At 40.7% G+C, this 143,809-nt stretch overlaps 9 protein-coding genes across 16 annotated transcripts in view; 2 read left to right on the top strand and 7 right to left on the bottom strand.

Moving 5' to 3' along the window:
- Positions 1-28,673: 28,673 nt before the first annotated feature.
- Positions 28,674-37,287, bottom strand: gata2b (GATA binding protein 2b). The gene is made up of 6 exons (XM_034585790.1): positions 37,103-37,287; positions 36,373-36,805; positions 35,233-35,823; positions 33,532-33,677; positions 30,922-31,047; positions 28,674-30,142 (listed from the first exon to the last, which is right to left on the bottom strand). Exons 2-6 carry the CDS (start codon positions 36,590-36,592, stop codon positions 29,858-29,860), a joined length of 1,368 nt encoding a protein of 455 aa, XP_034441681.1. The 5' UTR covers positions 36,593-36,805; positions 37,103-37,287; the 3' UTR covers positions 28,674-29,857.
- A 12,027-nt stretch (positions 37,288-49,314) lies between these two features.
- On the bottom strand, positions 49,315-53,679 carry si:ch211-157b11.8 (ficolin-1). Its single transcript, XM_034584929.1, has 6 exons — positions 53,468-53,679; positions 53,161-53,254; positions 52,642-52,837; positions 52,241-52,318; positions 51,629-51,881; positions 49,315-50,654 (listed from the first exon to the last, which is right to left on the bottom strand). Exons 1-6 carry the CDS (start codon positions 53,677-53,679, stop codon positions 50,312-50,314), a joined length of 1,176 nt encoding a protein of 391 aa, XP_034440820.1. The 3' UTR covers positions 49,315-50,311.
- Positions 53,680-57,814: 4,135 nt separating this feature from the next.
- LOC117761057 (ras-related protein rab7-like) lies at positions 57,815-66,706 on the top strand. The gene is made up of 6 exons (XM_034584638.1): positions 57,815-58,168; positions 62,278-62,340; positions 62,879-63,005; positions 63,517-63,735; positions 65,101-65,229; positions 65,331-66,706. Exons 2-6 carry the CDS (start codon positions 62,288-62,290, stop codon positions 65,424-65,426), a joined length of 624 nt encoding a protein of 207 aa, XP_034440529.1. The 5' UTR covers positions 57,815-58,168; positions 62,278-62,287; the 3' UTR covers positions 65,427-66,706.
- A 1,452-nt stretch (positions 66,707-68,158) lies between these two features.
- Positions 68,159-72,622, top strand: arpc4 (actin related protein 2/3 complex, subunit 4). Its single transcript, XM_034584639.1, has 6 exons — positions 68,159-68,267; positions 69,082-69,200; positions 69,289-69,400; positions 69,502-69,597; positions 71,720-71,890; positions 72,127-72,622. The coding sequence occupies exons 1-6, from the start codon at positions 68,265-68,267 to the stop codon at positions 72,130-72,132; spliced, it is 507 nt and encodes a 168-aa protein (XP_034440530.1). The 5' UTR covers positions 68,159-68,264; the 3' UTR covers positions 72,133-72,622.
- A 1,275-nt stretch (positions 72,623-73,897) lies between these two features.
- Positions 73,898-91,658, bottom strand: pfkfb4b (6-phosphofructo-2-kinase/fructose-2,6-biphosphatase 4b). Of its 7 annotated transcripts, none has more exons than XM_034584635.1 (14): positions 91,511-91,553; positions 82,126-82,242; positions 81,905-82,001; positions 80,994-81,060; positions 80,813-80,887; positions 80,671-80,727; positions 78,560-78,681; positions 78,272-78,479; positions 78,025-78,171; positions 77,831-77,935; positions 77,609-77,738; positions 76,937-76,999; positions 76,554-76,618; positions 73,898-74,310 (listed from the first exon to the last, which is right to left on the bottom strand). In XM_034584635.1, the coding sequence occupies exons 1-14, from the start codon at positions 91,551-91,553 to the stop codon at positions 74,251-74,253; spliced, it is 1,356 nt and encodes a 451-aa protein (XP_034440526.1). In that variant the 3' UTR covers positions 73,898-74,250. The 7 variants fall into 7 exon arrangements, with proteins under 7 accessions (XP_034440526.1, XP_034440520.1, XP_034440521.1 ...); XM_034584629.1 differs by lacking the exon at positions 91,511-91,553 and adding an exon at positions 84,449-84,728 and having other exon boundaries at positions 73,899-74,310; XM_034584630.1 differs by lacking the exons at positions 73,898-74,310; positions 91,511-91,553 and adding exons at positions 76,046-76,402; positions 84,449-84,728.
- An 8,645-nt stretch (positions 91,659-100,303) lies between these two features.
- Positions 100,304-106,364, bottom strand: LOC117761056 (MAP kinase-activated protein kinase 2-like). Of its 2 annotated transcripts, XM_034584637.1 has the most exons (11): positions 106,155-106,364; positions 105,672-106,075; positions 103,658-103,797; positions 102,632-102,696; positions 102,112-102,191; positions 101,905-102,031; positions 101,648-101,723; positions 101,399-101,523; positions 100,985-101,070; positions 100,811-100,891; positions 100,304-100,683 (listed from the first exon to the last, which is right to left on the bottom strand). In XM_034584637.1, the coding sequence occupies exons 2-11, from the start codon at positions 105,957-105,959 to the stop codon at positions 100,468-100,470; spliced, it is 1,284 nt and encodes a 427-aa protein (XP_034440528.1). In that variant the 5' UTR covers positions 105,960-106,075; positions 106,155-106,364; the 3' UTR covers positions 100,304-100,467. The 2 variants fall into 2 exon arrangements, with proteins under 2 accessions (XP_034440528.1, XP_034440527.1); XM_034584636.1 differs by having other exon boundaries at positions 105,672-106,339.
- Positions 106,365-109,964: 3,600 nt separating this feature from the next.
- uroc1 (urocanate hydratase 1) lies at positions 109,965-118,869 on the bottom strand. Its single transcript, XM_034585392.1, has 19 exons — positions 118,640-118,869; positions 116,905-117,035; positions 116,246-116,339; positions 116,091-116,150; positions 115,883-116,011; positions 115,735-115,796; positions 115,533-115,599; positions 114,774-114,917; positions 114,601-114,689; positions 113,955-114,017; positions 113,667-113,846; positions 113,485-113,582; positions 113,317-113,389; positions 113,005-113,194; positions 112,798-112,896; positions 112,591-112,690; positions 110,764-110,845; positions 110,575-110,674; positions 109,965-110,455 (listed from the first exon to the last, which is right to left on the bottom strand). The coding sequence occupies exons 1-19, from the start codon at positions 118,763-118,765 to the stop codon at positions 110,315-110,317; spliced, it is 2,028 nt and encodes a 675-aa protein (XP_034441283.1). The 5' UTR covers positions 118,766-118,869; the 3' UTR covers positions 109,965-110,314.
- A 2,839-nt stretch (positions 118,870-121,708) lies between these two features.
- LOC117761469 (protein transport protein Sec61 subunit alpha-like) lies at positions 121,709-127,666 on the bottom strand. Its single transcript, XM_034585390.1, has 12 exons — positions 127,524-127,666; positions 126,801-126,868; positions 126,615-126,680; positions 125,887-125,965; positions 125,670-125,801; positions 125,483-125,592; positions 124,941-125,094; positions 124,669-124,829; positions 124,328-124,525; positions 123,974-124,165; positions 123,805-123,881; positions 121,709-122,870 (listed from the first exon to the last, which is right to left on the bottom strand). Exons 1-12 carry the CDS (start codon positions 127,528-127,530, stop codon positions 122,684-122,686), a joined length of 1,431 nt encoding a protein of 476 aa, XP_034441281.1. The 5' UTR covers positions 127,531-127,666; the 3' UTR covers positions 121,709-122,683.
- Positions 127,667-141,054: 13,388 nt separating this feature from the next.
- The window catches only part of ip6k2b (inositol hexakisphosphate kinase 2b), a 5,640-nt gene continuing 2,885 nt past the window's right edge, over positions 141,055-143,809 (bottom strand). The window contains exons 2-5 of the mRNA XM_034585371.1: positions 143,493-143,724; positions 143,209-143,390; positions 142,890-143,065; positions 141,055-142,799 (exon numbers count right to left, since the gene is read on the bottom strand). Of these exons, the coding sequence (XP_034441262.1) occupies positions 142,188-142,799; positions 142,890-143,065; positions 143,209-143,390; positions 143,493-143,724 (1,202 nt within the window). The 3' untranslated portion in view covers positions 141,055-142,187. The remainder of the gene's footprint in view (positions 142,800-142,889; positions 143,066-143,208; positions 143,391-143,492; positions 143,725-143,809) is intronic.

Genomic DNA, 143,809 nt, shown 5'->3' with positions numbered 1-143,809 from the left:
AAGATATGCTGGTGGAGTCACATGAAAATATAGAACTTGTTGACACAAAGTTGAGACAAGAGATGAGGCGGAGATCTGTGTGTGTGTGCGTGTGTGTGTGTGTGTGCCTGTGCCTCGCAGGAAAGTTGACAGTGATCCAGCCTTGGCCCGTACAAGCTGTTGCAGAGTGTCAGGATCACAGAGGACCTGGGCATAGGAGTGTATGTATGTATGTGTGTGTGTATGAGACAGGCGCTCTCCTCTATGTGTGTGTGTGTGCCTGCAGTGCAATTGGCTCACTCCTGGTCAGTGTGTCAGTCAGTCTGTCGTGTGTGAGAGGGCATGCTTGGTGCATCTGAAACCTCCGGGCTGACGGCCGGCGGGCATGGCTCAGCCGCAGCGCTCCACCTGACTGATTGATGCAGGGCCTGTTTGAAGTCCAGTCAGGGAGAATGAGCTCCATTCATGAGCTGCTGCACCCTCCACACGCTCGGCCCCACCTCTCGCTGCTGCCCCTCCACTCTGTTAACAGCTGAAATGCTACACGGCTCAGTGCTCACAGTGGTATGAAACTGAGGTGGGCAGACAGCAATATGATAGACAGCCCCAGGAAATTCAACAGAGTGGAGGTGCAGCCTGTTGGGCCTTTAGTTTCCTGCTCCTCTGAATTGAATACACTGTACTGTCTGTACAAATATGGCCATTTCTAACTCTGGCTAATCAGTGGATCAATCATCCAATTACTATGTTAGAGCTACAATTTTCTTTTTTTTAACAACTGATTATTGTGGCAATTTATCTGTTAACGGTTTGATTTAGAAAACAGAAAGTCATTAAAAGGCGTATGACAATCTCCTTGAGCCAAAGATTAAACCTTCAACGATCCAAGATAAGTACAGAAGGCAAATGCTCTATTTTTCACATGAATCTCATCATTTGGTGAATCTGTTATTTTAAATAATTGCAGATAGATAAACAATTATTCAACTTAATGGAATAATTGTTTCAGCTGTAAAACACACATTACATTAGACCCATAGGATGACTTCAGCAGTTCAGCGGATACGAAGGCTAATTTCCTCCTTCAGCGTGCACAGCTTCGGGTCCAACACTTACCGCATTCTCCCTCACTATTTCATGCTTACACTAACCTATAAGGCCAATAAGTAAATATATCTGTAAAAATAGACTGGAAATGGTAGGGAAAACAAAATTCATCTACCAACAAATCTAAAGCTCTTGTCTAAAACCAAATCAAAAAAATTACGTGTACATTTGGACAGAACCAGGCTAACTATTTCCCCCCACTTCCAGGCTTTAAGCTACGCTAACCTAACTATCACCTATGCTTATAGCTACATATTTACTAGACATGAGAGTGGAATCAATCTCTATTTGCTGTTGGTCAAAATGGAAAAAATCTAAAAAAGATGCTGCCTCCAACCAAAGATTCCACGATTAGTTTCCACATTGAATTAAAAACGGAAACAATGGTCTGTGTGTGTGTGTGCGCGTGTGCACATGCATTCGTCTGGTCATAAGCGTGGTTTTCTTGCATCTTCTTGTATCAATGAGTATGGGTTCCTTGCGGGTTTCTATCACAGCGATCTGCTGTTGACAGGCAGAGCCAAGGTCAGTTCCTGGCCCTCTCACCACGCTTTGTCCATGAGATCCCAGGAATGTGCAGGAATGTGAGCTCGGACAGGTGGAGAGGTCCCCTTCAGAGACAGACGCTAAGACACAGTCCCAAAAGCCCCCTTCCCTCCTCTGCCCCCTCAACCATTCTCCACTTGGCGCTGCCTGGTCCTTCTCCTTCACGTTTCCCCTCACTCCGTCTGAAGAAAGAATGTCAGGAAACAGCTCTCCTGTTTTCCCTTGCAAATGGTGAGCAGACGAGAAAGGGAGGTAGACAAATTGGACGGAAAAAAGGTTGATTTAACATGAGAACAAGAGTCCAGGCATTTCCTTTTATTTTTCTTTCTCTCTGCAATTTTCTTCCTCTGTCTGATTGATTGGGTTTTGTCACCATTGTCGCCATATTCAGAGAGATATTCCCATTCTTCCGCAGATGGACCGCGAGAACGTTTCAGGAAAAGAGGCTTCTTGTTCCCAGCCCTGGTCTATCCAAGAAGTTTAGACTCCAGGTTAATTCGGAAAAATAACCTTCCTCAAGTGGAGCTTGATAAAAAAAAAGAAAAAGAATCTTCTACTGTCAGCTTCCCTCATCCCCCCATCCACTCTCTTCCCCTCTCTCAGATTGTTATCGTCAGTGAGATTATTGCTTCCTGTGGAGACCTGTAGCTGCCTCTGCTCTCAGCTTTATGTTCCCCATCTTCCTGAATATAATGTTGGACCAAATTATAACAGTCCACACTCGGTAAACCGATGAAAAGATCCAGTTTACACTTTAGAATATGTTTAAAACAAATAGTGGATACTTTTTGAGATGTAAACACTCTCTTCCCAGTTAATTTGGTGTATCAAGCTAAAACTGAAGCAGTGTAATACATCAGCTCAGCAGTAGATCCTCCTTAATGATAGTTCTGATGTTCAGTTTAAAAGGTGTTGATTCACCTGTATGCTCATTTTGGCGAATGTAGTTTTTGACCCTATTGAACCTCTATCTTTATTAAACACTGATGCTGCTCCTTTTTGGGGGCAACGTTATGATGTGTATTCAACTTCCGGGCCCTGGTGTGTAAACAACCGTACATGTCTATGTTCTTGTATATTATTGGGAACAATGTGCAAATGCGACTTTCTTTATCCTTATTGTCAAAAATGCAACATTGGCAAGACAGTGAGGTGAGAGAGCTTCTTAGTTTCCGGCACACTCATGATGTTGGCTATAAGACTCACCACGAAAAAACTGTAAGGCAAACTCCACTACTAGCAATAGGAAAGAAGTCGATCTGCATTTTTTCAGCAGGTTTACCCGCGTTTAAAAAAACCTGCGTACTACTTATTTATAAAAGAGGTATTAGAATGGAACTCAAAACCTTTGCCAAGGTCCTAAAAATAAAATCAACCTGCACCAAGTTTTACACACTCATAGATATCAGTCCACTAAATATGCCAGATTTTTTTTTATCATCCACTGGGAAATTGTTGAAAATGTAAATTAAGCCCTATCTCACAATGTTAACACTCGAGAAAAAAAAAATCCTTGATCTGTCCCTTTGGTTAGATCTACGCCAACATTTTATGGGTTCTTTCTTGGCCCATGTTCCATTCTTCCAAAGAGTTTAATGAAAAGCCGTTTATTAGTTTTTTACGTAATACTGATAACAATCAATCAAACAAACGGACTGGAGTGAAAACATAACCTCCTTGTTGGAGGTAACAGTGCAACAGCCCCACAAACACAGGACTCTCCTGGAACGGTCACGTATGGTATATCCATCGGTTTTAATTATCTCCGCTTCATTTCCCCTGATGTTTTTATGTACACAGACTTTTGCTGTACATTCAACTAAGTTCTCCAATAGTCGGTCACATAACACTGTGGGTGGCAGTTATACTCACATTATTCAAATATCCCATATCTACATCCTCCTCTCCTTCCTCCCTGACTACAATGCACCAGACAGCAGCCTCCGAGTTCCCATTACTGCATCACTTCTGGGGTAATCCGAGCCACTCAGGCCCCTCCGACACCCACTTCAACACGCTGTCCTGTAAGACTTCTGTGTCCTCTGATTAGATTTGATTCCCCAAATTGAATCTCCCTCTGAAACAAACACCCTTTTATGCACATGAGCATACACAGAAACGCACACATGCTGGACATTGAAACCATTCTTAGTTCACTGTTTACACCGCGACCCTTATTCTCAGTAAAAGCTGCTAATAGGAGCAAATTACTGCCAACAACTTGAAAACATCAAGTGCCTAACTGCTCAGCTGTAATGGAGTTAACTGCTGACCAATCCAATTACAGGCCTGCGAGGGACTCAGTGGAGCCTGGGGAGGGACGGATGGGATGGAGAGAGGGGCGTGTTGGCCTCAGGGGACTGGGGGAGTGGAGGGTACCTGGCTCCTGGGCCGCTAACTGTCACTGTTTTGGCTGTAATTGTATTTGGAGTGGACCATGGGGTAGAGTTGCCCCTGCAGTTCAGGCTTGAGCAGGAGATGTGATGTGATCAGTCGTTATGAGCAAACATAAAATGGCTCAGGGTTAAGCAGTGTCTCAGAAACTAGTCTACAGTTTAACCTGTAAGAACATCAAATCTACTCGAGCAGCACCAGGCCATATTCTAACTGAAGGACGAGAAGAGGTTTTGATTGAAGGTTTTATTGAGCACTGCTAAGGTTAAGGACACGTAACACCCCTTTGAGTTAAAGCAGTTTGAGCCTTGTGTTTGTTTTTGTTCTGCTTTGTGAGGGACATTAGGCTGGTGGTGACCCAGGAGGTCAGCGAGGAACACGGCTCTCGGCTCGCCAGGTCAACTTTGTTTGACGTCTGGAAATGTTAGAGCGGTAACTCAAACCAGGTCCATTAATCAAAGCTAATGCAAGTTTGATGCCGCTGTATTTCTCCCTCTATCTCCACTTCATTTAACCTCCATTACCTCTTGCCTGGCTTCCTCAATCCACGTCCCTGTCCTCCCTATTCAACCTCCTCCACCACCCCCCTTCTGTCTCCCTGCGGTGCTCTGTTCAACTGGCTCCATTACTCCCCCCCCCCCCCCCCCCCCCTCCTCCAACTCTCCAAACCGCTCCCCCCAGGCATCCCAAACCTCATTTACACAGATATGTTTAGCCAGCACAGGAAGCAACCCATGCCCTTAACAAAATTACAGTCCAGCCAGCGAATGAGCCGCGGGGCTGGTCTGCAGGGACCAATCATAGAGGGCCTAGGCTCTACCACTTCCTTGTTTGAAAGGAATAGTAGTTCCAAAATGCAGATTTTTTTGGAGTCCCCCCCTTTCTGTGAGACGACTTTAGACCCGACCAAACGCTCACCTCTCACCATGTGAACTAATGCACTCCATTACAGCTTTAATATGGGCTTCATGAGAAGTTTTGAGTGATTTTAATGATAAGGACGGTAATGATGGTGATGTAAATGCACTGAGTGCTGCGTTAACAGACCCAGGGTGCACAGCCCTGCTCTGATCACTATCTCTGCGGCGCCTCAGTAATTTGGCTCTGAAGTTTGCTCTATTAATGGGACTCTGCTTTTACTTTTTCCCTCTTGTATCCTTTAATGCTCCCCATCCCTGCATTCCTCTCGGAGGCTCTTGTTCCTCCAGTCTTTAAGAGATCACACTGTTTATATTAAGGTTGATATGATCATAACAAATACATCAGGAATATTTCATATATTTCTAGATATAAAAAAGTTTATCCAAGTACATAGAGTACATCTATTTAACAGTAATACCTGGCTTCAAGCCAAAACAACCTTTACTTAAAACCAGTGGTAGATCTAGGATTTTTCGAAAACAAGGGCCATGAAGGGGCCACAATTTACACAGAGGCCGCAATTATATTACCAACAACAATGTACAATTCCTGATTCAGTTAAGTCAGGCATAGAGTGTGGCTTTCCATCTCGATGATTTACTCAACAACAACAGTGTGAGGTTGAATTTGACAACTTTTTTAAGGTCGCTCAGTATATGCCCAGTTCAGATTCACATTCAAGTCATTCTTTGTTAACTGTTAGCTCTATGGCTTTGAGCAAAGTCCAACGTCAATGAATAAAGTTTGAAAATTGTTCCTCTTTCAAGCACATTGTGAACTTTAAAAAAAGCTTAGAAATTAAAAATCTTACAAAATTGTCATATACTTGTTAGTATTGTTAGTAGGTTACTAGTTTATAATTTTTTTTTTAAAAAGACAAGGCCCAATTAGATTTCAGCTGGGGCAAGAGCCCCCCTGGACCCTGCCCTGGATCTGCTCCTGCTTAAAACATTCCTTCATGCAGTTTATTGCTGCATGTCTGATTCTCTGTGGGAGGCGAGTGTCGCCCCTTTGATTCCTGTTTAATATTCCAGTGTTGTCTGTGGTCTCGGAGGAACTGTGAGGCCACTTAAACAACCTCCCCATCCCTCTCCTCCCCCTTAAAATCTGTTTCTGTATGCATCAGGGACTCTGGAGGGTAGCCATGTGAGATATCTCTCTCTCTCCCTCATTCCAATCACCTCTCCCTCCATGGCCTCTGCTCAGGTAATTAACTTCTCCCTCCCATCTCGATCCCCCTCCACGCCCAGCTCCTCACTCTCTCTGCTCCTTATCTGGGCTCCTTTCAGATTGTTTAAACTATCGGCCCTCTTCCTCCTCACCCTCCTCCCCTCCTCCCAGCCTAATTCCTCTGGCAGAGGGTTGGGGATAGGTAGAAACTAATCCACCCCTCCACCTGCCGCCACCTCTCCTCTCCTCTCCCGTCCTGTCACTCCACACATCCGCTCACCACCTCTCTCTCTTCAGCTGAATCGCTCTCACGCTACCTGTTTTGTCCCCCCTTTTAAAAGAAAAAGAAAAAGAATTGAGGCTTTTCAAAGATTTGTCTTCCTCACGTTGAGTTTGAATGGAGATTTAAGAGCAAGAGATTGGATTAATTAGACATGTTATCCTGATCAGTGAAAGAGAGACTTGATCCCTGTTCACTATATCCTGATTAGGACTAGCACACACACTTACTCTCTCTCTCTCTCTCTCTCTCTCTCACACACACACACACACACACTCACTGAGTAGGTGAGGTGAGGCTAAATCTGTGACTTTTGGAACTGCTGGGGATTAAAGGGAGATTGTAATTGCTTTTTCTCCTCTCCCAGTTCATTTGTATTGACAACTTGTTATAGCAAGGTCATGGCTCTATGAATGGATTCGACAAAGACAGAGCAGAAGGAGCTTTCATCTCTCCTCTACTGAGGCTTCTTATAGGCACTAATGCCAATTTATGATCTGATTCAGAAAGTCTATAACGGGTAATGTGCAGGCAGTGGGCTCGAGAGAACGGAGAATACAAAGAAAGGCGCGATCTTTGGCAGATAATCACTGTCATAATTACCATAGTGTGATAATAGAGAGAGAACTCTGATTGAATGTTAGAAGAATTAGGCGGAGGGACATGTTCGCTACCCTCTTCCTTCTTTCTCCTCTTGCTCTCTTTCTTGCCTCTCAGTATTTATATCCCTCTCTAATAGCCTGTGACTCGTAGTGTGTGGTACCTCTCGCTGAGTTAAAGGTCAAGTGTTAAGTGTTGTGTGTGCGCTGAGGATTTGTTCCAGATCGTGTGTGGTTAACCGAGACGTGCACTGTTAAAAAATGAGCCCAACTCATGAACACAAATGACTCAGGTGAAGTGGAAAGTTTGAGCTTTAAAGCTTCAACAAACGTCAAGGTGGTGATGTTCTCAACTATTAAAGCACCGGAAATCTAAATGAATCTGTGTCATCTGTCTGTTTACCAAATATGATTTTGGTTTCTAAATTTAAGGAAATACACAGTCATAATAAATATAAACTTTTGCTGTTTTATATGTTTTCAATAGAAATGAATGAGTGCATGTTTATCAGCTGATTTCTAATTTACCAATTAAATTAAATTTAACATTTAATTTACACTGTTTGCTGAATTCTAAAGCATTACCATTATTCACATTATTACATTATTATATTATGGTATGTAATTATAAATGTTAAGTGTTTCTGTACATTACCACCTTTTCCTTTATTCAATGACATTTTTATGAGAAGCCTACAATGTTTAAATGTGATGTTCTATGAGTTTTGTTTTACACAGATATAATGAAAGTTGTGCAGAATTGAATTCAATACTTTTTCAGTTCACGGCTGTGTATAAACAGTGGTGCGATTTGTTCCTGATCCTTTTTGATTTAACTATTGAGGCAACAGCAGAAACAGTAACAGAATCGATTTGTCAACTTTACTCACCTGGATGTCTCAGAAGTGCATTCAAATGTTTATTTCAGGATTTACACTAGTATGGGAGAATGATAGGCAGCATCTGAATTGATGGTCCTCACCCCCTGTTTTGTTAGCTGGCCTCTGTCAGGATTTTAAAAAATTTTACATACCCTTCTACAGCCTGAACCCTTTTACTGTTTTTGTTACACTAAAAATGTTTATTAAGTAGATAAAATCATTGCCATTCAGAGAATGAGTCCAATATTCAACATGTCCATTGTTTTCTTTTGACTGCTAATATGCTGCAATCGACAGTGGAATGACAAAAACAAACTGTAATCATATAAGTAATTCAATAATTCAAGTATTCAGTGTCTTATTTTTTATAAATGTCACCCAGGCTTTAAAACCTAGATAATTGAATAAAAATAAAAAATTTTACAGTGTGAATCCTGCTGTGTTGGGCATCTCAGGTGGCTGTTCATGAAGGGGGGACCTCAGACCTCCACCTGGGCTTTTAACATCAGCTGATCAGAGGTAAGCGCAAAACCCAAGTTCACAGTTCCACTCTCTAGTCGGTCTTTTTGCTTCCACTCAAACAGCCTAAAAAAACAGTGATAGTTTCAAATCAGATGATTTCTGTCATGAACTCCTCCGTCGTGGGCTCAGCACATACATACAAGACGGTATAAATTTCTGAAGTGAGGCCTCTTTCCTTTTTGCTGTGCTGGCTGTATCATGTTGCCTGGACAAAGCCATGCTATTCCCTCCTCCTTTTACACCTCTGTGTATAGTCAGGGACAAAGACCTGATTCACACACCCTCTACACACTCTTTCCTCTCTTTGAGTATTTACTGTTTACCACTCTTCAGCCTGCAGCACGGCTGCGGCTGGTCTCAGACTCAGGCGTACAGCATCATGTGGTGTTGCGGTGAAAGCTGGAGGGTTAAAAGGTGGCGGCGCAGATGCTGTGCCGGCCTCAGTGGGGGAGCAGGATGGACAGAGTGAGAGAATGACTGAGATAAAAGAAGAAATGGAGAGATTGGGGAGCTGAAAGTGAGAGGGGGCAATAGGAGAAAGGAAAGCAGAAGATTATTCAAAGCAGAGGAGTGCTTATCTCAAACAGAATGAAGGTTACAGTGGAGAGAGGGGAGAGAAGGAAGGAGGGAGAGTGGTTTAGTGTTTGGAGCTGGTTCGTCGACGCAGGGGAGATGAGGCCTGCAGCTCCATATAAGACCAGGATCTCTGCTGGTGACTGATCTCCCTGTGTAGTGAAATATAACTCTCATCTCTTAGCATCTCTTTTCTTCTCTTCCACCATCTCTTCATCTCATCCCAGAGAGGTTAGGTGTCCGTAAGAGCAGCATAGAGAGTGTACGATCTATTTTTGACTAGAAGTGGAGCTGTGGAGTTTGTTTGGCTCTTACTTCCGCCAATGTTTGTTTGTCAGCAGGATTATGCAAAAACTACCACTCATTTTCATGTTTTCCATGAGTGGTGGGGTAAAACACATGCAAGAAAGAACCCATAAAACTTCGGTGCAGGTCCGGATCAGGGGAATTTTTTTTACATTGTCTTTAACATTGCGAGATAGGACTTAGGAAATTTAAATGTGGATTCATAAGGGGACTGTTGGGCCTTGGCAGAGGTACGAATGCATCTGAGTGCTATTCTAGTGTTACAATGGTGCATATGTTCAGATGCACCTTTGAAGGGGTAACACTTTCCTGCCAACAGGCCTTTTTCAGGTAAGAATCACATAATCAAAGATGGCTGAATTCCGTTCACTTGTTTCAGTTTCAGGGTACTGGTACCATTCTCTTCATGTCCCAGTAAAGCTGGATTTGTACTTAACTCAAAGGGTTAAACCTGAAACTTTTATTTTAAGTTTTGCTTTGAGTTTTTCATCTTGATAGCACTAACACAACGTCAGACGGATGTAGCCTATACAAGCAAGTTATATTGTGCTTTAAATATATTCCATGTGCAGGACATCATTTGTTCCTGAATTCCACACTTTTTCATTAATTCATAGTAGTGGGCAGAAAGATGTCAACTTAAGGAACATGCAAGTTTTTAAATAATTCAAAAGATTTGATTAGCAATTGGCAACCTTATGTTTTAGAAGCAAGACAATGCTATCAACATGCTTGTTAAACCTCAAGGACACACACACACACACACACACACACACACACACACACACACAGGTTTTGCTGACTGAGACTCATGTAAGAGAAACATGGAAAGCTTTTTCCAAGGCTTTCAGCCATATCACTCAGCCCTCAACAGTTTTCTCAGTCAAACGTCAGGCCAGCCTGAACGAGAGGTAAAGTATGGGTGGAATCGGAGTTGCTGAGCTCACATGTTAAATGCTGGTACGTAAGTGGACGTTGTGGTTGATTTTTCAAACAACTGTGTCTGTTTAGAATAAATATCCACAGGGTAAAAGTTTTCATGTGACTGAGCTTTTTCTGTAACTGTTGCAGGGACACCTCTCCTCGGAGTCATCCATTGTCTGTCCCATATTATCACTGTATGTCTTGATATACAATCATTAAGTTGACAGCGAAACATCTTCTCAAGGTTTCAAATCAAATTTAGCTTATAGAAGAATAAAATTTGATGAATTATAGTGTTCACAGCTGCTATTCTGGATATACTGAGCTGACACAGCTTTAAGATGACTTCACTGTAGTTTTATTCATCTCTATTTCCTTTTTTTCTACTCCAATTCCTCTTCTACCTTCCCCCCATTACTCCTCATCTGTACTGAGTCTAACAAGCAGCCGAATCTAAGATTACCCACCGTACCCCTGCCGCTTTGTTGGCATGACAAAGAGCAGAGCAAGCACTCAAATGACAAACTATGGAATTGCATAAACCAACCAGCACGTATATGCAATCACAAAAGACATCCAGTCATGTAACGCACCCACTATAAATCTGTCTTTGTTCTGGACGTGCTGTTTGGCTCTTATTCTTCTTTGCCTGTTGTCATATACTTGACATGTTATGCATTATACTGTCCTCTGTACACTGACACCATCATGTTATTCCTTGTCATCCTGTATCTTTTTTATTGCTTCTGTAGGTTAGATAGAAGAGTTTGATATGATCTGTTTGGCACTGTCTGAGCTGTTTATTTCATATACAAGCTTCAATATAATATATTGTCACATGTTAGAACTAGAATGGCACTCAGCAGAGCCAAGGCCCAACTCACTTATGAAACCACATTCAAATTCACTGGATCTGGATTTTTATTTGAATCTATACTAAATGTGACACACTCAAAAATATCCCCTAAACATGTCAGATTTATTTTTTCAAGATCCATGAATTATTCTCTGAAAAATAAATTATTTGGAAAAACGCCCTATTAAAGTAAGTGAAAAACATTCCTGGATGCATCCCTGATCCAGATCCGCACCAAAATTGAATGGATTCGTTCCTGATTCATACCACATCCTTCCACTACGTTTTGTGGTAATTTGTCCATTAGTTTTCACATAGACAAAACAACAAACAAATAGACAACAGTGAAAGATAACCTGACTTTTGATTTTTGGATTTATACTTTTTGCCATGCAACATTCCTGTTTTGTTTTTAAATCAAGATCCATGAGTAATTCTCTGTGAAAACAACAAAAAGAAGCCTAGGATCCACCTCCTAATCTGGATATGTGCAGTCGTCTTTTGCAAATCCTGCAGAAGAAAACATAACTTTCCTGACGCAGGTAACTATGAGATGAAGTCTGTTGGATTTTGTGCTAAAACATGCTAACTCAACACTATTTTTGGGACCTGTTTGAGGTCTTTGAGAGTCATTTAAATGCAGGCACCATCACTCATTCACCGTGTGACAGATGCTAGAAAGTGCCGTTACAAGCATCTCCCAGGGGAGCAAGCAGATAAGAGAGCCGGATGCTGCAGGAAGGAGGAGTAATGGGATGCACAAGGTCAGTGGAAGATACCATATCTGCTTCAATCAACCACAAGCCGTGCCAACAAAATATGACTTGCTGTTACTTTTTGGACTTCATAATAGCACATACTATAAAGAAATAGAAAGACTTTGGTGACAGAGACTAAGACAAAAGTAGTAAATATGTTTTATAAGGGCTCCACTGCTGAGTTCCTCTGGGTCTGTTTCATTGTGTCTAAATGGATTAGGATGGACAGACAGAGATGGAACCAGCAGGAAAGTAATGGCATTAGTACCTGCAGACCGAGCACTAGTGATTTGTCGTCAATCCAAACCTGTTCTGCCATGATTGACTAGTGATAAAGAGTTTTAAATGAAGAGCACTTTGCCCTCCATGTGATAACCATACATTTTAGGATGGGGCATTTGCAATCTCACAGAGGAGAACACTTTGCATGTATTAGCAATGGTTGTTTTTAATGGTTTGAGTCATTGTAAATCAATCAGATGGAATCTCGTCGTAAACCAGCTTTCCATTGACCATCTTTGTTTTGTGCCGCACAATGAGGACTGACTGACTGGAATGTGTTGGGTTAAGAGCGAGCTCTGTGTCTTTGTTCCTGGAATCATCGGGGACAGTGGCTGTTTCCTATAAGTCAGTGAGAAATCCCTCTGTAAAAAAGTAGAAATACCACAGACAAGAAAAGATAGGAGAATATGGCGGTAATAGTGAATTTGTGAGCCGCAATCTTGTGCCATCTCCATTAACTTGTCGTGAGCAGAGAGCCGGTCTGATAACCTTGCTGTCTGGGAGCCTGTGCTATCTGTTATAAGAAGACATCATTGGATTAAGGATACCCTCCCACAACCCAAAACATCTGATCTCCAACTGATACATGCCATTATTAATTACTAAGTGCAATTACAGCTGGACAGATGGTAAAATGGTGATTACACTAAAGCCCTGGCCAAGTCTTACACTAACCTGCACTTTCATCATTTTTTCTTAAATTCTCTTATACTTACCAAGAGATTTATTTTGGAAAAAGGCCGCTTGGTGTCTGCGTAAAGTACTTTTATGTAAAACTGCTTCAGTTCTGTTCCACTGAGTTCACACTGATAGATACAACTTTGCTGTGATGGGCATTCATCGATGAGCTGATGATTGTGAGGACCATGAATCGCATGTGAATGTGTGACAAGGTCGGGCACAACTCTTGGCTCAAACGCTCGACTCATAGATACAGGCTTGAATAAAGTGAGTGTCTTTAATAGAGGCAAAAGCTCGGTACACAAGGCAGTCCAACAGACAAAGGTTAGAAAATGTTAAGGAAAAGGGCACGGTCAAAAAATGTTATCTAAAAGCTCAATTCGAATGAGAAGAGGAAAGAGGGTACGCACGACTCAAAGGAACGAAACAGACTCGAGGAAACACACTGACTAAGGCCTTGTCTACACTACTGTGCATATTGTTTATCTCTTAGGTTATTTATTTATCTCTGTCCCCACATATTTCAGTCCCTCTCTATGACCAACATTATCATCTGTAGAACTTTGCTATAAATAGTAAGATAAAAAAAAAAGATCCAAAATCAAAAATCTACTGTTGTTGAGAGTATTCTGTCACTATTTGCTTTAAGCAATTCTAATTCTGATCCTGCATTCTTTATAGTATGAAAAGCATTTGAAAGAATTAGAATGGCACTCAGAGAGCGTATACCTCCGCTAAGGCCCAACAGAGGAAACCACACTTAAATTAACTTGATATGGATTTTTATTTGGAGCTGCATCAAATTACACACACTCATAAATGCCAGTCACCTCAACTAGCCTGATTTTTTTCACCAAGATCCATGAATCATTTTTTGAGATATCATGGAAATTGTTGAAATCGTCCTATCTCACAATGTTAAAGAATGTGAAAACAAAATCCTGGTCCGGCCCCCTGATCTAGATCTGATCAATATCTTTGCATGCGTTCGTTTATATGTGGCAGCTGTGTCTCATAGGGTAGAGCAGTCATCCTCTAACCAGAAGGTATCCGTTTCGATCCCAGTCTTCCCTATCCTGCATGCCGAGGTGTCCTTGGGCAAGATGCTGAACCCCAAAATGGCCCCTTCTCATAGAGAAAGTGCTGCACACAGATGCAGTGTATGAATGTTTGTGTGTGTGTGTGCACGTCTTTCTGTAGTTATGAGGGCCAATTTTTCTTCAATACCCTCATTGTGAGGACATTTTGGCTGGTCCTCACAATTTCAAAGGCTTGTTTGAGAGTTAAGACTTGGTTTTAGGGTCATGGTTAGAATTAGGTTTAGGTTAAGGTAAGGGTTAGGCATTTACTTGGGATGGTTAAGGTTAGGGTAAGGGGCTATGGAATGCATTATGTCAATGGGTGTCCTCACAATTAGAGAGAAACGTGCCTGTGTATCTGTGTGTCTGTGTTTCTGTGTATGTGTCTGTATAAGTGAATGGCAAAAACAATGCTGTAAAGCGCTTTGAGTTGTCATCAAAAATAAGCTATGTAAATACAGACCATTTACTATTAGCTTGTCTATACATAACATAACACAACATAAGCTGCTGTGTGATTGCCTGACATAGGACTGGAGGACTGGAGATGGGAAGCAATAGAGGAAAATAGGAAAAATGACAGCTAACTTTAAAATAGACGAGTGTAATCTCTTCTTTAGGTGTTACAAAAAGTTACAAATTGTTTCACCAAGTCTATTAAATAACAAATCAGATCTGGCCGAATTGTTTTTCTTCTTAAATCCCAGATACTGTATAAATCTTGATTTCTATAAAGAGAAATGGGATAGTGTGCCGCTGCTATCAAAACTGTAGCTTCATTTGAGTTTGATAAGACGTGTGCAAAGCATGAATGAAGACGTCTGAATGCAGGGAGGGAGACGGCGAGCGTGAGCACAGTGGAAGCGGCGCTGTTCATTTGTCAGGAGATGGATTGCAGCCATTGAGAGGAAAAGCTTTTAATTTGTCTCTGTTGTGGTAATTAGGTTTCAATTCGCTGCGCTCACTAAGAGGAATGGGGAGGGTAATGAAGTTAGTCATCTTACTGTGTGTTTAGAGAGAGGAAGAGAGGAGAGGGGTTAAGTATGCACAGTCTACAGTTTTCACTGCCCCTCTCTCTGCCTCTCATACTCTTAATTCATTGTGTGATGCTGTTTATTGTGGGTATCAGTGCTTTCATGCATTAGTTAAGTGGCCCCGGCACATTACTGTAATGGGGGGGATGAACATGAAAACACACAGAAACCTGATCCACCACCTCTCTCCTCTCTCCCTTAATAATGTCTCTCTTTACTCCATGCTAAATATTTTTCCCCCTGTCTCACTTGTTCTCCGTCATTTCCCTGATGTCTCCTTCCACTGATCTCCTCATCCCGCAGTCTGAACTGAGTTGATATGACTAATGGCTCGGTATAATGCTGCACACAGGAAGGCGGAACATGGGAATATCTGGTTGCACGATTTAGGAAAAAGAGGAGAGAGGGGAAAACAAAGTATTGGTCGTCGTCGCAGAAGTGGAAATGGACAAAAGAGTAAATGAGTTATGTACGAGAATAAATGTAATGTTGATTATAGGACACGTGTCTTATATATAAATTACAGGCTTGACATCATGTGGAAATTAGCCCTGGGTTGTTCTTTCATCACATTTGTGATCCTAATTTGTGCATTTGCGTCCATGTACAGTATGCTTGTTAACTGTAACTGTATTCCATATGCTTGAGTGCTTTTGTGTGTCTGTGCACACTTAGAGTATGCATTCTGTGTGTGTGTGTGTGTGTGTGTGTGTGTGTGTGTGTGTGTGTGTCTGTGTGTCTGTGTGTATGTATATTTGGCAGTGGGGACAGTAGCCACATGACGACCCCTGCATGACCCCTGAGAAGTGTGTAGGCGCCGGGTTCAGTCTGACTCTCGTCACATGATCCTCCGCTGCCCTCCCTCTCTAGTCACAATGGAGTATTAATCTGAACACTACACACACACACACACGCGCAACTCAACAGTCGCGCAGACGCAAAAACAAAATCACACTCAAATAAACGCTTTCTTTGTTTCATTTGCTGTATTTAATGGAAGCTGTAGCAATATGGAGAATAATCCATATTTGACGCTGTGTTTTCTATGTTGTCCAGAAAACTCAACAACCTCAATGTAGAAGTGAGTCGCCAGTTTTGCCAAGTGAACGGAGGTCTGTCTATTTCTCTGTGGTGCAGTCTTTGAAGTCAGCTGTGTTACTGTATATGTGAGCAGAGAGAGCAGGAGAGATGTAAATTACTTTTGGAGCAGGCTTCAGCTACTTTCCATAGACGTTTTCAGTTACGTCCCGTACATGGTCCAGCCCTCATCCCAGGTTTTGACCCAGTCTGTTGCCCCCTGTTGTCAACACTCTCTCTCTCATCCTGTGTGTTGACTCTCGCTCTCACTGGTTTGTCATTAAGGGATTAGTAGGGTGTGAGGGAGATGAAGTGACCTGAGGTGGAGCTTGTTTTCGTTTCAACAGAGGACGTGTGCCGTCATTCAGTCATTTCTCGCCACCATTTCGCCCCAATTTGAATCCAAGCTCTACAGTGTTTTAGGCTGCATCCATACTACTACTATCTCTGTCCACGTGAGTGTTTGGCTCCGTATCAGTTTTACTCCCCGTCCATACTAACATGCCTGAAAACACAGATCATGTGACCCCCTAGCATACTAGTCTGTCAGAACTGAAACATAATGGTTACACAACTCTTCCTGGTCTCTCTCTTCTCTTTCTCTTCTCACCCCACTTTTCCACCCACCTCTCCTCTTTTCCCCATTTTTCTCCGCTCACCCCAACTGGTCGAGGCAGATGGCCGCCCACATTGAGTCTGGTTCTGCTGGAGGTTTTTATCTCCACAGTTGCTCATTGTGGGAAGTGCTGGCTTTCTCTATAATTTTCTAAGGTCTCGACCCTCTATTTTAAAGTGCCTTGAGATAATGTATATTATGATTTGGCACTATATAAAGAAAATTGAATTGAATTGGATAGAATACACTGGTCATGTGTGTGCTTGTGTAAAATAAAGAAAGCTTGTGATCACAGGAAGCATTTGTTTGCCCCTTGGCTACAAACGATAAGCAGCAATGCCTGAAAAGTAAGAGCAGGGTTTTGTAAAATGCAGAATTTAACTGCACAACAGCTGTTTGCAAAGACAACAAGGTCAACAACACTTGTAATTGATTATCCAAGTTGATTTCTACACCGGTAGCCGAGGCTGATGCCTGTTGATGGTTATGAGATAGGAGCCCGAATCAGCTAAGACTACGTCATGACAGAAATGACCCAATCAACAAGCAGTGTCTACATCATCATTTCCAAACATCTCAGATTCTGCCTGTCCAGGCTAAAACGCAGCCCCTGAGTTTTCAAACATAAACTTGGCCAACAGCGTTTCCAAATGTTTTTAGCGGCTCTCAAACTCTAAAACCCATACTTGGAACCAAGTTAATGCCAACATTTTTAGTTTTGTAATAGTTATTTCCTTGCCTAGTTGATATAAGTTAATAAACTGTTAAATGTGCTGACGCTGACTTCCTCTTACTTCTCCACATCTCTCCCACTGTTGGGACCCAAGGCCTCCAGCGTCCCAGCATCCTTAGTGTGCCGGCTGACTCCAGCCCAGCTTCCTGTTATAGAAATTCACGGAACCGTGTCCCCCACACAAGCAGATGCACAAACATACACACACACGCACGCACGCATGCACTCACGCACGCATGCACACACACACACACACACACACACACACACACACACACACACACACACACACACACACACACATACACTCCTCAGAAGCCCTGCAGCCATCTGTAGTTGAATGATTGTGTGTGTCTGTGTTTGCAAGGTACAGTATACTGCATGTGTGCTGCTTGCCCACACAATAGAGTCTGTATGAAAGAAAGAACAAGATCAGCCAAACTGCAGAATGGAAGGTGAACCGGTGGTGTGATGTCATGACACACGCATGTGCGTGGTGCTTCAGGCTGTCAAAAACATGTCAGTAATTATACATCAGAAAGCATATTGTAATGTAATGTAATAAATCCTCTGTTGAGGCAGGTAATTCTATGTGAATTTTTAAAGTTTTTAATTGACACATCAGGTTAGCTCTGTCAATGAAAAACAATGTCAACTCACTGGAATAAAACAACAACAAACATCTGTTTGCTGGGTTTGCCATATAAATATTATGTAGGATGTTGTTTACTTGTTGCAATGACATCAACTGGACCAAAAAATGTAAACTTAAAACATTTAAAACATTTTCGAAGGGAGCTTGGTGCTCAGAATTAGACAATATAATGATAACGGTTTAATGAACTACCTCAGAACAATTGAACCATGTTAGATCCTGGAGCATACATTTCTATCCATCCTTCCATCTTTTATCAATACTGCTTTTTAGGGGTTTCAGGGGTGCTGGAGCCAATAGTACACTATTCACTGCAGTGATATATTGAAAAGTTGCAAAATATTAACATTTCAATCTTCACTGAGTCTTCTGAGTCAAACAGTAATGACACACAAGACATTAAATACCCCCTGTTGGCAGAGATCAGCCTTTCATAGGTTAATAGAAGTGGGTGGTAATTCATCAATTAGTCCCTATCTTGACGGCAGTCATTCTAGAAAGGAAGTTACTTTGTGAAAGTGTGAAGCAGAAGTCAATCTTAATCATTATATGAAAAAGAGATACAGGTAACAATCAGTGTCATAAAAAACAACATGAATTCCTCTGTTTGGAACATACAGTAGTCTTTTTATGTGTACATCCCAAAAAATATATTTTTGACAATTTCTTGACCATATTACCTTCTCTCTGGGAGGGAGAGATTTTCGCAATGCTCCAAAATCTGAGAGATGCAGTCGAAGCATGATTTGCTTGGTCCTAGTTTCTATTGCAAAGTCTATTTTCTGATGAATAGCCCCCTTGTGTTTGGCAATCTGTGATTTGAACACATGTTTGGTCTGACTTACATAGACCATACCACATGGACATTTCAGGTGTCTGATGAATTGGAACAGCCTTTACAGGGACCACATCTGTACAATCCAGAGGGTGGAGCATGTAGTTTAGGGGCTCAGGTTTGGCACTTACCCACACCACGCCTCTTTTTCTCAATTGTGGCCCAGTGAACTGTGTTTTGAACATTGTTCAGTTATCTTTTACTATCAAAGTAAAAGCACAAAAGTATAAATTCCGTAAAAGCTAAGTTGTTAAGTTCGGTGATGCTCCATGTCAAGTAACATCCATCAATTCTTACATGAACAATCTTAAAAAGAAAAAGGATTTATACGTCAAAGTTAAACTGAATATCCTCCTGATTTTGCCTTTTAATGAGGGAATAATGCTCCAACAATAATTTTCTTGAATAAAATGTGAATCACACATTTTTACATGGAGAATCCCCAGAATTACGATAAGCAATGAATTTTTACTCGAGATAAAATTAGTAACTTATATGAATTCATAACAGTGGCTATAGACACTAAAGTTCTGCATTTTATATTTGGCAGCTATTGAGTTCTTCTATCTTCAAATAGTGTTTAAATGCAAAATGCTTGTGTTTAAATGAAAAGTAGTAAATTTGTTATTGTGACACAGTTACATACAGTACTCACAGTCATGAAGGTGTAATAGGAGCGCAGCACAATAAAGGTGTAATTTATAGTCCGAGTGGAGCGGAGAGGGTGAGCAGGTTGAGGTTTCAGAACATGGACTAATAACCTCACAGTGTCACTCAATCCACATTGATTGTGCCGAATCTCCATGGCTGCGTTGTCACGGCAATCTGAGCAGCATTGTCCTCATATATGGCCTGGGGCAGTGGCTCATGAAGGAAGTATTTTCTTAAATGACAATAAAAAGCACAATAAGAGGGTGTAAGCGAGCAGTTTGATCATATTTATTTCACAAAAGATCCAGTTTAGAGGAGACAGGTGGATTTCCTTAGACTCTGTTCACTCAGGTATGAGCAGGAGGACTGTGTGAAAAACTCAAAGTGAATATCTGTGTTCAGATGTGTGACCGTAACTCACATGAGTGCCTCTGCTTTTCTGTAAAAACTTTTTCTTATTGTCTTATCTGTCTTTGCCATTGGATTTTGTGCATGTGATTGTCTTTGATCGTAAAGATCAGTGTGTAAGACTGATGTAACTGGCTGGGCTGTGGCCCACACTGACTCCTGGGCCCTCACAATGGTTGAGGTCTGTCCGCTACACAGTGAAAACTCTGTACTAAAACCAGTCTCCTAGCCCCCACACGTCTCCGCTCATGATGTGGTGGTGCAGCACAGAGGGAGGCTGCTGAGATGCTATCTGACTCGGTCAAGAGAACAAATCCAAAGAAGGACTTGATTTAGAAATCATTATAATTCTAGATCAATTCCGCAGTTTTGGTTCTTATCGTATAGAATGTTTTCAAAGTTTCTTGTTATTTCAAGTTGCCCTGAATTTGGAGAAAAAAACCTTGCATGTTGAATAATAGTATTTTCACACTTGAAGGTCTGTACCAACATTCATGTCTTTGTTACATTGCCTACATTTGATTCTGTGAGTTTTGGTTTCACATTGCACTTAAGGGGCATACTAACCAGGCCGACTGGTACAGCAGTAGTAGCATAGCAATAGTTGGGAAATAGAAATAGCAGCATTATTTTTGGATGTGTGACCAAGGAAGCATTGACTCCTCAAATATCTTTGTTTAGCTCAGTTTTTCTGTGATGTTTACTCTTAACCAAGCAAGCCATAGTAGTAGCTGAGACCAATGTGTTGCTAATAGAACACTATACAGTTACTTTATGTTCAGACAGAACATGAAGCGAATTTAGACATAAATCAAACAAAAAGCATTCAAAATCAATAGAACAAAGAGATTCTGAATTGGCCCAGGGCGATGTGAATTGACAGAAAAACACAAACACATTAATGTTTCCTCTTGAACCAAATATTTCATGCATATCCCATGGCTATGAATCTGCTTCATAAATGTTTAGACATGAAAAAACAGAGAGACCGGGGGAACATAACTGAGTGAGTTCATCAGGTACACTCTGTTGCTAGCTAGCTTACAGCTAATGTCTGTACAGCTACATTAGCCAGTGGTCATATTTGTGTAAATGGTGCAAGATGAACATTTGCTTCACTTTTCGTTTGAACACATCTTTGAATTACTGTTTGGCTAAAAGTTAATGATTCTTCTCACAGGGTAACGACATGCATGATATGTTAGTTAGTTTAATCTAAAATGCCCATATGTGTGAATGAGAACATGCATGGTTTCTGTCTATATGTGTTGATTTGATGTGTCTTTTTACTTGTAATCCTAGAGGTGTATTTATATTTGTTTATGTATTTTATTTAATTACGGTGTTGTACTGTCTTTGGGGAGCATAACTAAATTTGTTTAAGTTTGTTGATAAATTTTATGAGATTTTCCAGACAAAAGCAAACTTATACATACATTTATTGAGTACAGAGATATTTGTTTCTCAAACTAAATAGTTATTTGTGTAACAATGATTTTCTACTACAACGAAGTATTAGAGCCAAAAGGGTTTAAAATCTGAGATTTTGAAAACAAGGATGTAATGTAATAATAGAAGACCAGTATTAAAATTAATATGGAGCATTTTTTCTTTTTAAATATGTCCCTACCACTACATACTATACAAAATGTAATGTACATTCCCCAAAAAACTTTATCTGTGCAAATCTTTTTAGATCGTGAGACACAAATATAGACTTTTACTTTTTTTTTTAGTCTAATGTGTGTTTGTGTGTGTGTGTGTGTGTGTGTGTGTGTGTGCGTGTGCGCGTGTGCGTGTGTGTGCGTGTGCGCGTGTGCGTGTGTGTTTTTTTTGTGTGTGTGTGGCCCTCAATGACGTTAAACTGTTTAGGAAACACACATTGTCTGTGGGCTCATTGAGTTGTAGCAGCTGCAATCGCCTGCAGTGATTTCTGTCTGCATAAAACATCTCTTCTGGAGGTGACAAAACAGCGTCATTATACCGGGGCTGTACAAAGAACAATACAACTGGGTGTTTAGGCCACTACTACAATAGCAGTGAAATTAAAGATGTGAAGAAGCTGGCGGAGGCTGGGTGGAAATGGTTACAGAGGTGCGATTGTGCTGGGAGGGGAGGGGTCTGTTGGGTTATGTCCACTTAAGCTGCTGCAGAAGCTACAGGTGAGGCAGATCCATGTCCGTCACTCTCCTTTCTTTTTTCACTTCACCTCTTTTTCTCTTCACATCCATGTCTCCAGTTTCTCTTGGCCCGATTTCCATCCCTCGCCCAACCTGTGTGTGAAAGTTGCTGTAATTGTTGTGTTTCTCAGAAAACTGTGCAGTTCTTTTGAGGCAATATGAGATTGTTTGTGTGTTTCTCACTCAATGTGAAATTTGAGAGGTTTTTAAAAAAGATACTTTTACAAATTATTTATGAGAGAGTAACTGAGCTGAACAAATAAGTCGGTCCATGTCTGATACAGCTCAGCAGGGTGGTGGAAGGGTTAAAGAGACACACACACATTTTTTTTTAAGAAGAAGGGGCAATAAAAAGGAGAGGAAATGAAAAGCAGCTTGATGGTGAATGGTGATAAGAGGTGCACTTGTCAAAAAGACAATCAGCTCAAATAAAAAAAGTGGGATGAAAGAGAGAAAATAGACAGATAGCGACACACATGTCACATCAGGATACCTTTGCGATTATGAGGGAGAATCAAAGCTTTAGAAGTTTGCGCATGTCATCCTGCCTGTGTGTGTGTGTGTATGTGTGTGTCAGGTTTTGCATATTTAGCTCATTATCAGTTCTGACTGCAGTCATTTCCAGTGCTCTGAGTGTGATATCGAGCTGTGATCTGCCTGGGGGAGGTTTGTGCTGTAAAAATTGCTGCAGTTGCTTCATATGAGGAGTACGTCATTGCTGGGATTTAATACTGAGCCTCTAACACTTTTCAGCTCTGCTTAAGATGACCTGATCACTCTCCTGGACATCAGCACACACGAGCCACAACACTCTTTGCTTCTTTTACAGATTCACTGCTTTTCTCCTCTCTTACACAGCTTTCCTTTTCTGTCTGTTTTATTGTTATATTTGTGCTGCAGTAACTGTCCTGTTTCTCTCTCCGTCTTGTTCTCTCATTCTGCGTTTGTTTCTCCCCAGTGTTTGGTCTCCAGCCAAAGGGGCCCCTGCTTTGGGCTGTTTTATGCTCTGCAGGTCACTGTAAGGTCAGCTGAGAGGCAATATTAACAATGGAGACACTTGGCATACAGCATAAATCTCTAGAAATGATTATCGCCACTCTCTCAAGCAGCCCTGCTCATGGCAATCACAGGACACTGCAATTCGTTCGCGGCACAAGGCACAAATCAGTGTTGAAAGCAAAGTAAAGAAATGTCTCAGTTTGATTCTCTGCCAGATGTAGAAAAATTGCATTTTTATGGCACTGTAGTGAAAGTGAAACATAACTGTGTGTAAATAGTGAGTAAATAGTGGAAGGGTGTGGGCCCAAGTGAAAGCTCCACTTACAGCTGATGTGATAATACAGCAAAATAAAATGGTTAAATCCCACGGCGAGATGGAACAGCGGTGTCCAGGGACCTTCTGCTAACTGTGTGCACACTAGTGTCACATCGTTGTGTTGTTATCTGTCAAATCTCATCATACCAAAACATAATAAGTCTACAGTAAGTGCATTGTTGGTTTGTGTGTGTATGTGTGTGTGTGTGTGTGTGTGCATGTAGACTGCGTTGTAGATATTTGGCTGAGTCTGACAACCTTCTGAAACAGACAATCTGACGAGTCACTAACTTCAAGCAGTGTTTGTAATGACTTTGGAGCCTCCTGGACTATTTCATTGGCACAACAATTGGTTCACACTTAGGGAATGTTTAAAAAAGTTTCAACAACTGTTGTGCTTTGTGCTAATCAGCAAATGTTAGCATGCTAACACACAAACAACATGGTAACATTGTATTGTACATCACCATGTTAGCATTGTCATTGTGAGCATATTACCCTGGCAACATTAGCATGTTTAGCAATGAGGGAAATCCTTGAATTAACACATAAGAAAAACATAAATGCCAGGTCTCTATCATGTTTGGTATGTCTTTTGAATAGTGGTCTTTTAAATTAAGTCATCTCATTGCATCCTGTTCGTGTGCGATGGATTAATGGTGCCTGACTGCAGGATCCATCCATCCATTCATTCTGTCGCATATTGAGTCATGGCAGAAGCAAAATAGTCCTTATTCCAGCTCTTTACAGGAGATCCCAAGGCGTTTCCAGGCCAGATGACATGAATAATCTCTCCAGAGTGTTCTGGATCTACCCAGTGGTTTACCAGTTAGATGTGCCCTGAAAACCTCCAATGGAAGTTGCCTAGGAGGTGCCCGAACCACCTCAACTGACTCCTTATGTTGCAAAAGAGCAACAACCCTGCTCTGAACTCCCCCTAGATATTAGTGCTCCTTGCCCTATCTCTATGAGGGAGTGTAGCTTCCCTGCAGAGGAAACTAATTCTGGCATCTTGTGTCTGCAATTTCGTTATTTCGGTTAAAACCCAAAACTCATGACCATAGGTGAGAGTTAAAACATAAATCAACTTCTTTAACTCTTTAACGCCCTCCTTAACTTCCCAAGCTGCACCAATTCGCCTGGAAATCTTCTGCTTCATTCTGCCACAGTCTACGTCCTGCTACTGGATCCATGAATTCTCATTTTCTTAAACTTAAGTTATGAGTTAGCATCATCTTGGAGAGTGACCTTTCGAAACAACTATATTCATATTGAAAACAAACATATTCATCTGATGTTGAACAACATGTAAACATGAGTTGTTTCATCCGTACCCTGGACTTTACACCTACACCTAGTTGTCAGCTTATTAGGCGCACCTAGCTAAAACAAATGCAATCTAATACAGTATTTCTGCAAAAAATCATACTTCATTAAAGTTATAATGTTCAGTTTGTATTAAAACTGTGTTAAAGAGGTGTTGATTCAACTACTGCATGGGATCATATAGTTGCACCACAGCCTACACTCAACACAGTTGAATCAACATCTTTTTCAACCTTCATGGAGGAGTTATTGTGAGACTCTACTGGCTAGATCGACCCAGTGAGATGTCAACTGAGTGTATATGGGCCAGTGTAGGTGCAACGTACCTGGATGTTTTGTCCCTCCTTCCCTAGTTCTTGCCCTCCCGGCCTAGATACCCCGCCTCTCAGATTTCCTGAGGGCAGAGCCCTGGGCTTTTTGTCAACTGTGTTATAAGATAGTGGGACCCAGACGCCCAGTCCCTGGGGCCCTAACACACAGGACATTAGCCTGGTGCTTACAGTATAGCTCTGTGGAGCAGATGCATTTCTCACTCCCTCTCTCTCTCTTGGACCCTCCCTCCTTCTTTCATTGGTGCAACAGGCAGAAGAAAAGAGGTGATTGTTTGGAGACAAGAGGGATGAATTTGTCTGCCTCAGACAGGAGAAGAAAGGCAGTTTGAAAGAGACTTGTACTTGGTTGTGGATCGGGTGGTTGGAGGGTGTCCCACTTTTCTTTGGTGTCTCACTTTTTGAAAGAATGCACCATGTGTCGGCATATTCTAGCTTTTCTGGAGAGCCCGCTCTACATTCACAGTGTGTGTGTGACTGTGAAGTGTGTGCATCTGCTGGAGTGTGCACTGCCAGGTGTTTAATAATCAGGGTTGAAACTAGAAGATGTCCATATCCACACTCGTGTTTATGCAAGTGTGTTCACTCTCTCTGAAAGTTATGTCACTGGCATTTTGTTCATTTCTCCTCTGGGACACAACAGATTCTTTCATTTATTCTGGGGATCAGTGATAGGAGGCCTGTGTTTCTCTCCCCTCTTACTCTTTGTGTGTATTCTGGTCCTCTTGAGATCACAGCAGAGACTTTGAACCAACCCAGATCTCACAGAAGCTTGCCCCAGATTGTTACAGAGCACCGAATCCCATTGGTGCAGATGTGACACATCTCAATTCCCCTGGTCCTTCAAGAGTGCAGTGAGAGACCATGTTGTTGAGAGACTATGTCATAGGTTTATTTGTCTCTTAGTTATCCAGGGACAAAGATTTACTTTGTTCTCCGCATATCAGCATATGTTTTTCCAGAATATTGTCATGGTCAAAAGCTTGAGTTTTTTAAAATATGTTGTATTCAAACATATACTACTACTACTATTACTGTTAGATAACCGGCTTTACATTTTATGACAACTGGGCAATTCAAACATTTCTGGCAAATTGATTGTCTTTGATAATATTAGGTAACTGTCCTAGTTAACTTCATGAGGATTGTCAACATACATTTGTCATTTTCCTATATTTGGGATATTTTGGGCATTAAGCCTTTAATTGATTGGAAAGCCATTATAGTTGGACCTTAATTTTGTCATAAAACGATGCAGACAAAATTAGTTGTAATCTTCCACGTTTCCACTTTATATGGACGTCCTCGCTCATCATCATTATTACGTGACATCTCCCCTTTCCTTTCCTCTTTCATCTCCTCGATCACCATCTCTCTGCTAACTCACCCCTCTAAAGTCCATTCAGACTTTGTTTTGGTTACATTAATTGAGTTTGGTAGAAAAACAAATGCTCCAAGGAGCAGGTACTTATACAAAGGTGAAAGCCGTAAATCTCACTCGAGAGCTGATTTAAGATGCCCCCCTATAGTCCCCAAACCCTTCCTCCACAGAGAGGTTCAACTCGCAAAAGAGACTCGCCTGCTTTTTATCTCCTCATTAGGGGAACTCTTGCTCTTTCATTCTGTCATATTTCGGTGGAGAAGGTGACATTTTAAAAGGGTCTGTGAATAAGTCTGTGGGAGGGCCTTGGAGAATGACAGAGTAAGTGCTTCCAGGGTGAGAGGTCAGCGAAGTCTTGAGAGGAGGCTGCAGGCTGCACTTGGGTTGATCCTGAAAAGTGTGTCATCTCAGGGCTCGCTGCTGGAGCTCCGGGGAGCGACGTCCCTTAGCTTTCTGAGGAACTCCTGCACTCACAGACAAACTCTGTGCAACTTGAATCTGTGTCATAGACTGTTTAACAAATAACCTTATCCTGAAGAATTAAGTTTCCCTAACTTTGATCTTTAGTTGTTGAAATAATGAGTGTGTGGCTTTCAAGCTTACCAATAATACCACACTTAGTGTTTTCCTTCCATACATGTCCTAAAATCAACATCCACAGGTTTTATATCAGCTTGAAACAGGTAATAGACAATGTGACAGTGACAATAACACCATTAAAAATATTATAGGATTTCAGACGTTTTGCAATCACTCGGTCACAATGTTTCTTCAACCTTAAAGCAGATGGGATGCTTACAGTGATGAATCATCTACCTCAAGCCAGATCAGGTCTGATAATTGATTTTTAAACAGACAATATAAGAAATATATAACACAGGGGTTAGTTACACAATTTGAAGCAACAGGTTTAAATTGTGAAAAAATAAGCTCTTCTGGTCTTTTAAGATATGTATTATTTAACTGTGGGATTAGCCTCATGCACCAGGCTGACAATGAGAGGGACTATTTCGTAAGAGTATTATCCAACGAGCAGATGCAACTGGTTAAGTAACTGTGGGAACATATGGCTCAACCTGCTCAATTTCTGTCAACAGCACTAATCTCCCCCGACCGGTGAAGTAACCTATTTGTGAGAAAGTGGTTGTTCTTGTCAACAAGGGTGAGGGGTTATTTAACTTCACTGATACTGTACACTTTTGACATCTATTCTGCAAAGGCTGTTCTGAAAGGAGAGGAAATAAACAACTCCTTACCTTTGCAAAGGAGGTTAGCTTTTCGCCTCTGTCCATCGTTTGGTTTGGTTGTTTGTGAGCAGTACTACAAAAAAACTACTGAAGAGATTTCTACAAAAGTTGGTGAAATGATGGGCCATGGGCTAAGGATAACTCATTCTGGTTTGGGTCAAGTCTGTACAAAGGTACAGTTCAACGAATTTAAAATTGTGAGATACAATGATTTTTGACATTTTCACCAATATCCCAGGGAATAATTCCTCGATCTTGATGAAAAATCAGGAGTGTGGGAAATTTGGTGTGAATTCAAATAAAAACTTGGATCTAGTAAATAAACTGTTGAACCTTGGATGGGATTGGTCAGACAATAAATGATATAAAATTGGGAAGGGAACTTTATCCATTAAAATTGTCGCACTGCTCTTCTTTTTCTGGTCTTGTCTGTAATAACCCATTTTGGGGGGTAAACTGAAATAAGCTGTCAAACTAACAAATACATGTCACCCTCCTTGTTGATAAGACCAACTTGTTTGCTAGCAGTTGCATATTTACTTATTAGTCAGACAGGGAGCACCATTAGTGTTCATTTGGAGTCATGCTCCTGTCCAATAGATGAATGTTAGTCCAATATTCACTCCATTTGACCTGTTTTAAGTCTCCACCAACGTACAGGGTGGGGGGGGGTGTGCTCAAAATGTGCTAAATGCTCCAGTACAGTATGTTTAACGTGTCGCTAAGTTTGTCTGTCTGCTGTTTGCGGTTGAGCAGATGTATAGTCAAGTTTGAAAGCTTTTCCACTAAAAACAGCTGCAGATAACAACAATGCTGTGAGAGCATAAAGCTGTGCCCCACAAAACTGAAACAATGAGCTGAAAGGTACTAAAACGGTCAGAGGAGCTGAGAAGAAAACTAAAAGTCACATGTTAATATAAGATTATTGGGCAAAACTTCTCTATGTTTGTAGAATCCTGCAAGAAAAATAAGTTTTCACACTCATTAATGCTAATTACATGTTTTTAATAACAACATTAGCCAGCATATTTTTACGATTACAAACCTGTGCTTTCTGATGGGCAGGGTGGAAGAAGTGTTGGGTGAATTTACAGAGTAGGGGGGGGCAGAGATATTGTGGAGCAATATCAGGATAAAATGGTTCACACACAAAAAACTATGAATCGCTCGATCCAGAGAAAAACAAGGACACAGGAAATGATACAGAGCATCTGATGCATATGTTTACCATAAGATCATTAACTGTGTGATGCATTTAAAAGTTATTACTATATCTTTCATTTAAGTGAACTTGCAATAGTGCCCTCATGAAGTTTGACTGTGTAACATACATTCACCTCTTGTGTCTCTCAAATCAAATTCAACACTGTACTTTGTCGATAATCAATCAGTCCTAGTCAGTACAATAATCAATATGAACACTACTGTATCTGTTCTTATTTCAGAGACTTACATGTTTGGTATTGAATAGACGGAACAGACTGGATAATGAACTTGATCTCTTTATTTCATATGAGTATAAATGTTGACAGCTCAGACAAAGCACTTCAGCTAGAAATATATTCATAACTGGGATAACAGTATCCATATTATGATTCAAATGATATATTCAAAGAAAAGAAGGCAGTAAAAATAAATTATCTGAATAACAATAATAATTATAATAACAATAATTATAATAAACAGTGTCAAATTAGGATCCATAAACCTTTGTTGTTTGCTTGTTTCTTTTGTGAAAATTCATTTTTAAAATTGTCCATGAGGAAAAAATCCAGCATCTTTTTCGTTAAATGTTGTGAAGGGGAAAACTCTGTCTGGGACGTCCCCCTCTCTCGAACACATTTACAATATTCACAGTTATATAAACCTGCTCAGCACATACTGAACCTCACTGCAGACACTCAGGGCGTCAGCGGGGACTGTTAGAGGAGATCTACGAGGAGTGATGACGTGTCTGACAGGAGGCACAATCCTCCTCCATCAAAATAGGTACCTAGATAGATAAGAAGTAAAAAGGTCCTCTCCTCCCATGATACATCTTTTCTCCGACATACCACTGGCATAACCAATCAAGAGACAGTCAAGATGTAGACGCACCAACCATATGTCTAACATTGTCCTCACTGTCCTCCTAGTGAGACCCTCATACACCCTTCATCAAACTGTTTCAGGTTCACAAAGTAGCTTGAAGCTAACCCCCGTCTTCGCCTCCTCAGCCCATGGCCGTCACCATGTTTGAGTGGTGCGGGTGGCCAAATGACGGGTGTATCGGGGTGGGTGTGGGGAGCATGTGTCCATGGTGGCTGAAATGTGACAAGTGGCCCATGGACATGTGTCCGGCCAGAGAGGAGGCGCTGAACGGAGAGCTCTTGTCGTGCAGACATTTGGTAAACTCCTCGTAGCTGTCTCCGCACCGCTTGCCCTTTTTAGATTTGTTGGACATTTTCCGGTTGCGTGTCTGTATCCCCTCCTTCTTCATGGTCAGAGGCCGGTTCACCTGTGTGCAGAGGGAAAGGTGATCAGATAAGTGATGTGATCAAACCCACAAATTATGAATTTCATGAACTAGTAGTCAAATAAATTTTCAAATATGGATCATGATAGTTCTTTTGTTAAGTTTACAATATTCTATGTACCTGTTATTGTCAACATATTCATCCCCCAATATCCTACTACCCTATCCAATGTGTGGCCCTATACACACTGGTTCCTACTGAGAATGTAAATCTTTGAAAACAGGTTCCTCAAAGCCACTGATGTTTTCAACAACCGTGCAACAAATGTGCAAATGAATTCAAATAAACCACAGTCACATGTCAACAAATGCAACAATGCGGCAACTATATCAGACTTTTACACAGACAGCACTTTAACACTGGAATTAGTTAATTGTTGGTTTTGGTCTTTTCATGGGATTTGTTGACAATAGGAAAAATAAACAATAGGACCAGACTTATCCATCACAATATACATTTTTAGCTTGTTAATATTATTCCTTCAGGCTTAATATATTTGGAGTCTGGACTTGTGGCAGTCCCACTTATCAGCAGTCCAACCTTTATGACTCTCAGGGGATTACGCCTGCTATGGAAACAATAAAGCACAAAGAAAGAAAACCCCAACTAGTCCAACAGAGCCCGAGAGTAAAACAATCCTCACTCTCTTCTTCCGCTTCTCCTTTCTCTTGCTTTTTCTCTTTCATGCCACTTATCCCTCTACAATCAGTCCAACCTGCCTGCCTACTCCTGTGAGGGAGAACATCGGCCAAAGACTTACGTTATGCAGTTTGTAGTAGAGGCCGCAGGCGTTGCACACAGGGTCGCCATTTGCATTGCGCCGCCAGAGTGTGGTGGTGGTCGTCTGACAGTTAGCACAGCAGGTGCCTGCTCGTCTGGCAGCGGACTGTGGAGAAAAAGAGGACTGAGTTTAATGAGAGGTCAACAGCACAAGCAGACACAGCGAAGGCAAGTTGGAGAATGCATTTAACTTAAAGAATATAGTTCAGTGTGGACAATATATAAGACATAAAACTAGTTCAACTTTCTATTCTGTTGATTTAAGCTGGTTTTATGACATTAGGGCCACAACTAACTATTATAAATCAAGGCAAATTGGAAATGTTAAAGATGCTTATTATAGGTGTCCATAGTCCAATGTGTTGTTTTGTCTGACTGACAGTAAAGATTATTTTATTTTACACACACACACACACACACACACACACACACACACACACACATTTCAGGCTTCTATCTATCTATCTATCTATCTATCTATCTATCTATCTATCTATCTACCTATCTATCTATCTATCCATCTATCTACAAAATACAGTGCAACTTTGCATCGTTTTCAATACCATGTTTAAAATCAAAACAAAAAAATTGCATTCAATTTAAATTAAATTCCACAATTGTCGCATGAATTTCAGTCATTGAATTTAGTTTTCTAAAATTCACATTCGAACCTCTAAATCTTAAACTGATGAGTGAGCAGCCTCATCTCAGTTCTGGTACATTTTTCAAGCCTGAATATAATAAATAGTATATACTTGATATATACTTTTAACGAGCCGTATTTCCAATACAGGAAATAAATATAGTGATATGCTCGCTCCTACAATGTTCTTAGAATTGCATTAACTAAAACAACATGAACGAGTTGTTGCTAGTCAGTCACTCCTCAGCCTCCATAACTTCTCCCAGAGCCCTTTTCTGTTTCTCGCTGCTCGGTGCGTTTCTCTGTCAGCAGCGGAGCAGCTTGACCACCACAGCCCGAGCGGGGAGTGTGTAGTCAGGAGGCCGCGGGAGGAAGCAGGCTGCCCGCCCCGCTGCTTTATCTGGACCGGTCAGGCATCCGGATAGGAAGCTGGTGGAGGGCTGCTGCCACTGTGGAGCTCTGCAGCGAGCCCCGGCCCAGCAATACGGAAACCAGGCCTGATATACGGCCGCATATGCATTTATAACCTGTAGTAAAAGGCACTGAAATAAACACTCCTGCAGCCTATAGACTATTGTATGAACCAGGCTTCATAATAAGAGCAGAAGCTAATCTCTAACCTAAAATTATGATCGTTAAATGATGCCGTTTTTTCTCACTGTGCGCGTGTCTTACTGCATCTTTTTTTCCTTCAAGTTCCGCACTTATCTTTCCTTTTGCATGAATTAAAATAACTAATCTTTTATTGCATAAATATGTAGAGAAAGCCCTGTTTTTACATCGCTTGTCCCGCTTCTGTCTCAAACCATCCCTTCACACTGGTCTAGTTTCTTCAAAATAAAAGCATTTTTAAAACATTTTCATCACTACCAGGTTTAAAAGTGTAGCAGCTCACTGTCGTTCATTGTTAATTAGGCCTCTACTGATTTAATGAGCAGCGTCTGTTTACTCTGCAAATACTGTCTTCATCCCACAGCTGCCTCCTGCTGCAAAGACAACTGGTGCACAGTGTTGCATGGATGCATTCAGGCTGCAGAGACCTTCCTTTTCAATTGTTATCTCAGAAACTAGGAATAAAATATTTTGAACAATCACAGCTGCTGCTGAAACTAAAATAATATTGTAGTTGAATTACAGGTATATAGTATTTGTTGTATTCTTGTTTCCCGTCTTCAAAGCATTTTCCTCAAATTAGATCACATATTTCAAATGTACTTTAATTGGTGTTTAATATTTGAAGTCTCCTTAAATCGTGCAGCTGGATGAGTGTGACATGAAGTTAGAACTGGGCAACACTGATGTTTGAAGCAGGGCATGGTGGGAAATATTTGACTTTAATCATTTCCAAATTTGCTTTGATCCTCTCCACACGTCCATAGAAAATTGTGAATCATAAAAAAAGTACTTAAGAACAACAGCTTTGTGACGATGCATTTTCTCAAAGCTTTCACATGGTCGGTTTAGAAACAGGAGACATTTCTCCACCACCGAAAAGGAACAGCAATCCCTCAGTTCGTTTGAAGTTTTCAAAAATCACCAAATTTGGAGACACATGTTTTTCACTAGACAGTTTCTCTTCTTCCCACGTGTCAAAAAACAAAACAGCCCTCACTTAAGAACCTCACACAACAAATTTCACTATGAGTTTTTAGTGATGGTGCTGTGGCCCTGCTATCAATGACAGCATCAGAAGTAGCAGTGATAATGATAACAGAAACAACACAGATAGTCCCACTCTGCTAACGGCCTGAGCTGAAAGAGCACGAGGTGAGCCACAAATACAATGCCCGGAAACTGATTGGGAAAATATAACTTTCCTGGCATTGTACGCACCCCCTCACCCTCTCTCCCCCTCCACCTTACACTCTTTTTTTTTTTTTTTTATTTACTGCCACATCCAACATTCACACATGCACAACAAGTGAAGTTGCACAGGAAGAAACTCACCAGCCTGCGTTTGGGTTTGATGAGGGGTCTGTTTTGGCCGTTCATCTTATGGTACAGCCCACAGGCGTTGCACAGGTAGTGTCCAGTGCTGTCACGTCTCCACAGAGGCGTGGCGGTGGCTCCACAGTTTACACACTCACGGCCCTCTGAAGAGAAAACACACATATGACATTTTTTGAATAAGCATTACTAACAAGGAGTTACATTTATTCATCCTATATGTCGTCACCAATTTTTGAACGCATGATTTTATCAGCAGCTTTGACAAGAATTGATTTGTTCTTGTGCACAGTGCGCATGTACATTTTCTTTAGATCACAGCATGTACTTCTGCTTTTATACCCCTTACTAAAGCATCTGCATGTGCTGGAAATTAAATTGACTCCTTTAGTTTGCATCAGAGAGTTTGCTTTACCATCTGCAGTAAGTTCTCTGTGCGTTCACCCTCCATTTCTTAAGCTTATTCTCTTTTTAAAGAATGTTAACAGGATAAAACCGTCTGATGATGCATCTGCACATCAGCAGAGCCATACATTCCCACTTTATAAAATAGATTAGTAGAATTAAGTTCATTTCATATTTGTTTTAAAGTTAACAAAATACATTTTACACTCAGTTAAGATGTCAGCTCATAACTCATTCAAAGACTTGTTATTTAAACTGAGGTCAGGTTACCCACCATGCTAATACGCTAGTTAAACACGATCGGGTTTGAAGGTGGAAGCCTCCTGGTCTGTAATCAAATAACAATCAGGCCAATGTAGTCTTCTGTAACAGAGAAGCGGCTGTAGCCTATAAACTGAGGTTTGGGCTCAGAGCACCTGAGGATCTTCCTTTCACACCTCTGGGCTGGATCCAGCTCAGTGTTGGTGCTGCAGCCACATGACACGTTTAACCACAGAGTCACGGTTAACAAAAGAAGATTATCACAGTCTCTGTGATGGAGAACAGTGCAGGGCAGGCTTAGGCCTATGACTGCTATTTATATTTTTATTCAATTATTTTTTCCAAATTTCAATTTCCATATATAAATAAATAAAGCTGGATGATGCTAAAATCACAACACATCGCAATAGGCTGGATTTAATATACTTTACAGAATATCACAAAAATAAATAAGTAAATCTGGCATTACAACATTGCCAATGGTATAAATGAAATGGCTTTAATGTGTCTTTTTTAATTTATAGAGGATTTAATAAAACAGGAGATCATCTTTCAAACTGCACTAATCAAAAACCTTTTTTATTTCATTCAACGAATATTAAGTATTTTATTTTCTTTGATAATCATTACAGCTCATGAGGCTTTGTGTGAGAATAATCTTGTATATTTGCTTGACATAACATCAATAAACGACTTGGATTTTAATGGGCGTTGTATTTGTTTATGTTTGAGTCTGTTCATATGCAATGAGGTCTTATAGTAATCCTTTTACAGGGATATTACACAATGACTTTAAACAATGCGTGTAAAAACAGAGCAAAACGATATAAAGCTGCACTTTAAAAAGAATAATCTCGAATATAATGTGTCACGGGAGATTTTTAAAAGTGTGTATTCCTTTGCTACCTTCCTTTGAGTTTTAGTTTAGTTACCACTGACTGAAGAGGGTGGAAAGAGTAAAGACAGTCTCTGTATGAAATGTATGTGATTGGATTTTGGTGCTGATAGTCAGTGTGGTGTTTGCAGGGGACTCACCGGTGCAGGAACGGGCCTTGCCCTTGTTTTTGTGCATGAAGCCGGGCGACGCTCCCAGCAGGCTGCCCGGGTGGAACAGGCTGCCGCCGTACTCGTGTGCCGCCGGTAGAGAGTAGGTGGGGTACGTGGGTATGGGGTGGTGGGTGGAGGGCGTCTGGGCGCTCATGGAGGCCAGGCTGCTCCTCAGCGGACTGGAGCCCTCCATCTTCATCCCCTCCGCCAGCGACACCTGGTATTTGATAGAGTCCTTCTCGTCCATCCTGGTGAGCGACGAGGGGGACGCGGCCCCCAGGTCCGGCGATACGTCCTTTGGCGGCGTCGGGGGGAAGGCGTACAGGTGCGGGCTGCTGTGGGACGGCGGCGTTAACGACGGGGCGGAGATCGTGTTCGAGTTGCTGCTGCACGGGTAGACCGCGGAGAGGCCGCCGGGGGACGCGGAGCCCGGGTGGTGCAGGCTGGGCTTGCTGAAGGGACTGACCGCCCAGGCGTTGTGGTGGTGGGCGGACAGGGCTGCTTTGCCCCCGTCCAGCCATGAAATCCCCGGGCTGTGGATGAGATGAGGCCGGCAGACCTGACTCCCCGTCAGTCGAGCTGTGAAATCAGCCAGCAACAGAGTGTTTATTACGCACAAAGATGACAGACTCTTTCATCATTTATCTCTGGGTTTCTGGGGCATGATGGTGGAGGCGGACATAACTAAATAACAACAAGACTTGTTGATTCACTGGATTAAATCGGTTGTAAGTAAAGTTGTGAAAATAAAAATTGACCAGTTTTTCTGCACTAAAATGTGAATCTTAAAAACATTAAATTCAAAGTTGCGTTAACCATTTTATTTGATGTTTTACATCTGAAATATATGACTGAAATAGCCTACATAAAATTGTAATCTAAAAAATGTGATCGCCACAAAAACTTGTTTATCACACACAGATTATTCACAATTCTAATAGAAACCTGTCACGTGTTTGGCGTTTAATTTAAAAGAAATACTAAATATAAATTCATGATTTGAGGGTGTTTTATTTTTATAAATAAAATATTTTACAACTCATATTTTAGTAGCTAGATGATTTTTAGTCTTAGGTGTGTTTTTATGTATTATTAAAGTAGCACCCCTGCGTAAAGGCTCCATCTTACCGTGCGCTTGGCTGTAGGACACCCTGGCCCGGGCGGAGTTGTGGTAGTACGGGTTCCCCTGCGAGTCCAGGTGATTAAAGAAAACATCCACCTCGTCCGGAGGCAGCAGCTGCGCCGTGGGCTCCATGTAGTTGTGACCCAGGTGGTGGGAGTCCGGGTGTTGTCCGTTCAGCACGGCGTGGTGGTGCATCCAGCGCGGCTGCTCGGCCGTCACATCCATGGCTCTGGTTGTGTGTGTGTGTGTGTGTGTCTGTGTGCTGCGATTTAGAGAGTCAAATAATGTCCAGGGAGAGGACACAGGTTTGAAATTAGTCCTTTATGAGATCTTCACCGTGTCCATTCACAGCAGATGACTAATGCTTTGTGTTGTTCTCTCCTCGGAGTTAAATCCCTCTCTGGTCCAGGACATGGACTCGAGTTTGACACTGGAAACCTTCAATAAGCAAACATCACATGTTAATATTTTAAAGGCAGAAGTGTAGATGTTGTTATGAAGCTTGCTCTCTGTTTGTCAGCATCACAATACTAACACACACACACACACACACACACACTAACACACACACACACACATACACATACACACTGCTGAGGTCGTACATGGTGCGATGCAACTTCATAATAATATATTTTTTTAAACATCTCCACCCACAACAGTTACGCACACATCACCCCTCACATCCACTCCATTACGCGCAGCCACGGTGTCAAAAAGACAAACATGTCTTACCTCTTTGTCTGTTGTTGTTTCATCCACAGGATCCGACCAGCTCACTCCTCCTGTCGCCGGTGTCTGTGTCGGTGCTGCAGGTCTCTCTCCAGCTGTCTGTGGTGGCTTTTTGTCGGCGTAAAGTAAACTCCGTCCACTGGGACTGAGAGCAACACGTCTGACTGAGGCTGAGTGCGGCTGACAGCGCGGGGCCAAGCTTGTCAAGCCCGTGGGAGGAGTCTCCAATAAAGCTTTGACTCAGCCAATTGCACAGCACCTCGACAAAAACCTCACAACACCCCCCCCAAACTCCAACCACCAGAACATCGCTAACACATAGAGTTCATGTAAAAATCCTATTATAGGTCTGGGCTGCTATATATTACATTATATATATTATATTATAATCATATATCATATTCCAAGCCCAGACTTATAATAGGATTTTTATTTGGCATTTCATGTGACTTTGATGTGACTAATGTTTCATCAGGAAAACAATAAATCCATTTGTTATGTCACTATTATTTTATGGTCGTCCATGTTACTTGTGGTCATTAGTTATTGCTGGTAAGAACATGTGATGAATACACACCAACATCAGAGGCCGGTCTAGATAATGGTTTTATTCTCTACGTCTTTTCTTGCAGCATCTTTTTGGTTTGAATTTCTATAAACAACACAACTCATCCCAACACTCCAGTTAATCTGCAGTCTTTAAGTATCGTTTTAATATCGGTTACATAAATGTGAAATATTTTTTAAGAAGTCTATAATCTCCCCCATGTGAGTGATTTGTGATCGTTTCTGATAATGATTCTATGGATTTAGGTGTATTATTTGACATGTAAAAGAAGAAAATATAGTTATTGTTTCATTATTTATTACACATTTTATGTCTCTCTCTCCCTCCCTCCCTCTCTCCCTCCCTCCCTTCCTCTCTCCCTCCCTCCTCGCGCACATGATTGACAGACAATAATTGGAGAGGGAGCGCGTGCTGCCCCGGCCAGCCAACACTGCCGCCTGCTTGACGCCGTTTCCTGACGTCATGTGCATCTTGGAGAAGAAGAAGAGGAAAAAAAGGAAAAAGATTCAGGACATGAACTTTTTCAAGGCAAACACACACACACACACACACACACACACACACACACACACACACACACACACACAGACGGGGGTTGCCTGCAGTCTGCTGCTGCGGTCCCAGCGGATGAACTCGAGGAAGGACACTGCAACTGATATTTACACTGCGGCCACATTAATAATACATCAAGTACATCATCCAGAGCGACTGTGATTTCCAAGAGCAGGTCCACTATCACTGCACGACACGCGACTGGCAAAGTGGATTAACTGCACAGATTAGATTAGATTAGATTAGAGAATTTACTTCTTCTTTTTTTTTTGAAGAATCAGACCCACCAACAAGTTTTATTTGCTCATAATTAAGTTAATTATTCAACTAAAACAGTGTTTCCATGAAGAAACTCTGTTCTATTTTTCTCTATGAATGAATTTTATAAGAACATCATGTGTTTGGGGTTTGTGTGGAACTTTTTAGTTGGAGTTTGGATGCAACAGATCCAGAGATGTGAATTTAGTCTGGATTTGTGTGATTTTTCATCTCTCTGAATTTTGGTCACTTGCATCGAGCCATCTGAAAATAAAGGTTATTAATTTCCAAAAGAATGCTATTTCACATATTAGCATTTATATGGTCCACAATGATTTCTACTATCTAACCAATTACAATGGGACCACTAATTATGAGACACACTTAATGTGATCTCATTTAAACCGAAAAACTAGGATTTAAAACCACAAATTCCTGCACCTGCTGTTCTGTGCACATTCAATTCAGACCAAGAAACCCATTTGCAATTAGTATGATTATCTCAATCTATCTATCTATCTATCTATCTATCTATCTATCTATCTATCTATCTATCTATCTATCTATCTATCTATCTATCTATCTATCTATCTATCTATCTATCTATCTTGCAAATCTATCTTTGATTTAAAAATCTCTTTTTTGTATTTTTATTTGTTGTTGTTGCTGTAACATTTAGCACCACTAAAATGATTTTAGATAACAGTAACTTTACATATGACTCATGCATACATCAGTGTAGATAAGTCTGGGCCAGTTTGATTAAGGCTGTACCATAAAGAGCTGAGTGTGATTATTAAACCTCTCGTGTCCCTGCATGAGGAGGAAATCCAGGGTACAGTGGTGCAGAGAGCAGATCGCACCGGGGGGACAAGTGTTGCAGTATTAGAGCTCATCAGCATGATAATGTGGAAATACACATGCTTTGAGTGTGAGCCCTTTTGATCTGGCGTGGCGATAAAACCTTATCGTCGAAGAACATCCACTTCCATTTTAGGATTTGACATTAATTCAATCCGCTTTTTTCCCCTCCTTCTTTTTCTATTCCTTTTTTATAGTCTGCTGCTCTTTCTCTCACTGGAGCCCTGGAGAAAGAGAGGTCGCACCTCTAAGAATCTCATTATATATAAGGAGCACCAGTGAAAAAGAAGAGGCTCCAACAATAAAGATGAATGAAAACTGAATGTCACTAAGTAATAATATAGTTGTAGTATACTAGTAATAGTATAGTAGTAATATAGCCATGTAAAAAATGACAAAAGGCAATACGCTAATAAAATGTATTATTGTTAGTTTAATAAAAAAACCTTGAATAATAATCATAATAATTGCATTCATCCTCTAGTTTATTATTATAGCCTTTAGTTTATTATTATTAGTTTATTATCAAAAGCCCCATGATGATGATGATAATAAGAAGAAGAAGAACAATAATAATAATAATTTGTTTTGGGGGGTAATTTTGTTTGTATAAGTATTATCTGTAATTTATTTACACGTGTTATTTTAATTTATTTACAAGTAGCCTATTATTTATTTATTTATTATTTATAGTATTATTTCTCTGATCTTTATTTTTTGATCTTTTGTTTTCTCTCTATTTATTTATATCGCGTGACCCTGTTGTATAAAAACATAATTATTTTCTGCACTATAAGAGCACGTCACACTGGTGCTTGTGTGTTCAGTCGCAGCTTTAAAGAGGGAGAGGGAGGAATCCAATGCAGGATCCTCGGCTCCCACTGATTATAACCCATCGCGGGGTAATTTCTCACCGGTGCTGGCTAATCTTTGTTCTTTGTGAAGATAATAAATAGCCTAATCGTTATCAGCGAGCTGCTGGAGGTGTCGCGGAGAATGGGGCTGATCGGCCCGGGGAAATAGGCTCCAAAGTGCCGCGGAATAAATGCCATTTCTTATCTCCCTCCACCAGATAATCGCCGCCTTTTCAAACCCCGCACAACACACGCATCTAATGCGGGGAATGCATCATGTGCTGGGAGCAGATCAGTGAGAATGATTGATAGATTGATGGATAGATATGTGGAGGTGGAGGATGGAGGGGTAGCGTGGTGTTGGCTATTATTTACAAGTTTAATGTTCTGCATGTGCGAAGTCTTTATTCTGTGTATTTAGGCAGCATTATGCACACTCGCCCTTTTTTCTCCCTGATTTTTTGAGGTTATCTGAAGGAGCCATCTGAGGTTCCGGTTCTTTGTTGGGATCTTATTTCTTTCATGTAGGATTTGACTGGATAAGAGTTAAACAGACTCAGCCGCTTCACGCAGGGAAACAGAGATAGATGTGAATATATATCTGTTTTCATCTGCTGCACATTTAGCCTGAAATGAGCCACGTGTACAGATGCGACACGAACTGGTTCCACACAGGCCTGCTTAGATTTACTGGAGAAATGAAACCCAAGGTGTTGGATTTTGTTTTCTTATAAAATGTTATTATCTTGATTTGAATCCTAAAAAAATGTAATTACAATCTTGGATAGTTCTGCTTGAGAGCACTGGAGGTAATTTGATTAGTCCTATACGTGTTGTTATGAGTCACATGCTATATAGGCTTAGTGTACCATATTCATATGAACATCAGCATAGTAGTTAGAGCTATATAGCTTATATAACTATTTCATAATTTCACTCAAACACCTATAAACCCAATTTTGAAGAGTTAAATCAAGAAATCTGTTTTACATTTATTCCATTTTGGTTTGTCCAAACACAAAGATTGAAAAGTAACAATTACAAATAAGATAAAATATACAGTTCTCTAAGAAAAACATCACCTTTTCATCTCAAAAGCTGTAGTTCCATGTCTCGTATAGAATATAGTATAAAATAAAACCTTTTCCAAGTATAGGCACAGAGAACAGAGGAGAATCGTTTTTAAAGTGTCATGCAAGAGTGTGTGTGTGTGTGTGTGTGTGCGCGCGTGTGTGTGTGTGTGTGTGTGTGTGTGTGTGTGTGTGTGGGGGGGGGGGGGGGGGGGGGGGGAGTGACCAGTAATGGCAGAAAAGGTATTTTTCCAATATATACAAACTGGATTCTTAATAACTTGGCAGCTGCAGCAGCCCTCGGTGCTGCTGATGGTCTCCAGGGTAACACAGATAACAGCGCAGTCATTTTCCATATCTTACAGTCTATTATATTCAAGGATTAGTTCTCCTTCTCCGAAAAGGTCAAACATAAAGTCAAGCCAGCAAGGAGTGCTCCTCCTCCTTCTCCTCCTCCTCCTCCTCATCCACCTTCCTCCTACACTGACAGAGCATTTCCCATTTTTTCACATTATCTATTAAAACCAGTGTGATGACCTTTGCTGACACGATGCTTTGATAGATGCAAACCTCCCCACAGCAGACAACAGACGTCCCTGCATCGCCTTTAATATTCTCATGTGGACCTCTGTGTTCGACTTCAACATTGATTTCCTCTGGTGTTATCTCCTCTGCTGAGTCTTTCGCTGTGTTTGTATTATCCATCTAAAATCATATCATCTCTTTTGTCCGCCATGACCCAAATATTGCTTTCTCTTGACTCAAGACACAAAAACAAAGATAAGATGATACAGAGTCACATCAGTAGCACATGTAGGGATGTACAGTACCTCAGGCCGCAGTGCATTTCAAATCATTTTAGAGAGTCAGGGATTGTCAGCGGCCTCATTCAAAAAATATCCTATAAGGTCAAGTGTAGCCTCTTACTGCTTGATTTAGGAGACACTTGTCAGCCCTTCAGTAACTTTAAGACTCATGTTTTCACTTCAAGGCAAATTCACAAAGCACTTAAGTTACACAGAAGTTAGAGCTGAGTGCTCGTCAGTCACTGAGACCTGCTTGTTAGTTGGATTCTCTATTGATGCTCATCACATCAGTGTTTTTTTTTTAAATCCAACAATAATGAACTCATAAAAAGCATTTTTTTTATTGTAGATTATATAATATTCAAACAAAACCTTTAATCTAATTAAATTTTCATTTGATTTAATTATTTTAAAATATTTTTTCATTTGAATTAACTTTAATTTTATTTAAATTAAACTAATCTACACTTTTTATTCAGTTTAATATAAGTCTTGATTTATCTCAATTCAAACAATTTTATTTAAATGTGATTTAATCTATTTTTTAAACTATTCTCAAAAATTCAAAATGCAATTCAAATGTATTCTTCAATTTCTGTTTCATTTAATTTAAATTTTAATCTTTAATTTCCCCTTTTCATCTAATGTTATTTAATTTAAACTACCACAATCAGGTCTTTATTTTACCTTTTGCTCCATTTAGGACCACTGAAGGGGAAGCGAGAGACGTCGCTGGATGTTGGAATAAACAGACGGACAGCGACACCTGGTGGAGGAGAGCTGGTCTCTTCGTTCTTCTTCATCCCCTTTTCAAGTATGTTAATCCACTGTTTAAATCATGTTTGATTCATGCAACTGTAAATCAACAACCTGCTTTGGCTCTAATGTGAGACGTGTACTTCACAAGACTAAAGTTTTTCTGCTCCTTAATAAGTCTGAATCACTATTTACAGGCAAATGTTTAACTTTTACTCCATGACATTCATTTGAAAATTTTAGATTCACATTCAAATCAATACACAATATAATATAAATCTAATTATGATGTATTATTATTTGTTAAAATAACACAGGATAAGATCTTATTGATTCACCAATTGCATCATTAGATCGTACATCAATTCATGAATAATTTTAATTTCAAATAAATAATAAAACATATATTCCTCTGAAACGTGCCCTTCCACATAATATGTCCTTCATTTCCTCTGTAATGTTTGATGCTAATACTTTGTACTTCTACTAAAGTAAGATTTTAAATATATGACTTTTATTATGAAAGGTCAAATTATACAGTACACACACATTGTTTCTGCTCTGGTGCATCACCTTCCTGTTACAGGTGGTTTACACACATCTCCCTGAAGTTGACTTGATCTCTACTTTCACAGTGTATCGTCTGGACAAGGCCTTTTCAGCCATTAGAGGTCAAAGGTTCATTATCTGACTTCCTGTCTGGAGAGCAGCAGGAAGTGAAAGTTTACATGTTGTCACTGACAACCTGTCCATCAAACTCTGTGACACTGGAGCTGTCCAGGGAGTTTCAGAATTTCAAACACCGCCACCACAAACTGCTTTTATTTAGTCTTTGCTTGAAGTTCCAGTTCCTGTGTGTGCAAGTGTGTGTGCAGGTCTGCACTGAATTTCATGACATGAATTTCAATAGTTGTTCAGACATTTTGGTGTGGATAAAAGTGTTGGACTGACTGACTGACATTCATCGCTGGATGGCCCCAAGCTTATTTAAAGTAAAAAAAAATGAGCTGAGATGGATAATGTCTCTTATTTATCTCAGTGTTTCTGTCTGTCAGTCAGGAAGTTTCATCCGTGTGTCAACTGAGTGACAGCGATGACCCCGACCTCCAGACACATTCACACCTCAGATTGCAAAGAGTTTATAATACAAAATCTGTGTGCTTCCTAGTGTTCTGTATGTTAGAGTGTGTACCTAGGTGTGTGCACATTTTGTGTCATGTTTTTGTGTGTCTCTCTGCTCAATCTGTGTCTGATCCTCAGTGACTGTGAATGTTTGAATACCCTGACTGCTGCTTTACGTAGGCTGATCCTGCCACACACACACACACACACACACACACACACACACACACACACACACACACACACACACACACACACACACACACACACACACACACACACACACACACACACACACACACACACACACACACACACACACACACACACACACACACACACACACACACACACACACACACACAAAACAGCATCCCATTCATAGAGGAATTGGGTGTGTGTCTGTTTTGTCGCTCTACCACAACTCTCTGCAGGTGCAAGACAGAGAAGAAGAGAAACACAGCTGACCATTAGGCTGCTTTACCACATCCTCTGTACTCCACCCTCACATGCATGAAAAACCCACACTTCTCTCCTCATGTTTCATAATGTATTTACTGTGTCTGTGTGTTCATTAATTGTCAAAACATCTCCTGGTATTTTCTGTGGATTACTATGAGCTGCTTCTGGCCTCCGGCTGGTTTCTTTCATATGTAGGTGGGTATTATCAGTTTAGATAATTCTTTTTATTTGAGATATTCCTTTCCTATCGCTATCAGACTGACAGCGTGGTGGATTAGAACGGAAACAGTCAACAGCAGAGACTCTGATGTGACTCACCTCATTGTAAAGTCAATCAAACAACGACAAAGAAACAGAAAATGCCGAAGAAAAAACAGAAACAAAACCACCACAAAGAAATGCAACTGAAACAATTACAACTACAAAGACACACAAAATGACCACACTACAGAAAGACACAAAACTGCTACAAAGAGACACAAAGCTACAGTCAGAAACGCAGCCACATCATTTTCACTGGGGGCAGCACCGTTACAAGATGCAGGACAGTTCCCAATTCGAATCCTGGTTCTTTCTGGGTGGAGTTTGTATGTTCCCTGTATGTTTTCTCCACAGCTAATCAGACATTGTTGTACTTTTAACAGAACCACAACACCTATGTGATTATGAAAGGAGCTAGAAGGGCGCTCAGAGGCCACACACCCCATGTCCAATCTCGCCCCAAAGAATGTGCCGATCCACCTGTTTATCCAGAGCTAGTCCGAAAGCAATGGGTTCTTCTTTGGGTGATGATGACCTCCTTGGCTGAGGTAATAAATGACATCGTTAGAAAATATAGACTTGATGCACATATTGTTAAAAAATATAAAAAATATACTTTCATTTAAACTAATGCATTTGATATGTTATGAATTTACAAAAATAGATGGAAATTCTGGGTTACAAACCTTTAATCTTTAGTTCTTTATCATATTGAAGGCTTCAGCTTTTGCAGAGAAATGTTGTGGCTGCAGTGAACACAGTCCTGAGCCTGTAGTCGTTTCACTGGGCCTTCTCTTCACCGTCCTCACCTCGGATGTGAGAGGTCATTCAGGGTCACGCCGGTAATGTTGCTGCTCAGTCAAAGTGTGCAGTCTGATTTGATTTCTAACTTTATGTAACCCGTATAGGAGCTGACAAAGGAGAATATCAGCTGTAATAGATTCTATAGATTCAATAGAATGAGAACAAATTCATTCAGGGTCACACACAGCACAGCCGCGGGTGCCTCCTCCCCCCTCCCTGTGAAACCTCCGCCATCTTGTGCAGGTTTATAAATGATGAGAGATGGATCGAGGCCTGCCACATGGCCTCTGTGTCCTCCCTCCCCTCCTCCCCCCAGCTCCTCACCACATCAGGATACACTTGTTCTTGGTGAATTCCGGTTTCAAACGGAACGCTGCCTCTGCTCTGCTTTTCTGCATGACCAGTATTAAGAGCAGGCGTATGCTGTCTCTCAGTGGCCCTGCGGTCAGGCAGGGGGAGCCTCCAACGGCCCGTTATACTCGCACACCTCTAAAACCATCACCCGCTCCTGCTTCCTCCCCCTGGGCCTTCCTCACCCCTGACAGTCCCCCAGTGCACGGCCTTATCACCATTAGAGCAGACTAATGAATGAAAGGTTCTTTCCACTGCAAGCCGCTGAGTTCATCACGTCCTCTCGCATTTTTCACACTGTCACATGATCAAATCACTTTCTTCTGCTGACACACCACTGTTGAGCCTCACATGTTGTTTGTTAAAATCCCACTTTAAGACTTTATTTTATTATAAACACAGTATTTAAAATTTCTCAAACTGTTCTCACTGTAGACGGTTTCTGCTCTTTGACCTCTAACCTCAACAGTTATGCCCCTAGTGTGGAAAGAGACACACTGCAATCCATTGTCTTTTTGTTTTAGGTTTATTGATTTGACATCAAGTATTTAAACCCGTCATGTTTTCAGTGGCTCCGTGAAACGGTTTGAAAGAAAGTGCACATATCAGTGTTAGACATCACAGCCACCAACAGAAATCACATTGTACTGAAACATAGAGGCTTTATTACACAGACGTATGACATCATCAACACAGCAGGTTTAAACTCTGTGTTTGACCCATTTATTGTCTCGGAATGTTTATTTTCACATAGAACACAATATCTATTGTTCGGTCATTTCTATACCTTTTTTTACTGGACTTTTTTGTTTGAGACTGAATCAAAGTTTCTCATGGGGAAGGAAGAGCCAGCAAGGAAAAGTTTCCTCTTTGCTAAACAACATTGCCCCCTGCTGTTAATCAGATAAATCTCTTGGCCACAGTTTTATTTGTTCCAAGAAGCTTTGAGCAGCAGACTAGTGCAGCTAAATAAAATCCTGCACTTTACCTAATTTGTTTTACACAGGTTCAGTTTGTTTTGCAGCTAAATCCGGAACTTATACCTATACTCTGCATCTACACATGATACTGTCCCTATATACCCAGACTCAGACTGATTAATTGAGCAGTGTAGCTAATCATAATTTAAAAAAGATGGATGGATAATGCCAGAGTAGATTATTTGAAAACTTGGTTTCAGTTGCCATTTGGAGACCTGTTCATACATACACATATGGACAGATTATCCTAAAACTTGGTGGAAGGATGAAATACAGTTCAGGGAAGAAGCCATTAAATGTCGGTGCAGATCTGGATCAGTTCATTATTGTGAGATAAGGCGTTATTCAACATGTTCCTGGATTTCTCAAAGAATTTATTTTGATGACAAAAGAATCAGACATATTTAATTAAATTGTGGTTTCATAAAGGGCCTTGTTGGAGGTATGAACTTCTGTGAACTGTGTGAATCTGTAAGAACTGTGTTTCTGTGATTATCATAACCTTTTGAACCAGATAAGACATATTTCATGTGTGTCTCTGAGGGTGAAGCGGTTGCTGGCATGTTAATGTCTGTCTGCGGATCAACACAGTTTTATAACGCAGACATATGTAGGCTTATGTTTTCAATCCTGTGGCACGCAGAAATAAATGACAGAGGGCACAGAGGAACCTCCCTCCGAGGAGCCCTCCCTGTGCTCCGAGGAGGGATGTGCACAGCTAACCGCTGGCCAGGCTGGTGCTTCCGGCCCTGGGGCAGCAGCGGCTACCGGTACCCCTCACACCCTGCAGCAGCACCACTATCACCCGCTCCAGACACTGTGCCAGGATACTGTGGTGACACAACCCTGAGCCTCTGTTCCTCCCTTGTCAACAAGACTGATGGAAGCAGTGAGGAGGAGGAGGAGAGGAGAGAAGAAGAGGACACGACGACTAATTGATATTTAAAGAGACAACAGTTCAGAGTTTGAAGAACATTCTGGAAGATAATGTGATAATGAGGGCGTGAATGAAAGAGAATGAATTAGAGAATCAGTGAAAATAAAGGAAGAGGCAGGAACAGAGTTAAAAGTGATTTATTTTTCTATATCAGTGATAACATAAGGTGAAAATCTTCTTTTAGGCATTTGAAAGGTTGATTATACAACTCACTTCAGTATCTCTCAAAGACAAAACCTTTATTTGGACCAACAGGACCTTTGCCAGGATCTAAATTAAAGTTATCTTCAGGTTTATGTCAGCTGAAGACAACTGGTAAGAAAACTAAAAACAGATACCTTCAGCTGACTCGAAGCTTCATACTCAGCCTCTCCAATAGGATCAGTAGCCACCAGGGGGCAGAATATGGAGCCTTTCACCTTTTAACCTTGTGTTGTTTCCCCAGTAATACAACAAAACACACACAAGGACACACATTCAAAATCAAAAGGGAAAGCTGATATGTATAATAGCATATATGGGTGACTGATCTTGATTACTTTTGGTTCTGTGTGTGTGTGTGTGTGAACAGGGAAAAGGGTAAAAGGAGATTGTGGTTGCATAACAATAATTAAGGCGGCACCATCAAACAGCCATTTTATTCTCAAATTGTTTTAATGAAGTCAAGCAAATCATGCACCTCTATGTGCTGAGAGAAGCCCTTCAGTCTCCTGTGTGATTGTGTGTGTGTGTGTGTGTGTGTGTGTGTGTGTGTGTGTGTGTGTGTGTGTGTGTGTGTGTATGCGCATGCACGTGAATGCAGGCATGTCATAGTGTGTGTATAAGTGGTGTATGTGAAATACTGTAGCTGCTCGAGAGTCTGTTCACTGTGTGTGTGTCTGTGTGTTTAGGCCACTGGTTAATATTAGAAACACTGCTTGTTGGAGCGACTGACAGCTTATGATGTACACTGCTAAAATAGGTGCAGCCGTTTTACACACACACACACACACACACACACACACACACACACACACACACACACACACACACACACACACACCACTTCTGCACGAGCCAAACTCAGCACTCACACACCAACACTAAACTCCCCGAAAGCCTTTGTGAAGCGCAGCCAGAGGGAGCTGCCCGCAGGACGCCAATGTGAAAAAGCAGGGGAGGCTGTGTGTGTGTTTCTGTCTGTGTGTGTCTGACTTGATAGTAGTGGACGGAGGGTGGGTACTTGGAGTCAATGAAAATAGGATGAACCTCGCAGGGGTCAGCATCAGTGTGTCTCAGCATCAGTGTGTCTGAGCATCAGTGTGTCTCAGCATCAGTGTGTCTCAGCATCAGTGTGTCTCAGCTCCTGGGAAAGTGGTGGGGTGAGATAAGTGGTTTCTCCAAAACTGGACTTCTCTCTGTTGACTGTCAAACCATGAGCTCTGGGTTTGGTTCTGTCTGTTGCATGAATTACACAGTGAGGGATCAGTATATCACCCCCCTGTCAGTCTCCCTCTGCAGCATCACAATGACCTCTTGACTTCAGGAAGTAATACGACTAAAATACATTGACTTGGCAGGTGGTGGCATAAACACATTCCATAAATCCATGCATTTACATAAATATGTTTATTTTCTTTATTGTGCTGTATGTGCATGTGCAGCTTTGCAATAAATTCATCCTCTATATGTAAACAACATCTGTATGTATATACGGGCCTCACTGGGCATCCCACTGATTGAGTCACACGGTTATTTTTTAACGTGCAATAAAGAATCTGTAAATGTAGAACAACAACAGTAACAGCTACAGTTATTTCAATATATATTTCTTTGTTTCTCTGACATGGTGTTATCACAGACTGTTCTAAAAGATGGACGACATGTCTCCACTTCCTCCCGCTGTCCAGAAATATATTTCCAAAATATCCCAGATACAAACGCTGCCATCTTGCACATGTGGAGCAGTAGCGATCAGGGACTGGAGGTCGAGGTCCCACCAATCAATCGTGAGTGAGTCTCAGCTGTCAATCATAAGGTTTCACCCGCCCCCGTTTTTATATCATTAAATAACTCTAGCACTTTAACAATCATCAGTGTGATAAGAACTACCTAAAATGACAGAAAACATCTTTGAGAAAAATTTGTTTGTCTTTTTAGTTTGGTCGATGGTGGTGGGGTATAAACCCCACCACCTGGCTGCAGTAGAGGTCTTATGACCTCTACTGCAGCCAACCACCAGGTGGCGATTGAGACACTTTGGCTTCACTTTGGGGGAGCAGTCATAACGTCCATCTTTATGTACAGTCTATGGAGTAGCCCCATAATTAACAGAAGTATAATGTAATGTGGGGTTTAGCCTCAAACAGTCTGCTAGTGAATATGAAATATTGTTTAAACATTATCTTTTGTATATTTTTCTTGAATCTATTAGCTGCCGTCTGCATAGATTTCATAAGCGACACAAAAACTGCTCTAAACACAGTGATGTCCACACTGTAACTCTATATCTCACATCTGTTCCTCAACTGTGAGTGACATGATCATTACAGTCGGTTGTGCCACTTATTTTCAGTTGAGTCATGTTAGATTTAGGACCTCCCCACAAAGTTCTTAGGTCTCGTTTTCATCTCCACCCTCTTGAAGGAGTAGCGTTCTCCAGTCCGTCCGTCTGTCAGGATGTACCACGTCCCCCAGTAGATACCGTTGGTCACCCCACTGTAGCGCCCACGGTAGTACCGACCATTCAGGTTGGCCGCCAGGCAGGCATCGAACCACCAGCCTGTGCCGTAGTACTGACCACAGTTTCCTGCTGCGTAGCGGTCATGATCCCGGTCAGCGGTGCTGAAGGATCTGCCGTCGTGGTTGTAGCGTTTGCTGTAACTCAAGGCGTTGCCTGCATCTCCAGAGTATTCACGAGCTGTCAGACGATACCCTGGATGGAAAAAAGTAACCCATGACACATTTGTCTTCATGAGTGTACTGTGGAACCAAGTGGACAAAGACATACTTAACCTATACACAACCTACTCTAGTGGTATAATATCACATTCAATTAGGTGTCAGGGTGTGAAAAAGGTTTGGTTTAGCAAGTTTTGATTTTGCAATACAGTAAAAGATTCAATTTTTACTATGAAGCTGCGTTGTTTTACTACTAATGTGGTGAAAACAAATGTTTTTATTTGATACTGCAAGAACATCATATTTTCTCTAAAGTTAAAGCAGTTTTAGTATTTTTGTGGTTATTGACAAACACAGTCAAACTTAAACCTTACAACATGACAACATGACTGCTCCAAAAGTGAAGCCCAAACGTCACTGTTGCCCCCCTGGTGGCTGGCTGCAGTGCAGGTCATAAGTCCTGCCTCCTCTGTGTTAGTGAATGGTACATGGACCAAACAAAAAACTCTGTGTACACGTAAAATGAATTTATCTCAAAGACGGTTTCTGTCATTTTATATAGTTCCCTGATTAATGTCCAACTGTTCATGTTTCCAGTAAGTTTGGTTTAGTAAGTTTTTTGATGCATTAAAAATGGGTTGAAACATTGTGATTGACAGCTGAGAATGATTAGTGGAGTGCATATGTCGGCAGGACCTTTGTTACCGCAGCTCCGCACCATGGTCACGACTGTGCAGACTTAAAAGTCAAAAGTGCAAGATGGCAGCACCCGTATCTGGGATAGTTTGGCTTTATTTTTTATTTATAATGGGTGGAAGTGGAGACGCTTTGTCAATATATATATATATTTATCTATAAAAATTATAAAATAAGAAACAACTTCCTGGACTCATAGTTTTACTGATTTAGTTCTTCAGCAATGTTTAAGATATAAAGACACAATTTCATGGCTTTGAGTTAATTCCTTCCATCTGTCTATAAGTGTGTGTTGGTGCAGTGTGCGTCACCTCTGTGCCTCTGAGGCCACTTTGAAATTGTTGTAGGTGGCATGGCGTCTCTGATGGTGCCAGTCCTCCAGCTCAATCCGGAGCTGGTGTTGGCCGACGGAGGTGAGTGCGGTCAGCGCTGCGTTCCCCAGCCAGTGCTCTCCCTGCGGACTCCCAAAGCCCTCGCGGTATTGCCTGCCATGTCCCTGTTGAGTTTCAGCGAACCGTCCTGCCGATTCTGGATCACCGTCCAACCACCGCCCGCCGTCTCCATGTCACATTTAGCCTGAGCCATAACAAAGACTTTGATATTATAAAGCCTAGATTTTGCTGATCCACAGATGGCTTAGACATCTCTAAAAGAAGCAGAGCAGTATATGTGTGTATGTGGTGGGTGGGGGGGCTGTGTGTGTGTTTATGAGTGTATCTGAAATACCTCCAGTGCCGGCTGTGCAGGTCAGGCTGAATGGTGTAGATTCCATTGTCTTTGATGCCGATTCCTGTAAATCTCTGCACAGTCCTGAGGATGTAACCTCTCCAAAGGGGAAACTGAGAAACACACACAGGACATTTTCTATCCCAACTTATTCATCCACATTAACTGGATCATGTGACCACACCTCCAGCCCATACCTGTCGGTGGGTGTTGTGTGATGCTCTTCAGGAACAGCAGCAGATCTTTCTCCCCCTCTCTCCCCACTGCTGCACTTTCTGTGAGCCCAGAGAGAGATCAGGTTGTTCAGTGAGACACATCACGCTGTCGTCAGGCTCAGAAAACAAATGCTTTGTCTTTATTTACTGTGCAGCGAGCTCCCTGTTTGTTTGATAACTCTTTAAAGCTTTTTTCACATTGTGAGTTTTTCTCATCCCTCTCTGTGCAGTTAAATTCCTATGCACTCACCTATGACCGACACTTAGCAGGCCTCATTGAGGTTCTGTTTACTATGTGTGGGGGAGTGAGCATGCTGGCATTTGTGTGTGAGTGTGTGTGTGTGTGTGTGCAGAGGTGGGGATTATAAATGTGTACTACTCACCTAGTCGTTTGGCCATCACCCCAAGGGCCTGGCTGTGACAGTGGAGGTCACACTCTGTCAGCACAGCTGCCATTAGAGCCAGAATGGCTCCCAGAGAGTTGCTCTCCTGGCCCCCGTGGCTCCAGGCTCCTCCTGTTTCCTGGAGAGAGTGCATGCAGCGCTGCAGCTGAACGAGACGCTCTTTGACAACTCCAGTCTGCAAAGACAACGTCCGGAGGGTTAAATATTGTCTATTCCTCCTTATTCTTCAGTGAAATGTTATATCTATAAATGTTGAGTGAAAAAGTTACAGAGAGGTTCAACTGTGCATTTGCATGGTTGTGCATCATTGACATGTCAGAGGCTTACAGCTGAGCGACCTGTTCTGTGTCACTCCTAATCCGTCTCTTTACACTTTCATCAGCCATTGTGATCGTGTCCCTCCCGCACCTGTTGCTGCATGAGCTCAGCACAACCATATGATGAGGACATTTTTAAAGCAGACCTAATTTTATCCCTTCAGTGACTGTCATTGCTGACTGTCATTGCTCCATGGCTGTTAGTTGGTGCCAAGTTTAGTGTGCCGCCTGTCCCTCGAGTGAGGACCTGCTGGCCTGTGCCTGATAGTCCGCCGCTAAGTCGTTGTTGCACACATGAATGAACAGAGCAGAGGGTCAGCTCTGCTCTCTCTGCCTCGTCTTGTCTATTAGGACCCATGTCACTCTTAGGTGACTGAGAAACATCTGATTGAAAATTGCATCATCTCACTTTTCTTGTCACTTTGAAAAATATTCTATAATTGAGAAAAAGTGCATAACCGGACCTCCCAAGGTTTGATGCCACTTACCTTAGGCTGAACCTGGGGGGACTCGTGCCTGTGCTCCGACCGCCGTTGGAGCGTCTGAGATGGCTGGATGTGAAACCCCCATGCGACAGCCTGCTGTCCCCAGTCTGACCCTCACAGGCCCCACTGCCCACTCCTGCCCCCATCCCAGGTGGCATGGGTGCAGCCACCAGACTGTCCCTGCAGGGAGGGTTGTGTGCAGGCCGGGGATGCATCTAAGGACAGCAGGGTGCCCACATACAGTGATAGCATACCAAGAGAACCAAAAGGAATCATGGGAAAATGGAGGCTTTTCCCAAACTTTGTTTTAATCTCTGGAGCAGTGGTCCTGCCGCCTCTCTCCAAGCTGTTTGTCCTTTTGTTGTTGTTGATTCTCTGCTTTTCTTTAAATCTCAGTAAGTGCCTCTTCAGGTGGAAAGTGTGTCCTCTTCTTTTTGTCCAGATCTTTCTATTGCTGTCTTCTTTCTATTGCTTTCCTTTCCTCCTCACTGCTCGTCCTCCTCTTTCTCCTGCTCCTCTCTGTTAGTGAGGTTGCTTTGGCTCAGATTCCTAGATAACTGCGGCACTCTTTGCTGTCTGACACGGACCAATGCACCCACCCCCTGATGCACGCACGCACACACACACACACGTTTGTACATCTATATTAGTGAGGACACTCATTGGCATTATGTATTCTTTAGCCCCCTACCCTAACCTTAATCATCAAAACTAAATGCCTAATCCTGACCTGAACCTAAGTAGAACCCTTACCCTAAAATCAATTCTTAACCCTCAAACAGCTCGTTAAAAGTGAATGTCCTCACTCGGTAGGTTGTAGGATCCAAATGGTCCTCACAGAGATATCTGTATGAGTACACACACACACACACAGGCAAACAATCTGTCCATCTCCTCAACTCATCTTCTTCGTCCTCTTTTTGACTCCCACACAGCCACAAGGTCACACACACACACACACACACACACACAAACACACACACACACACACACACACACACACACACACACACACCACAACACACGCACACACCTCAAATGTGGACAGAATTGGTGCAATGTCTTTGAACACATGTAAATGCAATGCAATGTAAATGCAAGGCAATGTAAAAGTATGAATGCCCTTCACAGATTAACACACTTTATTTCTGCATTAATGTTTTATTCCTCTCCAGTAGCATGAACTCGGACAGACACTGAACACCTCATAGCTTCAACCATCAAGGTGCATCAATGACAGTGTTTGCAGAGATGAAAATGCAGCAGATGCTTCAAATATGTGGCTCCTTCCTTCCTCTCCTTGTGCCGTTTTCACGTCCTTTTGTAACGCCAGTATTTGTGTTTACAAACTGAGTTCCAAGAGGTCATAAAGACTTGACATTCAATAGGTGCGAGATCAGAAGGAATTCCTCCATAAACACCAGAGTCGTCCCAGTCATCAGGGCTCTGCACAGGCACACTCCCAGTAACAAGGAGGACAACATATAGACCACATGTGAACACGTAGAAGAAGGAAATCAAGATGAGAATTCCGTTAGGTTCAGATAATGTTCTAATACGAAGCCGATGGCAGCTCAGCTTTGTTATTTAAAGATTGAAGATTTAAAGGAAGGGATTGGAGCCAATTTTAATGTTACTATTTTCACATAATGGTTAACGGGTGGAAGTGAAAGGTTTGAGCAGCTATCCTTATTAGGACAGACCAAAATCTTAACTCTAACCTTAACCTAACCACAACTTACATCTTACCTCCAGACTTAATGAGTATTTGCTCATTGGCGCTGTGGTTTCCCATGAGATCTACTGGTCCTGACAAGGTCAGTGTTCGTGCTGGAAAAGGTCCTAAATAGGCAACAAAAATGAGTAAACACAAACACACTCACCTATCTCTTGTATTTACTGTGTCTGTGTGTTAATTAATTGTCAAACCCTTTCCTGGTATTTTCTGTGGATTACGATGTGCAGCGTCTGGCTTCCGGTTCGTTTCTTTCATGTGTGTTTGTGTCGGTAGGTATAATCAGATTAGATAATCCTTTGATTCGAGAAATGGAGTCTGCCTGATCAGCATTTTCAATCTCATCACCTTACCTTTCATTATTCTCTCCTTCCCATTCACATCAGACTGGCAGTGAGGTGGATTCAAATGGAAACAGTAATTCAGCAGAGACTCTGACCTACAGAGGCAAAACTGATGTAAGCATTATCACCAGATATTTTCTCCAACATGAAGGTTTTTGATCTCTTCTTATGGTCATAAACACACACACACACACACACACACACACGCACAAATGTTTGTACAGCTATCTCAGTGAGGACCTTACCCTAACCCTTACTATCCAAACTAAATGCCTAACCCTAACCCTAACCCTTAACCTGACCTAAACCTAATTCTTAACCTAACCCTTAAACGAAGTCTTAACCCCCAAACAGTCCATTAAAGGGGGGTCACAAAGTGAGGACCGGCCAAAATGTCCTCACTCCGTCGGTTGTAGACTCAAACTGGTCCTCACAAAGATAGCTGTACAAGAGCACACACACACACACGTCACTCTATATTTGTGAGGACACTTATAGGCATGATGCATTCCATAGCCCCTTACCCTAACCTTAAACATCACAACTAAATGTCTAACCTTAACCCTAACCTAATTTTAACCCTAAACCTAAAACCAAGTCTTAACCCTCAAACAAGCCTTTGAAAAGTGAGGACCGGCTAAAATGTCCTCACTTTCCGAAAATGTCTGTAAGGTCTATGCTCAAAATGGTCCTCACAAATACATAAGTACAAGTACACACACACACAGGTCTCAGGGGTGTCCCAGCCTCAAATGTGTAGTCACCTTTCAAATCACATTCAAATTTCAAATTTGATTTGTATAGCCCATAATCACAGATTGTCTCATGGGACTTAACAAGTTGTGACATACTCTGCCTTTAACCCTCAGTAAGAGTAAGGAAAAACTCTATTCTTAGAGGATCCCTCTCCTAGGGTGGACGGCAGTGCAATAGATGTCGCGTGTAGCTGAGCACTTCATCAAAATAACAGTATTTACAACATTGATGAGAAAAAACAGTGTCTTATATAAATGGAGAGGTATATCAATGTTTAAAGTATTTTTATAACAAAGAAAATGTCTGACAGAGAGGAAAGGAGCAGTAATGACAGAGGTGTTTTCAGTACAAAAGGTGCAAAACATGAAGGTATAGGACAAAGTTTGGGAAAACTGCTTCGCTTGGTCCACTCATTTAAAATAAGCTGGCAGTGCTCTCTAGTGGTGAACTATTGCATCTTTCCCTTTTGACAGTGATTCAGCACAATGAAGCGTCACATTCATAACGTGCTGTTGATCATATGAAGATGAAAAAGCGTCACTAGTGGGGGGGGGACTGATGTGAAGCAGGAGTTATGTGCTCTCACGAAGGAGGATGGCAAGTTTTTTTAAGTCCTTTGAAGAGGTCTTATATTTTGGCTGTTAGAGATTCACTCCCCTCAACACAACAAAATTAGTTCTTTAATGGCTATTTCAATATCAAAAATTTTGTAGAGGTATAAATAGTTGGATATAAATTGTGAAAAATATTAATCTGCACTTCTTTAGTCTTATCGGTTATACAGAATTTCCCCCAATGTTGCTTAAAAATAGATAGATAGAAGGCCCTGTTGATAATTTAAACAAATTTGTGAGTAATTTGAAAACGTTAAAATGAATGAAGTAAAATGAAGTCCACCAAATTTTCTGAATATGTTATTTTGGAATATACTCTTTCCGGATCCTTCTGGCAAACTTCTTCTCCTCTTTTAAATCTCTATACTATACTTTTATTGGTGTGCGTTCGCCTAGTTCTGATTTTACTCTCTATTTTAATAATTTTATAATGTTTTATTTTATCTTATTTTATCTTTTCTCATATGAAACATTCATAATTTCGTTTGTGTGCTCTATTGCTGTGTGATCTCCCTATTGTTTGTCTTTTATTTTTTACTTGTAAAGCACCTTGTAAGTTTGTACTTCTTCTTGCTCTTTTTTCAAATTTGTAGATTAAATCATGAAGTGTTTTTTTCCCTCATCACTGTTTGTAAATAATACTCTTTCTGTTTATTTTCTTTCACTTGTTTGTATAATTTGTCTTTTTTATTTACATGGTTGAAATAAATAAAAATGAATGAAAATGTGCTATATAAATACAGTTTGCTTTTATTATTATTGTTGTTGTTGTTGTTGTTAATATTCCTGTGATCACTTTACTTTATTCAGATGAGTAAAATGTTCTGAGTCAGATTTTGTTTTCTGTAGTGCTGGTGGGCGGGGAACCTTAAAGGAGCTGCGTGCTACGTAGGACGCAGACGTATTGTTGGAGGAGGAAGTGAAAGGGGAAGAGAGCAGCAGCAGCAGTAGCAGCAGCAGCAGCAGGTCTCCAGGCAGAACAGCCTTCTAACAAAGTGCCAAATTTAATCATCTAAATCTGCCTCCTCCGCTTACGACACTGTGCTTTTTAAGTGGTCACACAAAGGGCGACTCTGTTTTTTACTAGCATCTGAACCGAGGGGTTGCCAAACTAACGCGAGCTTGAGTTGCCAGCGAGGAAGCTAGCTAGCTAACTGCCGTAACGCCTAGTTAGCCTCTGACGCTAGCTGCCCCCTGAACAACAACAGCCCGCTCCGGTGCTCAAGTGTCCTCTCCGCTGTGCCACAGCTCCAAAGTAAGTTCTTACTTCCAGGTAACACCAGTCTGGTCCCGAGGTAAATGTGAACCCACTCGTTATGCGCTCTGTTTCCTGTTAATGCAGCTGCGGCTAATGTTAATGGTGCTGCGGTGTTTTTCGAGAAGCTGGATTGCGAAAACGAGGCCCGTGGCTCCTCTGGGTGAGACGACGTCGATGCAACACAGCTCCGTGAAGATGTGTCCTCTGTCAAATGTTGAGAGGGTGAAAGTTTGAAATACTCAAGTTTCCACGTAGCCCTCATGCTCCCAGTTAGAAGCTGCAGGACGCACTCAGCCCTTCCACTGAAAACTCCACGTTTCTGTGCTAGTCATGGTCAAAGGTGTTGTTTTTTTTTTGGCGACACGTTGTTGTTGGCAGTGTTGTGTGTCTGTCGTTGTGTTTCCAGGAACACGGGACTTTTAGTTTCGGTTGTGACTCATGCATCTACATGTTTTCACTTTGTTTAATCAAAGGTATTTGATTAGGTGGCTTCAACGCCTATTACTTGTACCAACGCGTTGGGTTGACACGAAACCGGTGTTGTTGACGTCCAAACTGAGAAGTCCTAATGTTTTTTGATGCAGTCATGTAACCTTTTCCCCCTCTTGTCTCCTGCACCTCTTTCCTGTGATGCAGTGTTACACAGTGAGATGAGTCCCTGCTCTGTGATTTAGTTTTTAATTAATTGCGTTAGATGACAGCTATTCATCTCAAGTTAATTGACATTAAAATAATTTGAGTCTGAATGACCTGTCTGGTTGTTTGGATCAGCTTCAGTACAAGCTCTTCTCATATCCCATGAGGTGACATGTCTGATTCTTAATATTATCAGTATGTTATTTATATTATCATTATGTTCCTGCTGGCATGGTCAGCGTGTCTCTGTTTTTAATTTTTCCACAGTTAAACATGTTGCCCAGACGGCTGCATTACACCATCTACCTTCCAGTTGGTTCTGGTAGTGGTGCCCTTCAATGTTTACAGTGGAATTAGCAGGTTTTTGTATAAGCTCTTGTGGAAACATAATTTTTCTGTCTTTCTCTTAATACAGCTCTGTAATATGAAGGCAGAGTTGTAAGACGTTGTGGGTTTACAGAAACATTTGGCTTCACAACATACTAGAAACTGTTAGTGCTCTAATGAGTTATTCTTTTAACAGGTAGAGTTAATAGAAATACTAAATGAATGTGTTGTTCAGAGCATTGAGCAACCTCTGAACTCAGCTGTCCCAATCTATATTTAGTCCCTGGTTTGTTTTCGACTGCTAGTGTGCTTGCATCATACACAATGTATCATTTACAGTTGTTTATCAGCTGAAATTGAGTAAACAAGTAACTTTAAACTAGCTACCATTTCTTTGTGCAGGGTCAAAGTAAACACATTCATTTAGTATTTCTATTAACTTGCAAATACTGTACATATTCTTCGTCATCTGTATTCAGTTTGTTACAAAATGCTCCTATTTGTATCAGTCAAATTTTCCAGTTAACATTGATGTAGCAATGATAATAATATTAATCAGTCAGTTTGGCGAGAGGCCTCCACCCGATTTCAAACTGAGTCTCCTGTCACAGACTATAATCTCGTTCAGGAATCTATGTCTAATGCTCTTGTCTGTGAGACGATCAAGATGTGGGATGAGTTAGCTCTGTTGTCATGTGACTGTGGTGTGAGCATGCCCAGACTTCAGTGATGTGCTGCTGCTCTTGCTCCTGTCAGCTCGTCTTCACAGTATGGTAGTCACTGGAGTGCTGTGCTAATTCCACCAAGAAAGAATGCAAGTGTACTTTACAGCTCCAGGTGGGAACCGAAGGGTTTATGCTTCATAAGGCTTAAGTTAAGAATTTGGATTTATTTTCATGGCTCATAATTCAGTGTAGAATCAAATATTTGTTTGTGTGTAAAATGTTTTTGAAAGTATTGTTTATGTATGTTCTATAATTTTTGAGTTTACCCTGTACCCTTTGTACACGGTGCAAACAGATGCTAACCAAATCTCCTTATAGTCGCCTCTTGTAACATCTCTGAGTGACCACTACGTCCTCAAGTCCTTTACATTTTTGTGGATGATCACGCTGCGTGACACATAATAACTTTGCTAAATCAAGATTGATAGTGAATGGATTTTCTTATCCTCCCATAACAATCTGATAATTTAACAGCTTTTTACCATAATCCTTGTTCAACTGGACGTCTATAGAGAGCTCACTTTCATTTCCCTGAGTTTCTGTAGCGACTCATCTCACACTTATTTTCTTTAACAGTGATCCTTTGTCAGACTTCAGTCTTTCTGATTCCAGCATATGTGACAGCTATGATTCAGATTCTCTATGTTTTTTCTGTTCATTCAGCTTAGGTGCCGCAGTCTCAGGTCTCATCATGTTAGGGAACACCCGAACTTACGTGATGTTCAGATAGGAAGTGGTCAAGTTTTCTTTTAGACTGTTGTGTAACAGGTTAGTGCGCTTCACAAAAACAGATGGAAGAAATCATTTAATTTCCCTAAAACCAGTCACAGAACTTGTGATTAAAGAGACATTTGTTGAGAAACAGTATAGACAGCAGGGCAGCTACACATTGATTTCTTGATTGACAGTTGTTCCAGTATTTTTTTTATAGCAAAATATGAACATTGTTTGCGTCCACCTCTCAATTGTTGTATGCTTATCTTTTTCATACAAACTGAATATGTTTGGGTCTTGGACTAAATTTCTGTTTGGGATATTTAACAGGTATTTTTCACAACTTTTTGACCTTTTCTGGACAAAACAGTAAGTCTGTTAATCAAGAAAGATATATTGGAGAATAATCATCAATGAAAAAATGTATTTATTTATTGCAGCCCTTAGTATTTAACACATGTAATTGTCCTTAGTCACATTTAAGATCTCCTTCATTGTAGTAGGGAAACACTGCATCTTATTCCCTTCAGACATTCACTACTGCACCCACCCTCGCTGACAGCATGCACATCTACAGTAGACTTTCTAAAGTATATTTCTTATCAAAATCAGTGCGCTCGCATGTTAACTAATGATAAAGCAGACTGCTATGTAATCAAGGTTTATTTTAGAAAATCCCTCAGGACGGAAACATAGACTTGTTTATTTACTGTTCTACACTTTGTTTTGTTATGAGTAGTAGTCTCGAAAAGTCATGATATACTGTAAATAGAGAATGAAAAAACTAATATTAGGAGGGTTTAAAAATGAGTCTTCATCGGGGCAGTGCATAAGCAAATCGGTCTCACCAATATAAAAACTTAAAAGAATAAACGATGCAGAGTAAGTTTATGTAACTTCTATATTTATTAAAATATCGGCTTCCAAAAAGCCATATCGTATGTGCACTACTACCAACAACTTCTTGTGGAAACATGGTTGAATGCATTTTTAAAGAAGTGTAACGTGATTTGCTCACTTGAGCATTTGGAAAAATCTCTGATCTTGCTTAATCAATTTTTACAAAAGGAAATGATGCACATCGCTGTTCACTGCTGCATTCGAGTTTTCAGAAATTACACAGATTTCGTAATGAAGATTTCCTACAGTTATTGCTGCAGGTATGAATCGAAAGCACTGACACAGAGATTTTTTTTCACTAAAATGTAATATGAAGACTCAGACAATAGGGCTTTATTTAAATGCACATGTAGAGTGTCCCCTAACTCATGGTGTGTATGCTGCTGTAAGTGTAGTGTACTGTCTGTAGAGTGTTCTGAGATCATCAACACATGTAATAGCTGGTCTGCACAGTGAAGGTCAGATCAACAGAAAAGTTCAGATGTGTCACTCGGTTTTGAAGAGTCCGTTCTTAAGGAGGTGACTTCCTGTGGTGTGTAAGAGGGGAAAGAGAAAGAATGATGTGGTTCTCGTGATTTGCCCAGCAGCTTAGGAAGCGCATGACTGGAATAAATGGTATTCAAACCTGATTGGTCCACGGGCAAGAAGCTCTACACGCAAATTTGTAGACTAATGTTTTCCAATGGCCTTCTCTGCTCTGAGACATATTTTCTTTATTGATTTTTATGTGATGATTAGTTTGTGACAATATATATTCTTGTAAAGTGGAACTTACTAAACATTTTACTGTCTGTCTCTCTGCAGCTGCTGAAAAATGACATCCAGAAAGAAAGTGCTCCTGAAAGTCATCATCCTGGGAGATTCTGGGTGAGTCCCAACGTGGCATATTTCACGTCAATCATCGGTTATTAATGTTCTAGAATAGCTTGGTGGGAAAACACCTAAATGCCAGGGTGTCATTAAAGTTTGGAGTTGAATCCTCTGTTTAAATCAGTCTGTATTAAGATGACTTCCTTGTTGGCAGGAGTTATGATTGTGACACAAGCTGTATCCAGGCAGAATGAGGCCTCTGCTCTTCACCAATGCAGCTTTACTGTTTTTCAACCATCTGCAGAACTAACCAGACATAATCACTGCCGTTACAATACTTATAATGTCATTATAATGCTTAGTACTGCACTGGGTTGTCTTAGAAACATAAATTTGGTTGCGTTTGGCTATTTTGACATGTGCTCTCTGAAAAGCTCAACATGCATAACATGGTACAAAGAGTAAATAGGGTCTTGATTACATCCAAAGTCACATGGCTCTATTTCATCAGTCAACGTGTACCACAGTTTATTTCTTCTCCTGTTCTACCACCTACAGTGTCTGTTATTCTGTTGTCTACTCTGTCGTTGCTCAGTGTTGGAAAGACCTCCCTCATGAACCAGTATGTGAACAAGAAGTTCAGTAACCAGTACAAAGCTACAATAGGAGCAGACTTCCTGACGAAAGAGGTGATGGTGGACGACCGGCTCGTTACAATGCAGGTGCGGCACAGTTACAACTAATAATAACAATAACTTGGGTTTATATAGCCCCTTTCAAGATATCAAAGGCTGATTTACAAAGTTTGAAAAATGAAACGGATCAAGGACAAAAACTATTTTGGGGAAACTCTAGCTGGGGATAATGAAACTTTACTGGTCAAAAGCCGTTGGGAACAGAACTTAAGGAGTTATTTTAAGGAAACGGTTTTAAGGAGTTATTTAAAAGTGCCCAGAGATGGAGGATTGCTAATCTCTGCCAGGAGGGAGTTGGCAGGTTGGTGCAAGGCACGGTGAGCAGACCTGTATATCAGGATTGTAGGTTCCGGGATGAACCTACAGGGGAGGAGGAGGTCAGAGAGGTACTGGGGGAATGAAGCATTAAATAATTCAAGCATTTAAACAGCAGCATCCTTTGAGATTATCATCATATTGCTGTATTTGTTTCCATCTTTTCCTCACTCCTGTAATCCTCTCCATTTATAAAAACTATTCTCTTTCTATTTTTGTCTAGATATGGGACACAGCTGGCCAGGAGAGGTTCCAGTCCTTGGGTGTTGCGTTCTACCGTGGAGCAGACTGCTGCGTGCTGGTGTTCGATGTGACCGCACCCAATACGTTCAAGACACTCGACAGCTGGAGGGACGAGTTCCTGATCCAGGCCAGCCCCAGAGACCCGGAGAACTTCCCCTTTGTGGTGCTAGGCAACAAGATCGACCTGGAGAATAGACAGGTTGGTACGAGTAGATCGTGCCTCCATGATGGACACATTTTAAATCCTGACCTATCCTCCATTGCATTGTCCATATGTCAGACCTCCAAACCCAGGCCCAGCTCTTGTGGGTGTGTTTCAGCTGTGAACATGCATACGGAGCCACATGGAGGGTTTTAGTGCTTTTAAAACACTTCTGGCTGCACAGCGTGAATATGGCTGATGCTCTTAAATACTTGAATTGACATCAGCTTCAGGATATGCCATGTGGCTCATACTTTAAATGTAGGGTTATCAAGTGGTTCATTGGCATGTGGCTTAAAAATATGGTTATTTGTGAAATTGTTTGATCTGGCCAGAAGCCAACAAAGCTTATTTTATTTTGTTCTTGACTGCCTTTTCTGTTGTCTTTGTTTTGTTTTACTGATGTTGGATCCTTCAGCTGGGACTTCTACATTCACTTCACCGTCAGTGAGGTGTGCTCCACCTTTCTGGTGTTGTCCATTATTCCTGTCGTGATTGAGCTGAGCTGAGTGGAGTGGTAGATTTTACATAAAGAATAAATAATCAAATTCAGATCTAGAGCAGAATGTAGAGGTCGTGTTGATGCACAAGACTCAAGAGCGACGTTCACATCTGTGTGCAACAAATGACTGATAGATGATAGCATAGAAAACGACCGTGTTGTGTTTCTTAGCAACGTAGTATTTAGTCTGTTTGTCGGCTGCTGTTGAGTTTGTGTCGTTTATACACCGTGGCTTTTTCTGCTGCTTTATTTTGCTGTTAATTCTGCAAGAAATGACAAGCTGTTTGATTTATATAGCTTCATTTTTTCTCCATAAAATGCATTGACGCCCGCTGTCATGTTAATTAGTAGATTTGTATTTATCGATTATCAGTTGTGTGGACAGGCAGCAAAGTGCCACAGTGGATTTTTTTGGTTGCTTTCGGTGCAGTTTTCACCTGGAACATCTTACATGTATGAAATACAAATAAGCCTGGCAGCCTTAAGGTATTCTTTCATAGTTTTATCATCATTATTAGAACTATGCAACACTCCCTCCATCCCCCTTTGACTGTATTTTTAAAGACTACATTTCAAGTGAATCACTTTGTCATTTTCTACACACGTAATTTTCCTCATGCTTGAGTATATTTTCTTTCCACCCCTGGTTATAGGTTGTCAATGTAACCCTTTAATGCTCCAAATCCATTTAGATTTTAAGCATGAAAAAAAGTAAACATGCATAGTAACATTCAGATTGACATTACAGGCTTGATTTAAAAAAAAAAAAAAAAAGTAATTTTTTTATTGAATCTCTAAATGACAAGTTTACTGATTTAAGCTTTCTAAATTGATAATTCTCTTCATCTTCATACACACAGGTAACCACCAAAAGGGCTCAGGCTTGGTGTCAGAGTAAGAACAACATCCCCTACTTTGAGACCAGTGCCAAAGAAGCCATAAATGTAGAACAGGCATTCCAGACAATTGCACGTAACGCCCTCAAACAGGTGAGTCACAGCTGCTTAAAAATGAAAATGATAAATGAGTTGGTGTCATGTCTTTTCTTTCTTTTTTCTACACTGCTGATGTCTCTCTTGATTCCTCACAGGAGACAGAAGTGGAGTTGTATAATGAATTCCCAGAGCCCATAAAACTGGATAGGAACGACAGAGCTAAACCTTCAGCAGAAATCTGCAGCTGCTAAAGGACAACTCGGACCATCTTCTCTCTTGGCTTTCTGAACCACCCTGTCACCGGTTACATCACCTGCACCTTGCTCCGAGGGAAAATACTTCCCTGCTGGTCTTCCTTCTTCACACCTCTGTTCATTCCATCAACACAACCCCACACAAAGTACGCTGCACATGGATGTACCCCACGCCCACCGCCCACTTAGCACACAAATTAATACACTAGCGTACTCGCTGCAAAATCCATTGCCCAAAGATCACATACATGAAAAGAATGACACCCCTTCTGACCTCACAGTCCCTGACTTGATAGCGAGTGATCTCCAATTGTCTGCCTGTGGCCCCTGATTCCCACACACAGGGGCCTGAGGGAGCTATGTTTAAACAGTGCAATTGGGAACTCTGGATGGACTGGCTGATGCTCTGTAGTGTGAGACGATGTTGGCTAGTATCGGCATTCCAAGTATCTTATTCTCATTGTCTGTTTTCTCTTTGCTTTATATTGCCTGTCTTTCAACAAATTATATTTGTGTGTGTGTATATATGTTTTTCCTCAATTGGCTGATAATATTTCTGAAGCCAATCTGAAATATACTTTTTTTTTTTTTTGCACTTTCTTTTTAAGTTTTTGTCTTTTAAATGTGATAGTGGGATGACTGATTTTGGGCAACGTCGGCTACACACCTTCAAATGATCCCTGTTCATTCTCCTTGTCTAATACATACTGAGAATCTGTTTGGTGATTGTTTTGCCTTCTCCACTCAAGGTTTGTGGGTTTACAACGGCCTCACCAAGCAGAAAAATTCCTGAGAAGACATGTTGAAGCTAATGATGCAGTCACAGTGTAAAACATGGATTAATTCTTAATATATTAATATTTGCCTTTTATGTAACATTACTTGTACCGCTACTATTACTGCTGTATGTGTTTACGTCCTTCATCAGACATCTTTCAATGCTATGGAATTACAGTACGTGTCACCAACACACACACACATACATCTGCCTTCTGTCATGTCTTTGTTATCGCTGTTCTCTCTATCTGCTTGTAGCTCAGGTCGGCTAAGTACTTAATATTTTTAATGGATTGTGTATTACGGTGTATAGACAATAAAGGTAAAAGGCTGATGGACTGAACAGAAATCGATGTTCTCTCTCTCTCCATTTAAAGAAAAAAAAATCCAACGTTTTGCCCTGCTATTACTCCTTATAGACGAAGATCACTTCGATGCCAATGATGTTGTCAAACAAAATTGGGATGTCAAATAATAAAACTCTTGAATATATCTGTGTATGACTTTGTGTGTCAATGTGTTCAATTTCTTGCATTTCCTTCATGCATCCAGGCTTTTCCTTGCATGAGATACACTTACTTTTCTTCACATTTGTGTCTGATTTGAGACGTGGGTGTTGTGTGATGGAATGTTTGGATGAGCTGCCGTGTTTGAAAAACCTGGTAAATGCTTCCACAAAGGGGTTTTCACTAAGATTAGCTATTTTGACATCTCACGAGGTGGAGGACCACTCGCACCTTTACATCTCTTAAATTTGGTGACCATCACAAACTCGCATTTTGTCTAAACTTACCCCATTGCTCTATACTCGCTATATAATACACTATTATTACTTTACTTTCCAGCATGACACTTTCTACTTTGAGAGAGAGAACTGTTATATCCAAGGGTCCCAGTGAGGCAACATGCACAACAAACTTAAGCAGCTTAATATAATTTAGAAATTTTATTGTGTGTGTGTGTCTGTGTTTTCTGATACATCATAATTTCTTCAGTGTGCCAGGACACTGAGCCCCTACTAACTATATTTAGATCAACTACAGCACTGACTAAAAAAGGTTTCAAAGTCTTAAGATAACACGCTCACACAATATGTAGACTTCTGTGTGACCCACATTTTGACATGTGACTGTAGGAAAAGCACAGATGTGTTAAATAAATAACGCGGGCTGCATTCCACCCAGGTGAATTTGTTACACTTCTGTTCTCTCAGCCATAACAAATCAAAAATGTCTGCCATGCAAAAGGTCTGTTCTCATGCCTGTTCAGGGAAATACAGTTCAGCAGCCACCACCCAGTGTACAGACACATTTCCTTCACTGCACTGTGTGAGCAGACAGTCGGGCAGTAGCCAGGATGTGATGCAGTACTGAGGTCATTAGTGCAAATTACACAATAAATAAATTAAAAACTACTCTGGTGTGTTCTGGGGAATTCCAATTTCTTTTTCAATGTGGTAATAGTTTATTATTAATAATAATAATAATAATTACATTTTAAAGTCTACATTACTAAGTGCAAACAGACATAAATCACCATCAGCAAAATAAAATTACATCAGTTTTAAAGTGGATAGGGTAAAAACAAGTCGATGCATAAAAACCAAAACCATGATATGTGAAAACAGAACTAGAGAAATTAACACTCACACAAAATCAGGATAAAAAAGAATGTGGGACTAAATCGAAACTCGTCACTGAATGACGACGTTCTCCCACATCATCATTATGTGATTGTTCAGAATGTCAAAATAAAATGACAGTAACCTGTTTAAACTAATGTTTCTACAGGAAGTTTAACATGTTTTCACTTTCAGCTTTGAATCCTATGTTGAGGAGCACAGGGACTGTTGTGCTTGTTTCTTTGCCTGTAATATTTCATTATAGATTGATTAACTGTAGATCGATCATATTTATTGTGAATATACGTTTGTTATTGATATTATATGTGTGATGGATGACAGATCAGAAGCAGCGGCTCGGAGGAGGCAGAGCGGACTTCCGGTGTTCTGACAATTGAAGCTACTTCCGCCTTTAGCTGCTCTGCTCCTCCAGAGAAATGGTGAGACAAACTACACACTTACACTGATTCACACCGACTCAGTTTAATACGTTTTAACATTTAACCGTATCGACATTAAACTGTTGCAGCTCGTCGACTAACGTCACATCCGTGTTGGGAGTTGCAGCGCGTTTCTTCCTCCAAATGTTTCATCTCCTCCAGCTAAGCTAGCTAACAGGCTAACGTTAGCTGGTCCAGGCTCAGAGGAAACAAACGAGAACAGAATAATTCAGCGTCTTAGAAGCGATCAAACGTATCACTGTCGGTGGTGGAGACATAGTGAGATGTGGTTGTTCAGTATAATGTCAAAGACTGTGATGGGCACGAGATGCTGCTGCTTCAGGAACTCCTGATGATCCGACCCGGTTTTAAATGTATTTATTGTGCAGCTGCTAATTCGTGTTACCAGCCACAGTCGCGTCAGTGGCATCCACCTGTCGTAGTGTGACACTGATGCACACAACCGCCACACAATGGTTTTCAATGTACTTGGACGGAGGTCTGCTCCTCAGCATCACATCCCAACCAGCCCAGCTGCTCTCAGCTTTATGAGGCCAAGAGCAAGGAACAGGAAAAGACATATTAAAACGTTTACATAATTATTAAATATGAAGAAGCTTTGGATGAATTGCTAGTTGTCATGTGCAGATCCAACGTGAACGAGAAGTCCCCTCTTCTGGGTTGAGACCAAAGCCAGATTGTAATCTGTAACCAGGGAGGAAGTGTGTAATCGAAAACATGTCTCCAGTCAGTCTCGAGCGTTGGTTTCAGATTCGCTCTCTTTGACGAATTGATCTCTCTTGCTCCTCCTCAGACGGCCACCCTGCGACCATACCTCAATGCGGTGCGCGCCACCCTGCAGGCCGCCCTCTGTCTGGAGAATTTCTCGTCACAAGTGGTGGAGAGACACAACAAGCCAGAAGTGGAAGTGCGGTGAGCCTGTCATCATGGCTTTAAAACAAAGAAGTAAAAGAGTATAAAAACACCATTATTAAGAGTATGTGTTTCGTTCCACTTCCAGAAGTAGTAAAGAACTGCTGCTCCAGCCAGTGATCATCAGCCGCAACGACAAGGAGAAGGTTCTGATCGAGGGCTCCATCAACTCCGTCAGAGTCAGCATCGCTGTCAAGCAGGTCGGTCGGCCTCCAAACTGATGGGCGCATAGTAACGCATAAAAGGATCAAATTTCAATGTTAGACGACTGACAACTGTTTCCCTCTATCTGCTGCTTTAGGCAGATGAGATCGAGAAGATTCTGTGCCATAAGTTCATGCGTTTCATGATGATGAGAGCAGAGAACTTCTTCATCCTCAGGAGGAAACCAGTGGAGGTATGTGGGCGTTGAAAAAGGGTCAAACACATTTACAGGGTTTAGTTTGACATTTCCCCCCCAAAAAAATACAGACAGACGGACGAATTTTTTTTTACAAAAATAAAATCTGTCTGTCTGTCCGTTGTAGACGGACAGACGGACGGATTTTATTTTTTTTCGTCCGTCTGTCTGATAAATAATAAAAAATTATACAGACAGACAGACAGACAGACATCCGTCCGTCTGTCTGTCCAACAAAAAAAAATACAGACAGACGGACGACAATAAATAAATAAAATCCGTCCGTCTGTCCGTCCCAAAAAAATAACGGGCCCGAGCACAGGCATTTTGAAGCCTGTTGCGGTTAGTGGAGAGAGCGATCAATGACCAAGCGCACGTCTCTGCGTTGCATGCGTTTTGCGCACTGTGGCAAGGATAAACGCTTCACTTCCTGCGTCCGTCACGCGATGTCGATCCTTGCCTGCTAATTGCTCATTACGGTCCACGCTATCAATTGCAGATCACATGGTGGAAATTGTATGTAAATTGAATGGTAGTTGTAAAACAAAGCTTAGTTCCTCTTGCCAGTAGGTGGCGCCATCAATATTATTACATACAGACTAATAGATCTGTTCAAGTAGGGGCTCTGATGTAGCATTAGCAATTTTGTTTCAATTGGATAATGTTACAACAATTTAATTTTCACACTGATCAGTAGGTGGTGCTATGACCCTGAACTAATATTAATATATGGAGCTGTTCAGGTCAGTAGTTCGGAGCCGGTTGGATAATGCAGAGTGGATTTACAAAGTACTTCCTGTTTCATGGCGAATCAGTAGGTGGCGCTATGACAGTAAGGAAATATTGACACACAGAGCTGTTCAGGCTTGGTCTCTGATCATGAGACAGAAGTTTGGTAGTGATAGGACAATGCACACTGGAGTTATGACAACATCGTGTCCTTTGGCGAAGGATGAACCTTCGCCGCACCTCAATGTTTACACGGTTTGAGGAAATGTCACAATTCTGACCATGATCCAATGACTTGACTGAGCTCATTTGAGCTGTATATTGTAAAGCAGCCAGGAGCAGTGTATCAAAGTATAAAACATGTCACTCCCTTTAGCCAGCAGGTGGTGCTGTAATGATGAGTCAGTATTGACACATGGATCTGATCAGGGCGGGACTGTCAATGTGTGAATGAGGTTTGAGGCTGATAGAACAATGCACAGAGGAGTTATAATAAATCCCTTTTTTGGCGAATCATCAAAGTTGTACGCCACACCACGGTCACACCGTGTTATGAAATCATATATATACCAAGGTAGTTTATATCTCCATCTTGTTGAGATGACACTCATCTCAATTTGAAGTTGATCTGATGAAAGCCCTAGGACAAGTTCGTCAAAGTAGAAATGTCTAAAATGGTCAAAATGGCGGGCTTCCTGTTTGGTCTCCTAGTTTACATCTCCATCTTGTTGAGATGACACTCACCTCAATGAAGTTGATCTGATGAAAGTCCTGGGACAAGTTATTCAAAGTAAAAATGTGAAAAATGGCCGTCCGTGTGTCTGTCCGTGTGTCCGTCCGTCCGTCCCTCTGTCCGTCCGTCTTGTCTTACATGTCTAGTTTGGAGTCGATTGGTCCATGTATATCCGAGATACAATAACCTCGTGTTTTGATGGCGTGTAATCAAACTTTGACGCCACGGTCACACCGTGTGACGAAAACGCGAAATTCAAGGTAGTTTATATCTCCATCTTTGACACTCACCGTCAGTGCTCGGGCCCTAATAAAATGAAACACAGTTGGAAAATACCATATGGAAAAGCTAATCTTCTGACTATTGTTCAGGGAATGTTTGGAGGGAAATGGAGGATGGGTTTCGGAGGAGTAGCCTGATACACTAACAAATAAACAGCTCTCCAATTAGTGTAGGATAGAGTAGCCCAGCCAACATGATCAAACCCGACCCAAATTCAAGTATCATGTCAATTATTTTCTCCGAGCCCGGCCCGAGGGTCAGGGCCGCAGTGTGGATATGACGAGTCCTGATGGGCTCAGGTCAGCTATCCACACTCCTGACGGCATCCTGAATTATTTGTGTCTTTACATCCATCTCTTTTCTTTTTCTATGCAGGGGTACGACATCAGTTTTCTAATCACCAACTTCCACACAGAGCAAATGTACAAACATAAACTGGTGGACTATGTCATTCATTTCATGGAGGAAATTGACAAAGAGATCAGTGAAATGAAGCTGTCAGTCAACGCTAGAGCTCGTATCGTCGCTGAAGAGTTCCTCAAAAACGTAAGTTTTATTCGTCTACATTTTTAATTAGTAGTTTGTTTTTGCATTGTATTTCATATTAGAGTGACAAACTATTTAATACTGTTTCTGATTGTTTTCGGTTTACTGCTTATTACTAAAATGTTTTATTATTAAATGGTTATTATGGTGTATTATTACTCATATAAAATCTTAATGTATTTCTTGTTTGTGAGATGTTTTGTAGCTCAGACGTTGTTTTTGTTTTGCTCTTGCAGTTCTGAAACTGAGGAATACATTCTTCTTGCAATCTTGGCCGTCACTTTGGAGCGTTCACATCACAGGGCAGAGACGAGACAAAAAGCAGAGAGAAGTTCAGAAATATAAGATGTACAGTAAATATGTACTGGCCAATAAGGTTTTGCCCGTAAACCTTAAAACGCCCCTGTGCTCAGAAATATTGACATTTGTACATAATGAATATTTACACCCGACATGAACTTCTGCCTTTTAGAACATTGGAATATGTAAAGTCAGGTCCTTAAACAAGAATCAGTATTAATGAGCACAGGGTAATATGGAAATTAGTATTTAAATTTGTATACATACACAACACGTATGCACATTTCATTTTGCTGTTTTGTTACGACATGAAGGCAATCAACCAGTACACGTTTCTTGTGTTAGTACACAGAGTAGACCCTACTGTTGATGGTCCATTTAACTAAATAGACATGTTGGCGGTGAAGATAAATAAAAACATTATTCTTTGTATTTTAGTGATTTCTTTTTTTTATCTGTTGTGGTTTTATGAACAGCAGCTCTGTCTCTCTCCCAAAACATCACTGAGATCGTGACGTCTGACAACAAACAAGGCATTGAGAATATTTTTCTGGTATATACAATATCAAATGTATAATATTACAGAAATTGTACAGTTTTCAAAAAAGACAAATATAATACATTTTAATTTTCACACAAAACTTACATCAAACAAACATGCGTGTACAGTTTGCACTGTACCTTATTTTATACTCCAAATACAACCAGGTACTTGATTGAATGATAGAATTATTATATATTATCAGTCATGCAGTGTCTTTTTAAGTGTCACACTTATGACTGAAGATTTCTGATATAACTTTTACCTCATTTCTTAAAGACTGAAACCTAATAAAGTTCCTCTTTCTGAAGTCTGTTTGAATTACAGAGCAGGAGGTGTATGGCATTCAGAAAGTTCACTACTCCTTCACCACATATTTTGTTTTGTCACAGCCTCATGCTGAATAATAAATCATTTTCTTGCTTCAATCCAGACTCAATACCACATGATGACGAAGCAAAACTGAAATATCACAAGGAAGTGTTTCATGTGAAATGTTTCTACACCTTGATTTGATTCTGCCTGTGGTAAATTCAATTGTTGGACATGCACACACACTGGTCTGCTCACAGCTGACAAGCAAAGGTTGAAGGAGATGCAGAGCTCAGGTCTCCATCATTCTTAAAGGGAGAAGTTAGAACAGCTAGGACTCTTCTTAGAGCCGGCTGCCCAACTGAGCAAATGTGTGAGAAGGGCCTAAGGTGAAGCTAAACTTCACGTGTCACAGCAAAAGGTCTGAATACTTCAGTCTACCTTTGTCATAATGGGGAATTGAGTGTTTATTGATGAGGGGGAAATGTTTTCTATATATAAGCATAAGACTGCAACAAAAAGGTTAATACATAACAAATAGACTATACACTGCACATTTGACAGAAAACGTGTTGCATTTATAATGCTAGTTCCACTTTTTAAGGTGATTTTTTTTTTTCCCCAGCACCTTTGAAATGTTTCTTACCATCTGAAATCAAAGTAGGCAAACCCAACACACGAGCTGGTTCTTTTTTAAACTATAAATCGATAACCAGGAAAAAGATATTCTTCTTTTACAAAAATGTAAATATTCATTTGTGTCTTTTGAAAAGTTTCACAACAGTCAGGGATTAAGGACATTGATCAAAAGTGTTTTTAACTGAAGTAACTCCAGTCTCTCATAGCCTTTTTTTGGGGTCATGATACATGTTCTTCATACAAGGAAAAACATCACAAACACAGAAAGCACCTGGCAATATACAAAGAGCACAATATACAGTAGATGTCAAATATAATCCATGAGAAAAGACGGAGAAAGTGAAGGGAATATTACAATGACAACTGACCTACATATCAAAAATATTGGCGTTTTCGAGCTACAGTAACAGAGTTCACAACAAACAGATGTATAAAAATGGATCGTATTTACTCAAAGTGCTTTATAGTTGAAGTCTGGGGAGATGCTCATTTCTCCGGATCAGTGACAGATGGAGAGCACCGTTACAATGACGGGCGAGGTCTCAGCTGTAACAGGAAGTGCAGGAGATCAGAAGTGAGCTGGGACTGTTAGCAGAGCGTCGTCGGTGCTGCGGAGCACAGTCACATTCTGAAAGAGCCATAACAGAAGAGCGGACTGTTATAGTCTCACATTACTTATCTGACATTTATAAATTAGATTCTTTACAGAGAAATCCCTTGATATCATTATCTTCATGAAGAGCAATTGTGAGTAGAATGGCTCGAGATATTAATTCATTCATCTGATAGTCAATGTGTCAGCATTGAAAGTACTTTGTTGCTTCTTTTAATACGTAACAATCAATTTGAACCTTTTTGAGTTGTCACCATTAAAAATCAACCTCATAATCATCTAAATGACAAATCTTAAACAGAACAGACATTTTCAGGAGAAGCAATACACATGTGAGCATGTGACTGTAGGGAGCAATTCATGTCTCAATAGTAGTCAGTTGCCCAAATGAACCATGAAACAGGTTCTGCTTGATGTAATTAAAAACTAATACTGACCATGAAAGGTTTCCTTCTGTACATGCTTTTACTGTGTGATGTTAAAAATAGTTGTTTGAATAAAATGTTATTTAAAGTTTATCGGAAGGTAATTTATGGCCTGAATTGGACAAATCGAATGGATATCATTTAATGTTGATTTCAACTTACTTCATGGTTCACATGGACACCTTACTGTTGACACAAGATACAAATGTTGTGTTTACGGCTGAATAATGATCATGTTTCATGGTCTAAAATTATAAGTTTTTCAAATTGTTTTTTTCCAGTGATCCTTTTTGCAAACTAGTCCTTAAAGGTTTTACTGAGACGAATCATTAAGATCAAACTCAAATCGCTTCTGAAATGTGTTCTGTGATTTTGCACTTTCCAGACACAGTCATGACATGAGTGCAGTTCATGTTTGACATAAAAACAACTGAACACTGATGTCTCCACCAGAAAAATGAACAGAAGAGTGATTTTTTTTCAATTTGTACATTTATATTCACAATGAGTAAACCTTGACAAACACAAAAACAAAGAAAATCGTTTCATTTGATCAAATAATATAAATGTGTTTTCGCCAGCGACTTAAAAATTAATTACTGATTTCATAATAAATGAGGTAAATCCTAATTCTATTGGAGAACTAGTGACTGAAAATTCGGACAAGACATCACAGATTATCCTTCATTTTTAAACAGAAAATAAATCCTAAAAACAAGAGAATGGAAATGATATAGTGCATTTTCTATGCAGCAAAATGAATGTGGATGTTAAATGTATTTGTTCTACTACACACAAGTAAAAAGTCAGTCAGGTTATAAAGCATACATGGAAACAACTTTATGTAAATACAATCAGGGAAGAATTCATGATTTGAAAAATAAATTTATATCAGAATTAAAAACAAAAAGTAATGTGCTTGTTCTTATGTTTTAATTCAGATTGTTCCACCACACGTCCTTTCTACACTTGTAAAGAACCAATGCATTTCATATCCTCTAACCTTGACATCGGATGACCTCTATTCTTTACCTCCAAACTCAAACTGAAAGTCTGACTGACGTCGCAGCAGAACATGCATCGTCCATGCTAACAGTACTTATGATGAAAGGTGAGGGCCAGTCAAAATGTACCCACAAAGGTCTAAAAGTCTAACAGGTCCTCACCAATGTAGGTTTACACACACACACACACACACACACACACACACACACACACACACACACACACACACACACACACACACACACACACACACACACACACACACACACACACACACACACACACACACACACACACACACACACACACACACACACACACACACACACACACACACACACACCAGTTATGTCAGTCCCACCAAGATGAAAAGACAAATAATAATATCACACAGAATTGGAACATTCATTTCTGACACCACTGAGAGATCAATATGAAACCAGAGGTCATGGTGGAGGTAGCAGTGTCAATGTTAAGCGATGTCACAGTTGTCATGGTTACCATCATGGATCTCCTGTGGACGGAGCACAGCTTCCTGGTTGTGAAAGATTTACATTCTTGTGCGATGAGAAGAGCGGGACGGATCCCCAGTGACTGGTCTGCGTGCTTCAGGAGGGAGATGAAGAAAGTGTGGAAGACACATTGTGCCTCTCCAGAGATCACGTTTCACACTGCTTCTAAACACACAGCGGTTTCTGAGATGACGTCCTGATTCAGTCGTAGATCACAGAGGATGTTGTCTTGAACTTGGGGTGAAACCCCTGAGGTGGATTCAACTTGTTTACATTGTCTGCTGACAGACATTTGTGTGCTGCCTAGGAGACCTACCTCTGGTCTGTCTCTGTGGGTGTTCACAGCGTCCACGCTTAAATAGACAGACTCCACTTTACATCCTGAGTGAGAGCAAACACAACAAAAAGGCTCGAGAGTTAGATCCAGTTAGGTGCACGCTATCTGACAACTGTATATCATGTGACGATAGAAAAATAATTCATATGATGCTGTGTTGTTTATTTTTGTGCTATAAATGAATCTTCACAGCAAAATTATATACTGGAGATAAATCGTTATTACGTTTTCTTTTGGTAGTAACAAGATTATCGCAAAATAAAACCAGAGTACATAGAACTACAAGAGGTTACTGCTATAGAATATTTGTGAATTTACAGTAAATACATGATATATGCTTATAAAAAAATGGTATAACTCACCGTAAGCCATGGGGGTCAACTTTAATACAGAGTGCAAAGGGCACTTTAGATAAGGCAACTCATCTGTGGAGACAGAGACAGGAAGTCAACATCTTCATTTCAAGTGTCGAGGTCAGAGTGTAAAACATATTTTCACTTGAGGCTGCAAATGTAACTAAGTACTTTTCAAAATGTTGCAAATTAAAACTCGAAACGAAATAAGCAACAGCGCCTCCTGCAGCCAAACGTGTTTATTCTATTGAATGAAATTTTCATGTAGAGAAAAACAAAGCCTATCAATGAGTTGACTGAAGCTCTGACTGCGCAGTCCCACTCACTGACCTGAAACCCAACTGAATAAATAACAAATGCTAAGAAATACACAAGACTCTGTTTAGAATTCTTTATATTTTAAGTTTCCTCACTGAATATCAGAGATAAATGCAGATTTTTAATGATGTCTGAGTCTTTTGAAGTGATCTCCAGTTTGGCATCACTCTTGAACCTCCTGGACCTGATTCTTGCAGGAGATCTTACCGGCTCACCAAAGTTTCATAGAGCAAGAACAGGTGTTCAGGGTGAGGCGTGGGAATGAAAGCAGCACAATTCTCCCCATTCCAAGTCCGTTTACCATCAAACTAATACAGTTTATATTCTAAATTGGCAAAATAAAAAAGGTTTTGTCCTTCATACCTGCAGACTTGTCCAGGAAATATGCGAGAAGACAGCGCATCACTGCTTGGTGACAAATCACCAGAATGTTCTCTTGTCTCTCCAACTCCATGATCACCGGCTCCAGTCGCTGCACCAGGTCTTCATACGACTGAAAATCACAGACACGTCGAACACAGTCATGAGGACAGGAACATCTACAGAACAATAAGGATGAGACATGTGGAAGAATCCCACTCTCACCTCTCCTTTAGGATAGCGGTAGCGGTACTTGTCTTGGTCTCTCAGTGCAAACTCCAGGGGGTAATTCTCTTGAATCTCTTCGTACATCATTTCCTCACACACGCCCTGAAAGACAGAATATGTGTTTAGCTCAAGAAGATAAATGCTTAAAATGAGCTGCTGTATTCATTTCACAAATACAGAAATCACCGTACAGCATCTATTTCGTTGAGAGACTTCCACTGTTCGTATGGCACTCCAAGGCCCTCTGCCGTCTGGATTGTCCTCTGCATCTGGCTGGTCCACACCTTCAGTTCTTTGATATTCTGCTCCTGGATGAATTTCCTCAGACTTCTGGCAAACTAGAAATCAAGACCTTTGTATTATATTCAAATATTATATAATTATATCTATCCGATGAAAACTCAGGTTTTAAATACACCCATAGTGACAAACACACACCTCTTTTCCTCTGTTAGACAAACCAGAGTCTCCTCCAATGCGTCCCTTGATGTTGAGGTCACTCTCGCCGTGACGACACAGGTAGATGGAGCGCGGAGTAATGTGGATGTTCATCAGGTAGTAGACGATTCGACTCTGGATGTGATCGACAACACGGTTCACCAGGTATTGACGGCCCACGTCCATGATCTTTATGTAGGACAGGTCCCTGAAGCAGGAAAGTCAGTTACACACTAGGATCTTTTGGAGCTGATTTAAATCCACTCTGTTGTTTTTGTGTGTCCTCACCTGTCCAGAACCTCGTCCAGAGGCTGGTAGGACGACTCGTAACATTTGATTCTCCCCATGAAATCCTCGACGGCCTCCTCTGTGTTGCAGTGAATGTAGTCTGGGCTTCCCAACTTCACTTGCTACAGGAGAGGAAACACAGGGAGAGAATGTGAGCAGAGAGAAGGGCGTTTGTTCAAATCTGAACTAGAGCTCCACTGTTCTCTTCCCTCTGACCCTGCTCATCAGACGCAGGTTTTAATCGGCTCTGGCTTCAATCGGCAGTGATGCAAACGTGAAACCCGGGTGAATATTAATTAATTTTGCTAATTTGGCAAGACAGCGAGGTGAGAGAGCGCCCCAGCCTTTGGTGCGTTTGTGATGTTGAACATGACGAACAGGGAGGAAAAACAGAAAGGCAAACTCCTCGACTGGCAATAGGAAAGGAGTCAATCCCCTTTTTTTGCGGTTTGCTCATGTTAAAAACCTGCTAATTTTGTTGTAAAACAGGTATTAGAAATTATAGCTAAAATTCAACTTGCATTACTCTGTTAAAAGTTAAATAATCCACCTATCAGCACCTCTACAACTGGTCTTCATTTTCCTCCAGTCCTCAACAGAAAAGTTGAAGTTGGTTGAAATGTTTCCTATACAAGGACAAACTCACTTGCAAATACTTTGATTTAAAGGGGACATAGCATGCCCATTTTACCACAAGTTGATATGGTTCCTTGGGGTCTTAATGAAATGTCTGTAACATACTTTGGTCAAAATACCACAAGGATCATATAAAACAGCACCCTTTTTACCCTGTATAAAACAGCCCTCCACAGAGTGACCTGTTTTGAGTGCCTGTTCCTTTAAATGCTAATGAGCCAGCTCCCCCCTCCCCCCTCTCCCCCCATGATTTTAAACGATATAAATTACATATTTTATATGATATAAATTATCAAATATGCATCCCATACTTTGTATTCCCCTTGTTGTCCTGGAGTTTAAATTTTCCCAATCACATAATTAAATGTCCCCCTCTGCCCATCCACTACAAGCACACAAGCAGACAGACAGAGAGAGAAAGAGAGGGGTGGGGGGGGGGGGGCTATGAAGACCATCATTTACCCCCGAACCCCGACATTCAATGGGTACAACAACAAGCGGAGAAAGCAGAATCGCGGGCTGACCTTATATATACAGTCTATGGGGCTGACCAGCGGAGAAATGCACGTCCCGTGTGAACAGCCAGGCGGCTGCGCGCTGGAGAACGGCGCTGCGCTGCCTCGCAGCTGCGCTTCCGCGTCCGGTGTAAACCCGGCGTAACTACTGTACCCCGGCATACAGTAGAGCTGAACACTGCGGAAGTCTTCCACACAGCTGGCAGTGTGGAAGACCGCTGCGAGGCAGCGCAGCGCCGTTCTCAAGCGCGCAGCCGCCTGGCTGTTCACACGGGACGAGCATTTCTCCGCGCTGGTCAGCCCCATAGACTGTATATATAAGGTCAGCCCGCGATTCTGCTTTCTCCGCTTGTTGTTATACCCGTTGAATGTCGGGGTTCGGGGGTTACAGTAGCGCTGAACACTGCGGAAGTCCTCCACAGCCAGCAGGGCTGTGTGGCGCTGACACAAATTCCAGCTCACGCACGGGAGAGCGAGCGGTCGCTCCCGAGCAGCTGCTGCAGCCTCCCAGTCCCAACGATCCAGACAAATGCCACATGTGAGTGAATCGCGGGCTGACCAGCGGAGAAATGCTCGTCCCGTGTGAACAGCCCGGCTGCGTGCTTGGGAACAGCGCTGCGCTGCCTCCAGTGTAAACCCGGAAGTAACGAGTGTGGGGGGACGGGGGGTGGGTGGGCCAAGACCATGTAGGGAGACTTCCAGTTCCTTGTTACGACACAATACCCAGGAAGCGCAATCGAGTCGCTCAAGCATGACGTTTCTGACTTAGAGGAACTATAACAAAACGCGCGAGTGTTTTTTCCCCAGAGTTTTTGGGTTGGTAGACATGCCAGATACCCACATTAACCTGTAGAAGCACTAACAAAGTGGAATTTGCATGCTATGTCCCCTTTAAAAGTATCACTCAAGTATGCAACTATTTAAACGAGACAGGATTGCATAAATTGAGACAATACTTACCACTATATTTTGTGCAATGACATCTGGGTCCTCACACACAGACTCCACAAAAAACACCTGCATTGACAAAACAATATTTTAGACTCGGAGAACATTAAGTCAAGAGGACTCATGATTCAGATAAAAAGCTTAGTGAAAATACCTTGAACCCATTCTGCTCAGCGAACTTCACAATGGTTCCTCTTCTTTCTCTTGTTGTATTTGTGGCATCAAAGACCTGAAACAGCAGGAAAAAAAGCATTTCTAATTTAGCCCTGACTTATGCTTAATTATTGTATTAATAATATGTCAAGCAGACTTCAGGGACAGTATCAAGGACTCACCGCCACCTGCCCTCCTTCAACACACAGGTACTGCCGAACATCATTGAGAGCTGCCATCGCACAGTGACTGTTGAAACACAGCAGACACAGTCAGTTCACTGCATGTCCAACACTTTTTACCAAGTAGCTGCAACTACTTTTGAATTTTGCAAGACAAGCTGTAATAATCTCAAGGCATTTTATTATGTAATGTGTGGGAAAATTATGAGAGACTGTTAAATTTGACAATGGTTTACAAAAATTATAGTATTTAGAACAGTAATAAGTTCTTCAAAGAGGTAGACATGGTGAAAAGAAGATATTAATTATTTGAAGACAAATGAGGATCAAACAATCCTTTATGATCATGTTTTGTTTGTCATTTTTGCCACTTCTTCAAAATTTGAAGAGCCTTTTTCCCAATCAGATAAACTGGCTTATTCAATCCAGTTTAAACCAGTTACAGAAAATCACTTTTAAAGAAGTAAAAATGAAATAGAAAGTATTTTCATGACCATCCACTGCCCTAAAAACTGAGTGTACAAAACTTTGGGAAGTGCAATGAATCAAACTTACACCAGAAAATAACTGATATCTCAGAAACTCTGGGAATCTGATTGGTAAACAGACAATTTTGGCAATATCAGTGATTTTCACTTCTGCTTTCAATTCAGGTTTATGCTCACTTCAAATTTGTTCTATAATTTTTGTCTTAAGATCACCAGATTTAATTTAACTGTGTTCTCTATCATACACCTACAAGACAGGAGGATTAGCAACTGCAGTATTATGTAATTACTGTATAGAATAACCAGACTGCTGGTTTTCAGTCCAGCAGATTTCACAGTTCTTCAGAGGGGCTGGTGGCTGTATCCAGCAGACCTCACCTGCATGATACAGGTTGAGTGTTAGAGAAATCAATGTGGACTCACCGTCTGATCTTTAAACCTTCTTCATTATCTGGACGGAAAAACTCAAAGGACTTGTAGATCTTCAGACACTCCCTCCGATACTGGCCGACATTGAACTCTATTGCAAACAGACATAATTTGTGTTTAATGATGGAGCGTTTCAAATTTGTTTGCGCTTGACTTTTGTAAAAAAAAGTAAACGCCCTGTGCAAGGTTTGTGTGTTTGAGAGTTCAGTCTCTACCTTTGGTTGGCACACCGATCCAGTTCAAGTAGCGTGTGAGCTTCTTCGAAATATAAGTCTTCCCTCGGGCTGGAAGTCCCACAGTCACAATGAGCGTCGGGCAATTTGTCATACAGACTGAAAGTGAAGCAGACACAGGAACCAAAACTTGTATTAGATTTTACTTGCAGCCCCGTGTCTTATTTTTCTTATTCAGCTACCCATAGAAGTGACAAAGTGAATAAATGATAAAACAAATGATTCATGTCAGTTTCCTGTCACAGCACTACATGTTAATATTGTTCCACTCAGCAAGAACAGTCGTATTGCTTGACTGAGCTGCTCATAACTACGTTGGCTAACACTGTGTGACAGTGACACACAGTGTCCCTGCCAGACAGAGGAGGTATAATTGCTACAACAACTCAAACAGACTGTGAAACATGTTTGAGACCAGTTCTTAAGGAGAATGAGAAAAAATGAAGAAATGTCAAGAGGACAAGCCAAATAACAGAAGCTGACGATGGAATTGAGCTACTGAATGACGTATTCAGACGAAGAAGAAGGTGAGGTATTTTATCAACCCTGACCTACTTCGGGTTCAGAGGGACATGCTGAGTAATGTGAAATACTTGGGTCACTGTTACAGGGTGAGGGTTAGTGGAACATTACCAGGGCAATACTTGTTTTAACCAACAGAGGGTGGTATGTGAGTGACTGTCGTGATTGGTTGATTGAGTGTATCAGCGGGACCATGATACTACAACTCCCCGTCAGTACAGCTCTGACTCCAAATCCAAAAGATGGCAGCGTTCGTATCTGGGATATTTTAGCTTCATTTCCGGACAGTGCGAGGAAGTGGAGATGCAGATTTATTTAGTGGGTGGGGTTAAGGTGTTATTGTGGGAGGGGCCATTAATCTGTCACAGCATCATCGCAGGTGTGTTCACCTGTCGACTTTTACAATTCCCGTTTATGTGAATGTACGAATGAAGAGCATGACCACAGTCCCTCCTCCTGTCGCCGGGCGGAGTCATGAGGAGGCATCACAACCAAAGTTTACAGCTTTCTTGTTTTTAATATCCATTAAAAACAAGAAAGTACAACTAGCTATTACTTACTCCTTGCATGTACATATGTATGTAGATGGGCTAAGAAGATTATTATTCATGGTGCCATGTTTCATGTTTGTTTGATGGATATCAAGAGAATAATATTAGTAGAGAAGATTAGCTTTTACAGCTAATGTAGTCAGGACTAGTAGGTTAGCTTGTATTATGTATTGTTCTTGTACCAGATGAAATAGGGGAATGCTATATGTTCAAATGATGATAGAATCTGTTGCCTTGACTTCACTACAGTTTGCTGCATTATTGTTGCTGTACTGATGAAGAGCAGGCACAAATGAGCTCGAAACATAGGATAGTCAGTCAGATAACAGTTATTACTCTACACTGACTGTTTATTGCATTTACACTACAAATAAATGAATCTGACACCTCAATGGAAATTGTCATAAACAGCATTTTAGATTCTGCCGCCACCATTTCAAATTGGTATCCTTTTTTTAATGTTGAAATTGGTTCAAAGTGTAAAACTATTGCCTATACAGAACTAAAACCATTAAAAGTAAAATCCCTGTGCACTTCTTCAGATATCTTCCTCGTGTCACAGGAAGAATAGAGAATGACAGAGGATTGATGTCTTCAGAGACATTTTATCACATGTAGTGAGAATTTTATACAATAAGAAATCAAAGATTAGAGATCAAGTTGAAGAGGGTTAAGTGCCTCCTTCAGGGCTGGCTGCAGATGGTTTGAAAAAGATAACAGCTTGAAACAGTCAGAGCTTGACTCAGCAAAAAACAGCTGAGCTGCAGAGAGAGCAGACCAGACTGAAAACTGCTCTGCATGCTCACAGTCTCTCGCAAGCGCGCGCGCGCGCACGCACACGCACACACACACACACACACACACACACACGTTGGATGTTAGAGAGGTGGTCCTGGGTAAGTCGATGCGTTTGGGTCATGAGTGTGTCATTTGGTCAAATTCAATTAAGTGGGATTCTAATTATTTCTAAGTGCTATTCTGATTTGTCTCCGTGCGTGAGATTTCATGGTAAAAAAATATGCAACACAAGAGGCAGGACTATTCAGCAGTTTGTGCGCAACATTCAAAACAACCGTAATATTAAATATTAAATTCTAAATTAATATTAAATTTAATATTAAAGTGAAAAGACAAATGGGCTCAGGAAAACGATAAGACACGAGAAGGATCATTCGGAGACACACATCGCATCTCCTCCCGGTCACATCCTCTGACGCTCAGCCGCATCTTACCCCGTCTCTGCGCTATGTGGCCGTTTTTACACGGCATCCAGATCTTCCGGAGCGGGTTCTGAGTGAGCTCCCGCGGGGAAGTGTCCAACACGAAGTCCTCGTTGTCCAACATGCTGGACGTCCCCCTCCCAACCTGAGCACACACTGACTGAGGCGGTGGGCTGCAGACCCGACGGACTGATTCAGCAGCAGCAGGAGGAGGGAGCATGTCACATATCAGCTGAGGAACAGCAGCTCCCCCGTCACCGTAACGACTGGAGAACATGCGCAACCCAAAGTGATGGAGCAAAACAAAGCGCGTGGAGCAGGATGTACTGTAACTACTATTTCATACATGTTGTTCCCCCTCACCTCAATTAATTAATTAGTTTATGCAGTTATTTGATTTCCCTTTACAGTGTTATCCCAGGCAGACCTGATATAGGAATATAAATAATACAAATATGCCATACACAAGGGATGAGAATTGCAAGGTACGATACGTGACACATGGCCCACGATAGCATCATTACTATAGAGCAATTCTGCGATAATCTATATAATGCCAGACAATCATATCTCAAATACATCGTGATAACTGCCAAAAGCTGCTTTCAGACATGCACTGAACTCTGGATAATCTCCAGACATTTTTCGGAGTGGCTGTACATGAGAGGACAATGTCCGAGTGAGAGAGTCTGGACTTTCTGTGGAGTTTCTGTTTCTAGTCCTCGAGTATAAAGTCCACAGAAAGTCTTGAGGAGCCAAATGTGAAACCACAACAGGAGATCCTCCGCAGGATTCAATACAAGTGAGTGGGCGTGTTGATGAGAACCCACTACAGCAAAATACAAAATACAAAAGTCTCAGGATAAAAAGCACTGCCATGATAAGGACTGATGCCAGTGTTGATGTGCTGTAAACAAAAACATGTGATCCGCAGCAGAATTTATACGTTAAAAACCTGCTGCACCACCCCTCACCTGAACACTCAGGTAAATGGTCAGTATTTATATAGCACCTTTCTAGTCCTCATGACCACTCAAAGCTTAACAGTACAGTTTTATATTCACACACACATTCATACAGTGCATCGATGTGCAGCACTTTCTCTTTGAGAAGGGGCAATTTGGGGTTCAGTATCTTGTCAGGAGGTCATAAAGTCTTACTTTAGTGCCTTATAAGTCTTTGACAAACTCACTGCAACTTGTCAATGTCCACACGTGCCATCATTCCAATGTAAAATAACCATAAACTGTCAAAAGTCCTAACTAAATACATATATAACTAAATAACTATAACTATCCAGCCCTTCAATAATCATATCTAATGAGTCAGGACGATGACCAATCGATATTATGTCTCCCCCTATAAATTACTTAGTTTTTAAATGATTACATTCACAAAATTTGGGAATTTGGGAATATAGGTTATAATTTTGAGATTTACTTTTTTTGTACTTTGTCGTGGCTGTTTTTAGTTAATGTTTCACATTTAGCTGAAAGTCTTTGGATATGACTAATAAAACGCCTTGAATCTTTTTCACAAACACATTTCAGTACAGACAGACAAGCCCAGATCCTTGTTTCTAGGAATGATGCGTTACCGTAATACTTCGTACAGAGGACTGAGCTGAAGCAGGAAAAAAGGAAACGATGTTAAGAAAAACAAGGATTCGGTTCACGCGCACCACGCATGGACAGTGAATGCAGCGGGCGACTGGACCAATCAGAGAAGAGACGACAGCTCCAACAGCCAATAGGAGAGGAGTGACAGGGATACGGAGGGCGTGCATTATGAAGAAAACTATCTCAGCCTCAACAGCGACACGACCCAGGCACGGGCCCCCCTGGGTCACGACCCCGAATCCTTCTTATGGCAAAAGTCATCAACAGGTCCATAACACACACACAAAACACCTCCTGTTACTATGTCAATATTTCATCCAGGATTTAAATCAGCTGCTCTTGTTGTTGGTATTAGATGTGATATACTATTGTATTTATTCATTATTGAATTTATGCATCATTATCATGAATGTTATTATTTTAGAGAAACACAACAACAAGAGAAGAATACAGTAAATCTTTTGCATTGGTTTAAAAATAGATAAATTAAGAGCAGAGATGTTATAATACAACTTGTTATTTTTTCTGATTATGAGTCACGTCTGTTATATATCATGAATAAGACTTGAAGGATATGTGACAAACCTAAGTGTCAATTCACAGAATCAATCAATCAATTATGAGGTTTGATTTAGACTTTTTTTTTTTTTTACAAAAACAGTGTTTCCAGCTTCTCAGGTGTGAAGATTTATTGTTTTTCTTTGTTTACTATCGGTGTAAATCGTATATTTTTGGTTTTGGTCTCTGACAATCGTAAATTGTCAACCTGGTCTCTAATTCTAATGGGCATATTTCCGTGTTTCCTGGTGTTCTATATCAAAATGTTTATCAACTAATCAAGAAAATGATCGGCAGTAAGTAAATAAAAAATGTAATGTATAAATGTATTAAAAAAAATTAAGGGAATGCCCGGCACAGCCCAAAGTGATTTTCTCAAACTATTTAGAAAACAAATCCTTACATTTAAAAAGAAGTGCCAGAAACTTTTTGATATTTTTGCTAAACCTATAAGATTTCCATGAGCTCTTTTGTTCAACTAAAGCATAAAAACGTATGTTTCTTTTCTGTTTATCACTCATTTCTCTGTACAAGAGACAAGAAAAAGATGAGTGCAGCCTTGTGATGACTGGTTGTGATGACTGGTTATGACTTTGGTAGCAGCACTGTTTTTTCTTTTGTCAGCCTTATGTAGTGTCAAACATTTGACACCAGGTGGCACTGTGCACCTATCTTTAAAGGCCACAAGAGTTGAATTTAAATGAACAGACAAAGCCATTAGGACAAAGATGCATTAAAGAGGATGAATTACTCTGTTAGCAGAGTTGTTATCAGTCCAGCATCAAGTGTAACAGTAAACACAGCCAGAGGTCAGTCAGCATGTCAACAGGACTAATCCCATCAGCAAGATACTAAACCTCACAGTTTGTAACAGTAATCCCATTAACACACATGTTATATACCCGTCAACACAAACAAAAATACTGCTAGAAAACATATTTCTGCACACGAGTTGGTCAAAGTTATTCTTTACGCGCTGACTCAACAGCTGATTGTTGTTAAAGTCAGTTATTATCACGGCAAAACTGAAACAATAAATACATAATAATTATAATGAATCCAGTAATAAACATGACATGATACAGGATCTAAAATAAAATTATTATTTCAGATGTTGATAAAAAAAAATTGAATAAATGATTCAACAACCAATATTTAAAAAATAAAATAAAATTCTATAAATCATTCAATGTCTGGTTTATATTGATGCATCAGGATTAATGGTCTCCATTATTCTCATATGCGTGAATTGTTCCCGCTTAACATCACATAATTGCCTTAATGAAGCAATATTTGTTTATGTGAAAACAGAGGGGCAGGTGGCAGTTCTAAATCCTAAGAGACATACATCTTAGCTAACAATGTATTTCACTATTATTTTATCATAATTATCAAATAGTCATTACCATCCTAGGTTTCATCTCTCTTTTTCATTTATTCACTGGCTTTGAGTGTTTGAGTCCACAAAACACTTCTGGAGTTTCAGGGGTAAACTTTGTTGTAGCATAATCCAATACAATTGAAGTCAATGGTGACCTAGACTTCAGACGTAATGAAACATTAAAAACATAGCATGCCTCCATACTGCTCATGTTGTGTCTGCAAGCCCTGACATTCATATTCAACTCGAAGCAAGGTCACTTACACCAAGTTTTAAGCCCAACAATCCACTGATATCTTCCTACGAGGTGCAATCACGGCCCCTCGGACACACTACGTCCACTAGTTTAGCCACTTACAGCGAACATTTAGGCTTAAAACATGGTGTAAATGATGCCGTTTAGAGTTGAATATGAATATCGGGGCTTGCAGACACTTGGGTGACACCACACGAGCAGTATGTTGTTTTATTATGTCTGAAGTATAGGTCACCATTGTCACTATTACTTCTGAGATTCCAGCTGTGTTTTGTGGACTCAAACACTTCACCCACCCACCCACCCACCCCCAATGCATTTTCAGTTTTCAGTGAACTATCCCTTTAATGTTACTAACAATTACTTTCATGAAAACAGTGTCATTTATACTGATCCAGACAATAGCACATTGAGTGGTTTTCTCCTCAAGACATCAAGACCTGAGAATTTAGGTTTCTGCTGACCGTCTACACCACATGGCCAAATGTAAGTTGAGGGCAGGACATCACACTCATATGTGATTGTTGCTATAACAGCTACCGCAAAGATTTATGGACCCTGGCTGTAAAGATTTGCCCAAACAACAGTTGCTGTCCTCAACTGAACTCACCCTAAAGGAGTTGGCATGAGGACAGGGTTGTCCATATGGTGAACGAACTGTTATATTATCCCCCTGTGGTCTGTAGTGGTTTATATTAGGCCTAGAGCTTCTTTCATTATCAATCAATCTACTGATTATGTTTTGAATTACTGGTTACATTTTGACTATTTATTATGATGAACAATCATCAAAAAAGCTCCTCTCAATTTCCCAGAAGCCCAAAGCGATGCTGCAGTCAGACATCAAATTTATACTAATCCAAAGAACACTCAAGTTGGAGAAGCAGCAAACTATTGCTAGAGAATATACGTGATCATCAAATACACTGGCAACAATGATAAACAGACTAGTCTTTTTAGCATTGAATTGTTTAAACTGTAATTCAGAATCAATAGGAATCCATTGTGTTATCCATGACAGAAGAAACAGTTTCATCTGAACAAAAATTCATGTCTCTGTTGTGCAGAAACCTTACTACATGTGTGAACATCAAACATAACAAATAACACCATCGTCATCTCTGCCCTTGAAAGCTCCCAGATGCAGAAACAGTTGCTCCGTCAGTGCACTGAGCAAGCGCACTGTAACTTCATCACACACACACACACACACACACACACACACACACACACACACACACACACACACACACACACACACACACACACACACACACACACACACACACACACACACACACACACACACACACACACACACACACAGAGAGAGAGAGAGAGAGAGAGAGAGAGAGAGAGAGAGAGAGAGAGAGAGAGAGAGAGAGAGAGAGAGAGAGAGAGAGAGAGAGAGGCTACAGCTCTGCCTGAAGCCTATAATGAGATTCAGAGCGAGCGGGTGAACTTTCCCCCAGATAGAGAGCAGACAGAGGGAGGGAGGGAGCGAGCGAGTGAGCTGCAGCGCGAGAGAGAGAGAGAGAGAGAGAGAGAGAGAGAGAGAGAGAGAGAGAGAGAGAGAGAGAGAGAGAGAGAGAGAGACTGAATAAGGAGGAGGAATGATTTCTGGAGATTATTTAGAGCAGGGATGTGACGGAGATAGAACGTATATTGAGTAGAATAAGGAGATTGAAAGAAAGGTTGAGAAAAAGCAGGAGGCAGCTTCTGAGGCATGTGGATGATGGGCTGTGGGGTATACGGATACTGTGAAATGCACTTAGGGGTATAATCTGGATCTGCTGCATGCACTGAAGCATATTTCTCTCCCTCTGCAGCAATAAAAACATGGGGCTCTCTCAAGACGCAGCAATCCTAATGCTTTCACAACCAGTCTCCATTGCACTTCCAGCAGATTCATGTGCATAGAAATGGTTAGCAGCATCCTACAGAATGAATAAAATACAAATCTGATGTTTATTTGTTTCCCAGCATGCTTATAATAAAGTCCCTTACGTACGTACAAAGATGTCACTTTCTAGTATGTTTTTCCTGTTTTTCTGCTCAGCCCCTGCCCCACCTCTCTGTGTGTAGGCACACAGCCAGCACAGCACAGCACAGCACAGCACAACACAGCACAACACAGCTCCTGCCTCACCAACACTGAGCCACGTTTATCCCCTGTACATCTGCCACAACAGCTCCAGCTGCGGACACTAAAAACACCCGTGAACAGCAGAGGACAGCAGCGAATCCCTCAAAGCTGTCACAACATGGCAGCACAGGGAAATGTATTGTTACCCTCTGGGCTACATGACTAACAGAATTGCATAACAGTCTATTCTTATAATAACTGAGTCTTTGGATTATATAGGCCACAGTATTAGCAGTGGTGCAGATGCCATTAGTATGAACATGGTGCCTTGTTTAGTACTCAATGTATTAACTGAAGGACCTTCAACAACAATAGAGATGTAGTGGGACAACAATTCTTCCACCAGGGGTTTGAGGCATCTGTCTTCCATGTTGTAAATAATAAGCAGACTTTCCTTGTAGGAAACACATAACGTATAATTAGTTGAAATTGGAATATGAGACACACATTCTGTGACAATCAGATAGACTGTGGATGTATTTACATTATAACCAATGAGTGAGCCACATGAGGAGCTCCTGTACTTTACAATACTGTCCTTTACCCAAAGGATCCTGTGCACAGCATCTCTGGGGAAACAAAAGTTTCAGGGACATGAGCCTGGAGGTCAGGGTCAAGTTGTCTTCACCACTCGCCACATAATCACAGTGGATCTACAACACAAAGCAGCCATGTTGTGTGGATCTACAACAGCAAAGTGACAGGGTGTTTGGGAACATGTAGGAAAACACACCGCCGTGTTTACATCCTCCTCTTCACTGTCCCTGCACAGATTAGCACACAGGCTAACCCCAGCAGCTGCACACAGGCTAAACAGCAGAAGATGCTAGCTCCCCCTTGCTGATGCAAAGTGACAAACTTATGTCTCCTCCGCATGAAACCTGAAACAAGCAGTGTTTCCTCCAGCTGTGTGTCGCAGTCAGTTCCTTGTCTCCGCTGAGTAGAAAACACAGTCAGCTCCTGTGAAGCCTCGCTGCCTACGTGACACAGACTTGTTTACTTCGGCTAACCCAGCTGCTCCATAACACACACACACACAAACGCTGTACACACGCCTGAGAGTGTGACGGAATAGAATTAAAAGTGTGTGTTCAGCGGGAGTTCGCGTCCTTACCTGCCCGGTCCCTCGTGTTCCTCGGGCGGCAGGAGCCCCTCATGGTCCCCGTTTAAAAGCCTTTTCTTCCCAGTGTGACACAGAGTGAGCCCCAGCAGCAGCAGCAGCAGCTCAGGGTGAAGCAATGAATGAAGTGAGAGAGAGAGAGAGAGAGAGAGCGAGAGAGAGAGAGAGAGAGAGAGAGAGAGAGAGAGAGAGAGAGAGAGAGCGAGAGAGAGGGGGGCGTGTGCACTGGGCTTTCTGTACGCACGCGTGCACACCCTCATTTTTCACTGTTTAGCTGCACCTCTATCTTTACCTGAAGGTGTTTTCACCCCCCCCCCCCCCCCCCTTTCCCCCTGGACCCCACAACAGGTTGAAATGATAATCTCATAGATGGAAAATCTGATATAGATGTTTGACCATTTCAACTTAAACTGGTATTTAGGTCACCTGGAAGCAGAGACAAGCCTTGAACACAACGCTGACTTGTCTTTGGCTAAAGGTTTGCACACATTACTTCCAGCAGTTAAACAGCATCATGATCATTCATCTGAAGTCAGGTTTGGCCACCTGGCAGAGGCTGTATGACAAAATTGTTTTGGCCCAGCTTTGGCCCACACTGTCACACTGTCACATAGTCATCCAGCCCACATACCGCGTGCATGGAATGAATGCACTTGGGCGGTCCGCTCCAGTTTGCCAGATCTGGAATGAAGCCATAGCAATACAGCACGTAGAACAAAGGCTCACATCCATTTTGTTCGAGCCGCAAGAAGGCCTGAAGTGCTGTATTGCATGAAGAGGCCCACATGCTATTCCCCCTTTTAAACCCTTTTAGCTCTGTTTTTGTTCTCCACTAATACCTGGTCTTTTAGCTGCCAAATGCCGCACTATATTGATCACCTGTTTCCTTCTCTGTCTTTGCACCTTTGCTGAGCAGGTAGTGTTCAATGAACTAAAACAGTAAAGTTATGGGTTGAAGCTAAAATAACAAAACAAGGGGAAGTGCGATATTCACGTCAACATCATCTCTATCACTATCAGTGACCCCTCTCACACATTGTCTTTGATACACTGATATAGAAACATTGATACCTGCATTAAGCACAATAATATATAATGTGGGTCTTGCATTAATAATATTGAATACTCTGGTTTCAGTGCAGTCAGGATGAGGTCAGCCACTCTCTGGATATGTTGAAGACCCCAACTAACCACAGAGAAAATTAAAAATGAACTAGTGCTACATTTTACATATTCAAACAGATATTCAAGAAATGTGTGTAATCGTTGCCTTCTGTTGGGCCATGGTTTTGTGTGAAACCACACTTCGGCCTACATGTGCCATCAAAGCCGGAAGCAGCATGTCCCTCCAGGACTCCGTCTCCCAGGGGCCATTAAAAACCAGAGCAAGGAACTCAATGTCCCAGAGGGCATCAACTTCACACAGAGGGGTGGAAACCCCCCCCCCAGGGACACAGGTTTCAACTCCCATTGGTCACTCTGGACCCCATGACCTGTGAGGTCACCGGGCCAATATAAGCTAAGTTCTCCAGCTTCTCGCTCTCGATCTCTCTCTTTCTAAACTCCCTCAACGGAGAGAAGGCTGTCGAGCCTCTCCTGCCTCTTCCTACGATCCTTCCACAGGAGGGAAGGCTGTGGAGCCTCTTCTCCAGCTCACATCTTCTCTTCCCATCCAACTCTTCGAGAGGAGCACAAAGGTGCAGCTTCCAGCTCATCTCAGCAAGGAAACCTCCTCGCCCTCCAAGCTCTACCAACGTCCTAGCAGCGATGCAATGTCCTGCAGGAAAACTTCAGCCAGCAACTGAGCTATACCGCTCAACCGAAACCAGCAAGACGACACAAAACTGCGAACTGCACAGCAACTTCCTTTTTCCCCTTTCCACGGACTGGTAACACAACTGGGCTTAATAATTATACTAGGCTAAGCAAGACTGTTTATTCGATTCTGTGTGAGGTTTATAAGTTTGATTTGTGGTGTTGTGATATTTTGGGTACAAGTTATTGAGAAAGTAATGTTAGTCTGTTATGCTCTTCACAGTCTTTCGTTGCATCCAATCTAGTAACTTCCTCTAATTTGGCACACACACAGACACACGCATAACTCTTCACCTCATTAGCTCTACAGGTCGTAAACATTCCAATAGGTGGGGGACGGGTGTTATCTCTTTGGCCAGCCACCATCTTGAAAGCACGCTGACTCACACAGACACACACACATGTATACACACATACCTATCTTTGTTTAGCAATTAGACCGTTAGTAATTTGTGTTTTTATACTTTATTATATTCATAATAAATGTTTTTCTTTCACAAATGTTTTTTATTAATGTTGCATAAGTGAATTTCGCCAACCTCTACACTGTCAAGAACCCCATATCTTTCAACTTAGCTAACTATCTATATGGTAATTTTGGTTATAGTTATTAATTTAATTGTTAATCAGAGTTCCAAAATTTGTAGTTAGAACCTTAATCTATGAGACTTAATCAATAAATTGGCTATCTTTTCCCTTCCTTTGAAGGGTGGTGCCCCGAGGTAACTTTAATCAATTAAAGCTATTATTTAATATTAATAATAAAATATTAATATCTAATATTTTATTTTGATAACCAAATTTATTGAATGCCGAAAGGCACACCATTTTATGGTATCACGTTTGATGCATTATGGCACAACACTTCTTACACATTTTAAACTTGCACTCTTTTTGATCCTCTATGGAACAACTTGAACTGGAGCAGATGGTGGTGGAGGAATCGGACCTTGTCTATTCTCTGTGTGCCTTCAAGTGTCTGCTGGGAGTTGGAGTTGCCTTTCATAGAGGGAACTTATGGTAAGGGCACTTTCTTTAGAGCAGTGGAAATGGATGCTCCTGCAGCTCTTGATCAAAGTCTGAGAGGCTGGGCCTTTCATACACACCAAAATGCTATATCTTAAAATATCCCATATTACCTTTAAATATAACGAACAGTTTATAAGGACTGTAGGACAATTTAAAATAAAGTACCTTGGTTCTTCAAAGCCTTTAATCCTCCAGATGTGTTGATGATGCACTCAACAGCATTGGCACAGACTTCTTCTGGGAGTTTTGCCTGCATCAACCAACAGGCTATACTGTAAGCCCGGACAACTAATGAACTGGAAAATTTAATTTGAATGTACACAAAAAATTTAAGTACGATACCATTACTATCAAATGTAAGTATATTCTACTAATTTGAAGTAGAATATACTTACATTTGTTAGTAATGCTATTAACTATAACTTTTAAGTGAAGTTTTGGTTGTATAAACTTGAGTTTTTTATTTCATGACCAGACATCTTTATATCAAGGAGAAGCTGCAGTATTCAGAATACTTTACTAATTGAAATTAAATATTAACTATTAATGACTTATTAATAATGATAATATTAAGAGTTTTGTGGATAAATGAATGACACACCAAATTGTATCACCCCTTAAGTAATTTCATTATATTTCTCAAAAGTTAATATTTTCCTGTCAAACAAACAGTTACAGGTTCACAGAGCATTATTTAAACAAAATACAGGTCGGTTTAATATCCTCATTATGACTTTGGGGTCAAAGTCATGCTGTTACACACCCTGCGACGTAGTTGGCGACATGCACCTGTAAGGACGAAAACGGCGACGAAGAAGAAGGTACGTTCCCGCCTGTACGTGTCGTGCTACTGAAGAAGGTGACGCTATTCTCTTCATGCGTGTGGATTCCTGTTCCTTTTGAATCGTACTTGGGACGTTTGGTTTTTACCATGTCACGGGTTAGTTTCGCCCGTGGTGCTCTTTTTGTGCAGAGTACATTTTTACCCACTTTAACGTGTTTTTGTACCTGTTCGCCGCCTGTTACGTTCACGGACAACGCTCTGTATTTACACCCCGATTGAACCGGATAGCACACCGGACGAAGCGGGGGTTTCGCAACTTTATCCAGCAGAGAAGAGAGGAAGACGGCGGCGCAACTGCTGTGGTGCGGTCAGTTTAATCTGGTGAGTGCTAGTAAGCTAACATTAGCGACGACATTTTAGCTTGCCTGCTACACTGGTTAGCCGTTTTACAGTGAGGTCACATGGTGGAAAGCGTGTGTTTTGAATTAGAGTGGCTCTCAATGAGACGTTAACCAGTCCACCCACATTTTTCATCTATTATTTACTTAATTACTCTATGAGCAATGCAAACTTTTATCAATGACCACGTTTTTTGAAAATGCAGTAAGGTGATTAAAAAATTTAGAATATGCAGATATTAAATGCTAAAAACGTGACTATCCTTAACAAACTGTGTTTTATTGTTGTATTCTACGTCCACTATCTTCCAGGTCAATGAGCCAACATATATCAGGTGCCTCATTCTTCGGGGACTGCCGGTCATCTTGGGGGATGATCCCACTGCATTCTTCAGGAACTGCTCTGTAAGTAACTTAATTTGTTTTAAATGTTTGAGAGGCATAGTTTTTCATTTTAAGCCATTGTTGAAGACTGCTACTAATTTTTTTAATTATTTGAATAGCATCAGACTTGGACTTCCAATTTGGCCAAACAATTTGCAGTGCTGCTTTTAGTCTCCATCAAGCTTAAAAGATGTGGAAAAACTGCTCCCAGAAATTTAAGTCCTATTAGTCCTATGTTTGACTTAAATTGTTTTTAAGTGAGGAGTTCTGAGTGTGCTTGTTGTTAAGGAGTTCGAGTAAATTTCTGGGAGCAGTATTTGACATCTTTTCAGTATGACTGGGACTGAAAGTGGGTAAACTTGCCTGAGCTGACTAGCAACAAAAAACACATAAGGTGTGTGAAGTCAGTTTAATCAGTTACTGTCTGTGCTGTTTATGTTGTGCAACACTTTTCATAATAATCTACATAATCTAGGTTGCATAAGTATGTCCTCTGCTTGTCCATTTGTTTCTTGCTCTGTTAGGATGTAAATGAGAACGGATCATACAGTCAAACTGCAGTGGGAATCCTCTGCATGGATGAAGACAATCCTCAACTCAACCCATCCACAGTAGGGATCATCTTGGAAGGGAGCATGGTGATGGACAACCTGGCAAACGTACCTCAGGCCTTCTGCCTTCTTTTTGGCCTAATTTATGCCCTGCACCTCGATTACCCTAAGTATATGAAAAACACTCATTCACAGGTTGTCTTAAAACTGGTATAATGTGCCTTCATTTTCATATTGTATGATCAAACAAATAAAACTGAAAAATTATGCATTTTTGTCATTTAATTTTTTTTATTCTAGTTTAACAAATTATAAAAGAAAAGGAAAAATGTCTCACTTTAACTTAACAAAACTAAGTAGAGTAATAAGGCAGAGTATTTGATATTACAACTGATTTCAAGTTAAATCAACTAATTTTTCATTGCACACAACTTAACATTTTCAGACCTATTTTCCCAAATATTTTAAGTATATAAAACTACTGACTACAACTGTTTTTAAGTTAAATCAATTTGGCATTTAGTGTTTTGAACTTAAAATAACAATTAAAGCTTTTAAGTTAAATCAACTCAAGTTTTCATGTTCCATTACTAAAATACTTTAAGGCAACCTATTTCCTCAAATTTTCTAAGTAAACTCTACTTATCTGGCCTTACAGTGTAGTCAGGATAGTCAGATCCAGATCCTTGAACTTCATCATGCAAATACATAACAGAATGAGACTGATTATGGACTCAGCTGTTGTCTGTGATGATGAGAATTGTGATTTGATTGGCCCTTGTATGAGTGTTTCGAGGGCATGTTTTGAACTGGTGGCATGGTGTAACTGTGATGGATGGTGCGTCCATGGTGAAATGCTCCTCATCCAAATGATCCACTGGTTGGATTCTTCAAAGAACAAAAACAAACCGCAAACCATATATTTAATGATCTGCACTTTCCTCAACTTAACAAAGTGGTTTATACTGCTCTTATTCTCAATCTGGTGTCACTTCTTGTGCGCCTGCTTTTTCAGTGTTTGTCATCTATATCAAGCCAACCATCGTTTCTGCATTGCATAGAAACTGAGGCTAACGAGTATGAACAGAGATGATACAGAATAATAGCTTCACCAAATAGTTTCCTTTCATGTGCAAAGAGCAACCACATATTTTATGTGCAGCGATACACATGCGTCATCTATTTGTTTGCCATTCTAACCTTGTTTCCTTTGGGCAGCCTTCACTGCCTGATAAAATTCATCAGCGTCTGTCATTTGCAAAGTTTCAGCCTATTCTGGTGGCCCTGCGCAAACACAGCAAATCCACCCCAATCCTGTAAATGCTGTGATAACATGTTATAGGACAGATGCTTTCAAACAGGGTCACTTGCATCTGCAGGGAAAGTGTGGAAGAACATGCCAGGTGCCGGGTACTTGCTGGGACGTACAACTCCTGCCTCAGTAGCTTCTCATGCTGTTTTTAAGGAAACAAAAGGGAGAGGTAAAATGAAAGGAAGAAAAGTAAGGGGTTAAAGAACAACATGCCCTTGCAGAATTACAGCAGTTTCATGAGGAAAAGTACAGGCACACCCATCACGATAAGACTTCCTATAGTTACCGAAGGACATAATCACATATAGAAACAGCTGTCTCATGCCTGCAGCTCAACTTGTACCTATATAATGAGGACAAAACGTTCTGTCTCCCCATTGATGGGAGTGGTGTAGATGCCTCATGTGCGTGCTGATGTGTTTGGGTGGAGTATCTAAAAAATGTTTCTCTAACCTTGACACAGACTCATCCTCAGTGAGACACACCACGCCTGAACAATGCCAGCCTGGACTCTCACCCTGGGGCTCTTTGGCCTCCAGCACCTGAGCTACTGTCGATTTGATCAGCTGAAATACACCAGTAGTCATGTTGATAAAAGCAAAATATACATTCTGCAGGATTTAAGAATAGTAATCACGTTGCTTGTGCATATCTATCACAAAGTAGAACATTTTCCCTTCAGTAATTATGTGAAGGAACTGGATACCCCAGTAGTTACTGATTTATCATGCTGATTGGCTGGTTTATCATTAAACCAACTCAATTTTAAATACCAGTATATTGTTAACAAAGCTTCTCAAAAGAGTATTTATATTGGGTTGAGTTTTAATGCCTCCTCTCTGCTTGTGCACAAACTGTTGAATCCCCACAATGATCTTTAAGAGGTATGTGGTCCAGTTAGTGTTATCTACCATTGCTTAGTTTCTGAATTCTGATATTTTTCCGTCAACTTTTTTATGTCAAGTCCAGTCCCAGACATCATTTTTAGTAGGTGAGATGCTTTTTTTCTGTGAGTGTGAGGCATTGTGGTCGGCTGCTCCTCAGAGACACCAGTGACCTGTTTTCAGAGGCTGATGATGCTCTGGAATGATCCACTTAAATTCTCTGCAGGAGAACAAACCATTTGATAATATCATTTAAGAAAGAAGGTTGGTTCCAGGGCTCACCACCGGGCAAGTTATCCTCACCCATGAATCCTGAATGTTGTACAGAAAGGATTCTTGTCATCTATGAATTTTCACTTTGACACAGTTTTCTCTGTTATGCTGATGATGAACTATTATACTGTACATGTGTAGAAAGCTACATCTTACAAGTAACACTGCTGGGTGTGGCAGCATATTCTTCAACCTAAAGGAACTAAATCATAATTAACATTTTATACATTTCACTATATTTTATCTTACATTTGTTTAGAGAAATATTGACTAAGTTACTTTTATGTTTTTCCACTCACCTAGGAAATCTCTATCTATGTCTGACTCTATTCTTTTTTCTAATCAAACTCTTGCGATCCCAAAGCCTAAATGTGTTTGAGTGCTCCTTGACTCTGTTACACATTTTATAAAGGCATATAAACACTTTCTGCTCGACAGTTACTTGCAGCCACTGATTTATCTAATACTTATTTTATATCACTTACGTCCTTCCCCTCTGTGTGTCTGTGTAACTGTCTTTGTTGTCTTCTCTATTGATGTCCCTGTCTTGATTTTGTTCTGTTTTTTTATGTGACTTCCGTCTTTTATGTGCTGCAGAACAGGAACCTGCTGTAAACCAGTTGTAACTGAGTCAGGCTCGTTAAACTGTAACTGTAATATTACTTTAAATTCTTTCCTGTAAAATAAATCATTAGATTTGAAACTATACGTACATTTTGTTGCTGTTTTTTTAATTAAAGAGAAATTTGAATGCCAGATTTTACATCCTTGACACGTGTGGATTTACAGGTAACAGAAAGGTTCCTGCTTTCTGAGGCTCTTGTATTTTCCTCCAATGGTTTAACATTTTAATTAAAAAGTAAACAATTTAGCTTAAAGACAATAGCTCAGTGAGTTACTTTAATACAACAGGCAGCATTAATGTCTTGGCAGAGCCTCTGTAGGGAGGAAATTTAATGGAGTGGAAATGTCTGGCCGGGTTGATAGATCTACACAAGAGGCACGTTAACACTTTGACCTCTCATGGTTTCATTGTGCTTCGATTGTGCCTCTCACAATACTCACATATTTAACCATCACAAAAGTCCCCTACCGGACACATTAGCTGGATGTACTGTTGCCTAATAAATTAGTTTTAAGACTTCCACGTATAGTTTTTTCTTTATTTAAAGCAAGAGAATCCAATTTCTTAAACTGCCACAAAATATCTGCATTTAATTTTCTCACTGACAGAAATAATCACCAAATAGATGGAACTACCATGAACTGGATGACTGACACCCTTCACAGACAGAGGTTCAAACTAATGAACACAGTCAAATGTATTTTCATGTACAAAAGTGACACAACACACCTGTAAAACATAAAAAACTCAGTTTTATTTAAAATGTTCGAGTGGTTCCCATCTAAATAAACAACATTCATTACACTATTGAGAGCAGTGATGTGAAAAAGGAGAAAAAAGTGAGTAAAATACAACAGGGACTTGTAGATGGGGAAATATTGCTCACCCTGACTTTTTTATGCTACTTTTTCAGAAAACGTCACCTCTCTATGATTATTACACACTTCTCCATCTCCATCTCCTCCATCAGCTTGTCCGGCTCCATCCGCTCCTCCACTCGCAGGCTTCTTGCGTCTCTTGTTGAGCAGAGGGTTGTTGGACGTGTCCAGGTCTTTGATTTTCACCTGGTCGTAGTCCACTCGCATGGTAGCCAGAGCACTGGTCATTTCCTCCTGTTAGAGGACAGGAGACATGTGTTTTATTCTGATATTTTACTGCCACCTTGTGGTGAAAGCCTGACATGGCCTTAATCGGATCATGACAACATTTCTAGAAACATTTAAATTGAACAAGTCTCACCTTCACATCGTCCCACAGCTCCTTGTCTTCTGTCAAAACACGAGAGGTGTGCAGGGGTGTTGGGGGGACGACCATTGACTGCTGCATGTATGAGACACATGATCGTACATGAATACACACACACGGGAGAAATAACAGGCCTGTAGCCACAAAACGTATCAAGTATTAACTTACACTGATCCAGGGATGATTCATGAACTGTGTAATGGTCATCCTTTCATTGGGGTCGGTCTTCAGTAACTGAATGATGAGCTGTTTGGCTGCAGAGAACATGAAAAAAATAACCTCAAGCATTTAACCTGATAGATTGAAATAATTCAGTTACAGTGTGGATGCATTGTTGGAAATAAAACACACACACTCATAGATATCAGTTCCCTAAATGTGTTCCTTAAAAAATGTTTCATCATGATGTAGTTCAGATAAACATGTGGGTTTTTGTTTAAATCATTGATGTCACCTACTTAGTCCTGGTTTTTGAGCCGGCCATGACACACAGAGTGACAGCTGAGGTGTATGTAAACTCTTTTTAACAACTGTAATATCTTTTTGCTCTTTGAAAAATATATTTTATGTACATGGTCTGACCTTCCTCAGAAACATCCGCCCACTCCGGGTTGGGGAACTCGTATTGGCCCAACCTGATGCGCTGCTTCATGCCTGGTGAGATGGCCTGACCGGTGTTAGAGTAGAACGGAGGAAACCCACACAGACTAAACAACAGAGATGAGAACACTATGTTACCCTGATGTCTTCAACGTAAATACACAACAAACCAGAGAAGCTATAAACATTTCTTTAAGTGGAAACAGTTTAATAGACGCACATGATACTCACAGAATGTACATGATTACGCCCAAAGACCACATGTCACATGATTTGTCATATTTCTCTGGCCCAAGCACTTCTGGGGCTGAACGCAGAGAACAACACAGTGATGTGAAGAATGAAAGACACACATGTAAAAAGCAGGTCAACGTGCACATACACAAGGACATGGTGATAGTGAAGGACGGTAACCATATTTCCAGACACTATTCCTGTATTTACACATTGTCTTTACTGGCAGAAACCCCATGAAAGTAAACACTCACCAACATAATATGGAGTGTAGCAGGGAGTTTGGAGGGAGTTGTGCAGCGTCGTCTCCTTAGCAAAGCCAAAGTCAGTGAGCTTCAGTGTGGCGTTGCTCTCCTTGGTGGTGTACAGCAGGTTTTCAGGCTGTGGGATGACAGAAACAAACCCATTGGAGATTAAAAAACATGCACACGAGTGAGGAATAATTTTGACAGTGGCAGTACCTTCACGTCTCTGTGAGCTATGTCCATGTGGTGCAGGAACTCGATGGCCATGCCAATGTCATGCATGATCTCTGAGGCCTCTGGTGGAAAGAGACAGGACAGATGTACCAGAAAACATGAAAACAACACACACAGCAAGTAAGTTATTTAAATTTGATTACTGCTGGATTAACACAATATCCCAGAACTTTTGGAAAGAGAAGAAAATCTGCACATATATACTCCTCCTTAGATTTTTGATAGATACAGAGTAGCCATCTTAAATGCCCACATAATAAATATATACAAAAATAGATCAATGGATGGATGGATGGATAGAGAGAGAGAGACTGTGAATAAGGAGGAGGAATGAGAGAGCGATAGATGGATAGAGAATCATGTAGGACTCAGGATGGAAGAAGTTAAATTACAGAAAATGTCTAATGTCTTCATTTAAACCTTTAGCAGCTGGAGCCCATACAAAAGTACCATTACACGATACAGAGACTGTGAGATCTGAAACAGCTGAACTCCAGCTCACCTCTCTCTGTGAACGCCTGGTCCCCTCTGGCCTGAATGCGATTGAACAGCTCCCCTCCCACCATACTGAGACAAGGTGAACACAGAGATCAGAACGGGGTCAGCGAGGGGGAAACTCATCACTGCAATCATGGCTTCATTGTGACAAACAAGTCATTGTGCCTCATTATCTACTGGTTAGATGAGTCCAATCTTCTGAGCCACGGCACAATCAGAGGACTGCATTGATGATTGAAAGAAAATAATGACCTGAACACTTCCTGTACATCGTGCGACTTTTACACTGTAAATTGAATACAATCACATAAGATGCAGATAAGGTGATGGTGTTATTGTTCCAAGAAAAACAAGCCTCATTTCAAAGTGCAGTTTATACTTTATAAGAGAGGTTTTCCATAATCCAATAGAAATGGCTTTTCTTTAGCATTAAAAGATTTTATATGTGTTCCACTCACAACCGCACACTGCTAAATACTTATTTTAAAGAAACTCTGTCACAAAATTTGATATGATAAGATCCCAATGTCTTATATTGAAGCACAACAGAAACAGACATTGTCTCTAGTGATTTATGTTTTTTCCCAAAAATGTAATGCAAGTGTAAATTCCAATCCTCAATCGTCATTCAGAATCTGTTTGTTTGTTGGTTAAGAGGATAACACAAGAACTACTTCACAGATTTCCATGTAACTTGGAAGGATGTTGGAAGGAAGGATGTGGGATCTGTTGGTGAAGAACTGGACATGATGGTAAGTCTGTGATGACGAAAAAAAATCAGGACTTTTTATGGGACCGATATCTATCAGCGTGTGTTAATTGGTGCAGATCCACATACAAATCTGGATCTAGGGAATTTAAATGTGGTTTGTGCTCTACTGAATGTCATTCTAGTTCAAATTAACACAACGCTGAACTACAATATAGAAAAAAGGATACTGACAATCTTTTAAAGTTGTTTAAGTCTTTAAGTCTTTTTACAGTCTTATAATAAGTAGACAGTAAATCACATGGTGCTGGTAATGCTCACCATTCCATTATAATGAGGAGACATTTCTTTCCTTGGTGCATGTTCTCGTACAGGCTGAGGATGGGGACGATGTGGGGACCTCCGGACACTCGCCAGTGCAGCTCAACCTCCCGTCGGGCTTTAGGAGTATCATACAGAATCTGAATAAAGCACAACAGAAATATCCAATTGTTCAGACGTCTAAATGCATAGGTTTCCATCTGTATATGTACAGTATATTTGCAGATCACAGTGTTCAGGACAGAGAAGCTTCATTGATTTCTTAAAAATCTGTTGGAAATATATTTTGCAGAGAAATCTATAATCACATACAGACATTATCTCATGCTCCAGTGTGAAGTCATTCACTATTAATGGCCACTATTAGAGCCGTTAATCTACTGCTGTTTGCTGGTCATTTCCACTGAGAAAATAGAAGCGTTCATACTTTAAGAGTGCATTTAGCAACATGATTTATCTCTATGGACACAGAGCAGCAGCAGTGGAATCATAAACATGAGAGGAGAATGTTCTATCTAACCAGAAATGCAGACCCCAGACCAAATCCATGTGGGATTTAAAAGGCATTTTGAGCACTGGAGGTGAAAGAAGGCTCAGATATAAATGTTCATGAGGGTGTGACTTTAACCAAAGCATCAATGCAAAAAACATTAGAGAACGAAAAACATCCCTCACACACACACACACGAGAAAATGTGGAGGCTGCTCTTTCTGTTCGTCTTTTCTTCTGGCTGTTTATTGACTTACCAGTTTATCAGGACACATATTTCCCAATGAAAATCCCTGTATAATATATAACAAGCTCAAATACTTACTGCAGATTTTAACTTTCGATAAATGTCAAAGGCCTAGACGGTTGTGTGAAGAATTAACAGAGAACATCATTGTCCACATAAAGAAGAAACTGTGTCAAAATGTCCCAGACAGCATCATCACTGTCTGTCAGACTGTCTGAGTTTAGCTCAGCAAATGAATCTGCCTCATCTATGAGATTCAATCTGCGTCATATCATTCAAACTAGGAGCTATCACTAGAAATGAAACTTTAAAAGTCCTGCAGGGAAAAATCTATTGAAATATAAAATCTATCTAAGACTCAGACAGTGAGAACCACAAAGACAGATTAGGGATGAATAATTTATGTTTTCTCTCTTTCCAGTGACAGCAGCCTTCAGAGGACTGGTTAGATCATGCAGAATTAAGATGAGCACACACACACACAAACAAACACATGCACGTTTTTACTTCTATCTGAGTGAGGACAATCATTGGCATAATGCATTCCCTAGCCATTTACCCTAACCATCCAAACTAAATGCCTAACCCTAATGCTAAGCTATACCTAATTCTAACCCTAACCCTAAAACCAAGTCTTATTCCACAAACAGTCCATTAAAGGGTGGTCAGAAAGTGAGGACCAGCCAAAATGTCCTCACTTTCCCAAAATGTCCTCCGTAGGTTTTAGGGCCAAAGTGGTCCTTACAAAGATAGCTGTACAAGAGCACACACACACACACACACACACACACACACACACACACACACACACGGATGGATTTACATTGATTTTCAGGGGACTTACACTAACCCTAACCATAGTTACTACTAACTCTAACTTTAACCTTAACATAAACCGAACGTTAATGAGTTAAAGGGCTAACCCAAACCCAAATTTAAACCTAACCCCAACCTAATTTTAACCTAAGCCGCACCCCTATCTTAAAGTAAACCTTATCGTAAAATGAATCTAAACCTAACTGCACCCTCACCTAAACCTAACCTTAACCTAAATGTAAACCTAAACCAACCCAAACCTTGACCATAACTTTAACTTTAATCTAACCTGAACCTGATCCTGAACCTGAACCTGAACCAGAAAACCCAACCTAATCTAAAGTTTAATGCTTTACACTATGGGACTTGATTTATTTCCCCACAAGGAAGAAAAGTCCCCGTAATGTGACTGTCAGGTCTAGGTCCCCACAACATCAGTAATACCCGGACCACACACACACCTTGAGGGCACATTTCTCTCCGGTCCTCTTGCAGAAACATTCCAGCACTTTGCCGTTGATTCCCAGACCGAGAACTTGAGCTGTGATTTTATAATCGTCTGTGACTGCGTTTCTCCTGAAGTGCAGTGAGGAGTAGGATGGTGGTGGAGGCTGCTGCTGGAGGAGGAGGTCAGACAGGCCGCTGTCGAAGCTGCTCCCCGGGCTGCTGCTGCTGGAACCGCTGCGCTGCGTCGTCCCGTGTTGCGCAGGAATCGGTTTTCCCCGCTGCTCCTCCTGGTTATGATGCATATTGTTTGTCTTTCCAGTAAAAAACTGACAGTGGTTCGGAACAGATGTCTCCAGCCTCAGGCACAGAAACCACCCAGTAACATCTTAATCCAGCTGCGTGTGTCCTGATGACTCTCCTGCTTCCAGACACAACATCTTGAATAATCTATAAAAGCTCCTTGGTGTAAAGAAAAGGGCGGAAATCTGAAGTCGTACCGTTATACTGGCATGGAGACTTAAAGGAGAGTCCAACTGGACACTGGTTTCAAACGTAAAAAAACACACTAAATCCGAGGTAAAAGGAACGAGTAAAGTTCTGTCCCGACCCGGCCTGGTCCTCCTCCTCCTCCGCACGGGTATCCGTCTCTTCCTGCAGGGTACAACAACCTCTCAACTCCCTTACGTCAGTGCAGAGCGGCTCAAATTCATCCTCCATTCAGCCACAGACGCTGATCAGTTTTCTTAAAGGAACAACCACGCGTAAAGACGCACGGTGGGGCACCGGAGTTAAGGACCAGAAGATAATGTTGTGAAGACGTCCAGGGGCGTAGGAATGAGGAGTAGGTCCCTTGAAGGAATATTGTTCTGAACTGAACATGTAAAATTAATTTTTCCACTTCGTATATTTGATATATATTTAAACATCTGCACTTTAGAAATATGTGTGGTCTTTTTTCGTTATTAAGCTTTTAAGCCATGTTGTTGTAACCCAAGTCAGGCATCAAAGAGGACAACAAGTTTGTGTACGTACATAATCCAACCTGTAGTTTTGGTGCAGCAAGTTTTGACCTAATCTTGGCTTTGGCCCCAGAATTCCCCTCATTTTCATGTGTAGGACTAAATCTCTTGTTATAATATAAAATTCATAATTCAAAAATAAAATAAAACTAGGGCTACGTTGTAGCACTAACGGGCCCGAGCACAGGCATTTTGAAGCCTGTTGCGGTTAGTGGAGAGAGCGATCAATAGGGCCTCCCACCGTTCGGCGATAGGGCCCTAATTAGTTGCTTTTAATTGATAAGTGGTTTTATATCATTATAGACAGTAAGATAGATGAAATATTGCTGCCAATTCAGATGTAAAGTAAACCCTCTATAATTACGATAATTGCTCCTATATATATGTTGATATGTATGTATATATGTGCTTTTTTCAAAGTTATAGATCGTGTGTGTTTTTGTGTTATAGATTCTGTCAGTACATTTCCATAGATATGTTCCCTGCACTAATAGTTTGTTTTAATGGTGTAGTTCATTTGTGCATCGCTCCAGAGAACGAAGTTGCCCTGTGAACTTCAGGAAGCCATAATGAAATGGGAGAAGTTAAAGCCTCCGGAGCCAGATGATCCCATGTGCTGCTGCGAGTGTGATATCTACCAGTACGGATGCTGCTGTGACTATGAAGATCTGGACGAGGCATTTAACAGGTTAGAAGAAGTATGACCTTTAATGAGACACAAAAGGGTCACAAGGTGATTTACAGACATCAAATACAATTTAGATGCAATTCTCAATATCATATTTTAGCCATAATTGTTCCAAAAGCTAAACAAAGTACTTGTTAGAATAAAACCATGTAAATAACCATGCATGGTGATTATGACAGATGAGTGACAGCATCAGTTGCAGCAGGTCAGTTTACAGCACCACAGGAAACATTGCACATGGGAGATTTTTTGTGAACAAGCTCAGCTAAAATATCCTTTGGGATAATGGGGGTCACATATCTCTGACTCGGTTATTTTGGGCATCAAGGACTCAAAGGTTTTGGAATCCCTGCTTTAGTACAATAAACTTCAGGCCGAGTGAAGAAATGTCCCAGGGCCCCAGATCCTTCTGAGACTTCATGACTTCATGTTGCAATGTATTTAATCATAAATTCATTTTATTTTATCCATTTATTTATCTTTTTACAGTTTATTTAAAACCAAACACGTGTGACATCACACCAAAGCACAATATAAAAATTACAGGGTCTGAGCCTTCTAATAAGAAAACAACATGTGATTTTTCCTCATATCATCTTATTAGTTTGATCAATGAAAGTGTATTAGCATCATTCCTAATTAAGTTTTTTTATTTTCAAGTGTTTGTAACTGCCATGTGTGCGCTGCAGGTGGCTGAGACACGAGAAGTAATGTAAAGCTACTTAAAGTAACGTAACATAAAGTAACGTGAAGTAATGTAATGTGAAGTAACGTAACGTAACGTAACGTAACATGAAGTAACGTAAAGTAGCGTAAAGTAACGTAACGTAACGTAAAGTTACGTAACGTAACGTAACGTAAAGTGAAGTAATGTAAACTAACGTTACGTAACGAAAAGTAACGAAAAGTAACAAAGTTACGAAAAGAAACGAAAAGAAACGAAAAGTAACGAAAAGTAACATGAAGTAACGTAAAGTTACATAAAGTAACGTGAAATAACGTAACGTAACATGAAGTAACGTTAAGTAACGTAAAGTAGCGTAACGTAACGTGAAGTAACGTGAAGTAACGTGAAGTAACGCAACGTAACGTAGCGTAACATAACGTAACGTAACGTAACGTAACGTAACGTACAGTTACGTAAAGTAACGTGAAGTAACGTGAAGTAACGTGAAGTAATGTAAAGCTACTTAAAGTAACGTAACATAAAGTAACGTAATGTAATGTGAAGTAACGTAACGTAACGTAACATGAAGTAACGTAAAGTAGCGTAACGTAACGTAACGTAAAGTGCAGTAATGTAAAGTAACGTTACGTGAAGTAACGAAAAGTAACGAAAAGTAACAAAGTTACGAAAAGTAACTAAACGTAGCGTAACGTAACGTAACGTAACGTATCGTAACGTAACGTACAGTTACGTAAAGTAACGTGAAGTAACGTACAGTTACGTAAAGCTACGTAAAGTAACGTAACGTAACGTAACATGAAGTAACGTAAAGTAACGTAAAGTAGCGTAAAGTAACATAACGTGAAGTAACATAAAGTAACGTAAAGTAACGTCACGTAACGTGAAGTAACGTAAAGTTACGTAAAGTAACGTGAAGTAACGTAACGTAACGTAACGTAAAGTGAAGTAACGAAAAGTAACTAAAAGTACAAAAGTAACTAAAAAGTAACGAAAAGTACAAAAGTAACTAAAAGTACAAAAGTAACTAAAAAGTAACGAAAAGTACAAAAGTAACTAAAAGTACAAAAGTAACTAAAAAGTAACGAAAAGTACAAAAGTAACTAAAAAGTAACTAAAAGTACAAAAGTAACTAAAAGTACAAAAGTAACTAAAAAGTAACTAAAAGTACAAAAGTAACTAAAAGTACAAAAGTAACTAAAAAGTAACTAAAAGTACAAAAGTAACTAAAAAGTTACTAAAAGTACAAAAGTAACTAAAAAGTAACTAAAAGTACAAAAGTAACTAAAAGTACAAAAGTTCATACTTTTAGTTACTTGTAACTAAAAAGTACAAGTGTACACAAATGTAGTTTGAGGGAGATAGACCCATGAACACGGAAGTTACAGCAATTTCGTGTGTCACAGCGAGTCAATGAACTTTAACTCCACGCCATTAATATGGCGTTTGACAAAAAGTCACAGTAATCTTATGCCTACATTATCAATGTCTTGAGATGCTTTTGACATAGGTTTGACATGGTTGCAGTAAGTGGATGAGGAGGAATACTTCCAAGTGTAAGACATGCAAAAAACAAGACATTTCCTGTTGCCACCAGGGGGCGCTGTGTTTTTAAGTCATGATTTCTGTGTAGATGTCATCAGGCCGGGACTTTTGTCTTACATGTCTAGTTTGGACTCGATTCGACCAAATATGTCCGAGATACAGAACCTCGTGTTTTGATGGCGTGTAATCAAACTTTGACACCACGCCACGGTCACACCGTGTGACGAAAAATCGATCTTTGAGGTAGTTTTCATCTCCATCTTGTTGTGATGACACACATTTGAAGTTGATCTGATGAAAGCCCTGGGACAAGTACATCAAAGTAAAACATTTTTTTGTAGATCTACACACAAATGAATCAAACACCATAAGAGTTATAATTTATACAGTTTAATTATCAACACAAAATAATAAAGAATATATCCTTATACATTAAATGATTAAAACAGCCTAGTACAATATTGTAGCCTGTTTGACATTATCTGTATTCACAGCAAACTACTTGTGTAACATTGTCATTGCTTTATTAACTACTATAGAACTGGCAGAATATTTTGCAGGTTATAAGTGAAATGAGTTGTTTTTGTGGGTGATTTCTGACAGTCTGTAGTATGAGAAAAAGCCTGATTCAAACACATGAAAACATGTGATGATGCGATTACAGCTGTACTCCTTTGCTGTGTGGCTTCCGATGACTGGTATCCTGTGCTGAAGTGTTAGCTAGGCCTGCAGGGCACGGTCCAACACGAGCTCATCCTGCACAGGAAAAGGCATGGTGACACGCAGCTGTCTGTTTTCCTCCATGGTGCGTTGGATGGTCTCGTAGGCATTGGAGTTTCCAGACCAGCAGCGACGAGCCACCTGCACAGAGACGCACAGATTTGTGCCAGTCAGTCAGCAATAATCTGCAAATCTGAGCAGATTGTAAATAATGATTGAGGCTGGATTTAACAGAGCCTCTCTTCTCTCTACACTCTCACCCCATTGGAGACATCCCAGTTCAGCATCAGACTGGCACGCTTTGCCGTCTCCTCCGAGCCGTCCAGCAGCAAGCCAAAGCCTCCATTCATCACTTCACCCCTATAGGTGACATATAGGTGAATGATTTTGATGAAACCTAATGAAAATTCACAAGTATGACTATTAACTGAAAACCCATGAAGCCTTACCAGCCAACCCCACCACCGTTGTGCAGCGCGACCCATGTGGCACCTCGGAATGCATCACCAACAAAGTTCTGGACCGCCATGTCTAAAGGAAAGACATTAAGAGCTTCATATAAATCAAGAGAAACACTGGAAAAGGGTAAAGTAGAAGTAAGATTTTGAGTTTGTTGGTAAATTCTCAGTCGCAGCTATTTTCACGTCAGTAGATACTCAAAGTAGATCTGTGGATTCTAGTCCAGTTTTCAGGGTGTGGAATTTAGTAACATCTAGTGGTGATCATGTTGCAGCTGAATATCCCTCACATCACCCTCTCCTTCCAAACATGAAAGAGAACCTGAGGCGGCCTTCAGTTGTCATAAAATTTTAATGACAACTGAAAGTTTGTCCAGTTTGGACGACTGTAAAAAAACATCCTCCGTACCAATGTAAATATAAAGGTCTCATTCTAGGGTAAAGAAAAACCAATTCGTATAGCTTTGATAGTGAAAACATTACTAGGATTATTTTATATTTCGTTTCTGCGAATAGATCCTTTTGACCTAAATCTTACACACTGAACCTTTAAAGTTTGATGACTCAAATCATTAGTCACAAAATCTCCAGAGGCTCCGCTCCGAATCACTATGTCTTCAGCGAATCGGATCTTGCTGCAACTGACGGATTATTCTTCAACCACAAAATAAACTGCACCAACCACCTCCCGACTGTTTATTTTGTTGTTTGTTTTAGTTTCTTTCCTTTTTTTTAAATTTTTTTTTTTAAATCGTCTACGTTCGAGACCGGTTGGTTTTACATTACATTTATCTACATTAGTTTGGCCAGTTTTTCTAATACAGTTCATCTTACATCTTTGTCTACAGAACAAAGCATTAACCTGATAACAAACTAGAATGGCACTAGAATCAGTGGAGCTCATACCTCCCCAAGGCCCAACAGTCCCCTTAAATTCAATCAATCTGCACACACTCATAGATATCAGTCTCCTTAATATGCCAGATTTTTTTCCCTCAAGATCCATTCATCATTCCCTGGGAAATCTGTAAAAATGTCCCAATGTTAAAGAAAGAGATTCAAAATAATTCCTAGATCCACCACTTTTTTCAGATCATGTTTGAACAATTGAATATGTTCTTTCTTGGCCTATGTCCCATCCTCACACTAAGTGTTGTGGAAATCAGTTGGGTAGTTTTTGCATAACCCTGCTGACAAACTACCAAACAAAGCGACGGACAGGGGCGAAAATATAAAAGGATTTCTAGTTTTAATCATTGCTAGTGCAGTGCCAGTTCTAAACCTTCTTGTTTGGAATGGGCTGTATGCTTGGCCTGTGGTGATGCTGGTTGCAGCCTTGTTCCCGATACTGTTAAAGTGACCTGTAGTAATGGAGCCGCTGAAAGTAAAGACCAGCTGCTGAACTCAGTCCACAGAACCCTGAAGCTGCTGCTGCACAAAGAGCTGTTTACCTGTTTATTCAAAGCTCAGTGAAGCAGAGCCCTGAACTGGAGAATCAGTTTTCTCTCTGATGCTACAGAGCTCTAGTCGCCTGTTTATTCAAGGTTTATTAATATACTTCCTCTGACCCTTAACAATACACATACCAAGTGTGAAGCCGATGAGATATGTGAGTCACATACAGACAAGACATTTCTGGGATTACTAGATAGATGTAGACAGTTCAAACTTCCTTCAGATTGACAAACTATCACACAAACTAAGTCTTATTTTTGTTCATGCTATTGTGGTGTTCAAAATCCATCAATCTAAAGTTGACAAATTATCATTGCAAAATGCATCCTCAGTCCTCAGTTACATACAGTGAAGTGCACATACCTGCACAGAAGGCAGATCCGTCATAAATGTTAGAGGTCTCTCTGAAGGGGCTGTCTGTGCCACTGACGTCATGATGGTCTCTGCTTATAACCACAGGAGCCTGAGTGAGAGAATCAACAAAACACACTGTTGAACAACTCCACTGAAAACTTTGATATTGTGCAAACACACTGTGCACATGAAACAATCTTGTTAGCAGCCACTTACTGAAACTCTTCCATCAGCGATAGCCTGGTTGATCGCTAAAGCAATCGCGACTCTTCCTCTCTGGTCAGAGTAGAGGATTCTGGCTTGTGATCCCACAACCTAAACAAAAACACAGAGGAAATCCACCCTCGTGGTTAATTCTGAATAAGGCTCATTTGCACTGTGAGAAAAAGATATACGTAGGTGTTGTTTTTTTTAATAAAGGACCATTTTGTGTTTGCCAGCTTCTCTGATCCAGCGGATGTTGTCGTTGTACTGCTGCCTGATTTGATCAGTCACATTGGCACTAATTTCCTCCAAGACGGTAGCAGCGATGTCATCTGTTACGGCGAGATCCTGGGCGTCGCCAGATGTGCACACCCAGCGAAACGGGCCGAAGCCCAAAGAGAAGATGTCTCTATGGTGAAGAAAGAAGGAGAGCAGGATGATTGTCAGTTCATCAGGAGAAGAAAATAATGTCTCAGCCTTTTTTGCTTTACAGGGTCGATACTAAATCAAATAAGTCAGGAAATGTCTCACCCCATAATGTGCTGAACATAAGAAGGGTAAATAAACTCTGTCGCTCCACCTCCAACCTTTTCTACCTCCGCCCCTACACAGAACAAAAAACACGACTCCCATTATTGTTCTGACATGGACTGAGTGATAATAATGACATTATAATAATAATGTATTATAATCAATTACCAGCTCTTTTTGCCTCCAGGAGGAAAGCGTTGCCATAGTCCCAGAAGAACATGCCAGCATCAGAGAGCTTATTGATTGCCTTTATTTGTCTCTTGAGGCTGTGAACGTACAGGACACAATATTTTAGCTTCATGGACAAACATTTGGCAGAAAACATCTACAGGAAAGTCTAGTCATCTAACCTTTCTTGGACCATGGTTCGGAAACGCTGAGGATCGGTTGACATGAGTTGGTTTGCCTGACGGAAGCTGAGCTGGACTGGATAGTAGCCTCCGTTGAACGGGTTGTGAAGGGAGGTCTGGTCCGAACCCAGATCGACCAGCAGCTCCCCCGTCCTCTCGTACTCCAGCTGAAGTCTCTCCCTGGTTACAGAGATAAAGTGCGAGAAAAGATAGCAACAATTTGAAATAAATGGTGCCTCTTTCAGTTGTGTAGTAGCCGCAGATGTGAGCATTTGAGCTCTCACTCACCACAAGTCTACGATGTTGCCATGGTAACCCAGACTGAGGGGCATCTTGGAGCTTTTGGAGTCTCTGAGAAACAAAATAATAACATTGTGCAATTGTCTGGTCACTGCAGTGTAATGTAACCACGTACATTAACTGTAGTTAAATGTTTTGTCATACTTCTACTCCATCACTTTTCAAAGGTTAATAAAGGGAAATATTTTATTTTTCATTGTAAATGTATTTGACAGTGATAGTTACTGGTTAATATTTGAAATACAAAACATGACTTGATATTTTGCTCTGTTGCTGTATTGTATAGTGGTTTGCGGTTCAATTTGCCATGTGCACAATGTGTCCATCGTCCATTAAGTTTTAACTGTTGTTTCACTTAGTCTGTCTCTTAGTTAGAAGAATTATGCAAAACCCACTGGATGAATAAATACAAAACTTGGTGGAACGATACGATATTGATCAGAAAAGAACCCATAGAATTTTGGTGCGTAAAAAATACATATTTTGGGGACTGATATTTATCAGTGTTTGTAAGTTGGTGCAGATCCATATAAAAATCTAGATCTTGTAAATTTAAATGTGGTTTCATAAGGAAACGGTTGGGCCTTGCATAATATTTGGACATTCATAATAAATCTCAATAATCTTTTCCTACCTGATGCGTTGAATGCAGTGCTCCATGCTGCTGGTGACCTCCATCAACCAGCCCTGCTCATGTCTTTTTCTAAGAGGAGCCTCATCCACCTACACAGAAAAACAGATTCAATGACATTGACACACAGGACTTCCTTAATTCTGGCTCAGCAGTCAGTATTAACAGGAAATGACCTCTGCAATCACGCCAATGCAGCCGGCGATGACGGCAGCTTTAGCCTGAGCTCCGCTCATGCCCCCCAGCCCAGAGGTCACAAAGACACGCCCACTCAAGTCGTCAGAGCCCAGGTACCTCCGGCCGGCGTTCAGCACGGTCAGCTACACACACAAGGAAACAGCTTTGAAAAACATTTATAAGAGGAACTACAAACTGCATCTATGTACATCAACTGTTCCGATTACAAGCAGTGGCTCTTCAACTTTTGGACTTGTGACACGTCATTACAGAAACCTTATTTGTATGAGCTGTGAGAAAAACGAAAAAACGATTAATGATAATATTTTCCTAAAGACTTTTGTTATTATCTTGTGACACCTAGGGTTGTCAAAAGTATCGATACTTCGATACTTTTTCGATACCACATATTCAAAACGATACAATCTCTGTTAATTTCACTTTCAATAGTATTGAAATGTATAAAAGCAGATATACGATGAGATTTTCAACCCAAGGAATTACATAGAAAAAGAGCTCAGACAGTTTTCCCCTGAGTGAAAGACGTTATCATGGTTGCTAAAAAAAAAGTATTTATGTGCCTTGGACCTTTTTTGTTTTATTATGGTATTGAGTCTCGTTGTTTTATACCAGTAACATATCCCAGTATAAAATTATGGTATGGTGACAACCCTGGTGACACCATAATAATATATCCTCTTAGAGTAAATCCATATTTTCAAAGTGTTTGCACATTTACTTTTCATAATTTCACAAACCATTGTGCCATGAACAATCCCCTGAGGTCCAATGTAGCAGTAGCTGCCTGCTGTCATTTGACCGTACCTGAAATTACAGAATAAAAGTACAGTTTATTGTATGCTCATAATAGGTTCCATATGGAAAGGTTTTTCTGACATAATCCTCCAATACCCAATAACAAATAGAAACCAGCAGCAGCAATGCACCTTTAAAACTTACATTGAAACTCCGAGAGCAAACATCTTCTCATACTGGTCTCTGGAGGAGTAATTTGGAACAACCTGCGTGAAGCAAAAAGAGAATGAGTGAACTCTTCATCTATCAGTGTGTCACGTTCTGGAGTCAGATGTGTGTGGTGCAGAGTTACCATGCCGTTGGTGATGATGGCTCGAGGTGACGAGGGCAGGCTGGGAAACAGGCCCATGGGGTGACCGCTGTACATGACGAGAGTTTGCTCCTCTGTCATCTCGCTCAGGTAATGCAGCACCAGGCGTAACTGCACACGCACACACGCACTAGGCATTAACATCGGCTATTTAGACTAGAAGAAAAACACGCATGGATTCAGGGCTTACCTGGGCCCAGTTACTAAACACCTGTCCGTTGCCTCCATAGGTGACGAGCTCCTGGGGAAACTGAACAATACAGAAAAACACAACAAATTTAAGGATTAAAACGATCCATTAAATTTAACTTGACTATATTAATACAAGAAGTGGACGAGGCTCACCTGAGCAACAGCTGGGTCCAGGTTGTTCATGATCATCAACATTATAGAGGCTGCCTGACGTGTTCGGCACGGGTACTGATCTATGGGGTACGCCCTGAGGACACAGACAGAATTGACACCATGACTATGGTGGAACAAAGAAACTAGACAAAGCCATCATGAGGATTTTTTTTTGTCATATAACATGTTCTGTATATCTTTAACAGAATTCAAAAGGGCTGTTGGGCCTCGGTGAATGTACAGTATATGCTTTACTGAGAGTCATTCTAGTTATTCTATGTGTTTATTTCTGGTCATTTTGTATTTGCTCTAACTGTCTCATCTGTTTCATCTTTGAAACTGTTTTGTGCCTCTTAACATCCCTGTGTCACAGACCATTATTAACCAGAAGGATGAATTTCAGATTTCTGCATATTGTTAAGTGTAAAATAAATACCAACTAATATATATATGTATCTCAAAAAGCCCAGTATCAGTCAGACTCTGGTCCTATAAATGAATAGAGTGGTACGTACGATGCTTTCACCTTTTTAAAATTCCTCAAACACAAATAGGAGCGTGGAGGGTGTGTGGACTTTTTATATCCACTGGATGTAAATGAATAAGATACTTTGAGGTAATCTCTCATCATTTTAACTGCTTCCCGTGTTCGGCCTCACCTCATGCGTAACGTGGGGCAGAAGCGGTACATGTAGATGTGTCCATACTGCCGCAGCTCTTGAGCAAATTCAGGTGCGAGAGTTGCGTGGTGAGTGGGAGGAATATAACGCAGTGCGTTTCTCAACGCCAACTACAGGGAAGAGGCATTTACAGTAGATTAGTGAGCTCAGTGCCAATGTTAACAAAGGCAGCAATATTAATAATCTGAAGAAGTCACTGCGATCTAAACAGATTACCTTAACCCAAACAAAAGTCATGCACAGGATAAGCAATAAATCAAATGAAGACATGTGGAGTGTTCTGATCTTCGTCATATTCATTTATAACCTTCTATTGGAGTTTTCACAGCATTTTGTGACACTGACGTGTACATTACCAACAGCTTGAAATCATTATTAAACTATTCTCTGTAATATGTAAACAGGAGTATGAACAGAATATTCTACTTGCAACTCATGAAAACATCACAATCGAAATTATATCTTATTCAGAATAAGGTCAATAGTCTAATTTTTTGCTGTCCTTCCAAAGTCAGACAGATGACAGGAACTTTACTTTTTTCTTGGTTCTTCCTAAAATACATAGAGGGTCAAACATACCGTATCTCTCTTAATTATTGACTGAAGCCTTTACTCTGAGTTTGGGAAATCAGTTGAGGACCTTGGAGAATAATCAATTTTTCAGGCAGCCCATGAGCAAACTGTGATGATGCAATCAGACAGAGTACACAGTGTGGCATAATGGTGTTTCTTTTATCTTATTTATAACAGAGCAGCAGTCTGATTTAACAGTGAGCTGCAGCCCTGTTCAGATCACAGGTCACTTCATGATACTGTCACTGGTAGCCATCTTTTCTTTTTGATGGTGTGTTTCATATCGTTCTAAACTTTTCTTCACAGAAAACATTTTGACTTATTCTTAAAGTATGTATTATTACAAACATCAATGACAGCTCGGTTGCATTTAGGTGTGTAAGTAAGACAAGCATGAAGAACCACAGGCCTCTGGGCCACATTCAGCCCGCTAGGAAATTTTATCCTACCAGCAAAAAAGTATCTCTCATGACAATAATTATTTTTAATTTACGATAAAAGAAAATAACATTTTAACTATTCTTGTGTACATATGGTGTATTTATAGGTGTTTGCTTCTCCTCATCAGATCTTAACGCTTGTATTTACATTAATTATTCAAGTGATATTAATTGTAAGGTGTCCTCGAAGGATCAAGAAAGGCACTGTGAAATAAAATGTATTATTGTTTTTATTATTATTCATATTTATTAACATAAAATTGTGGATGGCAGAGCTGCTAGAATCGGACAAATTAAAATTGGAGAACTGCTTCAAGCATTTTGGTGAGAAGTTTCAGGACATGAAAAAGAAACAAAAATAACTGAACATACATGATGACCTACAACATGAAAGCATTGAGCTGCAAAGTAAACAACAACCTCCCTCTGCTCGACGTACGCACATTAAGAGATGTCACTGAAGTTTGCCTCTGTTTGGCAGAAGTTGAGCCTGTGACTTGTTTTGTTTCAAAAGTGACTAAGATCAGTGACAAAATGAGATGTAGCCATTATCGACGTTATATAAACCATGAGGGATGTTGAGTGCGTCAAATAAAATGTTACACTTGCACTGTTGTCCACACAAAAGTCATCATATCATTAAGTGCATCTGGATTACTACTAGCAAAGATAGGAAAATGGTCGATGCACAGAAAACTCACCCGTTCCTCCTCTGCTGTGAGGTTCGGGGTGCGGATGGGTGCATGTGGCACATTGGGGTCTCTTCCCCGGTTAGGTGGCAAAGGGTCCAGAGGTAAACCACTGCATAGCTCCTTTAAATCTGACATCCTGTTGGCTCGTTTCTGCTGCTCAGACCCGGAGACAGAAATCAGGCAGCTCTCACCCTCACAGCAAATGACAGAGGGAAGAGGAAAACTGTGATCTTGTCAAGATTTGAGGGCGATCCCTCTTCGCCCGCCTGCCCCATTGGCTTTTTGGTTGTCTTTGCCCTCCACAATCCACCAATGGCACAGCTCCGATAGAAAAAGAGTGTTTGGTAATTATTGATTTCTGAGGGAGTTCGAAGCGGCACATGCTTCAGTGGAAAAACACCACAGACCTCTGACCCCTGATGCTCAGACATGTAACTCAGTTAAACAAAAATGCATGCCAGAACCTTTGGACAGGTCAAAAGCTATCATGTAAAATGCTGTTATTCTGCTTTTCAGTTTTTCTGACACTCACTCTGTATTTCAGGGCATGGCAGAACAAGCACACTCCTCCAGACTCTGAGAGTAAATAAAACCAATTCTGATGCTTTCTCAAAAAGCATTTTCCTTCCTTTTAACAATATCAGCAAAGACTTTAAGTCCTTCTCCCCATGTTACCGCGAGGTCTCATTACTAGCTTGACCCTGAACTCTCTGGATTTGGTTCCTGTGGCACCTTCTCATCTGCATGTGGGTAGATCTGCTCTAGACAGTCAGGACCCTTCATCTATATTATGAGGGAAATGGAGACAGTGTCCTTAAATTTCGTCACACAAGGACCACTGATTATTCCACTCAGACGAGGTAAGTTCCAGTTGATGTCCCTGCTGAGAGGAACCAGATCTAGGATCAAATCGAGGATGAAAGAGGAGGAAAGGTTAAGCAGGGTTTTTTAAACTCCACCAGATTCCCTTATTTTCCTGAGGACAGAATCATCTCCTCACTCCTCAAATAGGTTTAGATTTACATTATCAGATTTTTAATCCTGTGACAGGTCAATTTAACCACTTTTTAACCAGGTTTTTCGGTCTTTTGAGTTAAAAGATGCATCACCAGCAGAATAACTTGAGTTAAAAAGAATATTCAGTGTTCAAGGCAAACAGAGCATTTATAAGTGTCACTTCATGAGAAGATTTTTGCACATGTGCGTTTGCTCTCCCTACACCTCTTTCCTGCATGAATGGATGGATGACATGACTTTCTGAATGACTTTGGAGTATTTATTTCCACCCAATCCCGTATTTATTGTTTTTTATTGTATTAGGGTTAGGGTAAGAACCGCCTCACTCTTGTGAGGTGGTTCTTTAATGTTTCCCGTCTGAAGAGCCAAATGTGCAAATGTGCAATTGAGTTAGGTATTAAAGTCCAGTGTTTCCCAACCAGGGGGTCAGGACCTCGAAACATGACAAGGGGCTCATATAAACAAACACTGCCTTTGTTTTTTACTTTGACAGGTCGACAGCCAAAAGGTGAGTTGCATTCAGTTACATTTCTTCTCTATTTTCCAAGTTTGTTTATTTTTAGTGTCGCTAACCATTCCGAAGTATAGGCTGGAAACCTTAAGGAGACAGAGCCTTTGCCGTGAAGACCATTACACTTTGGAACAATCTGCCAGAAGAGATTATACTGGCAGAATCGGTATCCCATTGTACCTCACTTCTTAAGACACATCTTAAAAAGCTTGTGATGTCTATTGCTTTTATTATCTTTATTTTTCTTATTCTAATTGTTTGAGTTTCATGTTTGTTGTAAAGCACTTTACTTGTATTGAAAAGTACTATACAAATAAAGTATTTTTTTATGTATGTATGTATATAAACACTGAATTTATGTTGCCTCTATAACATTTTTACTGATTGATTTCTGCTCGTCACTATTTGTTGTTTTATGTATTTTTGTGTTTGCTTTGATAATTGTTAATGTTACTGTTTTCCATCGGCTCCACTGTCACAGCTCCACGTAAACGAGACACTTTCGGTTTCCGGTGACGTTCCTTGGCGCACTGCTGCCTCCCACAGGTCAAACCAGTCACAACAGTCTTTCAAAAGATGATACGGAAAACAGATTTTTTTTTTATGTGCAGCTCCTCTCTTACAATATTATGTTTTTAGTTCAACAGTTTCATTAAGAAATTGTAGCACAGGCTATTCTTGAAAAGAGGCATTTACATTATGAATAGCTTCTGTTATAAATACAATATTTATATTTCTAACGAGAGTAAGGAGGAAAAATGTAGAAGTATCCAAAACAATAAGCCTGTCACCAATGTTTTTTTAGAAATGTTCAGTTTAGCAATGCAACTAAATATTATTTTCATTATTGATTAATCAGCTGATTATCTATCCAAGTACATGTTGGGTCTATAAAATGTCAGAAACTAGAGTGAAGGTCAAGTTAACACCCTAAAATCTCCTGTTTATTCCCGAAAGTTTGACACCCACAGATACTCAAATACTGTCAAATATGACAGAGTTGGAACCAGCTAATGCTCAACATTAACGCTTTAAAAAATTACTATAGAAATTCTGATTATCTGAATATAGTTGCTAGTTAATTCAATTCAATCAAATTGATTGATTACCACTCCAGTTCAATTTAGAGGCAGGTGATTATAATCTTCTTCAATACTGTGATATTTGAAAAAAGAAATCACAGGATAAAACATGAATTAACTTGTCAGTCAAATGACTCTTGAATTTCACAAAAATGTGTTCTCATGTACTTCAGATCACAATAAATGGGACAAAAATATATATATTTAAATAAAATACCAGATAGTATTCAATTAGGATCACCAAAGACAAATTTTAAAATATTGTCTATTTGTTGTGCCCAAATTCAAAGCTGAGTCAAATAGCCCCGGAAATAAAATGTTCTTCTAAAGTCAAGAACATACCTCCAAGTAATTTGAGCTGTGTTCAACAGAGCCTGGAGACATCAGAATGTGTCATGGTATCGTCAGTGTAATAGGAGACACAACTTAAGCAACATATCAAAAGTAAAAGTCTTGATCCACAAATTCTTTTTTTTATATAAGTTTGTTCTGAAATGTGTTTATTTTTTACATATTCAAAAGATTTTATCTTACACTTAATACGAACTCAACATTTTTTCAATGCATGGCCTATGTACAGAAATAATAATATGTTGCGTCGGAAAAAGTGATTAATTAAAGAATGCTTAAAGCAGACAATTAAAAATCAAAACAAAACATGGGTAACAAGAGTGAATGTGACGTGTGTTAATACTGCAGCTCCCTGGGAATGCCATACATTAAGACTGAGTGTTATTTTGAATGGTTCATCGTATGACTGTTCACAGTCATAAGATGAACAGTTTCATTTGACAGCTGGAGCCCAATATGAGCTTCACATCCTCTTCTTACAAGACCCCGTTCAAATAAAACCTAAAACAGAGTCACAGAAAAATCAGGAAAATGTACAGTACATGACTTAGAGTCTGACAGTTCAGCTTCTCGTCCACACTTTTACCTGAATGACAGGTCAAGAGAAAAATAAAATAAAGTTGAGAGTAAAAGTGTAAGCTAAATCAACACGAAGCAGATGGTAGAGTGGCGTGTACGCACACAGCAGGTAGTTGATCGACATCCTCCAAGTCGAGTGTGCCTGCATACTGAAGCGCTCACGTTGGTCTGAAATAAGAACCAAACTTCCACAGGACTTCATTTGATACTCAAATGAAGCCTTTACAACAAACATGGAGGGCTTTGATCTCGAGTCAGTTAGAAAACCTGATGAAATACAACTGAAATGTCTGTTTTGTTTGAGAAGATACGTTGGAAGATATGTAAAGGGAGCAACAAGCTGTGGAGTTGTACCAACGTCCTGTTTCAACCGAGATTCCTAAGGAGGTTCCTCAAGCACTATCCTGAAACTGGAGAGCTGACGATGGAGGCGCTTCACATGGATGGAAAATATATTGCAAGGTTGATGGTCCTAATAAAAAGTTGGTTGAAGGTGAGAGGATATTGGCTTTTCTACAAGAACAGGGCCCCCATGCTTCCCATTTCGCTCTGTTCTTTTACAAAGATCTCAAAGTACTGATAGATGATGGTGACGGCCAGCAGGATACCGGTGCCAGAGCCAATGGCTCCGAGGAAATCCGCCATCACCGATAAACCACCGATACACAGTCCACCAAAGGCAGCAGCCGTGGGAATGTACCTAGAATGCAACAACAGGAGTGTGACAATATTAATACACAACATTTTCTAGTAGAAAGGCTATTTAATACATTTCTGATGATTGTGATTGACATTTTGTTATTACTAGAGTCCTTGCTGAGAGTTAGATGAGAACAGCCTCATGTCTGTCTGTTAAATATGAAGCTACAGCAGCTGGATAGAGAAATAGTTATCCTGGACAAAAGCAGTTTCCAAAATATTGAATTATTCCTTTAAATTGTGCAGATTCACACCCAATTGAGGAATTTACAGAGAACTGAGGGAACATCAGTAATAAGAAAAGTAGTTGCATTCTTGGAATGGTGCTCTACTTTGAATTAGCTTGAAACTCAATCGTTGACATTTTTACACTTTTTACACATGGCTCTCAAACAACAAACTAAATCTTGTAGAAGATAATTTCAAGGAAAATCCCATCATTCATTTTAATATTTACAACCGTGCTGTACATTAAAAAGTCTATTGTTTTTTATATATTTATTTTATTTCTTCTGGAATCTAGTTTGAAAAACACAGCAAGTAGTTACAGGTGATTATTATTAACAATGTGTAACATGCAAGTTGTTCAATAATATTATATAATACCTAAATAAATAAATAAAATATTTAATATATAAATAAAATAAGTTACATGATTCATGATGATGGTGAAGGTGTGATGGATCTGTGTATGATACGTATTGTGTTGGACTATTGCCTGCAAAGCAAAGTGCTTCTCTTTGAACAGTTTTATTTTACTCTATTTACTTTGTAATGAGACAGTGGCCAAGTGGATTAGATCATGTAAATTCATGATGATGGCTTATAACCATTCTAGCTGATACATTCGTTCCATGTGTGGTTAATGCAGCTAATGAGGTGTGTAAATGAAAAGCAAAACTAAATCTGCACAAGACTAAGATTTTTGATTTTACCTGTTCAGTTCATGCACCATGGAGGTTTCTCTGTGTCCCCTCATCACCATCTGCTGCTCCTTCAGCTGTTTTGCCACCTAGTTGAACATAAAGACGAGAGCTTTGAAGCAAAGTCGGTTTGGAATGGACTGTTAACACCATCAACTATTCAGTAAGAGCTACAACTTACATCTTTAGCAGAGGAGCCAGAGACTTCAATCCAGGTTTTGGAGAAAAATGCACATGAGCCGAGCATGAAGACGATGTAGATGCATGCGTGAACAGGGTCGTCTAGAACTGAGCCGAATGACTCTGGTGGGGAGAGGTAGTAACAGAGACCAGCCACAGGATAGGCACGGGCTGGGCCACCTGACGTTGCGTCCTATAAACATGAGAAAATAAAAGAAATACATGCTTTAATGGGCAGAATATGAGGTCACGGAAGCTAGTAACTGTAAGATAATGTCAAGTAATTATGGAGAGTCATTCTTTAAGAAACTGAACAGAAACTTGTGTAAAAAGCTCAGGTTAAATGTATACTTACAGACCACGTTCCAAGCAAATTAACCAGGAAATTGCCACTAAAACGCGTGGAGAGCATCTGGGAGATAACGTACAAGTTGGAGACCAGAGCAGACTGCAGGATGATGGGTATGTTGGAGGTGTAGAAGAGCTTGATGGGGTACGTGTTGTACTGGCCACGGTAGCGAGCGGACTTGATGGGCAGATCCACCCTGAATCCCTATGACAAAAGGCGAATGTGTAGGAGAGCAGTGAATAACTGAACCATGAGTATTTCCTGAACATGCTACTAAATTCTTCACCTTTTAAAAAACGGAAGCAGGTTTATAGTGAAGTAGCACAAAAGATATATCAGCGACTCACCTGAAAATATATCACTACAGCAAAGACAAATACTGTGGCGAGGAGGTTCATGAGGTTTGGCAGGTTTTGTCTGTAGAACGCCTCTCTCAGAGCGCGCACTTTGTCTGTCCGAGTCGCCAGCAGATGGAAAAGAGCAATTATTGCTCCCTCGAACTCGGTGCCTAGAAAACACAAAACGTCACAAACAAGAGTCACATTTCTGCAGATTGCATTAATGACTAGGGTGGCTTTTAAATATCGCACATATTTACAACCACTTTGTGGCCTGTTACCTCTTCCAGTGTTCACAGTCGTGGGGCTGAAGGCCTTCCAGACGATCGTCTCACAGATGTTGGTGGCAATGAACAGTGAGATTCCTGAACCAAGACCGTAACCCTTTTGGAGCAACTCATCCAGCAGCAGCACAATGAGCCCAGCTACAAACAGCTGAAGAAGAAGACAACATAGATACAGTCAGTCGGGAAAGAGAGAGTCACGTGAAACTGTTTCACTTATCCATTTATTCACTTTTTTTGGAGCCGCAGCCGCTGATTCTGAGAACCATTTGTTTTAATAACTGAATCCAATATGTGTGTCTGCCCTTTAAAGGCAAACAAAGTTATACTGGAACATATTTTACTTTGTGAGTAAACTCAATTAATGTAACATTTGAGAAACACAAGCTGAACTGATCTAAGCTAACATAATTTGAAAAAGACATAAAACAAAATGTATCATGATCCAAATCTTAGTTTTTTAATGCTCTGTTATCACATTATAATATTTTCATTTTAAATGCATAAGATAGCCAAAGGGCTCCTGGATTGGTTCTCACCTGAATGATGATGAGGAGACAGATTCCAGCTCCCATCTCTGAGGGATCTCCATACATGCCGGTCATTACATATACGATGGCCTGACCAATGGTGATGATCATTCCAAACACTGAAAATCATTAACTAACATTAGTCCATGAATTTCATAGTAAAACAAGTTTTTACAAATGATGAGAGTATATTTACATTTCTGAGCTCCATTGAAGAGGGCTCTGTCCTTTGGTGTGTCTCCAACTTCGATGATCTTAGCTCCGGCCAGTAGCTGCATGATCAGGCCCGAGGTGACAATAGGCGAGATACCCAGCTCCATCAGCGTACCTGCAGGGAGATATGTGAGTTAGTTAAACCAGCAGGAGGGGAGACATGCATTTTATATTTTATTCTGCTGTTAGCTGAAATATACCTCTGTTTGAGGCCAGAATTACTCTCATCCAGTAGAAGGGATCCGCGGAGTCTGAGGACATGATGCCAAAGAGAGGGATCTGGAGGGAAAAAGTGTAAGTCCTATTTACAACAATTGATTTAAAAAATGCAATCAAAGAAAACTCGCCTGTACGTGATATTTCAGTTTGGATAGTTTGACTATTGTGCAGACACAGACGTCATTCTCATAATGTGTGTTCCCAATTTCACTACAGGTTGTTAACTACACTGTTATTAATCAGCTTATCAATATTTTCAGAAAAGAAACGGCTAATTCATTAAATGAATCAAAAGCATCAGACATTCCTAGTCGACATTTAGAAATACTGTTTTTTCTCGGTTACCTATCACCCTAAATGGACTTTTACGTTTTTGTCTGATAGAAACAATTTACTAATTTAAGACAAATTGTAAATAATCTGTATTTATAAAGGGCTTTTCTAGTATTAATGACCCAAATCAAGGCATAACTTGATCGCCTGTATACAGATTTTAGGACAATTTGGATGAAACATGATAAATAAACACTCTGTCAAAATAAACACAGAGAGTAGTCAACCATAAGTCTGTCAAAGACTTGGTGGTGACATAACATGATTGAATCACTCAGTGGTTACAGTCAATAGTCAATGATTGGATTGTTTTTCTATTCAAAGGCATCACACAACTGAAGATGACTATGGAGGAATGAAGGATGGTGACACTTACCTGGCAACACACCAGGAATATGAAGAGAGTGATGGCCGTCCATAATACCTTCTCTCTGAACTGGATCTGTTGGTCAAGCACATTTCCACAAGTTTATCCTGCAGCTAAAGCAAAGCCAGCATAAAGTTAAAAACAAATGTACTGCTATAAAAGAATAAAATGTGGATGTGATTAAAAAATACACACCTTTCGTTCAGGTTTCTGGATCTCTGGCAGCACGGCACAGAAAGGCTTTATCACCTCTAGGAATTTGACTGAAAACAAGCAGAGATGAGAGTTAAAGTGGAAATAATAGCTGGTCGTCAGGAGGACGTGGCAGTGAATGGGGGGCGGACTCAAGTCAAATTAGATTTTTCACAAATCAAAACCGAAGAGATTTGTAGTCACACAGTTGGTTTTTGTATCATAATGTCTCCGGTTGATCTTCTGGCTCTTTACATAATACTTGTAACGTGTTGACAGAGAAGAGCAGGCAGCTGGTTTCGATCCGGAGCTCGAGACAATACCGGCGCTGTTATGCGTCGTCATCACTAGACTGTCAATGTCTTTGAATGAGAGGCTAGCTAGTTAGCTCACAAGTTAGCTTACGAGACGTGTCCAGACACCAGCGGGGAACAAAATGAGACACAATCCCACTACAAGCAAACAACTCGGCTTATAGGAATACTACCCAACCTTTAGTCAATTCACAAACGTCTCCTGATAAGAAATGGCTCATAATAATAGCACAAAGGCAAACGCTCAGCTAGCTAGTTAGCAACGCAAGCTAGCCGCCTGCTACTCCAAAGCCAGCGCTCTCACAGTTAGCGAACCAAGTTGTTAAAACAGCCCCAAACCGTCGTGTGGGTTATTGTAGAGGAAGCTGTAGTTTCCAGTGTCACACAGGAGGAGTGAAGAGGAGATACTCACTGCCCATGATGTGTCTAAAGGCTCCACGGCGTCCACAGTTCGGCTCCTTCTGCTGCTGCTGCTGCTTCAATGTGCCACAGTCAATGTGAGGCTCGTCAGGCAGCAGCACGAGAGAGGAGGGGAAACTTTAGAGACACGTCACCACTACACACAGCTCCCACTGAGCTGTTAAACACACAGCGGCTCCACCGGCAGGACGTCTGAAGAGCGAGTCAGACACAATGTGAGAGTCAAATACAAGAGTCAAATAAAATACAAGAGTCAAACACAATACAAGAGTAAAATACAATACAAGAGTCAAATACAATACAAGAGTAAAACACAATACAAGAGTAAAATACAATACAAGAGTCAAATACAATACAAGAGTAAAACACAATACAAGAGTAAAATACAATACAAGAGTCAAATACAATACAAGAGTAAAACACAATACAAGAGTAAAATACAATACAAGAGTCAAATACAATACAAGAGTAAAACACAATACAAGAGTAAAATACAATAGCATTTTATAAACCCATTGAGCTGTTAAACACACAGCAGCTCCACTGGCAATACGTCTGAAGAGAGAGTCAAATATAATACAAGAGTAAAATTAAATACAAGAGTAAAATTAAATACAAGAGTCAAATACAATACAGCTTTATAAACCCACTAAGCTGTTAAAAACACAACAGCTCCACCGGCAATACGTCTGAAGACAGAGTCACACCCAATATGAGAGTCAAATTAAATACAAGAGTCAAATTAAAATATTAATCCTTTGATGCTGTCGCTCAGCGTCAAATACAGAGTAAAGTAAAATACAATACAAGAGTAGAATACAATACAAGAGTAAAATTATATACAAGAGTAAAATTAAATACAGCTTTATAAACCCAATGAGCTGTTAAACACAGCAGCTCCACCGGCAATACATCTCAAAATAGAGTCAAATACAATATGAGAGTAAAATACAAGAGTAAAATAAAATACAGCTTTCTAAACCCACTGAGCTGCTAAACACACAGCAGCTTCACCGGGAATCAACCTAAAGATAGAATAAAATACAATACAAGAGTAAAATTAAACACAAGAGTAAAATTAAATACAAGAGTAAAGTTGAATACAAGAGTAAAATTAAATACAAGAGTAAAATTAAATACAGCTTTATAAACCCACTGAGCTGTTCAACACACAGCAGCTCAACAATACAATATGCAATACATTTAAAGATAGAGCCAAATACAATACAGTTTTATAAATCAAAATTCACTCATTATCTACTCACCACTATGCCGATGCCAAAAAGTGTTTGAGTCCACAAAACATTTTTGGAGTTTCAGGGGTAAACAGAGTTGCAGCCCAATCCAATACAATTGAAGTAAATGGTGACCACTTCTTTGAACGTAAAAAAACAACAGAAAAAAACATAAAATGCCTCCATGCTGCTTGTGTGGTGTCATCCAAGTGTCCGTAAGCCCCGACATTCAAATTTGACTCAAAACGGCATCATTTACCCTATGGTTTCACCAAGTTTAATGCAAGTCAATGAATTCAGTATTTATTTTGCAATCATCTTGACAAATAAACATACAAAGTAAAAACATTTACACAAACAAAAGCTTTTCCTGCTAAATTGATCAAACCAAAGTCATTTTTTTCCTTTTTGTCATGGATGGATAATCTCCCCGGTCCCTGGGGCAAGAGTTGTCCTTGTACTCTCAACAATTATTTACAGAAAAATAACAATTTCTACTCAAGTGGAAAACATAGGCCTCATTTCTACAGGAAAGATGTAACTTTAATTTCAGAGAGGCAAAATAACGATTGGGCAAAATAGCTATTGTCTGATAATAACTTTATGGTAGTTGATACAAGCTCAATTAAAAACTGGAGCGAGTACCCTGAATGGGAGGTTTCTGATTTGTACCTGTACCTTGACCGGCCCTGTTTAAAAATCTAGTTTTTGTATATTAATACTACTGTTAATATTTTGCTTACATTGTACATATTATATCTATACTTCTAAATGACTTTTGTTTAAATTATCAGATAAAGCCTATTACATTAAATATATACATGTGTCCACCAGAGAGCAGCAGTGACCTGTAAAATATACCTCAGGAAAGGAGCTTCTGAAGCTGAACTGTCAACAAACACTCCCATCAGACATCAGTTTTCCTACAGAAACACGATCCCTTCACACGCACAGACACACACACACACACACACACACACACACACACACACACACACACACACACACACACACACACACACACACACACACCGAAAGGAAGTGGGATGTAATGTTGACGTGAGTTGATGTGCAGGAATATAAATGAAATATTCTATGAACAACTCGTGTAAACATCATAATCAAAATAGCGTCTCATTCTGAATAAGGGAGTCTCTGAGTGATCTATGAACTGTTAATACATTGTTTATAGGCCTTTTATCCAGCAAACATTTAACACACGTCACAGTGGGTCCAAGTGTTCCTAAAAATAATAACAAAGTGGTGATCAAGAGTCTCAGTTATCAATGTTAATATTCAAACTTGTGCTTCATGTCAAAATATCTTGTGTGGAACGTGCCATGAAAGAACCTCTACTTCCCCACTGACCACTATTCATCAGCATTTTAAAATGTGACTGTTTATCTGCAATCTAAAGGAGGAAAAACCAGAATCCCCTCTGATAATGAAGCTTTGGTACAGCAGTGTTGAGGAGCGAGGGACAAGATAAGTGAGAATAAAACCTTATCTAAGCTTCTGTGTGTTGACATGGAAGCACTTTATTTAGTTGTCACACTTCAGGACAGAGTGCATGAAGCTCAATGTCTCACTGAAGCCTTTTCTGCAAAACAAATCCAGCATTTTTAACCTCTGGGCATCCTTCGTGTTTTTTCGGGACATCGAGTCTAAAAGCGTAACAGCTTTGAAGTTCAAACGCCCCGAGGCTAGCAATGGAAAATACACAACAACAGATGTGCGTGTAAGTGAGTTTCTGATCACTTTCCTCTTTACCAGATTTTAAAATCACTGTAAAGGGAACACTCGATAACTGCAATTGAAACAAGACTCAAGACAAAGGTAAATACATACAAGAGCTATATTGTTTGATTGAGTAGTTGTCTTGTACTATTTTCAATAGCGTCTCAATTCAGGAAAAAGAAATTCCACTGAAACATGTCACAGACATATGACATAATCAATATCAAAAAATGTTCAGCTTCCACATCTTGGAAATACAGTGTTAATTGAGCTAATGTAATGTGTGCTTTATCCTTAAAGAGACCAGCTGGCCCAATGAAAACTATAAGAAAAAGTTCTGAGACTGAATGAGCTCCATTTTTATACATATATTATTGTTGAATTATAGACCACAGGCCAGATATTGAAGGGAACAAAACCCACCTACCATCACCTCGAAATCCCCTATAATCTATATAATATAAAGTTAAAATGCAATATAAAAATGATAATTTGTTATTTCACATGAGGTTGGCTGAGGGCAGCTACACTCTCCTTTAGTACCGATTACAAAACAACAACACCCAACATTATTTCAGAAGTCATGGGAGACAGATTTCATTTCATCAGCGGGCAGTGTCAGACAAGTTGTGCTTTTATTCATTATTTTTGCCAAGATAAACTAAGCTTACTGGACATACAGGCATCAGTGGTGTCAACTGTTTCATCTAAGTATTAGTATAAAAGTATATACTTGCATTTTCTAAAATGGGAAACATTTCTTATATTCTTCCCTTATTTTTGTATTTGATGCCCTTTCTCACAATTCAGCTAAAGGGAGTGAACAGAAACAAGATGAATGACAAATGACAAAAGGAGTGATTCATAGTTGTCTAGACCTAAACCTGCGCTAAGATTGTTTTTAATTAAGGTTAGTTTACGTAATGTCGTGGTGATTATGACAAAATGCTTTATTTTAAACATAATGGGGCATATTGAACAAAATGTACTTGTCTTGTTTTTATTTGAATAATTACATGCAACATCTTTTTCCATAATCTATAATCTTTAATACACTAAGTTCCAGTATTAATGACATTTTAGACACGTTTCTGTATCTAGTTCCTGTAGCTTCTTTGTGTGCACAAAAAAGTGGCAGCTAGTGTTACATAAGAGTCCTCGCTTCCTCTGTAATGTGAGGGGGTGTAGATTTTTTATTAACCTCCTGCTTCTTTTCTCACATTCATCTTTACCCTCCTCTGATGCAAGACAGAACAATTCCAATCTCTTGTTCTCTGGGACTATGGAATGTAACTGGATCCTGAAGTAGGAATGTGACAGCAGATGTCAGGGGCTCTTTAAAGGCCACAGTTACAGGCCTTTACTGTTACAGGATAATACTATGTTCTGTACTACTCTTCCATTTCCCATCCCCACGCAGTTGTCACTGGTGGTTCTTGGAGGGGTGGGGGGGAACAGTGGAAGCATCAACACACAGGGAGTGGGTGGGAGTGAGGAGTCACAAGATTACCATGAGGTCGAGTAGTGTGAGTCACTCCATGCTCAGCTGTCTGATCCCACCTCTCCTGGTTTCTCTTTTCCATTGCCACTCTGTAACACAACACTCGTCAGTCACCATAGAATTTACTTCATTGACTCTTTTCTCTTGTCTTTATATTTTCTTATAATCTTACAAATCTTTATAATCATTTTGAGCATACTGTGAATTATTTGATTGAAATTCAGTTTTATTTGCATGAGGCAACATACTGTACATTAACTCATGGCACTTTGCATAGTAAGGTCGAGACCTTACTATTGTATTATAGAGAAACCCAACAGTTTCCTCTGTTGGCCACTGACCTTGATCAGAGTCAAGGTCGGCGGCCATCTGCCTTGACCGGTTGGGTTAAGGGGGGAGAAATATGGGAGAGAAAAGAGAGAGGGGGGAGAAAAGAGAGAGAGACCTGGAACAGTTGTGTAACTGTCAGTCTGGTTGTTGAAATGCTAATAATGATGCATAATGTCCTTAATAACACCAACAGCAACTAGAAGGTAACTCGGACAGTGGATCCTTTGGCCAAGACTTGCGCCCTCACTCACAAAGGTAAGAAAGTGAGTCAGCAGGTCCTCTCTGTATAAATCAGTCACTCTGATCACCAAATCAAAACCTGCTGCTCAATTTCAATTTGACTGTCATACAGTAAATCTGTTGCAAGACAGGTCAGGGGTTAAAGTTGATGGGTTTTTAGCCTGTGGATTTAATTGTCCAGATAATCCAGTGTGGTGATCCAGCAGACAGAAGAACACTGTGTCCTCGAGCTCATGCCTCAGGTTACACAAACATCTGTAGATCTGTAGATCATAGTCCCACAACTCCTCTCTGCAGCCGTTTGCTCCCACGGCATTACAGGGTTACTGGAGACCGGCATGGCTCTTCAGCTTGAAATAAACATGGTGGTTCTTTACATTCGTCACATCCTATATCAAGGGAAAGTCTCTCAAAGTAAAGCTGCTGGTTTGAGCATATAGTTGTGTCCCTTTATATCCTGCTAACTTATCTTGTTAAGCTGCATTTAGTAGCGGTATATGAGGTAAGCTACGCACTAATGTTATCATGCTAACATATTGACAAAGTTAAACTGCAGATTTTTAGCAGGCTTAATGTTTGCTTTGCTGTCTATCTTGGTTCAGCATTTGAGCAAGCTAACTTTTTCTAATTAATATAGAGTATTATCTACATAAACCTAACCAAAGTTAAGTTAGGTTGCAATTCTAATAATCTATCTAGTAGATATTTCAGGCTGGACCAAAGTGAAGGACTGACGAACACAGCAATCCCTTGAGAATTTACAAAAGGAGAGAAATGAAGCAGTCTGACGAAGAAAAAGAAAAATGTGACATGCGATGTCCAAGTTTGAGATAAGCTTTGTAAATAATAGCACTTTTAAATCCCCACGGAGTGTGTGTGTGTGTGTGAGAGTGTTTTTCTTTGTTGCCCTGCTTATCTCACCAGAACAGCTGGGCCTCAATGTAACTGTCTTATGTAACGTGTTAAAGGTTCCCTGACTTCTACGCTCTTCTCATGACACGACAGTCAAATGAACCCAGGGGAGATGTGTATTCTCTTGCTAGATGTAAACAAACTGACAAATCTCTTAAAAGTCCAGATGTTTGTTGAAGATAATGTTTATAATAACTAGAATGGCACTCAGCTAAGGCCGAACAGCCACCTTAAATTCAAGATGCACCAAAATTCACACACCCATCGATATCAGTCCTCTGTAAATGCCAGAAAAACATCAAGATCCATGAATTATTGCCTAGGAAAAGTGAAAGTGTACAAAAAATAAACCAAAAGAACACGCTCTATCTCGCAATGTTAGAAAAAATCTAACTAGTCTAACCAACCAACCAACCAACCAACCAACCAACCAACCAACCAACCAACCAACCAACTAACCAGCCAAACCAAACTAACCAGCCAAACCAACCAACCAGACCAAACCAAACCAAACCAAACCAAACCAAACCAAACCAAACCAAACCAAACCAAACCAACCAATCAGCCAAACCAAACTAACCAACCAACCAACCAGCCAAACCAACCAACCAACCAGCCAAACCAACCAATCAACCAATAAACCAACTAACCAGCCTAACCAACCAACCAGCCAAACCAACCAACCAACCAACCAACCAACCAACCAACCAACCAACCAACCAACCAACCAACCAACCAACCAACCAGCCAGCCAAACCAAACCAAACCAAACCAAACCAAACCAAACTAACCAACCAACCAACCAACCAACCAACCAACCAACCAACCAACCAACCAACCAACCAACCAACCAACCAAACCAACCAACCAACCAACCAACCAGCCAAACCAAACCAAACCAAACCAAACCAACCAACCAACCAACCAACCAACCAACCAACCAACCAACCAACCAACCAACCAACCAACCAACCAACCAGCCAGACCAAACCAAACCAAACCAAACCAAACCAAACCAAACTAACCAACAAGCAAAACCAATCTAACTAACCAACCAACCAGCCAAACCAAACTAACCAACCAACCAACTAACTAACTAACTAACTAACTAACTAACTAACTAACTAACTAACTAACTAACCAACTAACCAGCCTAACCAAACTAACTAACTAACCAACCAACCAGCCAAACCAGCCAAACCAAACTAACTAACCAACCAGCCAAACCAGCCAAACCAAACTAACTAACTAACCAACCAACCAGCCAAACCAAACTAACCAACCAATTAATTAACCAACCAACCAACCAACCAACCAACCAACCAACCAACCAACCAACCAACCAACCAGCCAAACCAACCAACCAGCCAAACCAGCCAAACCAACTAACCAACCAATCAACCCATCAACCCATCAACCAACAAACAAACCAGCCAAACCAAACTAACCAACCAACCAACCTGCCAAACCAAACCACACCAAACCAAACCAAACCACACCACACCACACCACACCACACCACACCAAACCAAACCACACCAAACTAAACCAAACCAAACCACACCACACCACACCACACCACACCAAACCAAACCAAACAACCAACCAACAAGAGACGAGTGAAAACAATAATGATGTAACTAAATACAGTTTAATAGCTTCTATGGTCACTCTATTTATTGCAGGAAAAGACTCTGGTGTCAGGGCCGTAGACTGTAAATAGGTCATGGCAAGTATTAGGTGGAAAATGTTTGTGAGGAGGATCAATGGAGCCAGAGAACCAATACGGTCAAAACAGAGAATGTGGTGAGACAAGCAACAACATAACCCCGCCAGGGTTTAACCGCTCTTTACTGGTCTGTCATCAGGCTTAATCCAGATTATTCCAGACTACGGACTGTAGACTCAGCTTCTCAGCCTGTCTTGTCCTATCTGGGTTATTTTAAGTGCACATACTCATACGCTTCACTGTGTATGACCAGGGGGAGCGTCAGTGTGCTGTCAGTGCACATATCTTTGAATAGACATCTTTCTGACAGGCCGAGAGGTGGTTTCTCTTTTAAATTACCCACACAAGATTTACAAAGTCACACACACACGCACACACACACCATGCCTTTACATCCTCACTCACTCTCACATAAAGTTCTCAGAATTTTTTTTCTCCACAGTGGATATCATTAGTTTGACATTGCGATTGCAAATCGGTCCCAAAGGTATTGGGAGCTGTCAGCACCAGACATCTAATTTCCTCTGAATACTTGTGGACTTCCTAAAATATAATCTAATGTAACTTCCCATTTAACCACCAATGACATTTATGATACTATCAAATTAATACATCTATCAAGCAGATATAATTAAAATTGACTAACTGTGACATACAATTAAATGATTGTATGCTGATGTGACTGGGCCACCATCAATCAAACACAAAATTACACCCATATATGTAAAATGATGGAACAGACTATGTGGTGTTGTACAACGGGGCAGTTCAAAGTTATTTTGGGGGCCCCAGGCACAAGAAACCGCAAGGGCCCTACATGATTGTCATTGGTGTAGACTAATGCAATTAGCCGCTCAGGAGCCCCACTCAGTTTAGCCCCCAACCTGCTTTGCCTAACACACTTTTGTGGGTTAAGTGGTAACATCTATCTATCTATCTATCTATCTATCTATCTATCTATCTATCTATCTATCTATCTATCTATCTATCTATCTATCTATCCATCCATCCATCCATCCATCCATCCATCCATCCATCCATCTATCTATCCATCCATCCATCCATCCATCCATCCATCTATCTATCAATCTATCTATCCATCCATCCATCCATCCATCCAATGTTTATTGAAGTTGTAACTCTCAGCTAATGTTGGTGAAACATTCAGAGACAAAGGTTAAAGACGTGATAAGACTGTACATGAAGACAGTGCCAGCAGGATCACTACAGCCATAGAGGTCAGAACAAAACATACAGCAACCAGCCTGATACGGACCTGGGCTTTTAGGACAGAGCACAGAGTGTTCAGGTTTATAGTGTTGTAAATTCTCCCTCTGATCAACTGCCACTTGATTCCTCCTGGTGGCTGTGGCTTGTTATCTGATCAATCTGTCGACCAGGGTTCAAAGAGGGTTGCATAACCCGCTGTGACATCACAGTCTTTAAACGTATGACATGTCGTACAGCCCAGAGGTTTCACTTGCAACCGTGCAACAGTTTCATTTCCTCTACAAGAACATCTGCTCGTGTTGAGTCTGAGCTGTAGCTATTCTAGATCTGTGAGCAAATTGTTTACCACACTGTAATATAAGTTGATATTTAACTTATATTAAGATAATGAGTTAAAATACCTTGTTTGTAGTGTGTTTTAACTTTGTAAGCTCTTAATGTATTTTAGGGTACTCAAATAACATGGACAGAAACTCAATTAGGAAAAGCTGCATATACTGTGCTGTGCCTATTCAAAAGTAAAAAAAGTTTGGGTTAACCCTTAAATGAAGTGCACTCTAGCAAGCTAGTGGTATCACAGAGGCTGCTTGGTTTTAATGGAACAATATTGCACTTGACCTGAGCGATGATAGTAACTATCAGATAACTTTACTCATGGTACAAAGTGCATTTCATTCACAAGCAACTTAAACATAAGAGAAACAAGGTGAAGAACAGAAGCACTAATGAGTTGGTAATAGTTTAAATACATGTTTTGTACCATTGCAATATAATATTTTGCTCTGATTCCTGTGATTTTATGGAAACTAAAATATTGAGCTTACTCCATTTTCCCTTGAGCCTTCCTAAAGGCTGGGATGACACAAGCTCTGACCCGGTGATATGCTTCAGTAGTAATTTTAATAATTGCATTCGGCTGTGCTTCAGAGGGTAGAGCGGGCTGTCCACCAGCAAGAAGGTCGGTGGTTTGATCCCTGGCTGCAGTCATATGTGTTCTTGAAATTGCTCCTGATAGCAGTGTGGGCAATGAATGGTGTAATAGAAGAAGTGCTGCATATAGAAGTGTATGTATATTGATGTGTAAATTTGAAATGTGCTGCAAATAGTAAAAGCGCTATATAAACAAAGACGATTTACAATTCATTTATTTATATGTTGGGATCAGTCATCACTTCTGTGATAAATCTTTGGGTATTTCTCTGTCCACTGTTTGATCCGTGGGTTAAAGTGTTGGTTATTTAACATAAGCTCCGATACTTACTTCAGTTTTTTTGCTGTTATTTGATGGTTTTTTGTAAGTGTGTTCATGTACACTTCTCTTTTATTATTGCAGGTGTATGTGCTGCATGGAAGATTCAAATATGTTTCTTCACTTTCACTGGTTAGTTTCTCTAAGAAGCAACTTCTCTTTTGCAGCAGGAGATGACATCCTGCAGAAGAAAGCCCTCCAAAGCCCCTCAGACATGCATCTGAAAAGACAACATGACAAACAGGCAAGAAATTCCATGACCTTTGAACTGTGACGAATTCCTTACTTTCTCACTCATAGCAAACACACTCGCTCCCAAACACCTGCATGTGTGCGGCCACGTACGCCTCGTGAACTGTGCACTCACGTGTTATCACATTAATGACAGCAGCTCTTGCATCATTACTCACACTTTCGTTAGTGGTATTGAGGTCAATCAGGTTTTGTTAGTGCTTTCAGGACATTTCAAAACCACCACTTTGATCCAATAACATTCAGGCTGATCTCACTTGGAGTAAACCGGTGAGTGTTACACTGAGGTTTTCATGAGAGATTTTTGTGAAATGAAGCAAACCTTTTGATCCATTGAATACAAGGGGAAGCATGACCTTCATCATCACCATCATCCTAAATTTAGTTCTACACCAAGTGTCATTTAATTAGGTTATGAGAATATTTTTAAATGATCAATGAGGCCAACCCACTGCTGCACTGGGTCAGAAGGGCTAAAAATACTAATGCAGTTGCCATAGGTATATGTCATTGTGAAAGAAAAGTCACCAAGACGACTGTCCTACACACACACACACACTTACAGTACATTATAGGGATTATTATGTCCCCATAATATATAAACACACACACACACTGTAACTTGATTTACCCTAATCTTACCCCATCATGTCCGCCAACACACAACATCAAGGGGATTGTGTATTGTCAACTAACCTAAATCCAATTTCTTAAATATATTTAAAGCCTTCATCATTAAAACCATATGAAGGCGTAGAACAAATTCATCTAAATCTGTTTTTCCTAAAGCAGCAGATGTGCAGTTATTTTTTGTACAATTTAGTAGATAATCCCTCACATATTGTGCCTCACGCTATCATCATCCCTCCAACCTCTGAATGGATTCGATTGTGATTTATCCAATCAAGCTCAAGAAGCAGATAAGATCCACCCATGTGCAGGCATTTGCATCTCTGTGTTACAGCTTCTGTGGCCTATGGATGAATATGTTTGTAGCTGAAATTGATTAATTGTGGTTAAGTCTGTTCTAGTTGTAAGGACAAGGTGGAGTTGTGACGTGTTGTGATGATCGGGACCTGTAGTTTCTATCCTGAGAGGACCCTGCTCTTACCTGGCATTATAGTAATGTGCATCAAGTGAACAGCTCTTAGTGCAGATCTGAAAACATGCAAGATGCACTGAGGACGCATTTGAGATCTGATCACTCAGACCCCAGTCAGAGCTGTTCTGTCACACATTCTTGCAGCTGTGTGGACGCAAATGCATCCTGGGCCATCTGCCACAACATCAACGTATATCAACTGTCCCGGCGATAACAGGGCCGGGATGCGTCATGTTTTCAGGTTGTGCGTCTGTCTCATTCTTCTGAACAAGATATCTCAAGAACAACTTTAGGTAAGTTCTTAAAAATTGGCACAAATGTTTTTAACTAACCACATTTTGGTGATCAAAGGTCAGATCAACGTCTTACAAGCCCTGTTATTGGTCTTGTAAATGCATTAACCTAAGAATACCTTGAAGGAATTTCTTCAAATTTGGTACAAATGTTCACTCAGACTCACAGATTAACTGATTGGATTTCAGAAGTTATAGGTAAAGGTCATGGTGACTAAATATAATTGTAATCTAACACCTTGAGGTACTGAAACTGCACCAGTTTCAAGTTTGAAACTTGAAACTGGCTGAAGGCATACAAACAGAGCGGCAATTCTGGTTTTTCATGTTTAAAATGAGTAAAAACGTATGGAGCTGGTAGAGCTGTGCACAGCTGTGTGGAGCACATCATTTCGCTCAGCCCCTCATTTCACATCTGGAGACACATTCTTATCCACTGTCCACTTGTGTTCGGATCACCCAGGACGTTTGTTATTTCAGGTGTGTCTGTGTTGGCTGCTATGCCAGGTATGAACAGGACGTAGTCAGACCAGTGAATCCTGACCTGGTCTTTATATATGTATTCTGCAGTTCCACCCTTCATTTGAGGCAAGTACACCAAGTTACTTGAGAGTTTTTCCACACAGCTAGTATTTCCATGGATGCTTTACTCTCCTCAGCTCTGAATGTTCTCCTGCACTGGAAAGCTGATTAGGCGGACTACAAAGCTGCAGGTTTAACAGGCAATAACTTCCACTATAACGCACAGTGCACGGGACACATACTGGTCACCTGAGGTTGCTACTTTGGAGCGGGTGGGATATGTAGGAGCTGTAATACTTCCTGCTTAGCACCACAGCTTTAATGGAGGGTTTTCTTGTTTGAAGTGCGTAATCTGCGGCCAATGCCGCCTGGTGCAGATCAGTCCCGATGTCGCCGCTGCACAGCAACTGGGCCAAGAACTTCAACTAACCTGCTTAATATTGAACTCTGTAACAGTGATGACGCACAGGAGGAGAGGTGTGCAGGCTGTGTACTTATGCTGTCACATACAAAGGAAATGTCCCAAACGCCTGATTTCTGTGAATGGGTTTTGTTTAAATTATGCAATCTAAAGAAATAAACAGCACCAGGTGATAGTTAGTTCACATCATGACATCATGGATGGATGTGCTTTGTTGAGCCCAACTTGGGAAAACACACACTACAAAATATAAAGTAAACATGACTGACACAAGACTCTGTCAACCTCATACAGCATCATCACATTTCTTCATTTTGGTTTAAAAGCTCTATGCAGCTAAAGGATCTGCACTGTAAAGCATCTCACTGCAGAGAAAAACAAACATCTGCTCTAGAATGTGACAATGTTCTTCCAGCTGAAGCTTGATAACAGGTTCACCTGAAGCTGATTCAGAGGAGAAGGTGACACTGTTCTACTGGACTAGGACATGTTAAATTAGATTAAATTAACTTGGTTTGTCATCAAAAGCTTAGACCACTGTTTTTTCGGTTTTGATGGAGTTTAAGGAGGTTTCCATAACCGTTACACATCAAAAATGACATTCACTGTTTATTAACACAAATAACACCAATATAGATTATGAAGCTGAATAGGAGCATGTCTCCTTTATGTATTACTAAATAATGACATCACTATACAGATGCTTTCGAGATCTGCTGTTAGCATCTAACACACGTAAATGAACACACAAAAGAACAGACTATGTTTTCTTTTTAAACACAAATGAATGCCTTTATTAACCAAGACACTGTTAACACACTGGTATACAAGAGAGGTATCGGCTCTTGCAATAAACAAAATAAATCAAAGTCGGTATCAGAACATTTAGAGTGGTAATATGGAATGTACTGGTTTCCACTTTTTATTTTTATTTTTAAACAATCCTTTCAAATAAATAGTCTCTATAGTCTTTATAGCTAGTGTTTCTATCAATATATTCTCTTTGCTTAGGCAAAGTTCTGGGAATGAAATAGGAAAGAAATGAGAGAAAAATACAAATAAAAAGACAGTGACAAAACAAGGAAAATATCCCCTTTGCAATCCCCTTTTCAAAATGTCTGTTTTTAGGCAAAAAAGCACAGGGGAGAACAACTGCTGAAAAAAGGCAAATCCCTTCTTCTAGACCTAAATCATCTTGTTCTTCCACCAGAAAGTGTAAATCCAGGTGCCCGGTGGACACAACCCACGTTTGTTAAGAGGGTCTTCAGAGACACCAATATAAACACAAAATGTCCTTATCAGAAGCTTAACTCGTCAATTGCTACAAGACTGCTGATCTAGCCAGCCAAGGTCAGCTTGTACGTCATCTTCGCCACCAATAATGTGCTGTGCTGTAGAGTACTGGCAGTCCAAACTTCATCTACAAAAGTTACGTAATAACACAGGTAAAGCACCACGTCAGGCTCCTAGAAACTACACTGGAGCTTCAGTTATCTCTGCCTCGCTCTGTCTCTCTCAGAGAGAACTTAACAATAAAGAAACTTGTCTGTACCAGAGGGGGGAGGAGAGGCCTAGAATGCTACAGGAGTCCTGGTGTTTGATGGGAGACCTTCGCCTTGTATAACACTTTTCCTGCCATTTAGAGCAGAGGAAAGGAGCAGTCCCAGAAGGAGAAAAGTGCAAGAGGGGCACAAGCAGCCCTGTCCTCTGGCAGTTAAGGGAGAGTGCACAACGACCCGCAGGCTCTCCCCCCACCCTGAGATGTCTGATGTTCACTCCGAGCAGAGGAGGATCAGACCCCCATTTGGGCATAAGGACGATGCACCTTGAAGTAGCAGGGTTGCAGCTCACTGAGCTTTTTCCCCAGGCTTGAAATTCAGCTCATATTGGCTCCAGTGCAGCTTCAATCAGTACTGTGATCCTCCAGTTGGGAGATGATGGTAATCAGGTTCTGCAGGCCGAAGATGAAACCACTGTCCTGGCCTTCGTGCACCACACTGTCTTCGCCATAGTGCCGACAAGTGGTGTGAGCAAAGTCAATCATGCGCACGTCCACCACGGGGCTCCTGGCCTCTCCTGTGCTGTGGGAGGAGCGACCACTACCACTGTTGCTGCTCCCTGCGGCCACACCGGCACTGCCACCTGCTGAAGAACAAGGGAAACCAAAGGCCCCCTCCTCTTCCTCATCATCATCTTCCTCCTCGTCCTCTTCATCTGATGGCTCGTCTTCATCACCCTCTTCACCACCACGGTGTCTAGGTCTAGTGGGAGTCCTGGGAGGGTCTCCATCGTAGATGATGAGCAAGGAGCTGGAGTAGAAGCGGTAGGATTCGCAGGCCTCCAGGGCAGCCTGCATTTCCCTAAGTCTGCGCAGCACGGGGGACAGCAGCTCTCGACGCAAGCGACGCCCATTGTGGAAGAACTGGTACAGGGCCTCCTTGAAGCCTGCGAGGGTTAGCTTACGACCGTGGTACTTGTTCATGAACATCAGCTGGCCTGAGTCTGACTGGTACACCTGCAGGAGTAACACAGAAACATGAGTGTTACAGCTCTAAACGTACAGAGGACTCAAGACTAGAGAAGCTGAGCTGCATATCTACCATACCTGCATGCCACAAAGTCGCACTCCAATAGAGGCTGATGTGCTCTGTTGACACTTGCGGATCTGATTGGCTTTCTTCTCCTCTGATGCATCATCCCCATGCTGGCGAGTACCCATCTTCAAGTCTAAGACACATGGTACTTTGTAGCGCCATGTCAGATTCTCCAGAAGGATAAATTCTTTGAAAGGGGGTCAAGGATCATACACCAACAAAAGACACAAACTAACAAGCTGTAATCATGCATCTGTAATAAAGCAATAATTATGTACGTCGCTGTACACTGAGACACCAACTAACTGCTGTTCACTAATGAAAGGATACTGTATTGGTTGCGGTGCTTTGCATTCTCCTTCATCCTCTGCAAGTGCTGCTGGTGGCATTTGAGGCTCCAGGGGTTGTGTTTGATCTGTGGAACTACGTTGCCTTTATCCAGGCTGAAGTAAAGAACCTCCGCCTGCTGCTGCTGCTGCTGCTGCTGGACCACCACCTCATCACGATTATAACTGCAAAAGGGGAAATAATATCAGCTTTAGTATTACAGAACTTATTCATGGTGCATCTGGTTGTCTGTGAATGCACGACGGCGCTATGGCAAGCATCTTCACCTCATGAGCTTGTCTTCTTTACGACTGTGACGACCTCTGTCTTTGCTGTAGTTGTCATTCTCCAGAAGCAAAGCGGACTGCTTCTTGTTGCTCCACTTTAGCATCTTGCTCTTGGGCTCGCAGTCTGCTGAGGGGTCTTTGTTTTCCAGGTCCCCTGATTCACTGTGGAGGGGGTAGGCGATGAGGCACAGGTTCCCTTCCTCATCTTCCTCAAAGCTGACTGATACTACACCTATTAGGGGGAAGAATGAAGGTGGTCATTAGTATAGTAATAGTTGTTGTTTGGTAACAGTTTTCCTCAATACAATGTTTGCGTT

Source organism: Hippoglossus hippoglossus, chromosome 5, assembly GCF_009819705.1.
Source record: "Hippoglossus hippoglossus isolate fHipHip1 chromosome 5, fHipHip1.pri, whole genome shotgun sequence".
Classification (NCBI taxonomy): Eukaryota; Metazoa; Chordata; class Actinopteri; order Pleuronectiformes; family Pleuronectidae; genus Hippoglossus; species Hippoglossus hippoglossus.
The sequence above is the reverse complement of the archived record's forward strand: the minus strand, read 5'-3'. Positions and strand labels throughout refer to the sequence as shown.

Excerpts from the sequence above, each read along its gene's own strand:
- arpc4 (XM_034584639.1), top strand. Across the intron at positions 69,201-69,288 it reads AAGCCAGAAGTGGAAGTGCG|AAGTAGTAAAGAACTGCTGC; the intron begins GTGAGCCTGTCA and ends TTCCACTTCCAG. Across the intron at positions 69,401-69,501 it reads TCAGCATCGCTGTCAAGCAG|GCAGATGAGATCGAGAAGAT; the intron begins GTCGGTCGGCCT and ends CTGCTGCTTTAG.
- pfkfb4b (XM_034584628.1), bottom strand. The coding sequence starts at position 84,713 with ATGTTCTCCAGTCGTTACGGTGACGGGGGAGCTGCTGTTCCTCAGCTG. Across the intron at positions 82,002-82,125 it reads GATCGGTGTGCCAACCAAAG|AGTTCAATGTCGGCCAGTAT; the intron begins GTAGAGACTGAA and ends TGTTTGCAATAG. Across the intron at positions 78,480-78,559 it reads CTGGACGAGGTTCTGGACAG|GGACCTGTCCTACATAAAGA; the intron begins GTGAGGACACAC and ends TTCCTGCTTCAG.
- LOC117761469 (XM_034585390.1), bottom strand. Across the intron at positions 124,830-124,940 it reads GACTGTGAACACTGGAAGAG|GCACCGAGTTCGAGGGAGCA; the intron begins GTAACAGGCCAC and ends TGTGTTTTCTAG. Across the intron at positions 123,882-123,973 it reads CTGGCTCCTCTGCTAAAGAT|GTGGCAAAACAGCTGAAGGA; the intron begins GTAAGTTGTAGC and ends ATGTTCAACTAG.
- gata2b (XM_034585790.1), bottom strand. The coding sequence starts at position 36,592 with ATGGATGTGACGGCCGAGCAGCCGCGCTGGATGCACCACCACGCCGTG. Across the intron at positions 33,678-35,232 it reads CAAGGCCCGTTCCTGCACCG|AGGGCCGTGAGTGTGTAAAC; the intron begins GTGAGTCCCCTG and ends TTTTCTCTTCAG. Across the intron at positions 30,143-30,921 it reads TCTACTACAAACTGCATAAC|GTGAACCGGCCTCTGACCAT; the intron begins GTAAGTCTTTGG and ends CTCTGCACACAG.
- LOC117761056 (XM_034584637.1), bottom strand. The coding sequence starts at position 105,959 with ATGCATCATAACCAGGAGGAGCAGCGGGGAAAACCGATTCCTGCGCAA. Across the intron at positions 103,798-105,671 it reads GAGAGAAATGTGCCCTCAAG|ATTCTGTATGATACTCCTAA; the intron begins GTGTGTGTGTGG and ends TGCTTTATTCAG. Across the intron at positions 102,192-102,631 it reads CCAGGCGTTCACAGAGAGAG|AGGCCTCAGAGATCATGCAT; the intron begins GTGAGCTGGAGT and ends TCTTTCCACCAG.
- LOC117761057 (XM_034584638.1), top strand. The coding sequence starts at position 62,288 with ATGACATCCAGAAAGAAAGTGCTCCTGAAAGTCATCATCCTGGGAGAT. Across the intron at positions 62,341-62,878 it reads ATCATCCTGGGAGATTCTGG|TGTTGGAAAGACCTCCCTCA; the intron begins GTGAGTCCCAAC and ends GTCGTTGCTCAG. Across the intron at positions 65,230-65,330 it reads CACGTAACGCCCTCAAACAG|GAGACAGAAGTGGAGTTGTA; the intron begins GTGAGTCACAGC and ends GATTCCTCACAG.
- uroc1 (XM_034585392.1), bottom strand. The coding sequence starts at position 118,765 with ATGTCAGATTTAAAGGAGCTATGCAGTGGTTTACCTCTGGACCCTTTG. Across the intron at positions 116,012-116,090 it reads TGTTTAGTAACTGGGCCCAG|TTACGCCTGGTGCTGCATTA; the intron begins GTAAGCCCTGAA and ends GTGCGTGTGCAG. Across the intron at positions 113,583-113,666 it reads CGAACCATGGTCCAAGAAAG|CCTCAAGAGACAAATAAAGG; the intron begins GTTAGATGACTA and ends GTACGTTCACAG.
- si:ch211-157b11.8 (XM_034584929.1), bottom strand. The coding sequence starts at position 53,679 with ATGCATCCCCGGCCTGCACACAACCCTCCCTGCAGGGACAGTCTGGTG. Across the intron at positions 52,838-53,160 it reads ACAGCCATGGAGCAATGACA|ACTGGAGTTGTCAAAGAGCG; the intron begins GTCAGCAATGAC and ends TTGTCTTTGCAG. Across the intron at positions 52,319-52,641 it reads GGTGATGGCCAAACGACTAG|AAAGTGCAGCAGTGGGGAGA; the intron begins GTGAGTAGTACA and ends CTGGGCTCACAG.